Source organism: Quercus robur, chromosome 7 (assembly GCF_932294415.1).
Source record: "Quercus robur chromosome 7, dhQueRobu3.1, whole genome shotgun sequence".
In the NCBI taxonomy this organism is placed as follows: Eukaryota; Viridiplantae; Streptophyta; class Magnoliopsida; order Fagales; family Fagaceae; genus Quercus; species Quercus robur.
The window spans coordinates 10088997-10229257 of NC_065540.1; the positions used below are offsets into that span (position 1 = coordinate 10088997).

Consider the following 140261-nt stretch of genomic DNA (forward strand, 5'->3'; position numbering starts at 1 on the left):
AAAGGACTTTTGAGTAGCAACCATGTGAATTTAACCCACTAGCAAGCTCTACCCAATCCAACCAAACCTCTCGGATAGTTTTTTTTTTTTTTTTTGGGGGTTGAATATGATTTTAAATTGTTATTGAAATTTGGGTTGAGTTAGATTCGAGTTGGTAAAATATTCAAATCCAAAGTAACCTGATTCAATATATATGTATTTTAAATGTGATAGTTTAATTTATTTTGAATTTTGAAAGTTAGACTAATTTGTTAGTTAGATTTATTTAGTATTCAGAATTTTTTTTAGTAATGGTATTTTTTTTTTTTGAAATATTGAGTAATAGTATTTTGAAAATTTTAATTTTGATAAAATAGGACTCAATTGTATAATTATAATAATTTATTGAATAATGGATTTAAAAAGTTAAAAAATGCAAAAGCAATTTTTTTATAGGCTAGATAAAATAGCCCCAACCTGACTACCTAATCCAACCTAACTCACTCTCTACAAGTTTGGTTGGAGTGGAGTTAGATTTTAGAGTATCATGGGTTGTGTTTTGGGTTAGAGACTTTTCAACCATAGGGTCCGGTTTTGTTGAAATATCCCATGCGTTGGAAAAATACCCCCTAATGAAAACTGTGATTAAATTCAATATGCTAAGTGAATTTATAGTTGCAAATCCTTACCAAGGGAATAGTCGTTTCTAGCTTGTGCAAATTATCCACTGGGAGAAGTGCAGCCGTAACATGCTATATTATTGTCATAGTGAGTAATACTACACACATAAAAAATTTCATAACATTGTTCGTAATGGTTGAGGTAGCACGATTTTACTAGTTTTAATTTAGGTCTACAATTGACATCATTTTTTTTATTTATCATTAACGATTTACCACATCGACTGTTGTCAAATCTTTTTTTGTATTTATAGATTTTCTCATTATTCAAAACATTGCAAGCATAAGGTATAAGATATGTACTTTTTTCCCACCTTTCTAATCATACACAGTCTATTCAGTGATAATTGTGGAAGTAGTGAACAAGGTGGATGCACAAGATATTGGCAAAGGAGTAGATCTGCATAATTTTATCTGGATGATCTTTCTGATTTTGTGTGTGCACAGAGAGAGAGAGAGAGAGGTTGATGTGGTTTGCATAACACTAAAACATGTGACTTATTTCTATCCTTCTAGTCGGCAGTGTAAAAAGGGTCACAGAGCCACTCTATGTTTATAATACGTAAAAGGTATCTAGAAGCTCATGTTTTAGATGAGATTCATAGGCATTTCAGATAAAAACAAAGTCATTCTTGGGAAAAGAATCAAGCTGGGACCTGAGTGAGACCTATACTCCCGTGAAATGAGCTAGTAGAATGAGTAGGGGGACCTCACGATTTCTTTTCATTTATTTATTTCTTAATCATCATGATTGATCAATGATGATGGTGAAGATTTTGTGCATTGAGTGACTAAGGAGTGGCAATTAATCTAAGCAACCCTTCCAATTTAGCAACTTAATTACAAAAGAGTCTTCTCACATAAAAAGGACTCTTTGTTTGTTGTTTTTGTTTTGTGAGTGTTGTAAAGTTTATCCAATAGAAATAGAAATTACATCATGAGAAAGAGCATGTTTTAAGAAACACGGGTTCTTCTCGATCCATATAACAAAATTATTTATGTCTTGAACATGTTTAACAAATAAGTTGGTTTGTCGCCTTGATGAATCATGTGAGAATAAGACAGTTTTTCTAATGATTGCTTGAAATTTTAGATGAGTAAAGTGGAGCCGACCCATGAATCAGGGTAATTCATGAAGAAAAATTGGTTGCTGTAACTACAAGAAGGATAGGCAAGTAGGTAACTTTGGGGGTACCACTAGGATATATATAATTTTCTGGATAAGTGTCTCCATCTTTTGCTCAAGTTGCCTTAGATTTTAATGACATTGGGATTGGAGGCCTCGACAACTTCAAAGACAAGTAGTTGTTAGATAACTACTGGTGACTAGTCCCAGTGCCGTAAGTTTACAGTTCATATTTGATATTTCTCTTTCGGCAGCAGCAACACTAGTTGCCAAGGATTAGGACAACATAGGTGTACAATAATTATTGAGTTAGATTGTTTGGTATACATGCACTCGGAAAAAAAAGTCAACGTTAGTTTAGAAACATTTTATGAAAAAATACTAAAACAATTAAATTTTCTTTTTACGATTGTTTATATTTTCCATAAAAATTATGTCAAAATTTTTCTAAAATGGTTTATTAACAATTGTCCTAAAAATACCCGTTAATATAACTCAAAAACTAATGTTGCAACCATCGCAATTTAACACACTCATAAATTATGAATTTTTTTTATTATATATGAATAGCACTACTCGATCTGAAATCAATTGGGTCTCTTCTCATTTGTAACCTGGGCTAGCCCATCAGCTAGAAAGCCACAATTGCTAAAAATCTTATGCCTAATTTCATTAAGATTGATCCTAGAACCTTACCTTTACAGGCTAATATGTTCAAAGAATTCTTTGAGGTTTTGGCTTCAATACTGACATATTGGTCCACCCTGACCTTATCTTTTACTTCAGGTTCACCTGGACAGCTACCAAATTGGTTCGCCTTATCAATAGTAGCGAAAAAATCAATCAGATTCAGAGCACTGCTAGAAGCACAATAATCAAGATCCCCAAATTTCTGTTCAATGTCAGATCCACGCATTGATTTTTTGCTTTCTTTCTATTTTATATCCAGAAAAAGAGATTCAGCTGCTTCACAATCTTTTTTTTTTTTTTTGAGAGGAGCTGCTTCACAATCTGACATTGAATAAAAGGGGAAAGAAAAAGAATTTTAGAGCACATTAGTATTATAATAACCTACTTCCACCATGTTACCTTTTATATTGTTAAAATAATTTATTCTAGATCAAATTCTAAAACTAAAACTAAAGTTTAAAAAATATATGATTTAAAAAAAAGTTTTAAAAAATGACCATTTATTTTTAATAATCTGTTATGAGTTTTTATTGATAAGAACTTAGATATTACAATTTTTTTAAATATCAAAATATTTTTAAAAAAATATCAAAATATCAAATATATATATTACAATTTTAAAAACTTAATTGTGGACTTTTTTTTTTTTTTTTTTTTTGAGAACTACTTAAATGTGGACCTTCATTTGACAAAATCTTGACCACACATTCATACCACCTGAATTCGTTTCTGAAGTACCAAGTGGTTCGGCTGAATTTATGTCAAAAAGATATTTTAGTTTGCAAATCTCCACTTTTTTTTCCTTTTTGGGATGCACCCACTTGGGTTTTGTGTCCAACCAAAAAAAAAAAAAAAAACTTGTGTCCAATAAAAAAAAAAAAAAAAAACTTGTGTCATAGGTTTACTATCAGTTATATTACAAAGAAAATATCAAAATTTTGCATTTTAAAAATATCAATCTAAAAACTCAAAATTTTTTGCATCTTCATTTTATGCATTACAAATTCTCTTGGTCTTCGGCAGTTGGGGTGGATCAAAACAAGTGCATCCATAATTGGAGTGTACACCAAAAAGGTATCCAATTGTAAAAGGGATTTATTAAAGACATATGTTAATAAACTATTTTAGAAAAAAATTTATGAAAAAATTATTAATTTTTTTTTTACAGTTTTTTTAATTCCCCATAAAAAATTTTCAAAAATGATTGATAATGTGTACCCCTAAACCCCTGTAAAAAAAGAAGAAGTAAAGGACACAACTGCACAAAAAAAATGAAAAAAAGCAAATGAAAAAGGCTACAAGGGCTTAAATTACAAAAGATAAGTGGCTTAAATAATAAAAAATTGTAACTACAGGGGCTTCTGACAAAATAATATCTCTTGCGCATGATGTCCGTTCGAATTTTTTCGACCGTTGGGCCCAAGCACACAAGGTAACCGTTATATTCAAAAAAACCAAGAGAGAGAAACAAAAAAAAAAAAAAAAAAAAAAAAACTCCCATACCGTTGCATCGCTCTCACTTTACAGTTTTTTCTTCAAATCCAAAACCCCACAAACAAAAACTGCGGAAAAAACAGAGCAAAAGCAAACCCCACTGATCAATCAATGGGTTGTGCTTCTTCAAAACTGTTCAGAAAAGAACTCAAGCGAGAGTTATTTTTCAACAATGGCGGCGGAGAGTCTTTGAACCACGTTGTGTCTCTCACTTCGAGCACCTATGGGGTTCTCAACTTGGACAATGAGAAACCCATCAAAGAGTGTGTCTCAGAGACCAAGAAATTGCAGAGATCTCCTCCTCCTCATCCTCCTCGTTCTCGTCGTGAAGAGCCAGAGGTTATTAATGCTTGGGAACTCATGGAAGGTCTTGAAGAAGAAGGAATACCCATTCCAAAGAAGAGCCCGAAACCCCGGGTTTTTCTTCGTGGGTTTACTGATTTTGATTCCAGGCTAAGTCCAGCGAAGTTCTCTGGTTCTCCTAAGAAAGCGATGAGATTTTCTGGGAAAGAGAATAAAGGAAGGGTTAGTTTGTTTCGGTCTGATTGTAGCCCTAAAAGGATTCTGAAAAGTAAGAATTTTTCTGAGAATTCTTGTAAGGCGGTGTTGAATTTCAGTTATCCGGTGAAAGGGTCTCCGATTGGGGCTAAGAAAGTAGAGTCTCCCGGGAGTGACTTGGGGTATTTGTCGAGGAGGCAGAGTTATAGTCCTCTTTTTGATCCAGAACTCGTTGAAAATTATGAGAGAGAATTGTCTGAAGAGGAAGAACAAATCAAGAGGATGGTTTCTCCCAATGCAAAATTGCGTAGAGCAAGGAATACCCAAGTATTGGAGTCTAGTCTTCTTCATTCTTTTGTGATGAAGTGCCCTCCGGGTGGTGAAAACGCGGTTGTTATATACACAACAACATTGAGAGGGATCAGGAAGACTTTTGAAGACTGCAACAAAGTCCGGTCCATCATTGAATCATATTGTATTCAGGTGTTGGAGAGGGATATATCGATGGATTCGGGGCTGAAGGAGGAACTGAGGGGACTAATGGGGACAAAGGATGTGAGGGTTCCACTTGTGTTTGTGAAGGGAAGGTTGATTGGTGGAGTTGATGAGGTGGTGAAGTTGGAAGAGGAAGGGAAATTGAGTACATTATTTGATGGGATTCCAAGGGCTCTTGGTGGATGTGAAGGTTGTGCTGGTGTGAGATTTGTGATGTGCATGAATTGTAGTGGAAGTTGTAAGGTTTTGGATGTGGAGCAAAAGAAGATGGTGAGGTGTGGTGGGTGCAATGAGAATGGGTTGATTCAGTGCCCTATATGTTGTTAATATTTAATTCAACCATAATCTTGGGTTGATTTGGGTATTTGGGTTAGCCCTTGGTTCATTAACCACCCTTTGGATGTGAAGGATAGCTTGAAGATGGTCTTTTGGGTAACCCTTTGGATGTGAAGGATAGCTTGAAGATGGTCTTTTGGGTAATGGGGTTCTAAAGTGGGTTTTAGGCCTCTTCTTTATGCTGATGTTTTGATTTGGTAATGCTTGCTTGTATTACTGATATTTGCTTTTTTTTATTTGACTGATGTAGTTCAACATTCTTACACTCGTGATGAACTTTATGGAGACTTTTTTTTATAAGTTCTTGTAACTGATTTTTATATTGATATTGATTTTGGGGGTGTTTGAATTCTAGAAGTGAGTTGCTGTACTGATTTTAAGCATTTGATATGTGAATGTTTAATGTGATAAATATACCTTATCTCTATAGTATGAGAATGTGTTCCATTCTGATAATTTTGATAGGAGGCTTGTTAATTTTGATCTTGCTATATGTCAAAGTTGATTCACTGCCAAGTTTTGCTAAGTTATCATCATCAACGGTTTTCACCCTTCAAATGGTTAACTCAGTTGTATAGAAATAGCAGAAATCATCAAGTTTTATAGGAAAGGTTGGTTTAACTGCATTACTAATCTTGAGGTTTTAACTAGTCACTCTCACCATTTTTGCAAGCTAATACCAGACTCTTTTCTTTCTTTCTTTCTTTATTTTTTTATTATTTTCATTTTATATAAACCGGGCTATTTTAAGTTTTTAACTTCCTTTACGTATATCATATACCGTTCAATAGTTTTTTTTTTTTTTTTGATAATACCGTTCAATTAGTTGTTATATATAAAAAGAAAAAATAAACTGAAAAGTACTCAAATTTTTTGACCATTTGAAAAATCAAGCACATTAGGCACCACCGTAAATCTGTAATATCAACTCCAGAAGGATTTACATTGGAAATAAATTTTGGGATCATTGCAAGGAGTAATTGATGGATTTTTGCACAGTCATCATTTTTGGAAAAAAAAATGTGAATTTGTAGTATCTTTGCATTACTTTTTTTACAAGACAAAGATAATCAATTGACTCCAATTGGAGGGTAATTGAGATTGTAATAAGGAGCAACTGGTGGATATTTGCAAGTTACCCGTCTCTGAAGCAATTTTTCTAGTTGAAACAGATCCACATATTGGTAACAAAGAAAATCAACCGTGTCATCCTCACCAAAAATTATACACCAAGCCTGGATCAAGTGCTAAGTCAGGATTTAAATGTCCTGATCCAAAGTCAAATGGTGATGCATCATTTCCTTTCAATGATTGAATTATACCTCCTGTACTATCTCTAATTACAACGGTTTAAAAAAAAAAAAAAATGTAAAACCATGTAAGCTTTAAATGAAAAACCAATTAATCATGAATATTTAAAAAATGATAGAGCTAACACAACTAGCAGATCAGAAAAATAATTCATAAGTGTAACCAACATTATGAAAAGAAAAAGAACTTAAAAGCATGACAACCACAACTCTATAAAGAGCGTAAGTACTATACTCCAATGTATATGATTTTTTATATGTAGGTCACGACTCATGAAAAAGGGAGAAATAATATCAGTAACCTATTGTCATAATTGCTGATTTTATTGCAGCAGGACTCCAATCTCTATGAATGGATTTTATGGTTGCTGCAATACCAGCAGCATGAGGACAAACCATAGATGTACCCAAATCCATTTCAAAGAAAATCGCATCAGCATTTTCACCATTTTGAGGATGGTAAGCTGCCAAAATATTGACCCCTGGTGCAGTAATGTCAGGCTGCAAACACAATTTCAGAAATATAAACATCATATTATAAAAGCATTGATATGATGAAGTCTTGAGTAATACATATTTTGCATCATAAACATTAGAAAAATAATAATAATAATAATAATAAGATTCTTGTTAAATAATGGAGGAGGAAATGCCTGCTTTAATGATGTCAGGAGATAATGAACTAGATCCTTTTGAAGAGAAGATAACCATTCTCGGATTAGGTTTTAACCTTGTTCTTATTGAATAAAAAGCTTGCAACCGGACTACTGCAATTATCACAAATACTGTCAAATTACATATTTTTACACTATATAGTTCAACCCAAAAACCAAAGAAAGACCCATGAATTTAGGCATATAATACTCACTTTGTGCTACACATTTATCTGTCGGCTTCACCTTTCTTAATTATTATCATGGTAGGAACTGCAAAATTGTATATCATATCAGTTCCTATACCTGGAGATATGAGGACCATCCCAGCACCTCTTTGTTCTGTTACTACTTCTGATTTCTCACATACTTTTTCATCCCATGATTCCAAATTATGCACACCACAATCTTTTTACTGATCAGATGAGATCGAGTGTATCTTTACAATAGCTAAAATAGAAAGCAAATTAAGTTAATTAAGATATATGTAAGACTAATGAATTAATAAGTGTACCGGAACATACCTAGTGACATACTTTACTCACATTGCTACCTGATTAAAATCCCCAAAAGCTGCTACTACAATTTCATAATAACCTCTTAGTTCATAATATAAGTTACTTATATCCATAACCTTGAAAATTTTTTCCCCAGTTTAATCAAGACTATAATTTTTAAACTATTTGATAAGATATTGCCTACCCTCAATACTCAACATAGTAATAGAACATTAGCTAGTTCATACCTGCAGTTCTCTTCTATTTCCAAGACACAAATTAGCAAAAGCTTTCTCGATTAATTGTACTTGCTGCAACTATCAAAAACCAAGGAGCTGCATTCACAACACTTCCAGCAGCTCCAACATTGCCAGCAGAAGCAGAAACAAAAACTTCATTTATAAAAGCATTGAGAGCTCCAATTGAAAAAGCAATCTTCTAAATAGTTTTGTGGTGGACCACTGGGACCAAGAGACATAGTAATGATTTTAACACCATCATCAATTGCATCCCATAAGCTTTATGAATGTCAGAACATGTACACTAGTTAATTGTTATGCCAACAAACTTTGTACACACCTAATCGAGTAAGAGGTGCCCCACCTCTGCTGTGTGGCTCTTCCATCCTTGTACATTCACCAAATTCACTTCTGATCACACATCTTTGGATGCTGTATGAGTGTCATGGCCAAAATCATTGCAGGGGGATCGATAAACAGTTCCAAATGATTAAGGAGGGCCAATTTGGTCCAAAAATCCATCATGATAGAATTGAGACCCAGTTAATTTACTGCAAGCATTACACATACAAAATTGTGAAGTGTCAAAACATTATTGATAAAAGAACAAAAGGTGTAGATTGATATATTATAAGGAATGCTGATTTTTTAAATAAGTATCTAAAAGAAAAGTAAATAAGTCAAATGAATTATTGTCTAATTTCATTCCAAGGCATAACTTGTACCGTGACCAGAAGTAAAGCTTGAAATAAACCTTCTGAGCACAACAAATTTTATTACATAAACCAAACAAATTGATAAGTCAACTTTTAAATATAAAAACAAAAAAGTAATTCAAAAATGTACTTATTATGCTATTAATGTGATACCAATCATATTCATTATCACGTCAATCTGTAAGTATTTTATGGTCAAATTTATAGTAGATTTAGAGTTTATCAAACCTTTTACCCGTTACAATTGGATTCCTTGAATTCATAGCCTGTGACACAACATCCTCTAAAATTCTCTGGCACAAGCCCTAAGTGAATAGAAACTCAAGCCCCAGTTAAAATTCCAGACACCTGTAGATTAAAAACTAGTATCTAACATTTTACTAATTGATTAGTATACACTAAAAATGCATGAGAAAGGAGAGACTTACCACTATCTAAATGGCCAACCATGACACCGTGCCTGTTATCTTTGCTGAAGAATGAAACTACGATTTCTCATAAATTCCATGACCTTGTTGTGTGAAGATGATGAACAGTATCCTCAACAACAGATGCAATTGATTCATGTTCTGTACAATGAACGCAAAATTATAAATACCCAAAAAAAAAATGTATACTAAATGCAAAAAAATTACTATCAGAATCATATATCGCCAAATTTCACATACTTGATATCCTGTCAGCTTGTTCTGGTCCTCTGAAACTCTCAAGCATTGTTGTCCATAAGTACAATACGATACGTATCATATCTTGTGTAAAAAGTTTCATATTGTATTAGCGTATCGTAAGTGCTCATGAATCGTACGATACTGTGTGTGAATCGTATAAATTGTATCGTATCGTAAAATTGTACGTATCATATGATACATAGACAAATGCTTTAAAATGAGTTTTTTTGTTAAAATTTGTACTTTTATTTGAATCTAACAAGTTGTTAGACTTGTTTTAAATACAAAATTATTAGGTAATTTAATTAAACCTAATAAAATAACATATTCATAAGTTTTTTTTTTTTCTTTTTTCTTTCTTTCTTCTACAAAATTTGGACTGCACAATACACACTTACACTTTACTTTAATATTTAAATATTTATTTTCTATACTATGAATAAGATATTAATTGAAAATATAATTATTTTTATTTTTTTCATTATTATAAGTCCAAGAAACTAGAATGCCAAGAAGATTGTTTTTTTTTTTATTATTAAAATAAAAAGAACAAGAAGAGATAGTAAATATTAATGACGATGAAGAAAATTTTAATGAATAAATAAATTTGCAAAATGATAAACGTGATGATAGCATTGACTTAGATGGGGTTGATTAATTAGCCAATAGGATGAAAATAAATTAATTTTTGGGTCATTTGTAATATATTATCACTTTTGAATTTAAGCAATTTGAATGTGTATATTATAAACACGTTCTAGTTTGATTTTTTAGTTAGCTTGTTAAATATTATTACATAAGTGATGAATAAATTAGTCATTAGCTAAATATATTCAAAATTTATAATGAATATACCCTTTATATATGTATATCTATAATTTTTTTATAAATTTTATTAAGTATTTGTGTATCTTACGATACACGATACGATATGATACATAATACTAAAAAAAAAAAAAATCAACTCACGATACGATTCACGTTTACTAGCTCTCAAGCGTAATGATACACTTGCTCTTTGAGCTGCATCAACACTGAAAATAAAATATGAATACTATAAATATTAGGAACCAACATAAAATTTTTCCACACATAAATTTTTAGATTAAATTAGAGATTTCCTTCCAACAAATGAAGAAGGCATTTCATGGTTGGAATTGATCACCCTATCAGTGTCTGGATATGAATGTGCACAATGTAATGCTTGACTATATAAAAGCATATCCAAATAGTGACATAACTCATAATTGTTACTTTCATTTTTAAATAATATAAACAGCAAGCAAAAAAAAAAAACACTATAGTGTCATAAATCATAATACCTTGTGAGTAACATGTGGTCCTTGAACTGTACTTGAAGCAAGTGTGACAAATGAACAATAGATGAGAACACTAGAAATTTTCATCTTCATTTCTGAACTCATACACACACCACACTCTATCAAGTTATTGCAAAGTTTAAAAATATATAATTTCTTAAATAGGCCAGTTTTTGTTAAGTAAGGACTTTAGGTTTATCTGTCAGACACAAGTTTGTTTTGAAAATTGAAATTTAGCTCATAATCTTTATCAGGTAAGTATTTTACACTTTATCCTATTAAGCATATATAGTGTTAAAAACTTGAAACCACATGTAAATTTACATCCTTTTTATAAAAAAAAAAAAAAAAAAAAATAAAAAATTATGTCTTTCTTTGTTAATTATCTGATTTTAAAATTTGGTTAAAACCGCATGTTAAATCATCTGGTAATTTTAAATTATGTCTATCTATTTTAATTATCTTTTTTTTAAATTACCTATTTTTACAAATGAAGGTCTCTATTTATCAAATTCTCTTGTATACAATTAGAAGGCTTTAAGGAATATAGACCAATTGAGAGCCAAGGGCCAAAAAAAAAAGTACATTTGAATGCTTTAAGATCCCATTTTCAATGTCTGATTCTCTATATTCTGGAGTGAGAAGACAATAGACTCAAAAAGTTATTCCTAATTGATATTTTTGTTTAATTCACTTCTTCTACCTAGCATTTTATTGTGTCATAAAGTCTGAAAGATGCTCAAATCATTAAAATTAAATTATAAACCTAATAAACATAAATGGTTTTATTTTTATAAAGAAATTAAATGGTTAATATACAGCAATGCTATCCACGTATCAAATTTTATACCAAAGAAAAATACTAGACCTACGAACTATTTTACGGACCGTTAATATCGTGAGTGATTATTAATAAGTAAAAAACCATAAAGAACTTGAACCTTGGCTTATGACCCCCTCAATCTCTTAATAACTTATATTTGTAAAGCGACGCTAAGGGCGTCCGATAAAAACCTTCTAAAAAGTGAATAAAATGCTCACCATCAGGTGAGAGCCACGTTACATTTGTATGATATTGGAGCCAATCATTGGTGCACCTGTACTGAAAAACTGTGGAAACCGTTACACCTGATTCCTACCCTAACCGCACGTGTTGCGACCATGAGTTCCACATATAGCAGTGTTAACTGTGTAAGTCTAAGCCCAAGAACTTTCTCTCTCTATCTCTGTGTCCAAAGCTAAAAAGCCTCTAAGCACAGTATAGCTTCTCAGTACTATGGCTGGCAAAAGGAGAAGAAAGCTCAAATCGTAAGCTGTTATTTTTTGTTTTTTTTTTTTAATATTAAGTCAAATTGAATTGTAATTTATCTTTTTCCTTAGCACAATTTACTTGCTTAAATGAACTGGTTTTAGGGTTTTAGCTTTTAGGGGTTAATTCAGTTGGGGTTTATGATGGAATACCAATGTGTTTTTTACACAATTGAGAGCTTGAATTGTTGGTATTTGGAGTCAAGTTTGAAACTTTTGATGGTTTTGTGAAATGGGTTTTAGACTTTTAGTGTGTGGCTGTGAAATGGTTCAAGGGTTTTACGTCTTGAACCAATCAGAGTCATAAAAAGTGAAGGAAGCTGAAATCTGATGCAGGAAAGAAGCTTGAATGGGCTCTGATACCAATTAGAATTCTAGATGAGATCTTGAAGAATTATTGAAAAAGGTTCTATGTTTAAGGGTTTAGCCGTTTAGGGTAATGAAAATATGGGATTTTGAATATGTTTGATGGCTTTTTGGTATTAAAACAATGAATAGAATGTGTAATGAAGAAAGATAAAGCAATAGGCAATCACACCCTCAAAGCTTTAAATTAGTTGCTGGAATTTTATTGAAATCAATCTCAATAAACCAGCAACTTTCTAAACTAAAACTTAGTACTAAGACTTAATAATAATTAAGGTAACCTATTAAAGGTGCCAAGGAGCCCCACATCAAAATTAGACTACAAATCTTGAATCTTTTGGTATTTAATCTTGTTTTTCCTCAAACTGTTTACTGATCACATCAATATTTTAATTTTTTTTTTAATTTGCATTTAATGTTTTAGATTAAGTCAAATTGAATTGTAATTATATTCTTTTCTTATTATTGTTATTTTAAAGAGTTTACTTGCTTCTAGTTAGGGTTGCATGAAATGGTGTTAGGGTTGTAGGGGTTAATTCAGTTGGGATTTATATACTAATGTCTTATTACAACAATTATGAATTTGAATTGTTGATATTTGGAGTCAAGTTTAAAAATTTTGAAGGTTTTATCAAATGGTTAATGGGTTTTGATCTTTGGCAATGAAATGGTTCTGGGGTTTTACATCTTGGATCAATTAGAGTCAATTGAAAACTTTAATAGATTTTTCATTAGACTTTTAATCTGTGGCTATATTAAAGTGATTGATTTGTGCTTATGATCTAATATAGTAATCTGTGGCTATATTAAGTATCATAATTTTTTTTATTTTAATCTAATATAGAATGCTTTATTTTAGATGAGAGATGAAGGCATGTTATAGAATTAAAAAGAAAATAAAGTTAGGCAAGTTCAAATTATGTAGATAGCTTTGAATTGATGGTTTTGCTTCTTTTTACTGTATTTTAGGCTAAATCTGGATTATGTTTAGTGTATATATTGGTGTGGGGTAATCTGATAACATTATGGTTTCTTGTGGTTATTTTTCTCATATTGTAAGTGGTTTATGTGCATATCAAGTTCATTAGCTGTGCTAGAATGGTCAACATATATTAGTGTGGTGATTTTCTAGTCAGTATCTAGTAATACTGTTCTTACTGTTTTTATATGACATTATAGTTTTTTCCTCTCAATCTCAACCACTGATGGAGAGGCCACACTACATTCAATCCAACCTGGATCATTGCGAAGAAATGAGATTCAGATATGTATATAATGTGGATTCACTGGACTGTCTCCTCTGTTGTAACATTTTGGGGGGCTCTTTAGTCTCAGCATATAATTTTTTTTTTTTTTTGATAAGTAATAAGTTTTATTGCTATCAAAAAAGGGACACCCTAGTACACAGAGTTTCAGCATATAAATTTTAGCTGGAGTTCAAATCTCTGTCTCGCATTACATTTCTTTCAGCATTTTGTTGTTCATTATGGTGCATTTCGAGCGCATTAATTGGCTTTGTTCGACATTTTTGTACTAGTACTTATCAGGAGTTTAATATTTATGTATAGGTTAGCGGAAACAATCAGCGGGAATAAAAGAATTGCAACGAAGGAAAAGAGAGAAAAATTGGAGCTGCAGACTTGGTCTGACCTTCCTACAGAACTTCTGGAAGTGATTGTGTCCCGTCTAACCCTAGAGGACAATGTGCGTGCCTCTGTTGTTTGCAAAAGATGGCACTCAGTTGCAATTTCTGTCCGTGTAGTAAATCAATCACCATGGCTTATGTACTTCCCAAAATATGGTAACTTGTATGAATTCTATGACCCTTCACTACGCAAGACCCATTCTATTGAGTTACCTGAGTTGAATGGGACCAGGGTTTGTTACACTAAAGATGGTTGGTTATTGCTGTATAGACCTAGATCCCATCGAATGTTCTTCTTTAACCCCTTTAGTCATGAAGTGATTAAACTGCCAAGGTTTGAGTTGACTTATCAGATTGTTGCCTTCTCTTGTGCACCAACATCTAGCAACTGTATGCTTTTTACAGTTAAGCATGTCAGTCCCACAATCGTTGCTATTAGCACCTGTCATCCTGGGGCAACAGAGTGGGTTACTGTTAATTACCCAAATCGCTTGCCCTTTGTTAGTAGTATTTGGAATAAGCTTGTTTTCTGCAATGGACTGTTTTATTGTTTGAGTCTCACTGGTTGGCTAGGGGTGTTTGACCCACTGGAACATACTTGGAGTGTCCTTTCTGTGCCTCCACCCAAATGCCCCGATAATTTTTTCGCCAAAAATTGGTGGAAGGGCAAGTTTATGGCTGAGCATAAAGGAGAAATTTTAGTTATTTACACTTGTTCTAGTGAAAACCCCATTATTTTTAAGCTGGACCGGACAAAAATGATATGGGAAGAAATGAAAGCCCTTGATGGTGTCACACTTTTTGCGAGTTTCTTGTCCTCTCATTCCAGAACTGACCTTTCTGGACTAATGAGAAACAGTGTCTATTTCCCTAAAGTCCGTTTCTATGGAAAGCGTTGCATATCATACTCTCTTGACAATTGTAGATACTATCCACGGAAGCAGTGTCATGACTGGGGAGAACAAGATCCTTTTGAAAACATCTGGATTGAACCACCCCAAGGCTTCTTGAGCTTCACTGAAGAAATCTAGTTTCTCAAGTATGTTCTAGTTAAGCATTGATTATATGTTTAGTTATAACTCAATTTAATAGAATGCTAATTCGCTACGAATTTCTGTATAAGTAGTTGCCTAGAAAATATTTGTTATACTTTTTAGAAGAATTCATGCCGGATTCTGTTTTCTTTTCATCATAAGTGTATCAGATGTAAAATTGTGCCAAATAGTGTGTAATATTTATTTTTACTTTCAGTTCTTAAAATTTCTATATAGATAATTTCAGAATCTTTACTTACACATTGACTTTCAGTATTTGGTAGTTTCTCTGAAATCTTTGCCTCTTGAGACTTTTCATGATATCCAAAGTGGGTAATATAGTCAGTTTACTCCCATAATCTCCTTTTCATCACCAATAAGATTTTCTTTTCTTTTCTTTTCTTTTATTTATATAGTAAATAATTTTATTCCAAAAAAACTACCTCATGAACAGTACAAAGCACCACAAGATAGTCTAAAGAAAACTTACTCTGTGAAAGTAGGATGTTAATACTACTATATTTGTTTTTTTATTTTCACAAGGTATGTCCTGTATATGGCTCTGTTTTACGGTACCTGTCCTTATGGTCTCTTATAACAAGTAAATTTCATTTAGTTTATTTAAAATTGAAAAACCGTTTATTTTAAGCAGATAACCAAGAAAACAATATATCTTTCCTCATATTGGCTTGTTCAAAGTCTTCATTTTGTGCCCCTATTTTGGGCTTTTTGTATAAGTTCTGCTCAGGGAAAGAAAAGAGCCAAGCTCATGCTTTCTCATGGCGCCAGAAGCTACAGAATGCAAACCCCTGCATAATCAATTATCTTTTAGTTTACGTTGTTTAATCCAAAATGAATTTTATCCCTTGTTCAGGTTCAACTCATTCTTTGTCTTGTTATACAAGACATTCATATTCATCCAAGTGAAAGTCCTTTAACTTGAATCACCTTCTGACCTTGAACATGATTTACATCATTAAAGCTGCACTTGCTTATTCAATTTTTAACTTGACACCAATAAAATATTAAGAAATGTGTCTCAATGTTTGTCAAACTTCAGGCACTAAATAGTTTCACATACTTCTTGATATCCATTTTCTTCTCCTTTATTATGTTTCTAATCTTGTTGATGAGGATTAGCAATGATTTTTTTTTAGTTATTGTAATAAGTTTGTCCAAACATGGTGAGTGAATTTGCACTGTGTGGAATAAAAGTTCTAGTGATCCTTGAATGCAATCACCCTTAGGGTTCCTGATATTCAAGATTAATTGCAAATACAGGAACTTTAAGATATGTCACTGAATGAAGATCGGTTATGTTATTTCTCCATTTCTTTTTTGTTATTGCTTTCACTGTTGCTACCTTATGAAGTGGGAAGCATGCTATTTCGCTTGTTGAATACAATTAGATGCATTGGCAACTCCATATGAGATAGAATAACATTTTGCACGCTTATTTTTTTCAGACTTCTTGAGATAGCTTATGGTTCATGGTATAACTGCTGCTTTGTACAATTGCACGCACCAAAGTTCATGAAATTTCAAGATTTTGAAAAAATTATCAGTACCATGGTGCACCCGTAAGCTTTTAATAGGGATGGCCAAGTATGTTTTAGAGCGTATATGTTTTCTGTCAAATTGTGGTTATATTTCATCCATTTCTATGATTGGGACTGTTTTGTTGATGTATGAAGTTCGAGCTCTATTGTTTTTCACCAAGAGGATAGTTCAAAAGCTGCACGGAATGTGAAGACTAACCATTTCTTCAACTCATTTTGTTATTCAGAATTTTCAAGAAAAGGTATGATTTGAGGGTTGTCTCTGAGGTTGCAAGGAAGTTTGTTTGTTTACAAGCAAAATTTTTCCATCTTAAACCGCAGATTGGATTCAAGGAGCATGCCAAAAGGCTGCCTGGAAATTAGCATGATTAGAAGTACAAGTGCATCATTAATGACAGATCAGAAACAATTATTCATGTAAATGTTGCAAGCTCCGAGATTAGTCAGATTACCAATTGAAAATGACTTGTGTGTCGGGATGGCACCGGTTATAATCCAACATGATTCAATCTGTATATTGTTCTCGAGTCTTGGCCATGGAATTCTATTGAATTAGGTTTTCAACACGATATTGAACCATCTTTATTCCATTGAAACCTTCTTATTCTTTTTTTTTTGATAAACTATTCCATTGAAACCTGGTTTCTCATAACATTTGCGCAAATTTGTCCAAAAATCTGAGATGCCTATGCCAGAAGAGAGTTTATTTATTTGCCTTAAAATTTAGATCTTGATTTCTCCCATCTCAATCTGCATCTGGCCACTAGGTCAGAATAAATCACAAAACCCAGCCTGGGCCGAGCAGGCATAAGGCCTTTGTTATTTTCCTTTATACAATGCGTGAGATAAGATCAAATGGGAATTCAATTATAAAAACTTCAGCTTCAAGTCTTCACAATGCGTGACATAAATTTTTAAGTTTCATTCAATGTGAACTTGAGCCAAAATCAGAAAAAAAAAAAAAATTATATATAAATTATACATAAAACTACTTCTAACAATGTCTTTGACATGATATATTGCATGGGCCGTAAATTAAACGGCTCACCCCAAATACTCATGTTCTTATACAAGCATAAAAGTATTCAAAATTAATATGGTTGAAACCGGCGCCCGCGGCTGCTGTCATTGCCGCGCCTTCCACCACTTGAGCTACCACTCCCATTCCTGGACTGTGGGAGTGGGGTATGTGATTGCATACCAGGCTGTTGCCTACAGCAAAGAAAATAAACAAGTTTTAAGTGTACAAGTCAAGCACGCTCTGGAAGTACTAAAAATGTGACAATGTCTCAAACATAATTTTCTTTAATGGCAAGTTTACTGGGCATGCTCTTTGTCCCATGATACCAACAGCACCGATGCTGCCACTGTAACTGATCATTTTAGATGGTTGGATACACTCTATGGAGATGGAAGGTAGGAAGGGAGGGTCTTAATTTGGCAACTCCAAAAGTCAACCAGGAGTCTCAAGAAGTGCAAGAACAATTTTGGGCACTAGGGCTTTTGGTAATGACCAAAAAAAGGCTTTCCTCACATGCTTTGAGACCATACGAGGCTTTCTTCAAACGGCCAGAGGGGGCTTACAGGTTCATGTAACGTGTGAGAGGGAGAACTGTAGGTATAAACAATCCAATGTAATGAACTAATGATGGATCATTAATTGGATAGGAACTGAGACAAAGACTGACAGACAGTGCAGCCAAGTATTAGGACTGATGGAACAGACATTATCATTCAGTATAAGGCATACATTGTGTAATTAACTAGAAAAACCCAGATTATAACACTTACAGGACATATCCGATCCTTCCATCAGGCAAAAGCATTGGCATCATTGACATGCCAGCAGGAGTTGGTCCCCTACCATAGATGAGTGGCTGCAAGAATTTTGCAGCTATATCAGCATTTGCAAGCATAAAATTTGCTAGAATTCTCAGTATTTACAATATAAGCCTATCAGCATAGACAAACCCTGAATGCCTACAAATCTCACACTCATGGTGGTCAAACTGTAGACTTTTTCCTTGAAAAGCATGAGAATTCCATTAGATTTATACTACAACACCATTTGTATTAATATAGTGAAGTTAAAACCAAGTATGGATTATATATAATTATCAATGATAGTGTCCTTCATATTCTTCATGAGGTGATGTGACAGAATCATATAATAAGCTAATACCATGTATTATAAATATTACTTTGGCTTAAAGATATAAAATCGTTAAAGACAGAAAACATAGATTATGGACTACCAATGCCCTGTTTACAGTAATATTAACTCAAGATAAACAAAACTAGGTGAAGCCCCAGAATGTACCAAGTAGTTTATATTTTAAAATAACATGAAAAAATAATATAAATGAACAGCTATTATACCACTAACAATTTTTAATTAAGTACTATTAATGGGATGGAGGGTAAAATCCTGTGCAAGACCTATGGGGTGCATGTGTAACTTACCAATAAAAAAAAATTGGAACCTAACCTTATATGTGACCGGTGTTATGGTTATCAGAACCCACCCATTTCAACAAAATATATATATATATATATATATATATGGGAACCTGTTCAGACTAATGTAGTTAGAAGACCAGGTCCTGCAATTTCTAAGGTAACACATCTCCAACTGGATCCCAATTTGTCCATGTGTTGCAATGGACAGTAATACAATTAAAAACCCTCAGAACCAACAAAAAGAACATCATAAATCAAAAGAAAACATTCTTCCCATTAAAAATATTTCAAGAACTTTCTTTCCCCAACTTTTTTCGGAAAATAAAACAGGGCTCAGAAGTGTTTGGAGAGTGGACAAAAGCATCTTACTTGTGCAAAGCCTGCAGCACCATATCCAGGACCTGCAGCACCGTATCCAGGACCCACCGCACCATAGGGACTACCCATCATTCCATAACCAAGATGAGGTGGGTAGCTTGGGAGTAAGTTTGATTTCTGTGAATTTAGTGCTCCAGAAGGCTTCTGATCTGCTTGTGGCTTTGCAAGAGAACACTCCAAAACTTGACCTATCAATGAGAGCATTTGTCAACAATGCCAGTTCAAGCATGACAAGAGCATGCACAGGATGCAAGAAGCAGGAGAAAAAATACCATCAATTTCATATTTCTCAGTGTTTTGCAATGCCTTCATGGCACTTGACCTTTCTGCGAAGTGAACAAAACCAAATCTGCTTTTTTCCTGTCCTGATTTTGCAGGAGGAAGAGCCACTCTTGTGATCTTTCCATGATGCTCAAACAACTCCCTTAGACGTTCTTGAGTAATGTCTTTTGGTAAATTCTTGACATAGACTGCCTTAACCTATACCAAACAAATTCCTTAAACCATGACCCATAACCTTTAAAAGTACAAGTAAAAAATGCAAATACTTAAAAAGAAGATGTTGTGCATACTCTTTTCCATTGGCTATACATTTATTTGCTTGTGAACCCACAATATCACTCTCCCCTCATTCTTATTGGGGAATGAGATACCATTTGATCTAGAGCTCATTAGCAAGATGCTGTACGTACAAGTAAAATATTCACAAGGTGGTCCAAGGAGAGATTATTCATATGCAGCACAATTTTAGGAGCTACCAATGGGATTTTAAAACTATGAAAACGTTTTATAAGCAAGTATTCCCTTTCTTAATGACATGCAATGGACAGCCATTACCCCTCGTGTAAAGAGGATTCAAGCACCCATCATGGTTGCCTTATATGCAAAACCAAGGGAAACTTTGTGGAATTCTGATTGTAGCATTGTACAAGGTATCCAATGGAGCAAGAAATAGGAAGAAAGAAAAACCTCAAGTAGATACTTAATCAAATGAAACACCATCTTATGTATCATTTTATTGAGAAAATAGCCAAAGGAAGGTATAAAAATAGAAGACCTGAGAAGCAGCAGAGGATTCTGCATTTTTAGGGTCAGCCCAGCTCACAGTTGGGGCATTTTTGTCAAGCTTAAATTGTGGGTTCGACATCTTCTGCCTTGAGTATTCTGCACATGCATGATTATGATACTCAATGAAAGCAAATCCACGGTTTCTGCTGGAATTATGCGGGTCCTGTATAGGTCAAGAAGATGCAATGAATACCAATAATAGATTGAGGCAAAAATGAAGAATAGTGGTAATAGTTTTCAATTACAGATTTGACTATGAAAGTAAGTGTTAAATTTAGAATAAGGAATATAAACAATGATGAACCTAAAAAATAAAAAATAAAATAAGCGATAGAAAATCACAAACCTTCAACAGTTCCACAGAAATGACTCCAGGCCCAATCTCTGTTACAGCCTTCTTCATATCTGCCTCACCCCAATTTCTGGGAACATTACCAATGAATAACCGATGCTTTGCTTGAGATGCTGAACACTTTACCTTTTTTCCCTGGCAAAGAAAGAGGGTGTTAGCAGAAAAGTTGATCCTATGAGAAGTTGAAAGTAAGGCATGCCAACAGCTATTCAGAAATTCTCCAAAATCAACCTCAAACACACAAAAATAAAATATCATAAAAAAATTGAATGCTTGATGGTTGTTCAATTACAAATTAGTGGCACACATAGAGCAAAATTCTGAATTAATAAGCAATGGATGGGACTATTCAAAGGAGAAAATCATCAACAAGAAGTGCACTTAAATTACCTTTAATTCAGAATTATTCAACTCATCAATGGCCCTAGAAGCCAACTCCTTGGTTCTGAAGGTCACAAAAGCATAAGCCTTTGTCCCACCAGAATCTTTACCCTTCATTATTCTAACCTATTGTAAACAAAAAAATATTTAATTAGTTTAACTAAAAAAAGTGAAAACAAGGGCTATTATAATAAAATATATATATATATATATATATATATATTACCTCTGTGACTTCTCCTATGGATTCACAAAAGCTCCTAACATCCTCTTCAGAAGAATCATGAGGAATGTTACCAAGGTACACTTCAGAGCCATGAGGTGGAAGTGAAAGAAGCTCAGAATGCTTTTTTCTCTCATCTTCCTCTGCCTGATCAACTTTCATCTCCTCATCAGCTCCTTTAGCAGCCTCCTTGTCTTCTTCGTCTTCCTCCACCTCCTCTTCTAGCCCTTCCTCTATCTCTTCCTCTTCTTCCTCCACCTCTTCCACTTCCTCCTCTTCCTCTACTTCTTCGTACTCGACCTCTTCCTCCATTGTCTCCTCAGGATCATTGTCTCCATCAAGGTCCACCTGCTCTTCGGATTCCATAGGCTTTTCAGGCTCACTAGGCTTTTCAGCTACATCTGAATTATGAGAGGTTGCAGCACTTGCCCTTGTCCTTGGCATCTTATGTATCTAAAAAGAAAGCTTGCAAGGCAACTGTGAAGGAAGCACAGAAGCCAGAAGCATTGGCAGAAGAAAGAATGCAAATATGGAAAGGTGGAAACAATAAGAGGCCAAAAGGAGTTGCAGAGTAAGAATTTCGAAAGAATTTGTGCCATAAGGCATGGCTCCAAGGATTTGCAATTTGAATGATTCTCGATTAAGGGATCATACATAGTAACAAAGTACAGAGACAGGCAAGAGTGAATTTTGAATGATAATCAAGAGGATGGTGATGCTCAACAGGTGAAAAACAATGAAGCAGTGAATTTCTCAAAATTTAGATACTGACAGTTGCCCAAAAAAATGGCCACTTTATTTGTTTAACTATCTATCTGGAACAATGCATTCAGCAAACAAAGAAAACGGCAAAAATAAGGATGAGTAATTGAGCATTTGTTGGAAATTATAAAGGGATCATTTTTACACAGTAATACAATACAGGCAACAGTACTACAGAGATGAGGTAACATCTACACTTGAAAAGTTTAACCAAATAAATGTGGCAGAATAGAAAGATAGCAGCCAGGGATGGGTCATTAGGTTTGATTATGAACTATCAAAACACAGTCTTCTCCAATCCACCACAACAGTTCCAGTTCCAGACCACATCTTCCATATAAATGTGGGCAATCTGCAATTTGAATCTTGTATTACCACTCTAACCTATCAAGACCAATCTTCAATTTATACCTCAATTGCATTAATTTGAGTAAGCATCTCAAATCCAATACAGGAAAAAGCTGTGCAATTTTTCATTCAGCAATTCCAAAAGGATTCATGAAATAATGGCATTAACAACAATTTAAGAAGTTATTGGATTTGTCTGTGGGTACCAGATATTCTAAACTAAAACCAACTGTAAGACCAAAGGTCTCAAAATTTTTTTATAGGCCCCATTTTTAGGAAAAAAATATGAATGCAAACCAGTCAAAACAACAAAATAACTGGGGCACTAAAGTTAATAAAACCTAATGCTGCAAGAAATAGATAGGTCCTTTCTCATTTCTTGACTTCCAAGTGTCAATAGACCTGAAGTTTCTATACAATGTAGCATGTTCAATGCTTGATACTAAACTAAATCCAGGATGCTAAAAGCATCCCAAGGACGAACTAACAAACTATTTGCCTGACATGCCCATTGGGGTTATACTTTCATTAAACACATTAAACCCATAACCCCATCATTGGGCAATAGACTCGAAACACTAATTATAATCAAGTAACATACGATACATCCCATTAGAAGCAGAAACATATGAGAACATTTAGTTCACAACAACCATTATTTGAGAGCTCTTAAAGGAAAGATATGCACCCTCAGTGCCGGGGTCACATAGGGCCATGCCCTGACCCCCCTTCCCTCCATTTTTTTTTTTCTTAAAATCTTAAATAAATAAATAATGCTTTACATGGAGGGTCACAAAACTTATATGTCTCTAAATAAAATTATTTTTATAATAAAGTAGGAAATTCCTTATATTCATTTAAATAGAGTCACAATCCTATTAGTGATGAGTTTTATATAGCATTTTCTTACTTCATATATTTATAGGAGAAATGTTATGTCCATAATATTTTCACAACGAATCCTAAGTGGCAGGTTGTTATTGGCTGTTACTGGTGGACAGAAAAGTAATTTCATTGTTGGGTTCCAGTAACAACTTACCATGTAGCACTTCTCTATTTATAATAGAGACTTTTATCCTAACAATTATCTTTAAAAAATAAATAAATAAAGGGGTTTTTCTTATTTGCTCCCTCTTCACAAAAATGATAATTGATTAAAGATAAGCTAAACACAACTAACATTTCAGTCAATATTTTCTCAAGCTTGTTGAAGCTCAATAGGTATATATCTCTGAAATACACATTGTGTTTTTGTGCCTATACTACCATTTGTTCATACTAGTAGAAATACAGTATATTTACACAAAGAAAAAAAGAATTCAAAAGGAAAAGCAAACACGACCTAAAGATATTACATTGGCCATAGTAACCCAGAGCTGAGTTCACAAGCTACGAGCTTAAAAAAAAACCCAACAAGCATTAGAACCAAAACCATATCTCCATAATTGAAAACGCAAAGCACATGGATTTTAAAGAAGAAGAAGAAGCAAAAACAAATTGATAAATTGAGAGAGAGAAAAAATTACCAGTAAGAGTAACGAGAAGTGAACCAGTTTGGTTTTTGTTGCTGCTCAAAACCCTAACTGGAATTTTCCAATTGTCAAAGCGCAAAGCAGAAGAGTAGAACAGAACGGAAGAGCTCGACTTTGTTTGTTTGAGTTTGAGTGTTGTGTGCCCTAAATAACTAACAATATTAATTGCTAGCTCAAATCTAGACATTGGGCCTTGGGCCTTGGGATTTGAGTTTGTGGTGTTAGGTCTTATAGTTGTAGATCCCGTCTTGTGTAGCTTGGATTGATAGTTAAATCAATTTGTTCAGATTTTTTCACTTTATTAATTTTTTTTTTAATGAAAATTTAGATTTTTTTTTTTTTTTTTTTACAAAGAACCTTATAGTTCAATTAGCAAATAACACATTTTAGTGTTTTCAACAAAAACATATAAATAAATACTATTTTTTTTAAATATGAATGACTAAAATTTTTTGAATTTTTCAATGTAGTTATTTTATAATCTCTTAAGGATTCTAATACACAATACCCATAAAGGACCCAAAATGATGATCTTAGTCAAAATGTGATCCCGTCACTAAGTTATAAGTTGAAACAAAAATATATTAATTATTCTCTTTTTCTACGACCACAACTTTTACTATAATTTAATGAAGTGGTTGACTATGAATGATGGACAATCACTTTTATATAAATCCACTACTTTTTCTCCACCAATCACAATTAATCACTTAAAAATTGTGATACAAAAGTTGTTGTGTACACATAATTTCTCAAAACAATATCCCAAAAAAAAATAAACTTGGCTAGACTTATCTTGATTTCTTCCATGAACCCTTGAATAGACCAATGAACTTCCTGCGTATCTCCTCAAAAATAACACAGTTGAGCCAACTTTCTTGCTGTTTGAACTGCCATGAAAGCAGCCCTGCCTCACCAATCGGCCCTAGGCGGTTCAATTGGAGGATCAACCTTCGAAAAAGCATGACATGTGAAATTGTGAATGCATCTTATAAGTCTCGCACATTCAGGCATAGGTTCGAACCCCTTTATTAAATCGAAGAGGCAGCCCTCCTCCATCGTATCAAAAATGTCCATTTAGTTTCTCAAAAAAGATAAGTCCAGGTGTTTTGTATTTTCTTGTTTATTTTTTATTTTTTAAACCTGTGTTATAGTAAGATTATACCTCCAAAAAGTGAGATTTTAAAACATTATACTTGACAAAATAAGCTAATTAAGCCAAAATATAGGCTTAGCCAAACACGCTATTACCAAGAGCAATCTTTGGTCATTTCCAAATGGTCCCAGTTTTTTTGAAGCATAGCATAATGCATATACTAATTATGACTATTCATAAGAACCTGCATTTAATAAATTAATCTCATGGGAGTAATTTTTTTTCTTTTCTTTTTTCTCTCATAATGGTTGTAGATTTAATAGAATGAACAACTTAACTTGCCTACAATTATTTGTAAGGTAGTCTCCCAGCGTAGGAGCTAATCCCTAACCCCCTCTCCCATGTTTTACTTCCCTGGGGCAGAGTGAGATCCTCGAGGCGATAAGAACTCCTCCAGACTCCCAAAAATGCAGGAATTTAACAATAGTATATGGAGGAAAAATCCATCATACTACTTAAAATCAACATAGAAAATCGAGTTGACACATCAACTTACGGAAAATGTTGAATGTAAACATGAGTGACTTCTACAATTGTCAAACAGAAAATTCTAAATTCTAGCCATCACATTACTGATAGTTGACCTAAACTCTAGTTTGAGAAATTTCCAGGGGCTGTATTAAAGCTAAACAAGTGATTCAGTGCATCATCATCGCTTCTGCTCATGTTGCCATTAGGTAGGAAGCAGTTTCTAGCTGCATCACAGAGTAAGCTCCATCCATCTCAAAGGAACAAATGTTTAAATTCCCCATTTGCAAGTTGACAAAGCTGATTGTATGTATGTGTGTCTGCCAAAAAGCAAACGTTGTCTTCAGAATTCATAAAAAAAAAATCATAAAAACCAAAGATTATGCACATATAGTTAGAGGAATAAGCAACTATAAAATAAGATTTGTGCAAAAAACTTGAACTTCCATCACGGGAAATCATAAAGATAAAAGCCCCAACATCTAAGTCTATAAGATAACCCCACAATTTGTTCTCTTAACTGGCTTGAACATTGTGTAATTCCTATTGGCAAATTTATGTATCTACTTTTTTTAACGAATAATTTTTATCTGCTTTATGGAGAATGAAATAGTAATACATCTACCAGGGGGCACCAGATGGCCAATTTTATATAATTTCAAAAAAAAAAAAAAAAAAGTTAACCATGACTTTCAGAACTAAGCCATTTTTCTTTTCTCAACAAGAACCATAAGTTAGCCACAAATATATTGAACTAATATAAGCAAGCCAGTTGAATTTGGTGTTGCTCAATAAAACTGTTCTACTTCTTGAAAATGTACTTACCTGCTGGCATAGGTAGTAATTTAGAAATTGATCTGATAATTTGTTGTCCATTAACAACAAATACAGGATCAAGTTTAGACTTGGTTTTTTTTTTTCACAGACAATAAAGTTTAAGGGTTTTTGTCATCATTCAAGTTTAAACACACAAAAAAAAAAAGCCCTGCCCAAGTGCTTACAGATTATTATTATTATTATTATTATTTTTTTTTTATAAGAAAGTGCTTACAGATAAATAAACTAGCCTTTACTAACATGGATGGACGCTTAAGGGTCCAATTAACTTTCAGAGGGCAGCCTTTCAGATATAAGAAACAATGAAATTTCTAGTAATGTCAATGCCGCCAATAGCATTGGTATAGCTCACTGTTAGAAGAGTTTTTAAAATGACAAAGTTAAGCTCCAAACTTTGGAGCTATCTCTTCCAACCCACTAAATGATGAATTATAAGACCATCCACATGCATTATTAAAACAAGTCACATGATTCATTAAAAAAGACGTGATCAAATTACACATGGATAGTCTCTTCAATCACCACATAGTGGGTTGGAGGAAGATAACTCGAAACCAAATTGGAGCTAAGCTTTTTTCTTTTAAAAAAGAACAAAAAGACATACCAAATGTGTTGCCAAAGTTGCTCCATATTTCAGCACGGATGGATTTCTCAGTGTCAGCAATACCAATAACCTCAACAAAATTTGAGAGAGGAACCGGTGGAGAGCCTTTTACAATTATCTGGTTCTCATCAGTAGACTTTCCTGTAACTACTCCACCATCAGATCGCAAAACCTGAATCACTGCCCGGACCCTGCGACCAACGTACAAACGCAGCAGCTCTGCATTGACAAAAACTGAAGGGTTTGACGTATCCATCTCCTGCAAACCACACAGGGAAACACCTTAGTCCAAAGCCCCAATAAATAATTGGCCATTGATAAATGAATACAATCAGTATAAGTAATTTTACAGCAAATAACTGATCTCCATTTTCAAAAAACATACATTTTCATTAATGTCTCCACTATACTACAGGATAAAAACCATTGGAAAAGGCTCAAAACTGCTCCACTGTGAATAGCTATTTACCTAGGCTTTCTGAATGTCTTCTTTCCTAGCTAATCTTCATTTAAAGCTTTCGATTCCTCTAGATTTGATGAAAATTATCACAGTATAACCTTCTTTTATAGGTCTTCATGTCTAAAACCCCCCACTTTTGCCCTGAACTTTGACAGCTTAAAGCCTTATACATAATGCAGGTGTTCTCTCCTGAAGCCCCACTTGGACTAATGGTCATCCTTTTCTAGCTCATCTAAGTTCTAGTATGGGAAATACTTCTACTCCAAACTCAAATCCAATGGAAAGTTTTACAAATATCTTGAGCAAGAGCATTGGCGGCACGGTCAAGCATATTATAAACTAAAAGCCACTGCCTCTGGTGTGTGAGGGATTTACAGATCAGAATGATGTAAGAAAAGAAATAGAAACCAGCAAATAATATTGTCATTGTCATCTAGGCAGGATGATAATCCTAAAACAAGGACTACAAATTATTGCCCAAATTAGAAGGTACCTTCTAGAAGTGGTTTGTGTAGAAACAGCTGTACCATACCAAACCATATGGAATAGTTCAGTGAGAAAAAGGCTAACCACATACTTTTTTCCAAACGTTAACACCACAATTGAAAGCAAATTGCACTCATCAAATTATAATTCACATCAATACAGAAATTTTACGTTATTCTTCTAAAATAAAGTACTTTGATATTCACAATTATCTTATTATCAACTTCAAGGAAGCTAAAATTTTCCACTCTCTCTTCTTAATACAAGTAAATAAACTTCATTGATAGTAAAAAGAGGACAGAACAGAAACAACAAAACAAAACCAAAGCACACAGGATGTGTACTAAGGACAACGAAAGAACAAGCAGATCACATGCGCACTAGCACACACGCACACAAAAAGAGAGAGAGATTATCAGTAAATACCAGAGGACACAACTTGTCAGAAATTTTTCCCTCTCCATTAATGACCCTCCAAAATCATAATCATTTTCACAGATTCAGCTCATCAAAAAGTTAACTTAAGAGAACGCTATCTCATTTGAAAGTGAAGGTAATGTTAAGCAACTTTTTGCCATCCTAGATTATTCATAAGGAGAACCAATTCCTCAGATATCAAACTAAAAACACAGGGAAATGTTGAAAAATCCCCTTTTTTAAAGGATCCCTCCTCCTTCTCTCTCTCTCCTCTCAACTCGCACCTACCACCATCATTACTTTCAACTCATGCCAACTACTGCTCCCTTGTCCTATCACTTTTTCTTGCACAGAACAATTTACGCTTATGTTTCCTACTCTCTTTCCGCTCATACCATTACACAGTTTCACACATGTTTTTTTTTTTTTTTATTATTATTATATATGGGGAGAGAGGATTTGAACTCTGGATGTTTCTATCGGAAATACAAGGAGGTGCCAACCAGTTAAGCTTTGAGGCTCTTGGCCACAGTCTCGCGCATGCTTCAGTAGCCTCACAAGTTTACTCATATGATACTCGAAACTCCAAAAGCACAAACAAGTACTCACAGGCACTCTCACATTCATTCACTAGGACCAACCCTTTTTAACACAGCTATTTCACATTAACAAAAAAAAATATATACATTCCCTTTTGATAAACCATTCTCAGAAGCCAATTTTCACAAATTTTCATTTATAATTAACATTTGAAATCCATCATTACGTGAAAAATTTTTGAAATCGAGATCCAGAAATGATTAATTAACGAAAATGAAATAAGCGAAATTCAACCCAATTTTCAAATGCAAATAAAGTAGCATCTAAAAAAAATGTAATGCAATCAGATCTAAGAGAGCATGGGATATCGATCACGCTAGGGTTTAGGCTACTGTATTAAACAAAAAATTGACTACTAGTACGCTGCGTTTGGTTGCTGAGAAACTGAGTAGGTTTTTTTTTTTTTTTTTTAAATGTAGAAAAGAAACAGTAACGCTAATTTGTAATACTAACATTTTTGTTAGCAAATTGAAAAGTGTGTGATAGTTTACCTGATCCACCAAACAGAATCGCTGCCTGAAAGGAGCTTTAAAGGGCGCGAGTTTTTGAAGGCGGAAAAATGATAATGAGTTTCGAGCCTTTGAGGAGGGCTTTAATATAAATCAGCACATGCACAGCGCCCTTTTTTGCTAGTGGCACTCGACTTTTTTTCTTTTTATAATTTGAGATAGATGATTAAATTTAAATATCTGTTTGGCGTTAATTTAAGTGTGTAGAGTGTGAAACTCATTTTTAAAATTTTGAACTGCTCTTGTCCTTTATTCTCCAAGAACTTGTACATGTGAAGTGCAAGATGGTAATAGCATCCTTAATCTTTATACTTTGTGCCAATTTAGTTTTGTGTTAGAATATTACCTGTCGTTAACTTTTTAATACTTCGGATTTTTTTTTTTTAAAGTTCATGTTAAAATTGGGATTTCAAATCCAGTTGATGTTATGGATTTTGCAAAGTTTTGTTTTGGCTAAATTACAAGTGTCACAGACTTATATTAAAACTTGTCACCGGAATTCATTTTATCAAACAATTCAAATGACATTATATATCGGAATCACAATAGTGAAGTTTTTTTTTTTTTTTTTTTTTTTTTTTTTTTCACTCAGTACTGTATGACTCAATAACATTGTTTGCTCTCTTTTAAAATGATAACAGAGTCATGCTTGTTGTAACTTGTAACCGTAAAAAATTAAAAATAAATATTAAAAAAAAAAAAAAAAAAGAAGGTGGAATCATACTACAAGGGAACATAACACATAACTACAAGAAAAATATACAAGTGAACCGGAGATTTGCCGTTTTTTTTTTTTTTTTTTGATTGGAGAGATTGCCGATGTTAAAACTTAAAGGATTGGATTTGATTTGTTCATCTCAAACAGGCACCTGCTCTATTCTGCAACCATCTGTAGACATGCTTCTTTCTTAGGATGAATACATAGAGCATCACAGCCACCATGGAGCTCATCAGGGTTGTTACTTTCACTCTGCTTCCTATGACCCATTTATTAATTGTCAGTCCATAACCTTTTGCACTGTTCTCAGATCACAAGCCCAGTAGATAACACCTTGTCATGGTGACTACCACCCAAAAGCGTTGAGCGATTTAGCTCCTCTAGCTTCCCATCATCCAAAAGGAATACTCGCTTAGCCATCAAAACTGTTTCCATGCGGTGTGCAATGACCAGTACCTATAAACATACAAGCACAGTACTCGATCCATCATTAAAAAAAAAAGGTGTATTTTTGTGTCTCCGCATTACAACAAGGGAAAAAATTGCATAGATCATCACACAAGATGGCAGTGCACGTTAAAAAACAAACCAGTAAAGGAAATTCTTATAGGCAGGAGCTAGTCCACATTTGTGGATTAGCAGATAACAATACTTCATTAAATTATGGAATATTCTTTATCAATGCTCAAGCAAACGGATTCCAAGCCATAACGATACTTCATTACAGTATAAAAAACTCGACGCTTTACTAACTAAAATGCATACATACAGTTAGAGCTAATAGAATGAGTAATTGTCCTTACAGTATGATTTTCCATTATGCGCTCCATGGCTTGTCTCACCAATAACTCAGACCTACTATCCAAAGCAGAAGTTGCTTCATCCAGTATCAATATAGAGGAGTTCTGATAGAGTGCCCTTGCAAGTGCTAGTCTGCATTAATGAGGAAGCCTATAGTTAATAATCCACAAAGTTTTGCAAAGAACATTAGCTAGACACAGGAAATTAATAGTTACATTAATCAAATCAAAAATCAATTTCATTGGACAGAAACAGTAAAATTGGATTTTCATTTCAAGGTTGTGCCTAGTAATCATATTAACATTACCCAACAACAATTATATTTGATGTTATATCAGAATCAGAGTTCAGATTTAAAGCCTCACCTCTGCTTTTGGCCTCCACTCAAAATCGAGCCCCTTGGTCCAATATTAGTTTTGTACCCTTCTGGAAGTTTTCTGATAAATTCATCAGCATTTGCCGTTTGTGCTGCATGCTCCACACTATCCATGTCAATTTTTGACAACAGATCCTTATAGCCAATGTTTTCAGCAACCGTTCCTGAAAAAAGTGTCTAACACAAAACAAATATTATCATGATAAACCATTTGAACACAATTCCCAAAATTACCATGATTCCATATTTACAATTACAAGTCCCTGATGCATTTCTATAACATATTGATAAAACCCAGCCAAAAGATACCCTGAAAATGGAGCTTTGGACCATGCCTTTTAGGCAAAACATAACACACTAATTCCCTACAAAACAAACTATTTTTCAACTAAGGATCTGGCCAGGTGTATGCCAGTTGTACCTTAGTCCACAGCAATCGGCACATCAAAGTTATATGGATACATAAAAAAACAGCAAATCAAACAACTTCCAGAACTTACGAAAATAAAATAATAATAAAATCTTTTCAGGTACAAGCTTTAGTGTCCGTTTGGATTGAGGGGGAAGGGAGGGAGAGTGGAAGGGAGTAGAGTAAAGTTGGCTGAAAATAGAATAATTTTGGGCCAATTTTACTCTACTCTACTCCTCTCCTCTCCCCTCAATCCAAACGGACCATTAGGTCAACTTATGGGCATCATGAGGTTGAGTAAGACATCATACTTTTGAGGACATTCAGTGAAGCTCCTATAGGTCTTCTACCTTTTCCATCCAAAAAAAGAGGGTGATCTTTAGTAACTTACTATATCCTGAGGAACCAGGCTGACATGTCTCCTCAAACTATCCAACCGGATGTCTTGTATGTTATGGTTATCAATAAGTATGCAACCTGTGTGCAAAGAACAGGTACGAATTCTCAATTAGAAAGAAAAATTAACTTCTCTAAGTGCAAAAATGAATGGTATAAGTTGAGCAATTTGCTGTAGTTCAAAAGAAAGACTAACCAGATAAAGGATCATAAAGCCGGAGAAGCAATTTTACAAGGGTCGTCTTTCCTCCACCAGAGGGCCCAACAAGAGCTATGGTCTCTCCAGCTTGGACATGGAGATTCAATCCATTCAAAACAAAGGGCATATTGTCCCCATATCTAAATGAGATATTGCAAAATTTCACCTCTCCTATGATATTGTACAAGTCAATGGCATCTGATTTCTCAATGACCTGTATTCAAGAATATATTAATTTATGAACTCTCCAGTTTTTTTTTTTTTTTAATTTATTTATCAACATAACAAAAATCACAATATTATCTAAATAAGAGAACAGAGATATTGATCCAAATATTATAATATGAACAAAAGAATATGTTGCTGTCAGTCATTACAAATATTCAATAACATAATTCATTAATTGATATATAACTCCATAGTTCTTAGGCACTAAAATGAATAGCATGCTATACTAGTTTTCAAAGATAACAAATTATATAGCACCAAAAGGCATTACAACCCCATATTAATTATCACTTAAAACATTGCACTAGGAAGCTATCACGTGCAAAGATGCATAAATGACAGAGTTACATGTCCCAAAAAATTCCAGCAGGTGCACCAAAAGAAAAGGTGATTATTGGCATAGAAGAGATCACTACCAAAACTTATTATTCTGAGGAAAAGGCTATCGTTTTTATTCTGAGGAAAAGGCTATCATTTTTATTCTGAATGCTCAACTTCTAAATTTTCTCAATTCTGAAGCATGAAGATGTATTCTCTTTTCTTAAACGTTTCTAACTTTGTGTGTGTGTGTGTGTGTGTGTGTGTGTGTGTGAGAGAGAGAGAGAGAGAGAGAGTCTCAACCACAGATTGTCAATGACAATAATTCTCCAAGGCACCTTTGCCTAAATTAGTGCCAAGAACAAATAAGGGATCGGCTAGACATGACATGTAAATGCAGACTGCATAAATAAGGCATCTAATCAAGGTTTAACAGATAAAGTAATAAACACAAACAGTAAGCTGATATCAATCACAGGTAAACAAGAAGGTTGATGTTTCCCAACAAACTTCTAAGAATTATTATTTTACAATGATCTCATTCTCTCCTTTTTGGAAAATTTTTCTTAATAATTCATAAAGTGTGATCCTCAATATTAAAATAAAAATTAAAAAGAAAAAAAAAAGGCTAAAATTTCAGATAGATGTACCTTAGACTTGAACCTCATCAACTCAAACAGGCGTTCAATAGCTGGTTCTCCTTGCTTCAACTCATTGTATGCCTTTCCCACACCCTGCATGATGCTTTTATATTCAGAGTGATAACTTATGTCAGCTCCTCAACGGCTGAGGCATAATAATAAAAGAATGAACAGCAAAATGGCTCTGTACTATTTTTTTTCCTGAGAGAGAGAGAGAGAGAGAGGAAATAGAGAAGAAGCTAGCAAGAGACCTTTGAACTACCTTTTTTTTTTTTTTTTTTGGTATATGGAACAAGTTAAAGTTACCAGTAGAATGTAATGAAATTCGTGAAAGTTCATGACAGTTTTAAAAACATTAAAAAGGACTGACCCATGAAACAAACAAGCAAAAAAAGGAGAGGGAAAAAATATATTATCAGCATATAGTACTACCTGAATTGGCTCAATTAAAAAAACCAATGATGTTACGAATGAAACCATGCTACAGCCATCAAAAGAACCGCTTGAAACCACCAGTGAGCCAACACAAAATATAAATAATGCTCCAAAATATATAATCTGTGTCATCTGAGGTATGAATGCTTTCATTTTCTTCTTCTTCAAATGTTCACATAAATCAGTGTGAGCAAGCCTTTTAAACCGGGCACTCTCACACGGCTCTGAGTTGCTTGCTTTCACAAATAGAATTGCTGGAAGGGCCTAAAACATGTATAAGATATACAATATAATTAAATCCACGCATTCAAGCATGAAGAAAGCTTAACAGTAGATACACACAAAAGAGAGAGAAATGCCTTTTCAAGAATTTTGACAGGTTATCATGAGTCATCAAAAGACAAGAGTAATAAGAAACCCAACCAAAGTGACATCCAAAACACAAGTTTAAGCAGAGGAGATTTTAAGTAAAAGGAACAGAAGGTACCTCATTTAGATAGGCTGAGAGGGAAGCAATGCTCATACGTGCCCTCTTGGATATCTTTCTAAGTTTCTCACCAAGATAGGCAATGGAAAGAGCCATACACGGAATTACCTATAATTGTACCACACAAACCCTTAATCAAATACACAACCAGCAACCACCAAAATATTTTCAACGAAATACTCCTAATTTGTTCCTCACCATAGCTGAAATCAAAGAAAGCACAGGGCTGATCATTAACATCTGTGCTGCCATTGCGGACAATTGCAAAGTACTGGGTACAATGGTCTGCAAACAAAAGCAAGCACACACATAATGGTTACTAACTCCATACATGTGACTACCTCCTAAGACCTTGAAAATTCAATAACTACGTCGACAACATTTTAAAAATAGCAATACATACCGCCTTCTAAATCATAATAAAACATCATTAAGTCATTAACTACACAAATTAGCTATTTAAATTATTGATGATCTGATAAATTCCAATTCTCTCATTTCACAATAAATGGATAAGATTCTGAGAACTGGGTTCTTTTGTAGGAGTTTAAAAGAGCGTTTTTAAAATTCAAAACTCTGTTTTGCAACCAGAACTCCACGTAGCTCTTTTACATACACTCATTTTAAACTCAAAACACAGTTTGTCAAACAGCTTATACAAACACACCCATAAACACTGAGTGATCATATTCATTTCCCAATAAACTAATACAACAAACTCACATTGAGAATAGCGTAGATCGTATCGGCCACATCGGCGGCCTCAGCAGTGATCCGATACGCGATATCTCCAGACGAAACAGCACCTGAAGATTCAAAAAACGCAAGGTCCCTCTGCAGGACCCGGTCAAAAACATGGAACCTAATTCGAAACCCGGCGTTCAAAGCAGCGTCCCACAGGAACGCTTGCTGCCAGTAACTGGCGACGAATCGGACCAACAGCAAAGCCCCCAAGACCAAACCCTGGTCTCTCAACTTGAGGGCGGTGGTGGTGGTGGTGGTGGTGACGGTGGAGGAGAATTGGGAGAGCTTGGGGACGAGCTTGGAGAGGGAGAAGACAGAGATGAGGCTGCAGAGCCAGCCGAATAATATGGGTTTGTGCTGAGAGAGGAGGTAAGGTTTGAGGGAATTGAGGGTTTTGGAGAGAGAGGGATTGGGGTTTGAAGGGAGCTTTTGTGTGGAGTTGAGGGGTTTGAAGGTGGAGGAGTTTTTGGGAGGGAGGAGTGGTGGAATTGGGGGAGTGGAGAAGGGAGAGTGTTTGTGTTTGTGTCTGTGTTTGAGTTTGAGGAGTTTAGAGGGTGGTGGAGATGGAGGGTTCAGAAGAAAGAGAGACATTCTGTTATTTTTGGAGGGAGATGGAGAAGAGGAAGGCAAATTTTGCTTAATAGGAAAATTTTAGGAAAATAACACTAGCAAAGTTATTTAGTTACTTAGGCTCTTTTTAAAAATTGGGTTTAATAAATTCAAATTCCAATCTAAAATCAAGTATAGTAAACTTGAGTTTTAATTTGTTATACAACGTTAGAATATCACGCAACCTAAACTAATTGAAACTCAAGTTTGATAAACTCAATTTTGGGTTGAAACTCAAGTTTTAGAAATAGTCTACATAATTAAATAACTTCGCTCACGTACTATCCACCTAAAATTTTCTTTAAAAAAATACTATTTTGCAAATTTTGTCAGAAGAGAAATGACATTTTTAGAGGAAAAGATATAAGAGGTTTTTTTTTTTTTTCAAAGAAATAGTTTTAAAGCTATGATTACTCATTATCATAAGACACACCTATGATTTTTGGTATTGTTAGGGGATGAACCTAAGTTTTTTATTTGATGACAAAAAACTTTATTAGTTGAACTAATTAAAACTCACAGTTGTAATTGACAACACTAAAATTTGGGCCAATACCAAACATATACAAAATATTTCAAAAATAACCAAATTTGGTCCATAAATATACGCTCTGCTAACTATTTTACCCATTTTTTTTTAATGAATTAGAGGGAAAGCTGAGTTAAATAGCAGGTTCTTTTTATTTTGTAATTTGTTCAGGACTTTTTCAGGTAGATAAAAGAGTTCAAGGGTAAAAGGGTGTAAAATATGGTTGGATCTTTGAATTTAAAAAATGTCCCACATAGGGCTGTTCAGTTAGTTTTATTTCGAAGGCCATGCAGGTTTTACTTATAGGATATAAGATTATGTGTTCAAGTTTGATTCAGTTTGTTGGTCGATCAATCTACAGCTTATTTACGAGCTATTTAATTATTATTTTTTTCATTATGTGCAGGGGCGGCTTGATGCATTTGGGGGCTTAAGGCGAAAATTAATCATCTTACTTAGATGTAAAATTATTACTAATTAACATGAACTACATAGAATTTTTTTTTTTTTTGAATTTTTAAGAAAAAAAAATTTTGACAAAATTTTTCATACTTGTTGATGTGGTAGATTGATAGTGGTAAGTAAAACAGTGGTGTTAGTGGTAGATTTAGATGAAAACTAGTAAAAGTTTGCTAATTAAACTCTTATTATTATTCTTTTTTTTTTAGAAGTGCAACATTCACAATATTTTTTACAACAAATCCTAGATTTTAAACTGTTTTTTGTTTTTTATTTGAAAATATCACTATAATTATTTTTTTGCCATCAACAATAGGCTGTAATAACTTGCTACTTAGCATTAGTTGTACAAGTGTTGTGAAAAATATTGTGGACGACGTTGCATTTTTCTCTATTTTTTATTTTTTTTTCATCTAATAAAAAAAATTATTTTATTTATTGATTATAAATAATCCTATTGGTTAAAATTTAGGGGCCTTTTTTTTACTTGGGACCTTAGGTGGTTGCATTTTTTGCTCCACCATAGAGCCGGCCCTGATTATGTGATAAAACCATTATTCACAAATATATATATATATATATATATATATAAATGTTCACTACGAATAAATTGTTTACGTTATCAATAAATACATATAATAATTTGATATTATATGGACTTAGTTTACAAACTTATACAATTTAATTTTAAGTTTATATAAGTGTATTTTTAGAAAAATATACATATAAAGATGTAATATTATATATAGTTAGATCAAGCCTTATGTTAATGAGCTTATTTACGAACATATTATTATGTTTGATTTTGAATTATTTAATAGTCAAACCTAAATTTGGCTTATTTGATAAACAAACGAATTACATAAAACAAGTTTTTTTTCCCAAGCTGAGTTTGAGTTGTTCATAACTAACTTGGTTCATTTATAGCCCTAGACTCCTACAAATTTGATCTATTACAAAGACTACAAGTGGCACAATGGTTTATAGAGAATTTAAAAATGTTCGGAAACATGGGAATTCTTTTAAAGATATGATTAGCATTTGGATTTGTGGTGTCCTCTTTATAATAATTAATCTTTATATCCGATCAACATAATTGATTTTTAGTGTTAGCATAATTTGAACCCACGGCCCTTATTCAAGGACAAAAAAATTTACACCGTCTCCTTGAGTTAATTAGAACTTACAAAATAATGGGATTTGAATTTTTTTTCATTCTATTAGTTTAAATTTGTATTACTTAGATGAGTATTCAATAATATCTAAGAAACTTACATATTACAATATTTACCACCATAATAATAATGATAGTGGCAATGATTTTTTTTCAATAATAATTTAATAGTTGGAGGAGGAGAAATTTGATGGCAAATAGTTTCAATTGGTTGAATGGTATCATGCTAGTAATATGATGTTATTGTGCCAATGATGGTGACGACAAGAACGGTAGTAATAATAAGTGGCGGCAATGGCAGTGGACTAGAGACACCAACATGCAATGACGGTACTGATGATGGAGGTTCAGTAGTGGTAGTGAGGGCGGTTCTTGAGTTATCTACACTTTTACCACCATTAATAGCAAGTGCTGAGATGATGGTAGCAACAACCACGTTGGCAACAATGGTGGTAGTGATAATATATGAGAAGTAATATATAGTTGATTGTATGAGATGGTTGTAAGTAGAATTGTGAATTTACATTTCTTCCATAGAATTTGAAGTATAAATTTAGATACTTCAAAATCTCATTATCGAAATTATACTCTCTTCTTTTTCTTTTTCTTTTTCTTTTTCTTTTTTATTGAAATTATACTCTTGTTAACTAAAACAAGAAAAATCAATATTAGAAATTTCCTAACTGATAACTTTGTGTAAGATTTGTGCGCCTTGTTGTCAGTCCAGAGATCATCACTTCCTCTAAACAATAGGTCAGGCTGGAATCAGTCTCTTCCTAATTGGTAGTATTATTCTTTTTCTCTCTTAATTTTTGCTTGCTCTGGACATTTTTGAATAACTAGGTTTCACATTAGTTAGTTAGTAGTATTATTCTTTTGCTCTCTTAATTGAATAATTAAGCAGTTTGCTTCTTTTGTTTGTTTGTTTGTTCATTATGTTAAATGAACAATACAATACAAGGCTGGTGCATTTTAAGATAGTCCATTGTGAAATTTATTTGTTAATTATGTTAATTTAGTGTGTAACTCCGTGTATATGCACAGAGTCACAAATACAATTAACAATAATCACAATTATATGGTTAAATTTTTTTTTTATTATAAAATATTCAAATTATACATGGTATTAGTTTACACTTTTTAAAAACCATACATTTCTAAAATATGTAATTGTTTCTCATTATATATATATATATATGATTTAAAATTTAATTGATTTTAGACTTTTCGGTTTTTGCACCTAATAATTCACTTGTCACAAAAATAAAAAGCTTAGATGAACATGTGGTAGAAAATTGGACTCCAATTGAAATCCAATTTAAAATCTAATTGAATTTGGACCCTTCGATTTTTACACTCAATAATTTACTTAGCACAAAATTAAATGGTACACGTGGCGCAAAATATCAATCAATATGTTGAGATTCTCTTTGTTTAGCCTTTTACTAACCAATGAAATAAATGCATATATTAATTATATCTAGTTGTGCATTAATTATTTATATTAAATGAATTTAGATAATTATTTTATAAATTTTATAAAAGAAAATATTTTTTATTTGCCATAATAATAATAATTGATTTAAAATATATGGTATTCCTCCTTATGCTTATTAACTCCTTTTTGTGACATGTAATATATATATATATATATATATACACACTTTTGTTTTCTTATATTATTATTTTTAAATGGTGCATTAAATATTTAAGTATAATAAAATTTTTGATGCTATTTTTCTATGATTTTATATGAGAAATCATAGATTTGAAATATGGTATTCTTTCTCAAAATTAATTGATTTCAAACAAAAATTGAAACAAAGTCCAAAAAATCAAAAAATAATTTTAATAACATAGCATCAAAAATGTAAATAAATAATTGTGAGGACACTTCCCTAATTAATCGGTGTTTGTTCGCTTTGGGGAGCCAATCCCTCACGGTTTTGTCCTCGTCCCCGAGTGTGGGGGGGCAAGGGGGCAACCAAGGACTTTGTCCTCGCGTACCAACCACATGTACCCTTAGTCCCACATTGGTTAGAGAACCCTCCTACTCATGTGTAGTAGTGGTACACTCATGGTCGCTCCAGAAGCTTATAAACCATGAGTGGGAGGGTTCTCTAACCGATGTGGGACTAAGGATACATGCGGTTGGTACGCGAGGACAAAGTCCTTGGCTGAAAATTATTGAAATATTGGAGGAAACTAATAAAAAGTTTGTGATTTACCATAGTTCTAATGTTGCACACTTTGATCACTCATTAACGTGTTTGAATCTAACATAAATCTATATCCATTTATTTTAACTTGTGACTTTGACAACAAATGAGTTGATGGTACAAATGCATGATGCTACAAATATTTAATTAGAATTCTCTGTACTTATTTTTTAGCACATTAGTAAGAATTTTTTAAAATGGTAAAGATCATGTAAGAGTAGGTTTCAATTTGGCTATCTTCATTTGGCAATAAACTTGTTGCTGCTCAACTAAAATATAACAACATGGAGGCTAGTTGGTGTCTTTTGCTAAAAATGGTATAGGATATGATTCTGCTGAGTCTATCTATGTATCTCTGTAACTAAGAGATTGAAACAATGGAGTTGATTATAGAACTTATTATGTTATAGCAATAGAATTTAGGCAAATTAAAAAGGATATTTTTTTTTTTTAAATATTAAATTTTGTTGGTTTAGGAGTCTTTAATGAATTTGAGTCAGGCAGGTCCATGTGAGGTGGAGGCTTTGAAGCCACTGTGGAAAAAAATTTGGGGTCCCATGTCCCAAATAAAATCAAGCACCTTGCATGGACGGCATGCAAAAACTCTCTGCCCACTAAATTGAACTTGGTCCGCTGAAAGATCGTCACAGAAGGTTGCTGTGGTACCTGCAAAACACAACAGTAAGATGCAATCTATTCACTATTCCTATGCCCAACCCTGCGGCCCTTGTGGTGTACAATGGCGAAGTGGAATCATGGCACGCTCAAGGCATGCACCTCTTTTATTGACATATTTGATTTTATTTTTGCAGGTAATAAGGAACTGAATTTATTTGCTGCTGTGATCTGGTGACTATTGGAACCGGCGAAACAACTTATACTTGGGCAAGCCAACACTAACACTACCCCTCGATAAGGTGATTGAATTTGCCCATGAATGCTTGACTGAGTCCGTCACTAGTACCCGATGTCTTCACACTCTGCACAACGCCCAACAGCAACTTGGACTACACCAGAGACACACGGTTTCAAGATCAACTTTGATGGGCCACATCTGCCGAGGATGAACCTGCTGGAGTAGGGGCAGTGATCCGCAACAACGTAGGTCTGGTTATGGTCTCATTTACCCAACAAATCCCCATGCCAGCATCAGTTATTGAAGTCGAAGTCTTGGCAGCAATGAGAGCTTTGGAGCTTGCACTAGAACTTGGTACTCGAAGGAGACTCAGAAATCCTTTTGAAGTACTTGAAGAGCAGTGGAAGCAACAGATATTCTCTTCCTTACCTCCCATTTCTCCAAGATTAATTTTTCTTTTGTAAGGAGACACTGTAATAGGTTAGCGCACTCTTTGGCTAGACGAGCATCCACTACTCCACTAATGTACCTTATTATTGTATTTTTGGCTGACTTGAACAACCTCCCTTAATGAAAAGTCTCAGTTTGTTTTCTCCAAAAAAAAAATAAATAAATAGCAATAAAAAAATTTACACACCATCCTGTCTGAATGTGTGGCTTTTTTTTAAGATCATTTATGCAAGGTTTGTGAGTTTTTTCCATTTAAACTCACCGGTAAAACAAATTACATCAATGAGTTTCTTTATTGTATGAGTGGGATTCAATTTCCAGTCCCATATTCTTTCGTATTGAATACAATGTTTCCTTCCATTATTATTTAATGTAGGTCAAAAGGAAGGTAGCACACTGTTCATGTTTTACAACTTCCATAAAAAAAATAATAATAATAATCAAAATGGAAGAAGAAAAGACCTCATGGCCTGCACAAACGTAAAAGATTGAAAAAAGAAAAAAATAGCATTGTCATTTTTATCCAAAACCAGCCTAAAAAATTTTGGAACTAAATTTTGTTGTCGTTAAGAGGCTCATTTCTCTCTCAATTTCTTTGTCACGGCAAAGACCACCCCTGCAACAGCCACAATCACGGCCGAGACTAGGATGGTTGTTTTGAGTGTCTGTAATGCATCTTTCTTCTTCTTTTCCTTCCCCTTTTGCTCAACCTCAGCTTGTTGCTTTAACATGAACAATATGCCACTATTAGCAAGATAAGAGTGCCAAAATACATTGGCAAATATACTATTATCAAAAGGAATCCGAAATATAACCAAAATATTTTGGTTAGATGTGTTTAACTTTCTTTAATCATGGTGTTCAATGTTCATGCCAGGAAGAGATTCACATATCCATGAATAAAAGACCATATATAAACTGGAAAAACGCCAAAATGGGGTTTTATAAATTTATACTATATTTTTTTCTGAAAATTTATACTATATAATAAGGAAAGATATGCAAGAAATATTCTCGAACTCCTATGGGAATTGAAATATATGACATCCATTATCCATACCATTATGAGTTTTTTTTTTGGAAAAATAGTATTTTATTCATTTCTAACCATATCTTGATGCACAAAAGGCCAAAGAAATCTAGGACATTCTTGCACCCAAATCTAGAATACATAACAGCTAATGTTATATATGTACAAATATCATATTCTGATTGTGACTTCATTTGGCGGCGTTTGGACTCATTTGGAGCTCACTAAATGACAAACTAGGATACATGATATGTTATCATTTGTCTAAAAAATTCAAACCGCTTTGAAAATAATTTAATTACCACTAAATATTTTGAGATTAAGGATTATATTCCTTATAAAGTTAAGAATTTGTAGCTCAAGTAACACATTTTAAAGGCTTCTAATAAAGATAACGAAAGATATCTTATGTTTTAATAGAGATATTTAGGATTCAAATATTTCGTCTCATTATAAGTATTAAATTATTCATTTATAATGTTATAAATAAAAATATCATGTATTTCTACCATAAATATTTAGAATTCAAATCTCTGCCTCATTTGTAAGTATAGTATTAATAAATAAATTGAAAAAAAAAAAAAAAAAAAAGCTCATCTTCAATTTCAATTGAAAATCCCATGTGAAATAATCGAGGTGCAAAATCAGGGGTGACAAGATCTCACGACAGAAAAATTAAATGGTATGAAACTTGCAGACTAAGGACTATATGCATGTAATTAATCATAATCATCAAAATCAAAACAAAGCAGAAAACCAAATGTATGTACCTCGATCTCCAACGAGGTAGCCACTTCAGACGATTTGGGATCAACTTCAAGACTCTTGTTATTTTGAACACTCAAATCTTTGTCAACGTTGGCTGCTGGAAATGTCAAATCAGAGGCTTGAGTAGCTTCTTCTTGGCTTGCCATTTCTTCGATATGAAAGTTTCGGATTCAGTTTGGGATTTCTTTGTTTCTTTTTTCTATTGGAGAGGAGGTGAGTGAGAGGAAAAAGGAGAATTTAGGTTGTGAGGTTGGGTTTTTCATACCTGAAGAAAGCAATAGTACGGACACGTGTCAACAGCCCAGATGCTTCAAAGAGGTTATATGTGCATGTGTCACAACGACTGTCTCTACTTTGTTCTTAACTGCCCGGGAAAACTGTCGGAGTTAACTAATTCTGGATTTTACACTGACGAAATTACCCTTTTCAGCTATTTCCATAATTAAATAAATTTTTTTAAAAAAGAAAAAAGAATCGCCTAGAGGCTAAGGTTTGAGCCTTTAAGGTCATCTTTTTCAATAATTATTTCATGCATCCTGATATGTAGCATTCCTCTCATTATATTTAAATCTCACAGTTGAATGAAACTCATAATATTTAAATCTCACAATCGAATCTATTCAAAAAAAAAAAAAAAAAAATCTCACAATCGAATGAAACTTGCGCGTAGTAAGAGAGATACAGGTGCAGAAATTATCAGATGAAATTATCCCAATTGGCAATGGTTGATTACAGATTTTTTTCCCCTTAACAGAAACATTTTAAGAGCATAGAATAGGTTGACTACTGTGAAATGTGTAAACTAAAGTAGTATTATAGATAGTAGACTCCTTGGCTGTTCATCACATTGAGGACTACTGTTGGTGCAAAGTGCCCTCCCACTGAAATCATTATTAATTTTTGCTTACCACCAGATTTAAATGGTAATGCAAATTTTTTTCTAAACCTAATGACTATTTAGAGACAACTCTATAGGTGAAAACCAGAGATACAGTCACAAACTTTATTGCAGGTTTTCAAGTTGCCAGACCCATATAACACTTTCTAACAGTGATTGAGAAAGAATTTTAATATTTTGACATTTTTTTATCTCAAGCAATGATGCATTACAAATACACATAACACATCCAATTTGTAAACAAGACATGTTCATGTACATGGTGTTAAGTTACATATAAAGATGCAGGAACATTTGCACGAGTGCCACATTCTTGATGGAGAAGCAATGAATCCGCCCATCTCAGAGAACCTTGAATACTTCACCTTCAAAGAGGTTTAGTAGAGACATCTCACCAGAGTAACAAATTGAGAGCCTACAATCAATTGACCTGAAGTCTCTACCGCAGCACCGTCTTAGTAATTAGTTCCCTGCCCCAAAACCACGAGGACTTGACCTTGTTGAGGCAGCATCTACAAACTTCTTCCTTGAGTCCGATCTCCTCTTCCTCCTTGCAGTACCAGGAGGAGCCTAATACAGATGTAAAACCCAAATCATTAAGCTTGAAATTAAAAGTATACCCCTAACACTACCAAAGCTGCAAAACGTCTGTTAGCACCAAAGAATGGCAAGCAAATTTGTTATGTTCCTTGAAACTTCTTTGAGAAAAGAGAGAACTGGTGAAAAGGATCAAGCATTTTATATGATGCTATTGTATATAGAGTATTCTTTAAAATGTTCAAACTTTGTGTAGTTACTTCCAACAAGGGTATAACCTGCAGCATGCTTACTCTGTCCTAGTTAGTATAAGCAGCACATCTGGCAACACCACGGTGCCTCAATATTTTCATAACAAATGCATAAAGGATGTGGAATCGAATAGTTGACCACATATTGTAAAGTCAAGTCATATGAATACACTCAAAGAACACAAGCAAATAAGGCACCTTCTGTTCACTTTTTATCGCCTCCTCAAGATTGCTCAGTGCAGGAATGGATCCACCTTCCATTGCACCCATCAAATTCTTCATACGAACACGCATTTGGAAGAGTTGTGCAACAAGTTGGTTCACCTAATATTCATGTCATAAATAACATCCCTTAAGTATAGAGCCTTAGTATTAACAAGTAATACGGCCAAAATTTTATAAAACAACAGTAGAAAACCCTGCTTTTTGAGGCACTTAAAACGAAATCACTTTAGCAATCTTACATCAATTGCAACGAACATACCTGCTGCTCTGTTTTTCCAGACTCTTGAGCAACTCTTTTCCGCCTGACAGGAGATTCTGCCAACAATTCTGGCTTCTCTCTCTCCTCTGTAATTAAAATAGACAATTATAACCTCAGAAAAGAAAAACTAAACCGACTTCAGTAATTTATATAGGAAGAAAAGAAGGAATGTTGCTACAATCACTGGGGAGTGATACCAGGGGTTAACAAGAGATGCTAGATCAAGTATTATTTATAAAAATACTTTCAAAAAAGCAGAGAGATGAAGAGACCAGGGGTCATTGCTTCAATCATTCCTTCCATTATCTTTAAACTCTTCTCCGCTTCTCGAATTTGTGCAGGAGTAACCTGATTGCACATATATAGGGAAGAAAACTCCACAGTTAAAAACAAATAATAATACTAAAAAAATGACTTGAACTGCCTCAATCATTCCTTCCATTATATTGTCACACTTCTGCTTCATCATAAAACTAGAAATGGCCTCCTGAACTGCCTCAAAATGCTTTCTCAAGCTATTTGTGGAAGAATGCATAATTTGAAGCACCAAAAATGAAAAAAGCTACCCACCAAAAAGACTAAAGAAGAAAAATTGGAAACCAGTCTATCATACCTTCCCCATACCAGGGATCATTCCTAAAACACGAGTCATGGAACCCATACGTGCAACAGCTCGAGTTTGCTTTAGGAAATCATTGAAGTCAAACTTTGCACTCATTATCTTCTTTTGCAGCTCTTCAGCATCTTCTTGTTTCATCTAGATAGACAATTCAAATCAACAACTCCATCGCAATATTTTTCCATTCATATAATTAAGAAATGGAATTTCCTAAAACTTACAACTTCTTGTGCCTTCTCCACAAAGGAAAGGACATCCCCCATTCCTAGGATACGTCCTGCCATGCGATCTGGGTAGAAAGGTTCAAGGTCCTCCATACGTTCTCCCCGCCCTACAAGCTTGATTGGCTTTCCTGATACCTGCCACCACCCAACTATAGTAGTTACAAAGATAAACTACAATATTCTCTGAGCTTTTTTTTTTATAATTAGATAAATAACTTAAAAACTACAACAATGATTTGCAAAAAAATAAAAAATAAAAAGTCATTTAAGAAATGGTAATAATTTTGCAACAATCTTCAACTACTCAAATATTCAAAGAAGCACAAATGAGACACATAATCTAAAGATATTTTCAAATGGCATGTCAAAATGGTATATACATTCTCAATGAAGCAGTCGATAATGTGAAGTTGTGAAACACAATTTATTGAAAAAAAATCTTGCTACATTTTGGAAAAGGGCCGCAGAAACCTACCACATAACAGCTAAAACTTATGTGAAGCAAGCTTGCATGCACATGTGCATTCCAAGCATCACTTGATTATGAGTGCATGTGTCAGAGCGTGTGTGTGGAGTGGGGGGGAAGGGAACTGGGGAGGTTGTTGGAGTGCTTATAGGAATTTTCATGAAGTGGGTTGGACAGGTCCAATAATGTAGAGAAAACCAATTTTCAGTTGGATTCAAATTTGATGCATTAAGTTGTAACTTTAAACAAATTGAACAGTCTTATTCCATTCTCGACTCGCCAAACAAAAATTGTCTAAGTCAAATTGTTTTATAATAGCTGGCTAAGTTCCCTACGGTCATGCCTAAAGACTATAGTCTCATTAAAAAAAATTATATAATCTATAAATGGAACAATCTGCATGGTAAATTATCACAAATTTTTTAAAATAAATATTACATTTGAGAATTTCAAATTATAGAACTAGATTTAAAGGCACCCTAAAATTAACAGATTTATGATATTGCAAACATGACTGATAGATTACAAAGATCAAGGGAAAGAGGGATGGCAAATTCTATATTGAACAAGCAACTCATTTGGATAACATCAAGGATGGAAAACATAAGGATGATAAAGCAAACCTCTTTAACACTCAAAGCTGCTCCACCTCTAGAATCCCCGTCCAGCTTTGTCAAAATGGCTCCTGTAATTCCGATCTCTAGATTGAATGTTGTCACTAAGGCTGTAAACTCCCAAAGAAGAGGGGGAGAGTGACATTAAACTTTGGAAGTAATTAACTCATTACATCAGAAGCCAAGTTACACACAAAAATAATTACCTAAATTCATACATACCTCCCATATAGACCCTGAAATGATTTCATTTCCCAGTGAGTAAAAAGAAAGTATAAGTACCTGCAGCTTCTTGTCCAGTCATTGCATCAACAACAAGCAAAACTTCTGTGGGATTCAATGCCCGCTTCACTTCTTTCAGCTCATCCATCATTCCTTTGTCTATCTGTTCTTTTATAAATGGAACAGATGCCAGCAAAGATCATAAATGAGTAAACCAGCTGACATCATGAACTTTATCTTAGAATTATCTCCAAAATCATTACAAATGACATAGAAGAAGTACTACCTGAAGCCTTCCAGCAGTATCCATTATTACTACATCTATGTTTTTCTTTTTTGCCTCTTCTAAACCTTGCTTGGCTATTTCCGAAGGTTTAACCTCAGTCCCTGCTGCATAAACAGGCACATTCACCTGTCACAAGCTATAACATTATGTAAGAATGAATAAAATTATCTATCTAATCACAAAATTTTAAAAATAAAATAAAAGAAGAAGAATAAACTATATAACCCCACTCCAAAACTTCATTCACAAACAAAAAACAAAAAAGAGTACCTATACCTGTTCACCCAAAATAACAAGTTGGTCAATAGCAGCCGGTCTGTACACATCTCCAGCAACCAGCATGCAACTCTTGCCCTGTGGTCAATGTTATGTCACAAGTGTCAGCAAGGTTGAGTAACAAACTAGATTAGTCTACTCATAACCATTACATACGCAACAACTCCACACAGAAAAGGGGAACTTTCAAAAGTAAACCTGTTTCTTAAGATAATAAGCCAATTTTGCACAAACAGTTGTTTTCCCAACTCCTTGTAAACCAGCCAATAATATTACAGTGGGACCAGATTTTGCAAAAACTAGTTCAGATACTTCCCCACCCATCAATTTCACAAGCTCATCACGTACAACCTGCAAGAAACACGAAAGGAATGTTCATAATCAAGTCACCCTTAAATATTCAATAGAGATACTTAGTTTTTTCTTGCGTTCATTTTAAACATATTTCTTCATTATTCAAAATCCATAATAGATTGATTAAATTTACGTCTATTTAGAAAATACATGCAAAAATTGCTCTTGTTAATTTATATAGTGCTCCAAAAGAAGCTTTTAGCACTAGATAGGATTGCACCCATGGCAAAACAGGAAGAAATAAAATCGAATAACAACTAAAAAGAGAAAATATGAAATTGAATAACAAATTACTATGTCAACCAGTGATAATAGCCCCTAAGACCTACCACATATGTAAGAACTAAAAGTGCATATAAATCTATCACTTTCTTCATCAATATTATACAAGCAAACTTATCCATTTGAGTCTCAGATGAACAGTAATGCTTGTGCTGGTAAACTGAACTATGTAAAGCACATTGAACATTATTATGCTATTTATGTAACGTTTTCAGATTAATTGAACTCAACGACTTATATAAACTCAATCAATATAGTACATTCTTAGACCATTTAGCTAATAGATTATAGATATCCATACCTTAACCAGTTGCTGATCCGGTTTCACTCCTCGAATCAGTCCAACGCCAACAGCCTGCTCACTGACGGCTTGCACAAACCGTCGTACAACAGGAAGGCTTACCTGTCAACAGAACAGTTAATTAACTACCTTATTTATTATGTATACATCAAAACTCAAAAACAACACATACAAAAACTCACTCAGACACTCACATCTGCTTCCAAAAGAGCTCTCCTTATATCTCGCATTGGCTCCACTATATTTTCCTTGGTCAAAACCTCTGAAGCAAAGGGAATTCACCCATTACAACAACAAACAAATAATCATCACAACTAAAACAGCTAAACTGCAATCAATTTATACAAAGTTAAAGGCATGTGTAATCAGTAATGCTAGGAACACAACTTTATTCACAACTCGTTAAGATGGCAAATGTGTAACCAGAGTAACATCATTTTCACACAAACCCACCACTAACACCACTTTCATACGCGCAAATAACAACAACCCATATCAGCAGTTATGAAATTTTATGCATCACTAGACTTATTGACGTGCAATACACCTCTTTTATGTCAAAAAATTGCTCTCATTTTTTTTTAAACAAAAAATTAAAGAGTGAATGTTATGAATATTACAAATTTTAGTACATAATGCATACAAATTGATGTGTCAACATTTAAATGCAAAAACAAAATTGCTCTCATTTGGGTCCGTTTGGTCAGGCAGTTTGGGATCCCAAAACTCTATTTTGCAACTGCAACTCCTTATAGCTTTTTTACAGACGATTATTTTAAACCAACAGGTTATACAAACACACCCAGAAAACAAAAAAGTAATTCAAGGTTTTTTGAGGTAAAAATATTAGTAGTTTTAGTAATTTCCTTGATTAAAATGTGAATAAAAAAAAGAAAAGTGAAAGGGAGAGAACCTTCTCCTTTGAGCTTATTCCAGGCTGCCTCAAGACCGCTTGTGAGTTGGCCAAACATTTCAGCTCTTACAACCAGACCACGCCTATCTCCTCTTCTCACACTAGTTACACTCTTGGAGTTCACCCAACCCCATACCTCTCTCTGTCCAAAAAAAAAAAAAAAAAAAACAACAACAAAGATATGAAGCCATTTTTCTGGGAAAACAAGTTCCTGAAACTAACATAATGAGAATGGAATTGTGCTTTGTTTGTTTTTGACTTACGGAAAACAAGTTCCTGGAAGAGAGCGAGGTGGTGGAATTGGTAGTAGAACCGGTCCATAGCTTACTGCTCGGTGGTTTTCTGGCTTGGTTCTGGCCACGGGTCAGCGAGGAGAACGAGTGAGAATGAGAAGCTGCGGAGAATTGGCGGGAAGAAGCAACCGTCGAGAATTGTACCGCTTCCATTGCCAGAGTGTGGATTTCGAGCTTCCTCCACTGTCTTCGTGTGTGTGTGTTTGTGTTTTACTTTTATCCACCGAAGAGCACGGAGATTTCTCTCTGATAATTTTATCTAGTTTGGTAGCTGACTAGACTCACTAGAGTGTTACGCATACTAGTGTAATTCTTTTTGTTTTGCGGCATCAAGAGCCCTCAAAAATGGATCACAAGGATGCCATATCAAAACGCACAGGTTCCCAAATCCCATGTCCTGACTCCTCCTTTTATTTTCCTTTTTCTTTAAAACACCAGAGCGTTTCAATTCAACTATAAGACACCTGCTCATATCTTAGATTAGGTTAAAATATAAATTCTATCTGGTATAAAATAAAATAAAACACAATATGATTGTATTACCACCAAGGGTGCACTAGCAAAGACTTCCTCACTCTAATTTTGCTTATCACATGTGAGGCTAGAGACTTTAAAGTGAGTTATCTTTTGTGAGAGAATTGAACAATGTTATTATATTAAGAAATTCTTAACAATTTAGGGTTTGTTTGGTACATCTGTTTAAACACATATTTTTAGTTTTTAAATAATATTACACGTATTTTTACACATTTTTTCACCTACACGTATTTCAAAAAAATACAATCAACGTTACTAGAACAACGTTACCAAACAGCCCTTTACTCTTCTCACTTGATTTGATTGAGGTTTACATCTTGAATTTAAATACATTAGGTATATTTATAGTAATGGAGTTGAGATTAGGTTATGATTCAATTCTTATCATTTACTATAGTCGTTTCTAGATAGACTTTTCAAGTTTTGATCTAACCTATTTTGTTAGTATAAAAAAGATAAATTGACATTTATGGAAGTAATGTTCAACTCAAGCGTTACAACTATACCTAGGGTTGTCCAACTCAAACCCTAACCTAACAAAACCACCCTACCTTAAGGAATCTAAATTGAATGCCATATGATCTGATCATCGGGTCGATCAATAATGGATTTGTGCCAAGCAAACCCAATAGTCTCGAGTCAGTGATAGTGTTCTAGTCTAAAATCCAACTTAGATCGACCCATCCGAAAATGTCACATTCTCCTCCTTCATTGGGAGTCATCGTTCTTTGTCATGTGCCATCGTTCTCCGTATAGCAAGTCTCCGCTAGATATGATAGTTTTGTCGCAACGTGTCAAGGGTGAGGCTTCTCTCCCGTTTATCAGCCTCCTGTTTTCTCTCATTTTAAATAGGACAAGTGACACATGATATAAAGGCAATCCAATGGTTATTAAAAAAACAAATTAAAAAAAAAAAAAAAAAAACTATCAACACATATGTTTGTCACTTTCTCTATTTGTCTCATTTTCTCTCTCTCTCTCTCTCTCTCTCTCTCTCTCTCTCATCATTCTTCTCTTCAACAGTTCAACCCCTCCCAGTTTGGCTATTAAACTGGAGAGGAGCCTCACCCATGTGTCAATGCTACCAAGTCTAAGGTGGTTTTCAACTGATTTGATTACCCAAACTCCCAAGTCCTAAGTTGTGAGAGTAGGACTTATATACTTGTGCTCAACAATGGGTTGAATAATTACAAATTTGCCACGATTCAGTAGGTTGTCAGGTTGCCCCAAAACTAATTGTGACCAATTTATGGATAACCTAATTACTCCTATAAAACCTTTGTCTATTCCTCTCTTTCTCTTTAATTACTATAAAAACTCTAAAACTATATAATATGACACAACTTATGCTACAACTATATATGTAGCAAACTGTGAATGGTGGAAAAAAAATGATGGGTCAATGTGAAAGTGACAAGTAACCAATCACAATTTGACACATAAGATAGTTGTGAAAAAAGTTGTATTAGTTTATGTGATACTAAAACGACTCTAATTATTTTTTGGAACATCAAAAAATAAAAATAAAAACTCATGTGAAGTATGAACAGCTTAAATTTGGTCATGGCATACATAAACGTCCTGTCGTTTTCTTATATCTTATTAACGACCCAACATCCCAATCATTCAATATTTCCACCCTCTTCAATCTCCCTCCAACCTCTATGATCGTCCAACGGTCGGTAATCTCTGGCACAAACAAACTACTGCACCTCCAAACCACCAAAATCACAAGCACAAGCTTAACCAACCCATGGAACTTTCGTCTAAGAGAATTAGCAAAGCAATGCGAATATACCCAAGCTCTCACTCTCTACCTCCAAATGCTCCGCTCTGGCTTCTCTCCCAATGCCTTCACTTTCCCTTTCATTCTCAAGTCATGTGCCGCTCTCTCCCTTCCAATCTCTGGCTCACAGCTCCATTGTCATGTCATCAAAACTGGGTGCGACCCCGATCCCTTTGTACAAACTTCTTTAATTTCAATGTACTGTAGATGCTATTCTATTGAATATGCACGCAAGGTGTTTGATGAAAATAGTGAATCGAGAAAGCTAACTATTTGTTACAATGCTTTGATATCTGGGTACACCTCAAATTCGAGATTTTATGATGGGGTTTTGTTGTTTCGTAAAATGAGGGAGGCGGGAGTGTCGGTTGATTCAGTTACAATGTTGGGGTTAGTACCCGTGTGTACACTTCCAGCACATTTGAGTCTTGGGATGTGTCTCCATGGTTGTTGTGTTAAGGTTGGCCTAGACAGTAATGTGTCTGTTTCAAATTGTTTGCTTACAATGTATGTTAAGTGTGGGGCAGTTGCTTATGCTCGAGCATTGTTTAATGGGATGCCTGAAAAGGGTTTGATTACTTGGAATGCAATGATTTCTGGGTATGCTCAAAATGGGCTTGCTCGTCATGTTTTGGACCTCTATCATGAGATGGAGTTGACTGGGATTCATCCTGACCCCGTGACGTTTCTCGGGGTCCTCTCATCTTGTGCCTACATTGGTGCTCATAAGGTTGGTTGTGAGATAGAAAGGCAGATACACTGTAGAGGGTTTGGTTCAAACCCATTTTTGAGTAATGCCCTGATTAATATGTACGCTAGGTGTGGTAATTTGGGAAAGGCTCATGCTATATTTGACCACATGCCTGAGAAAAGTGTAATTTCGTGGACGGCAATTATAGGTGGTTATGGAATGCATGGACATGGAGAAATTGCAGTACAGCTCTTTGATGAAATGATTGGGACTGGAATTATACCTGATAAAGCTGTTTTTGTAAGTGTATTGTCTGCGTGTAGTCATGCAGGATTGACCGATAAAGGCTTGGATTATTTTGCCGCAATGGAGAGAACATATGGGTTGCAGCCGGGTCTGGATCATTACTCTTGTATGGTGGATCTTCTAGGCCGGGCTGGACGACTCAAGGAAGCTAAGGAGCTCATTGAGTCAATGAAGTTAAAACCTGATGCCCCAATTTGGGGGGCCCTTTTGGGTGCCTGTAAAATTCATAAAAATGTTGAGCTAGCAGAGTTGGCTTTTAATCAGGTAATCGAGCTTGATCCTACGAATATCGGTTATTATGTGTTGTTATCAAATATATATTGTGAGGCACAGAATATGGAGGGAGTATTAAAGGTTCGAGCAATGATGAGGGAGCGGAAGCTCAAAAAGGAGCCTGGGTATAGCTATGTAGAATATAAAGGGAGAGTTCACCTTTTCTTGGCCGGGGATAGAACTCATCCACAGGCAAAGGAGATATATGGAATGTTAGATGAGTTGGAAAATTTAGTGAAGGAGCTTGTTGGGTCTTATAAGAATGATCAAGAAAGAAGAAATGAAGAAATTTTAAGTGGTATGGGTGTGCACAGTGAAAAGCTGGCAATTGCATTTGGACTCTTAAACACTAGGCCAGGGACAGAGATTGTTGTGATAAAGAACCTGAGGATCTGTGAAAATTGTCACTTGTTTATAAAGTTGGTTAGCAAAATTGTGGATCGTCAGTTTGTCATTAGAGATGCAACCCGCTTCCATCATTTCAGGAATGGAACCTGTTCTTGCAAAGATTATTGGTAAAATCTTTCAAAATCAAAAGGCCCTGGTGAAGAGTAAAATACCAAAATGTGTCAAGGTAATGACATGACTACTGTTTTAAACACCAAAAGGCAAAAGCCCTGGTGATACATGGCTATGGTTCGAGCCGATTGAAGTTTTGAAATGTTTTAAATTGAAAATGAACATTGAAAAGTCTTGGGATGGCAGGGATTTGCTGAAGGCAGCTGCCACTAATATTTTCTTAAATGTCTTGCTGATCAACTGTGGGTTGTTAGGAACCAAGCCCACAGAGAAAGCTCTGTTGATCAGAAGATAGAGGACAAGGATCATAACCAGTCTTTGAAGTGGTTACAAGTTTCCAGCAAGTGATGACAAATATTAATCCACAATCCAGAATCTTCTATGTGACTAAGCTCTGATGGTCTATTATTAGAGCCAGTATCTTCTAGCCACTAACTGTTTTTGATTGACTAGAAGACCTTGTGTCTAACCATTTTTTTGTTCAGCATGGCTGAGCTAAACATGGGGCTGGAGTTGCCATGCCGACCTAATTCGTGTAAATTTCTTCTACTTTTTGGCCTTTATATGACAACCTACTATTGGTTTTATTGTCTTTCTTTTGGTGGAAAGAATTCCTCACTTGGTTTTCAATTCTACTTTTTTCTCTCCTTTTCAGTTTCTCTTTGTACCTTCTCTAGACTCTTCTCTCCTCTCTTGAGTCTCTGCTCTCACTCCATAACGGACCATGAGCCTCTTTTCTCTCTCTCATTTGTGCTCTTACATTGCACCTCTCTCACACTTGATGTCAACCATAATCATTGTGGTTATTGACAATGCTTATGTGTGTTTGACCTTTTGATGATGTTTTAGGGTTTAAGTAAAGACAATATAAGCAGGTGAGGGTTTTAGAATTTGGGCTTGGTTATTATATTTTATTTATAATTTTTGTTAATAATTTGATAGTTGGGGGTGGGAAGATTTGAACCCTAAATGTCTCCAATGGAAACACCAAGAGATGCCAAGTGGTTGTAATTAGTGCTTTGCTTATGACATAAACTACTTAATCCGTGAATTATAAATAATAAATATCAAACTGTAATCTTTCAATATTTTGAAGTTTTGAAAAATCATATGAAAATTGAGCAAAAAGTTAATTTGCCATATTGTTAGGATTTCCATCTAACTCAACATAAATTTCAAATTTAAATAATGTGGAAAAAAAAGTTCTATGTTGATTTTCTATGAAAGAAAAAAGAGCTATTCAAGATCACAAAAATTTAACCAAAATTTCAAATTTATATGAAAAAGAAATACTCTGTTGGTTTTTTAGATGACAATCCTTTCATAAATGATTTACCATTTGATTATATGAGTCAACCTTCCCCTTATTTAATAATCTCATCAAGACCCCACAACTTTAACACAACCCACGAAACATGCTTCACATAAAGGTCGTCATTGGATTGACATAAACATAACCTACTTCAACCTATTTAACAAACATATATAAGGTTAACATGAACATTAAACATTTCAACTCATTTAAAATGACCCAAAATGAAGAACTTATCAATATAATTATTAAAAATATTAATTACTTATTAAATTCGATATTTAATTTTTTTTAAATGATATTTATTTATATGAATTAGTTTTTTGAAAAAGCAATTATATGAACAAAACGATCTGTCGTTTTCAGGGACATCATATAATATGTGTAAACTTTATAAAAAGAATGTCAGAAGTGGGATTTGAACCCACGCCCTCTCTCGAAGACCAGAACTTGAGTCTGGCGCCTTAGACCACTCGGCCATCCTGACGATTGGTTACTTTTAGTCAAATAATATACATAACCTAAGTCTCAAGGGGAAGCCTCAACGCTCACATATAAAAATAAATAAATTTTGTATTTCATCGAGTTCGTACTTTCTTAAAGTTCCAAGCAAAACCGATTCTGCTATTTGATGAACAATCCATTCGTGCAGCAGGTATGTTTTTTTGTTTTACAGTTCTGTCTCATATTCTCAGTCACCTTGTTTGTTTCATAGTACTGTTTTCTTCTTTCGTTGTCTGATATTATATATTTTTTTCTCAGTTATAATTACTCAAATTTTTCTTTACAGCCAAACTGAGCATTAAGAGTATTGGGTTTTGATTCTTACAGTGTATAATTGCCAGTGGGTTGTGTTGTTCTGACTATTTATTTGGGTTATTTATTTTTTATTTTTTAACTTTTGCCATACTGGAAACTTGAATTGTTTGTTTTATAGTACTGCTTTGTTCTTTCGTTTACTCAAATCTTTCTCTGCAGCCAAACTGAGCATTAAGGGTATTTGGTTGTGCATATGGGTTTTGATTCTTATAGTGTATAATTGCTAATGGGTATGTTCTTCTGCCTATTTATTTGGTTTTTTTTTTTTTAATAACTTTTTGTCATACTGGAAACTTGAATTGTTGATTCTGTAAAAAGCTGGTTTCTGGGGTATAATTTTTGTTTTTGTATTTTTTTGGTTCATTAGGTTTTCTCTTATCGGCCGTGGGTTTGAGTCTAGAAATTAGCCTGTCCAAAAATATTGAAGGTAAGACTGCCAACCAATAACCTCTCCCCAGACGCTGCAAAAGTTGGAGTTTTGTGCATTAGGTACTACCTTTTTTATTTATTTATATGCTTTATTTTTTTTTCACTAATTAGCAACGTCAATCACTATTTATAGTTGAGTTGATAGAGTTATTTATTTTACCTTAATTTCAATTTTTTTTTTAAAATAATTCTTTTATATGTTTCTCTAGTTATGAATCCGGTACCATTTCAGACTGTGCCACCACAGTGGTTTCCGATGTTACCACCTAACCCGCCAACGTCAAGTGCTTTTTGGGAGTCTAAGAATGTACATGAACGGCTAAGAGAGCTACAAGATACTCTTGATCTTGCAAAAGCAATGTATGTCCCAAATTGAATGCAAATTCTTCGTTTAATTGTGAAAGTGTTAGTGTCCCATTTGTTAGCAATTTGTGTTCATTTTGTTTGTTATTATGATATCCTACATTGCACCAAGCTGATACTATTTAAGATGATTGAATTACTATTCTTAATAGGAAAAAAGAGCTAGAGATCTTGATGATGATTAAAGATGGTAAAGAATGTGTGCAAGATGAGGATTCTGGAACCAATGCCATTTTTATTGATAGGTTCAAAAAAATTTTGAAAGATAAGAGGATTAGTTTGGAATCCCAAGAGTCTCTCTCAGTGGAAGCTGTGAATGCTTTGATGTCAAAATTAAGAGCCCAGCTTGAACCATTCAGAGTGATCGTGGATGAAGCAACTCCTTGGGAGGAAAAGTCTGCAGTAGTTAGATTGTCTAATAAAATACAGAAGAATAAAAGAAATAAACTTTGGAGAAAAAGAAAGAGGAAAAGAATTGCAGAAATGCTCACAAAGGTAGTTTCTTGTGCTTTGTTTTAGGTGTCATTCCTACCTATGTTGGACAAATGCATATTTTATTTGGTTCGTTTGACTTTTATGACATTTAGGAGCGTGAACAATTTGAACAAGCTGATAAAGAAGCTGATGAATGGAGGGCAAGGGAGATTGCCAAGGATATTGCAAAGCGGAAGGTACAGGAATTTTTACATGTTAGGCCACACTTTTTGAGCAGCATGTGCTTATGTTAGTCATCCACTGGTTGCTGAGAAGTTAAAATTCACTTTTTTGATCTTGTATGATATGACATTAATTATTGATATAGGTTAGCAGCCAATGTAATATCTGTTTTAAAGAGTCTCTAGTTCAAATATTGCAGTGTTATTTTATCCTGCCAGTTCTGTGGAGTTGAAAAAAATTCATCCATTTTGATGGAAGCAAATTAAGATTTTACCCCATACATGGAACCATTAAGGAGCTGATGATAGGATTAAACTAAATCAAGTTGATTGTTATGAAATGTGGGCTGGGTGGCTTAAGGGACACCAATAAACCATGTTAAATGAGATTTATTTTCATGCTTTGACTAAAGACGTTGTCTCAAAAATTTTAGCAAACTAGAATAGTATGGCACTTTTTATGTAGCATAATCAAAATGCTGACATTAGCCACCACAAATAATGGTTCTGTCTACAAGAATAGCTGCACTATTAAACTCCCCCTTTTCTAATTTAAACTCTGTAAATTCTGTACTTCCTTTCTGGAACAGATTCATTCTATTTACATTTAGAAGTTCAAACTATGCCCATTTTATAGCATGTCTAGCATTTTCAGGTACATTTAGTACGTGTATGGAAACATTTCTGTTTCCTTTACAGTATTTTATAAATAAATGGAGGAGCAGAGAAATGGTTAAAACATAAGATCTTCAATGGTGCATATCAATAAACAATAATAATCTTTATTTCTTTACATTCTGTCCTGCTTTTGTACTTACTGTATTTTCCTTTTCTTGACAGCAACATGTAAAATGTTTGCTATTCTGGAACACTGAAGTGATCATAAGTGCATTATATCTTGGCATTTATTTATTGTGTTGATTACTAGTTGGGTTTGCAATTTGCCTGAAGTGCAGGCTTAATAATTTTTTACTCAGCAACTGAGGCATGTGGGTTTGCAGGTAGAGAAGATGAAGGAAGTTGCGAAGCTTAAAGCAAAAGAGGAGAGAAAGAAGCTAGAATCTGAGGTGATCATTGGTAGAACATGCTACATAAATATGTTCTCAATAAGCGGAGACTGTTAAGATTCTTTTACTCATTCAATACTGAGTATGTCATTTGTTTGAATTATGGTAAAAGTTCCCATATGATGTTTCTGAAATGGTTTATGTACTACTATTCTTGTCTTTCCTTTTTCTCAGTTCAAGAAAACCTCATCCTGACTTTGAATTGGCTTGTGCAAATCCTTTTCTCACATTCTGTCTTTTCTCGGTCCAAGCCTGTGAACATTTTCCTGTCATGACTGGCATTGTCATCGACTTTCCTCTTACAGCTTTCTTACATATTCATGCAGAGATTAGTCTTTCCTGCAAATAACTGTACACTTTCTTATCCAGTGTTCAGATACTTTATGTTGGCCATTCTTGCTTTACTTTTTATCTGGGATCTGATTTACTAATACCAAGTTTACATTAATTTTGATAGTCGGTCTCTTGCGTTGCCTGCTTAATTTGCAGTATATGATTTATATTAAGGTAGTGCTACTTGTGGCTTAAAATAACACTTACCATCAACAACAAATCTACTAAACTTTTGATGAGAGTCATTGGATCAAGTAATAGACTCATTTATCTGAATTGCTTCAACATCTTGTCCTCAATCTGTCTTTTCACATTCCTTCCAACTGGTTCAATCTACCTTTTTCCCCTAACATATACTGATATGAGTTCATTCGAAAATGAGATGCTGTTTATGTGTTTTTCACTAATGCCACTATAGAATCTCTAAAGAAAGAAAGAAAATACAAATGATATAAAACACATTTTTATGTGAAATTCCTTGCTTGGATAGCAATGATCTGATGTACCTCAAAGGGGACTACGATTTATGGACTGCTAGAGGGCTTCCACCCTTGCTGTCATCCAGACTCTGAGTCAGGGACCAAGCTAAAATTTCCATTCTGTAATATTGTTGATCATTTGTGCTGATCTCTCTCTGACACTAGGTTCATATTTCAGCTTGAGCAGGTATTAATTGTGGAGAAGTTGCAAGAGTTACGTTCCATCAGGATCCAAAAATTGAAGAAACAAGGTTTGCTCTTTTATGCTTTTTATTCACCTTTGTACTTGTCTCTGTTGTGGCAACTGTTCTATTGCTTAAAATGTAAATCTTGTTAGTAGTAAATCAGGTTACCTGAACTGCAAAGGAATTGATTTTACATAATAAATAATAGAATGTGAATACGAATTTATCATTACAAATCATGCCATGATAATTTTCTCAACATCGAAGTTAAATTTCATTGCAATTTTAAGTTGTTATTCTTCAACATCTATATTTGCAAATCTTACATTTTTTTGGGTGTTCCTATATATACTGCTCATGTACTTGGAAGCAGCATCAAAGATTTTTAATGAAATATTTTATTTGTTACTAAAAAAAAAACAAATATATACTATCCTATATTGTACAGGAACTTATTGTTGATTGCATATATATATATATATATATATATATGCAGGTCATTTTCTCCCTGAAGAGGATGACAAGTTTATGGACAGAGTTCGGGCTGCCGTTGAAGAAGAAGAGCGCCAAGCAATTGCTGCAGCTGACACAGATGCTGCTAGGGATGCCATTGCAAGTGCGGAGGAGTCTAGGAAAACCCTCCTGAGTCAGGGACTTGACTCAAGAGATCTAAGCAGCGATAAAGACAGTAATATGGAAAGTGAAGACCAAATAATTGAGACTGAAAATAATAAAGGCTCTACTTCAGTCACTATGAAGGAATCTGAACCACAAGCATTAGAGGGACAAGGAATCAGTGGAGCTTATGACTCTGTGGCAAATCTACCGTTAGAGTTCTATCATTATTATCATGGCAGTAACACTGATATGGGCACACTTATTGAGGTGATTTTCTACATAGTGCAATGTAATTGATGGCCTGATATTTCAGGAAGCATTTTTGTTCATTTTATGTGCACAAGGGTGCTAGTTTAATTAATTGCTTCCCAGATGGCCTGTAATATATAGCCCCATGCTGGAACTGTTTTGTTCAGATTTGAATCATAACAAGGACCATTTCATGCAGGTGAGAAGAACATGGGATGCATATATAAGACCAGGAGGAAGGTAAGGATACTAACACTCCTCTTTGCTACATGCAGCTTGCTTGATATAATTATGATTATATTTTCCTTAAAAGGCACCGGTGTATGCATTTGAACTATTTCTTTTGCGTTTGGAATTAACAAGGGAGAGAGAGAGATGCTGGGTGAGGGGACTAGTTTGGTAATACATTTGGAATTTGAAAATTTGCTTACTAGTGGAATCCAATCATTTTCTTTATTTTGTTATAAAACTTGTGACCGTTGGCACCAATGTCAATTCTGCCAACCGACACCTCCACCACCTTTGACACCACAAACTCCAGCATTGCCACACATGACCACCATACCTCCACCGGTTTTGTTATTGCTTCAAATTTCAATCACCACTAGTGCCTCTCCCATTCATTCCACGTTATGATTTTACTGCCAGCATCACCATTTCTAAATGTTGTCAAATTTGGTGCAGCCGCATACCAGGGCATTGGGTTCAGCCACCACCTCCAGCAGATGAGACATGGGCATCCTACCTGGTGAGGTCTAAATGACAACTTGACAGCAGAGTATGTGGCAGTTTTTGCTGAAAAGATGGTGGTATGCTGCCAGTTTTAATAACACTAGTCATAAATCCACCTACGTGGGAAAATGTAATATAATTATTTTATAAGAATATAAAGTAAAATTTGTAGGTTAAATGATGCATGTGTTATTTAAATGTATTTTCTATTTTTATAGAAAGGTAATCTACAAAAAGAATCAATTTAAATTAGTCCAAAATGGACTGAATTAGACTAAATGGATCAAGTTAGACCGAAGTAGACCAAAATGTTACTAACTACATTATCGCTAAAAAATAATTAGGAATTTGTTTAGGGTAAATTTCACAAACCTACCCTGAGGTTTGTGATAATCCCAACTAGGTCCAAAATATTCTAAATCCTACCAATTTAGTCCTCAAAAGACAACTTTATTCCTTACTCTCTTTTTTTCTCTTTTTCTCTCTCTCTCTTTTGTCTCCGAGTCCAAGACTTCTGTAGAGCAGTCTGTGGCTTTCACTACTTCACCTTCCCAACTTTTTTGGTGTCATTGTACCTTATGCTTGGGTTGGTAATAGTGGAACTTAGTGTCTAGGCATTTGTGCCTATCCATTTGCATGGCCAAAGAATTCAGGTAAGCCACCACCAAGCACAAATGGAGGCAACAATATAATGTATGCACCTAACGGGGATGTGGGTGCTAATGGAATGATCAGTGTGATTGCTCATGAGCTAGCTGGAGTGTCAAGTAACCTACTTGTGAATGCATGGTATGCTAGAGATGATCCAACTGCACCAACTGAGATAGCAGATCTGTGTGTTGGTGTCTATGAGAGGTGGTGGGGGTGGTGGATATGTGGGAAAGTGTTTATAGACTCATGGGGAAATGAGTATACTGTGAATGGAGTGAAAGGAAGAAGGTTTCTTATGCAATGGGTATGGAACCCTTTGCAAAGGAGATGCTTTGGGCCTAATGCTGTGGATTAAAGAGTGTTCATTGTAAATACTTTGCTATCATTTCTTCTACTACTTTACGTCTTGCTCTTATTAGAGCGAGATCTGAGAGAGAACTCAGAGAAGAGAGTTTAAGAGAGGGGATAGGAACAAGACAGAAGAGAGAAAGGTAAAGAAGAGGGAAAAAAAAAGGGTTAGGGACAAAGTTGTCTTTTGAAGACTAAATTGGTGGGTTTTAGAATGTTTTGAACCTAATTGGTATTATCACAAACCTCAATGTAGGTTTGAGAAATTTACCCATTTGTTTATGGGAAATGCTAACGAGTGCCCTTAGGGTACTGGTTAAGAATCAAATTAAAGAAAGTTTTTATGGGAAAAGAAAAAATAATAATTAATGTTTTAACAGCTTTTTCATTTCCTATAAAAATTGTAGGGACACGATTTTCGTTAACCCGGTCCTGGACGATCAAGCCCTAGCCCAAGAAGTTCCACACGATGAAGTTTGTAGAGTATGGGCTGAAGAACTCGGTTCCAGTTGACTCAGACGGTTCGTTGCATGTCTTTAGTGGATGTAGAGACGTAAATCAAGAAAATGGATGTGAAAGTGGAAGTTTTATTCATGGACATGCTTTCATACAATGACTTCTTGCCTTTCTCTCTCCTCTCCTCCCTTTTTTCTCCGTCCCCCTTTCTGGGGGACTCTTACATATGATATAGGCCCTCTTTTATCATCTGGGCCCTACACTTGTTGATCATCCAAACCCCCACTTGAGCATCTGTCCCATCAGACGCCCTTACCAGTTCTTTGTGAGTTGCAATGACCAAGGTAATACTGTTCAGGGGTCTTCTCTTCATTAATGCGGCCAGGAGAGTAGTTGTGGTGCATTTAATGTGATGGTGACAGTCTTTGCTGGGATATTTTGAGTCTTCTTTCTTTTTACGTGTTTGGAGTAAGGGCTACAGTAACTGAGATGCATCATTGATCTGGACTTTGGAATGTCCGAGGAGGAGTTACTCCTCGGACGTGTTTTCTTCGCCCCAATTGGCTTGGGCAGGGGTTATGGGCCGTGACGTCTCCTTGGACAGAATCGTCCTCGGACGGGCCCAAGGCCCAACCAACTTTTTATTCTGGGCCAGTCCCCACTATAGCCCCTCAAAACTCCGGTTTTGATCTCCCTACGAGGAGAAAAGCGGGGTTTTGACATTTATGAAGGATGGAACGGATGAACTCTTGGTCTGCGCACATGGGCAGTTACTTTTGACGCGTCACAATTTACGAGGCGCGGCCATTTACTCCAGATAGCTTTATGTCTCCTTCATCCAACGGCGAGATGTGGATCTGACGGCCAGCATTGCTCCTTGAATTCGTAAGCGGGAGGGATTTTTTCTCTTTCCCTCCTGCTATATAAAGCGCCTGAGAGGCTCCTTTTTTCTTTTTTATCCGCACATCAGAACACAGAGCTCCAGAGAACTCCAGCGCCCAAAAATCCTTGAGCACCTCCTTCCTTCAAATCTCCATAATCGTTTCTGCGAAGCGCCCTCCCTAGAAGATATTTCCGATCACCTCACCGGTCATTTGTGAAGATATCCGTAAGTTTCGTTCGCTTCGTCGCTTCGATTTTCGTCACTTCGTCGCATGGCGCTCCCCATGCGTAGGATTACCTGGGACTACTTGTTCCACCATAGGTTGACGCCACACCAGTGCGCTCCAAACATGTTCAGGGTATTAGGCTGCATAGATGTCTTGAACGAGCGAATGGGTCTGGGTCTGACCTGGCATGACGTGGTACGCATGTACGAGTGCCACTACGTCGAGAATGGAGGGTATTACCTTAAATCTCGATTCAAGGTGGTTAGGCTAATCTCCTGTCTCCCCATATCCAATAAGACTATGAAGGACGACTTCCTCATTGCCTCAGGAGAATGGAGCGATGGTCTTCATTGTCCAACTCAGGCAGGAACCCCAGGTGCGGCGCCTTTAGGCCCAATCCTTTAGGGAAGGGGCTTAGCTCCTCGGACTTACTCTTTTTTCCGCTTGTCATAAATCTTTTAGTTTAATTCTAATTTCCTTCTCGGCTGTATTGCAGATAAAACTTTGGTTGCTCCTAGGCTGAGCCACGTGAACGTTCCGGCCCTAAATTATCTTTTAAGGTCAGAAATCTACATCCACGAGGACGGGCAGCTGCGGGCGTGTCATTTGGTTTTGGGCTATCGACCACTAACCCGTGCTTTCCAAGCCATTGGCCACGCCATTAGAGCTGGTAGCCCCCGGTTAGCTAGGATTGACGTGTCCAAGCCTGGGTGTTTGGCCTGAGTAGATCTTAAGCCAGTCATGCTACCTGGAGTTCGGGATCCTCCACCGATCGCGCAACTGCCTCCAGAAGACCTTGAAGCCGCCGTGCCAGTTGAGGAAGAGGCCGAATCATCTTATCTTTCCCTTGAGGAGGAAATAAACGAGTTTTATTTTGAGGAGGAGGTTGACAAAGCCCCCGTAGTTGAGCTCTCGGACCCTGAAGGGGAGCAGGATCGCCACTTCGTGGCCAGCGGTCCAATCATTATAACTTGCTTGGACGATTCTTTAGACGAGGAAGTAGGTGATATGGCTGGTAAGGGAAAATCTTTGCGAGAACTAATGTCCAGCCGAGGAAGGGTCAGTCCTCAAAGGCGCCTGCTAGGGCACAAACCCAGGACCCTCCTCCAATCGCCTCTCAGGTTCCTTCCGACCATGGCCTCAAGGTTAACCCTGACCTAAAAAAGAAGAGGCCGATTGACGTTCCTGAGGAAGGTGAAGTAGCCCCACGCCCAGCCAAGCAGCAGAAAGCCACTCGGGGACAGAGGAGTAAGAGGGCTAACTCCACGGAGAGCTGGGATGAGGAGAATCGGGCTGAGGTGCGCGTTAATCCCCGCGCATGGAGTTCGAAGATGGAACTGGATGGGGTCGTTATCCCCTATACTGCCTTGGTTCGAGAGTGCAACAGGGGCAGAGCGGGTTATATAGCTGAGGCCCTGGAGCAGCCAGTGCTCCTTCCTCGGGATATGGAGGCTTACAGGCGGTTGTCCCAGCCCGAGCTTTTTCTGTCCCTTAAGAGGGACCTTGCGATGGTGAGCCCTTCTTGCATCCTTTTATTAAGTCATCAACATTGTTGCATTCTATCCTAATTCTGGTTTTGTTTTGTTGGCAGATCACCCAGCAGGTGTTTGTGGCTGAGGAGTTTTGCCGCAGCAACCGCAGCTTGGCTGAAGCTGAGGTTCAATCTCGGCCTAAGGTGGAGAAGACCGTGGGGTCCCTCAAGCAAGAAATCTTTGAACTGACGGAGAAGTTTAAAGAGTCGGAGAAACAGCGCAAGAGCGCGGAGGCTGGCCTGAAGAATGCTGAAACCCAAGCAGAGGATCAGCGCCAAAAATTGTACGTAACTGAAACCAGCCTTGCTACTGCGAAGCAGAATGTACTGGAACTCAAGGCCGCTCTGCAGAAAGCTGGGATGAGATGAGGTGGGTTAAAGAAGAGGCCCAGCTAATCCGAGAGGCCGCAGAGGCTGAAAAGAAAGCTTCTCATCAGCTCGGGATCCAAGAAATAGAGGCCAGGCTATCCGAGGAGATCCCCGAGGTGTGCAGGGACTACTGCAGTATCTCATGGGCTCACGCCCTTGATGCTGCAGGAATTCCTGCAGATTCGGCACTGAGACTGCCTGAGAACGTCTTCTATCCTTAGGAGATCCGAGAGAATCCTGATGGCGCCCAAGCAGCTTCCGAGCAGGACTTGGCGGTGCCTGATGCCGTCCCTGCGCTTGATAAAGCGAAGGATCCTGCCACGGACTCTATCTCCGAGGCTCCTCCTCCTCAGCTAGAGCAGAAGAAGGATCCTCCTGCTAAGGCTTAGCTTTTAGGCTTTTAATTTTTTGTACTTCTCCTTTTTTTTTTTTTTTTTTTGAATGAAAGTCGTCATGTTTTGGTGTTCTTTTGTAAGGACCTCTCTTTGTATTGAACTCGGAATATTAATATAGAATGTTCTCTCTGTTTTCTATGGATGTATGCTGGTACCATCTCTTTATTTAACGTTTGCAACGATATAAATAAATATAAACGGTTGAAATAGAAAGGTGGTCGTGCAGTGAATTTGAATAAGGGTTGCAATGATGCTAGACTGCGCGCACACCCTGAAATGATTTCCCTTAAGTAATAATTTCCCCTAAGTCTGTTTAAAACTTTGAATAGTTGCCCTAAGTAATAATTTCCCCTAAGTCTGTGGTCCGAGTAGCCATTCAGGACTTAAGTTCTGTTTAAAACTATGAATAGTTGCCATAAGTAATAATTTCCCCTAAGTCTGTGGTCCGAGGAGCCATGCAGGACTTAGGTTCTGTTTAAAACTATGAATAGTTGCCATAAGTAATAATTTCCCCTAAGTCTGTGGTCTGAGGAGCCATGCAGGACTTAAGTTCTGTTTAAAACTTTGAATAGTTGCCAAAAACTATGAATAGTTGTCATAAGTAATAATTTCCCCTAAGTTTGTGGTTCGAAGAGCCATGCGGGACTTAGGTTCTGTTTAAAACTTTGAATAGTTGCCATAAGTAATAATTTCCCCTAAGTCTGTGGTCCGAGGAGCCATGCAGGACTTAGGTTCTGTTTAAAACTTTGAATAGTTACCATAAGTAATAATTTCCCCTAAGTCTGTGGTCCGAGGAGCCATGCAAGACTTAGGTTCTATTTAAAACTATGAATAGTTGTAAATAGACTAGTGGGCACAGGATAATCACAAAACAAAACATGGGCAAAGCCATTTTCATTAATAATAGTATCTTCTTAGGTTATTTACATTCCATGGTCGAGGTACAGTTTTTTCATCCAAATTTTCTAGATAATAAGCACCTACCCCGGCCACGGATATGATGCGATACGATCATTCCCAATTGGGCCCCAGCTTGCCCCAAGAGGGGTTCTTTGTGCTGCCGAGAATCTTTCTCATTACGAGATCACCCGGACCTAAAGGTCGCAGTTTAACATTGGCATCATATCCTTGTCTTAGCTTCTGATGATAATAGGCCATATGGATCGCTGTTTTTTCCCTTCTTTCCTTGGCTAGGTCTAGACTTCTTCCCAATAACTCGTCCTTACTGTTTTGGGTAAATGAGTTAGACCTTAGTGTGGGAAAGTTGTTCTCGATTAGGAGCACGGCCTCAGCCCCATAAGTCATCGAAAAGGGGGTTTCACCGGTTGACCGTCGCAACGTTGTCCGATAGGTCCATAAGACGTGTGGGAGCTCTTCTACCCATCTCCCCTTTGCCTCATCCAGTCTTTTCTTCAGTCTGTTCACTATGACCTTGTTCACGGCCTCGACCTGCCCATTTCCTTGGGGTAGGCGGGAGTGGAGTATCGGTTAATGATCCCAAACTCGCGGCAATACTCCCTAAAGCTCTTGCTGTCGAATTGGAGACCGTTGTCCGAAATGAGTGTGTGTGGAGTTCCGAAGCAGGTAATAATGTTCTTCCAGATGAATTTCTGGGCATCCACGTCCCTAATATTGGCCAAAGGTTCAGCCTCCACCCATTTGGTGAAGTAATCGGTTCCGACTATTATGTATCGCTTGTTCCCCGCAGCTTTGGGGAAAGGATCGACAATATCAAGACCCCATTATGCGAACGGCCAGAGGCTAGAGAGGGGGTTGAGGACCCCTCCGAGTTGGTGGATATTTGGGGCGAATCTCTGGCACTGATCACACTTCTTAGCATATTCTTGGGCCTCTTTTTGAATGTTCGACCACCAATATCCTTGGGTGAGTGCCCTGTGTGCCAGCGACCTCCTTCCGGTGTGACTTCCACAAATCCCCTCGTGTAACTCCTCAAGTAAAGACTCGGATTCTTCTGGATGTATGCATAGTAGGTATGGCCCAGAGTAGGAGCGCCGATATAGTTTGCGGTCCTTCGATAGCCAGAACTGAGGAGCATTCCTCTGTATCTTCTCGGCCTCCAATTTTCCCTCTGGTAGGATATCGTTTTGGAGGAAGTTTTTCATGGGATCCATCCAGCTGGGACTCTTTCTAATCTGATGGACCTGGGCCGGGTTTCTTCTAATGGGACTCGCTTGGACTAGATCTTTGACAAGGATCATTCGCGGCAGATTATGCGCCGAGGACGTGGCGAGAGTGGCCAACGAGTCTGCATGGGTGTTTACATTTCTGGAAATGTGCGTCAGATTGAAGGACTCAAAACTCGACTGTAGGCGTTTGACTTGTCCTAGATACTCTTGCATCCTAGCATCTCTAGCTTCCAGCTCACCCATCACTTGGCCGACAACCAATTTAGAGTCCGAGAATGCCTCTATTACTCTTCTGCCCAATCTTTGAACCATCGTCATTCCTTGAAGAAAGGCTTCGTACTCGGCCTCGTTGTTCGTAGCCGAGAACCCGAGTCTCAGTGATTTTTCAATGGCAGCACCGTCCGGCGATATTAAAACTATCACAACTCCAGATCCTCTCTGGTTGGCCGCGCCGTCCACGTAGACCTTCCAATGCAATGTCCCCCCTGCTGAAATTGTACCAACCGATTTTCCATCCATGTCTTTCTTCTCGGTTATTGTTTCTATAGAGGGTTCAGCAAACTCCACGACCAAGTCTGCGAGGACCTGACCTTTGATGGAAGATCTGGGCATATATTTAATATCAAAGGCCCCCAAAAGCGCACTCCACATAGCGATCCTTCTTATGTAGTCGGCGCTTCGAAGCACCGCTCGAAGGGGAAGCTGAGTTAGAACGATGACCGTATGCGCCTGAAAGTAGTGAGGGAGCTTTCGTGTGGCGTATACTATCGCTAGAATTGCTTTTTCCAAAGGTAGGTATCGCACCTCAGCCTCATGTAATGATTTGCTCACATAGTAAACCGGTCGCTGCACCCCATTATCATCCTGTATCAGTACTAGGCTTACAGCATGGGGAGCTACAGAGACGTATGCAAACAGTACCTCGTCTGCCTCAGGGCTGGACATGATGGGTGGTTGTGATAGCTATTCCTTAAGTTGCTAGAAGGCCCGAACACAATCCTCCGACCATGCAAACCCTTTCCACTTATTTATCAAGAGGTAAAAAGGTTGACATCGATCCACTGATCGTGATATGAACCGGTTTAATGCCTCGATCATGCCAGTGAGCTTCTGCACTTCTTTCGGATTCCGAGGAGCCTGTAGGCTGTTAATTGCTTTGATTTGATCGGGACTTACTTCTATTCCCCTGTGGGTTACCATATACCCTAAGAATTTCCCAGACCCGACCCCGAATGAACATTTGGAAGCATTGAGCCGCAACTTGTGCTCCCTTAAGATAGCAAAGATTATTTCAAGGTCTTTCACGTGCTTGGACACCCTTTTACTCTTTACAACCATATCGTCTATGTAAACCTCAATGATTTTGCCCAGCTGTGGCTTGAACATCCTGGTCATCATCCTTTGGTAGGTTGACCCTACGTTCTTTAGTCCAAACGGCATCACCTTATAGTGATAATTTCCGATGGGCGTCATGAAAGCCGTCTTCTCCTGGTCTTCTAACGCAAAGGGTATCTAATGATTGCCCTGGAAGGCGTTTAGGAAACTCATTCGAGGGTGACCCACGGTTGCATCCACCAATTGGTCGATTCGTGGTAAGGGAAATGGGTCCTTTGGGCACGCCTTGTTTAGGTCCGTAAAGTCCACGCAGACTCTTTACTTCCCTTTTTTCTTCCTTACCACCACCGTGTTTGCCAACCATTCAGGATAAAAGACCTCTTTAATAGCCCCTGCTTTTTTCAGTTTTGCCACTTCGTCTCTTATGGCACTAACATGTTCCTTTGAGGGGCGTCGGGGTGGTTGCTTCTTCGGAGTGGAAGATGGGTTAACGTTCAGGTGGTGACAAATAAGGCTAAGATCAACTCTCGGGGCGTCGTAGGCGTCCCATGCAAACACATCGACATTTCTTCTAAGAAATCTGACCAGTTCCTCTTTTTCTTGAGAAGGCAACTCGGAGCCGACCTGGAAAAATTTCTCCGGATCGTTGTTGACAGCGAATTTATCTAAACTTTCACACCTTATCTCCTCGGCTAGCCCATCGTTTTGCCCTGCCAAGGCGGCTGGTTGCTATAAGCTCTCAGGGGCCGAGGACTCAGCATGGGACCGATGTAAGATGGCGGCCACCATACACTGCCTGGCCATGGCCTGATCTCCACGAATCTCTTCCAATTGTCCTCTGGATGGGTATTTTACTTTTTGGTGAAGTGTGGAGGATACGGCTTCCAGGGCGTGGATCCATGGCCTGGTAACTATCGCGGTGTAGGGTGAGTAAGCGTTGACCACGATAAAATTTACCTCCACCACCTCCAATCCAGTCTGTATGGGTAATCTGATCTGCCCCTTTGGCGTAACAGTCTTCCCTTCGAAGCTGATAAGAGGGGAGTCATAAACTGTCAAATCCTCCGGCTTCAGGTTCAGCCCCTTGTATAGATCATGGTACATTATCTCTACCGCACTCCCTAGGTCTACTAACACCCTTTTCACATCGAAGCCTCCAATTCTTAACGTAACCACTAAGGCATCGTCGTGAGGTTGGATAGTTCCTCTCTTATCCTCGTCCGAGAATCCTAGTATCAAAGAGCTTCCCTTTTTTGACCTTTTGGGTTCCCTTTGCCTGTCCTAGGAGGGGAGCCGATCAACAGCCAGTACCCTGGAGAGGGGTGGCCCAGTTCTTCCTGGTGCGGCGAGGATGACATGTATCGTTCCGGTGAGGGGTCTTAATGACACATCCTTTCGAGGCTCTTGCATTGCTTGACCGGGATGGCCGCTCGAGGGGTGCAGGAGATGACGTAACTTCCCTTCTCGGACCAACTGATCTAGGTGATTCCATAGATTCCTGCAATCCTCAGTGGTATGCCCATGGTCCTGATGATAGTGGCAGTACAGGTTCTGGTTACGTTTGGAAGGGTCTCCAGCCATCTTTCTTGGCCATCTGAAATAGGGCTCGTTCCTTACTTTCTCCAGCACCTGTTGTACTGGCTCCCTGAACACTGAACACAGCATTCACCGTTTGCGTGTTACTCTGTCTAACCTGTCGCGAAAAATCTCTCCTCGGCTGGTTATGGTTATATCGTTCCGACCTAAAATCATTTGCTTTGGGGGGAATGACCTTCTCCTTTCCCCCTCCTTGCAGCTGATCTTCCTCCACCCTTTTGTACTTATTGATCCTATCCCTTAACTGATGAACGTTGGCAACTGGTTTACCAGTGAGAGATTTCCTTAAGCCATGCTCGGTGGGGAGACCGCTTTTGAATGTGCTGATAGCAACATTATCATAGTTGTCATCTAATTCGTTATATACCTCCCAATATCTATCCGAATATGCTTTCAAGGTCTCTCCCTCGTGCATGGATAAGGACAATAGCGAACTGAGGGGTTGATGGACTGGTATTTGTAATAAAGCGGGAGCAGAAAGCCTGAGTGAGCTGCTTGTACGAGCCTATGGAATTTGTCTTCAGGCTATTAAACCACCTCATCGCCATTGGTCCCAAGCTGGATGGGAAGACTTTGCACATCAGGGCTTCATTTTGCGAGTAGATAGCCATTTTTTGGTTGAACTGACTAACGTGCTCTACCGGGTCTACTCGGCCATTATAGACGGCGAACGCTGGTTGGTTGAAGCGTCGAGGCAGCTTAGCCCCTTCGATTCTATACATGAAGGGTGACCTTGAAATCTGGTCTAGCGCCCTCTTCATAGCATCATTTCCAGAACCCTTGCTGGATGGGCTCTCATACTACCGTACAGGGCGTGGTTCTCTTTCGTAAGAAAAGGTTTCACTTGGGGGGCTTCTTGACCTCCGTCGGTAACTCGTATCCTCCCCATTAGAGGACTCACCTGAGCTAGAGGGAGATCGTTTTCGCTGCACACGTCGTAACTTCCTCTTCAGGTCATCTATCTCTTGCTGCATGGCTTGATGACTATTTCACCTCTGGGATACGTGACTACCTATCTGGGTGTGACTCTGGCTCGTCTGGATAGTATGCACACTTCCCTCACGATTCCCTCTGCCGCCTGAGTTGGCAGGGTTATTTTGCCTCTAGGACTCAATGGGTTGTGTCTGTTGGGAGTTAGCCTGGTGAGGATTCTCCTGGTGTGGACCTAGTTTTGCCATGCTCGACCGTTGTGTTAGCTGATACCCTAGTTCTTCCCACAGACGGCGCCAATTGTAGGGACACGATTTTCGTTAACTCGGTCCTGGACGATCAGGCCCTAGCCCAAGAAGTCCCACACAATGAAGTTTGTAGAGTATGGGCTGAAGAACTCGGTTCCAGTTGGCTCAAACGGTTCGTTGCATGTCCTTAGTGGATGTAGAGACGTAAATCAAGAAAATGGATGTGAAAGTGGAAGTTTTATTCATGGACATGCTTTCATACAATGACTTCTTGCCTTTCTCTCTCCTCTCCTCCCCTTTTTCTCCGTCCCCCTTTCTGGGGGACTCTTACATATGATATAGGCCCTCTTTTATCATCTGGGCCCTACACTTGTTGATCATCCAAACCCCCACTTGAGCATCTGTCCCATCAGACGCCTTTACCAGTTCTTTGTAAGTTGCAATGACCAAGGTAACACTGTTCAGGGGTCTTCTCTTCATTAACGCGACCAGGAGAGTAGTTGTGGTGCATTTAATGTGGTGGTGACATCCTTTGCTGGGATATTTTGAGTCTTCTTTCTTTATACGTGTTTGGAGTGAGGGCTACAGTAACTAGGATGCATCATTGATCTGGACTTTGGAATGTCCGAGGAGGAGTTACTCCTCGGACGTGTTTTCTTTGCCCCAGTTGGATTGGGCAGGGATTATGGGCCACGACGTCTCCTCGGACAAAATCGTCCTCGGACAGGCCCAAGGCCCAGCCAACTTGTTATTCTGGGCCGGTCCCCACAAAAATGATGTCAAAATTTTCCTAAAATTGATTGTTAACAAGTGCCCTAAGGGCACTCGTTAGCATGATCCTTTATTTATTATATTGTTGATATGAAACTAACCAATCATGTCACTTTGTAAATTTTTTAGTTAGTAAATGATATTGTTTAAATGTTCTTTTTACTATTAAGAATTTAAATGAAAACATTCATAAGATGCATTATTTAAAACATTTTATTTTTGGTTAATGTTAATTTTTTTTAAAAGCTTAAATGACTTTGTGTACTAATAGATTTGGACAAAATAATTAATTTAACTCATTTAACTATTTTCTTCTAAAAAAAAAAAAGAACTTATTTAATTATTTTCTAGTAGATTTTACAATTAAAATAGATTGAAGTAGTCTAATAAGAGCATAGTAATAATAAATGCTACACTTAGCTTTTAGATATCATATAGACTAGATTCAGACCCGCACGATGTGCGAGAAAATTTGATATGATTATTTTTTATTAGATAATAAATATATTATATTGTATATTTTTAAAAGTTCAATATGTGTTATTTGAAATTATGTTTTAAATTAGAAGTTTTTTGTAGTAAGGTATTATATATAGTGAGATATGTATGAAAACACAATGCAATAATTTTTTTTTTTTTTTTTTTAAAATTGATAGTGTGAGAACTATTAGACCAAGTTGTAACTAAGTATACTTTATTTATGACTATACATGTATGCAATTCAACTCTTATAGGTATATTTTTCTCTAAAACATAGATCCACATCTCTTTCTTCCTCACAATTGAAACTAAGTGAAAAAGTAAATAAAGATAACTATACAATAGATCATTATCAATAAATCATATATCATAAAGTGGAAATATAGAATAAAATAAAATGCAAAAAGAAAAAATTCCTTAAGTATCTATACATAAAAACATTAATAGCTTAATGATGCTCTAGAGTAAATTATATTTTATCTTATTTTCTTTTTGGCATTTTTAGTAGAGATGATCAACTAAGCAAAATAAAAGCTTATTAAGAAAGTTCAAATTAACTAATTTTGATGGTGGAGATACTAATTATTTATAATAAAATGACCAAAATAAAAATAAAAAAGTCAAGGAACTTATAGCAAAATGTTTTCTATACAAAATTCCAGTAGAAGGGAGACTAATAGGCCCTCCACTTTCTTCAAGACATAGGGGATTATAAAAGACCATACATCCTTTGCCTACTATTTTCTCTTTCTCAAATTCACATTACCAAAGAAGTATATGAAGCTAAAAATATTGTGAATACATCTTTGTTCAGTGAAAGTCCATTGGTAGGCACATTCAAATTCGTAGCCATGTATAAACTCAAATTTCTATTTTTTTAAAAAAAAAACTACATATTAACCTAAACCAAAATTCAACCAAATCTATAAGAGTGATTTGTGATAGGAAATTTGAAAAACACAACACGAAAAATTAAATAAAAAAACCATTAACCTAAATTAGAGTTATAAGAAAGAACAAAAATCGAGAGAGAGAGTACTCACAATTTTTGTGTAGAAAAAATATGGATTGAATGGAATAAGCGATATCAAATTTATACAAAATAAGATGGAGAGAAGAAGAGTCAAAAGATAAGAAAGAGGAAATGATAAAGGAAGTTTAACAGTAAAGTGTAGTAGGGAGATAAAGAGGCAAAGGAGGGGAAAGGTTGGAGGAAAAGAAGAAGAGTTTTTTTTTTTTTTTTTAGAATAGGAAGATGAAAAGTTTAAATATTCAATTTTAACAATTACTTAAAATTAGAAAGAAGAAAACGAACATTTGAAATCAATTTGGGTAGTTGAATATAATCAAACATTTGCATCTAATAAATAGTAACGTTTGTAATGAATAATCAAACATGTGTATATATCCACTAAAAAGATAATAAATTATTCAATTTTAACAATTACTTGAAATTAGAAAGAAGAAAATGAAAAATTGAAATCAATTTGGGTAGCTAAATAGTCAAATATTTGCATTTAAAACAAATGAATAGTAACATGTTGAATAGTAATATAGTGTATTAATAGGTTTGTCCATGAACTATATTTGATTATTTTATATAAAATAAAATAGAAAAATCATAAATGAAAATTTTTTTTTTAAGTATGACGTGGTTGATGAGGTGACTCAACAGGAGTATAGCAACATTAAATTCTACGTCTCAGCTTTTAAATATAGAAGCTGACTTTACTACATGTCTGCAACTAGTATCAATAATATCCCAGCATCCACCTAAACAATCTCATAGCCAGCTAAGCAGACTACTACATGTCTATGCAACAAAAGTTGACTTTACTCTGAGTAGCATGCTATCTTGAAAGCATTGGAATTTTACAATTAACTTTGTCTTAAAGTTCAAACCAGATACCTCAGAATCTCTAGGCTCAGAAAGATGCCCTTCTATAGCGGTCCTAAATCGAATCGTAAAGGTCTTAAATGGTGCAGCAGAGAAGCCTCTCCCCAATGCTTTCACATATGCCTCCTGAAAGTTTGATCCATATCTTTAATAAATAGCATTAGGAAAACAAATATTACATTAACCACTCAAAGCGCAATCAAATTTTTTTCCCCTTTTGTTGATGGTAATTTACACGCATCCAATGAGTCTTGAACTTGCCATCTCAACTTCTATTCAAAAGGAGTTGCCCTTTGAGTCAGTGCTCATTGGCCTTAAAACTCAAATCATTTTGTAATTGTATTTTCTTGAGTTCATGTTAGATTATATTTGTACTCCACTATATCCAGCTGCTCAAATGCATACTGCCTTGCATTATTTACATGTGGAACCTAAAAAGTGTGTAAATTCTAGGACAATATTTTAGACGCTTCTTTCTTTTCTCTGATAGGGATTAATGAACTACATACATAGAAAGAACAAATCTTATATTTTGATCACATACAAAGAAAATAAAATAAAATTTGGTAAACAAGCTGGACTTGTCAACATATACGAACCCAGCAGACTGACTTGCAGGCATATGCTTGCCACATAAGAAGGAATCCCCAAATAATAAAAACACATATAGACTGTGGTGTGGATACAAGGTACAAGCCTCCAATTATACACATACGCATGTATAAAAGGAAGAGCAAAAAGAAGATGGCCCAACCTGTGGCTTTATGGATGGAGTCTGTTAGTAATTGGGCTTGAGATTAAGCAAGCCTGAGCATTTAATAATTAGGGTTTTTTTATGCATCTTATTGTTAGCTATATAAGCACTTTTTATGATTATTATAAGACAGTTTTTGAGAATTATAAAAATATTGTGTTTCTTTTACACCGATGCCGATTCCAGTTTGCTTGGTGCTGACTCCTAGGATTTAATCTTGATTCTATTGTTGTTTAATTGTTCCATTGAAATAGTGTGGTTGTCCTACATCAGTTTTGGTATCATAGCAGACTTCTGGTCCATACAACATAACCATAGACAATCACTTGAAAGCAAAAACCATCAAAGAGCAAGCCAACCAAATATGACATTACCTTTCAAGATTTTACCCCATGAGATCTTAAACAAGCCCAAACCAGCCCCTGCAATCCGTATATACCCCCTTTGGCCACATGAGTTCTTCATCCCCAAACCAGCAGAGAAACCAGTGACCCTTCCTAAGCCCGTGACCATCATCCATGCCCACCTTTGATCACAAGACCCACAAACCAAAAAAAAAAAAAAAAAAGGTAACCCACGCAAGACCCATCAGCCACCAGCCGCCAAAACCCATTATCACCTTCAACCGCCACGGTTGAGGACGTCGAACCATTGCCGATGCCAAGACCCGAGACAAGCAGCCACCACTTTTCCATGTTTCTTGCCGCCACTATCTTCCCCATCTTCGCGCCACCACCAGTCGTCGACCCCTAGCATCAGTCAAGTCCATTGCAGAGAATTTTTTTTTTCAATTTTGAGTCCGTTGTTTCTTTAGTTTCTGTAGTTTCTTTTCAATCTGTAGTTTAAAGTTTCTTTTAAGTCCTTCGCAATGTACTGTATTTTATTATTTTGCATTAAAAAAAAATCAAAAGCAAGGAAAAGAAGGAAAGTCTTTTTGCTGTGACAGCCCATTGCACATATTGGGCCCTTAAATTGTTTATCCACAGGTCCACTTTGTCCAAATAGATCCACTCACTTGAGAAGCCAAGCCCGTGACTATCTAGTGCAGTAAGTTGGCCACTGACCAAAGTACAATTCTTACTCTCTTTTTTGGTGGATTCAATTTTATCTCATTAAAAAAATATTATATTTATATTTTTTATGTGCATATCCCACCATACTCCATTGGCCTACCCATTTTGCGCTCAAGTTAGCTGTTTTATTATTTGTGCTTTCTTTAAATACCCATTCTAAAATTCCAAAAAAAAAAAAAAAAAAAAAAAAAAAAAACCAATTTCTTTTAAGTACTGATTTCTCATTATTAATTGTGGAGCTTATTGGAATTTGAATTTTATTTGGGCTATCTCTCAATATTGTGAACACTGTCACTACTAGATTGCAATTTGTTCCTTTGATTCATTGATCTAATCTCTACATGCACTCTTGCTTGACCTTGATTTTACATTGAGAATTGGTTACTCGAATTTTTGAGAATCTCAATTACATTTCATAAATATAGTGGTGCATGCATCTACGTAGTGGTCACATCATGTCAAACCCTGAACATCAATCCACTTCTGAGCCTAAGTCCTCCTTAGAGCAAACCATGGAAAGCCTAGCAAAAACTGTCCATGCTTTACTGGAAAGGGTAGAATGAGTTGAAGCATCTCAAAGAAAGACTATTTACCATGAAGGAGATAACAATGCTTAGGCAAAGTAACCATGGTTACTTTAATAGGGCTCCAAACTTTGAACATGATCACTATGATCACATTGGCCCCAGGGATTATGAAGATAGGATGTCCAAGAAAAGATAGAAGCACCCACCTTTGATAGTTGCCTAGACCCATGGGTTTTCACTGATTGGTTACGTCAGATGGAGAAATTCTTTGACTATTACCATTGGGTTGAGAATAAGAAGGTAAGGTATGCCAGGATGAAGTTAATTAGGAGAGCCGACCTTTTCTGGGAGGACCTTGAGGATACCCTTAGGCGACAACGTGAGCCCCCCATTACTAATTGGCTTGAAATGAAAGATGCACTCTCGAGGAATTATCTTCCTCCAACTTATAGGAGCTCCCTCCTTGAGGAATGAGATCGCCTAAAGCAAGGCACTACTCCTATGGCTGAGTATATAGAGAAATTCAAGGAATTCAAGAGGTGAATTCGAATAGTCGAGAAAGAAGTTGTTACACTCAATAAGTTCAAGAAAGGTTTAAATGCTAACCTACTATGACCTTGCTAAGAATTGTGAATTAGCATCCAAATCTATCTTTTGGTGACGTTCAGAGCTTCGGAGTGTCCCTACCAACCCTCAACTTTTTGGTAGCAAATCTAAACTTGCCTTACCCCCTCCTAAGGTCAACCCCAATAGCATCCCAATAGAAAAAGAGGACAAGGGAATATGTGTGGTCAATGAGCCTTCAAGATTAGGCTCTCACCTCCAATGTTTCAAATGCAATAGGGTTGGACATATTGCAGCTAGATGTCCCTTTAGAACCCTTCTCATTCAAGAGGATGATGAAAAGGTAGAAGTTGTTGAGGAGCTTGTGTATGACCCAAATGTTGAAGAAATCCAAGATGTTGAGGTAGAATGGAAGATGATCCTAGCTACCTCGTGTGCATTAGAGCCATCTCTCCCCAAGTTGATGATTTCAAGGACATCTTTGGTGTCCCTAGAGTGAATGTGGTAAGATGTGCTTTGGCAGAATAGAGAGACATTGATGATTGGTGTAGGAGTGCCATCTTCCAAACTTACACTAAGTGTGAGGACAAAACTTGCAAGGTTATTATAGATAGTGGGAGTTGCATTAATATGGTGTCCTCTACATTGTTTCCTGCCTAGACTTGAAATTGATCCCACACCCTAACCCATATAAAGTTTCTTGGGTAGATACTTCCTCCATATCCATAAAAGAAAGATGTGTTGTCCCACTTCAATTCCTCACCTATAAGGCTGAAATATGGTGTGACGCAATTCCTATGGATGTAGGGCATATTATCTTCGGTAGACCTTGGCTTTATGATTTGGATGTCACCCTTTATGAGCGATCAAATTCTTGCTCATTTGTGTTTAAAGGTAAGAAAATTGTGCTCAATCCTTTGAAACCCAAGCTAATCGACATGAGCAAGAAGAAAGAAGCACCAAAGGCGAAAGGCCTGAACATCATAAGCTCAAAAGCATTTGAAAGGGTAGCAGTTCAAGAATCCGCTGTGTTTACCTTAGTTGCCAGGGAACTTAATGGAGAGGCACGTGAGGAGCAACCTGAAGAAGTGAAGTCAGTGCTCTGAGAATTTAAGGATGTTTTCCCTGAGGAACTCCCTGATCATTTATCGCCCATGCGTGACATACAACACACCATAGATTTTGTGCCCGGAGTGACCCTACCAAACTTGCCTCACTATAGGATGAACCCTACAGAGCATGCCAATTTGCAAAGGCAAGTAGAAGAACATACTTAGAAAGGGTTTTGTTCATGAAAGTATGAGTCCTTGTGTAGTCCCTACACTCTTGACTCCAAAGAAAGATGGAACTTGGAGGATGTGTGTTGATAGTCGTGCCATCAACAAGATCATTGTGAAATATCGTTTCCCTATCCCTCGGTTGGATGACATGTTGGATATGATGGCTGGAGCAACGATTCTCTCAAAGATAGACTTGAAAAGCGGATATCATTAAATTAGGGTTCGTCATGGTGATTAGTGGAAAATTGCCTTCAAAACGAAAGATGGTTTATACACCTAGGAAGAAGGGACGAAAATCCCATCCTTCGGCCCCGCCCTGCCCCATTGCCATCCCTACATGGGTATACACCTAGGAAGCCCTTAGATCTTTTGCCCATGTCCCCACATGTTAGAATTTTTGAATTTGCTGAGGCATTTGCACGACATATTCATGATTTGAATTAAAAGAGATTCGCAAAAAAATTCAGGTAAGTAATTCTCAATATAAAATTCATGTTGACACTTATCGATGTCATGCAGAGTTTCAGGTAGGGGATTATGTCATGATTCAGATTCGACCTAAATGGTTTCCCTCTGAGACCGTTAAGAAATTACAGGCTCGTAGTGCTGGACCATTCAAGGTATTGAAACGAATGGGCCCAAATGCATATGTCATTGACCTTCCTTATGATTATGGTATTAGCTCCTCCTTTAATATAGATGATCTAGTTACTTATAAAAGCCCCACAGTTATTCTTAATACCCCTTTTGATGAGCCTCTACTTGATCCAATTGATGCCCCTATCTCTACCCCTTTACCCTTAAACCTGCCCTATGCACATAAAGAATTTGTTGATGCTATTTTAGATGAACAGATTGTTTCTACCAGGGGTGGAGGAGTTCATTGTTTCCTAGTTCGTTGGCGACAGATTCTGATTGCATGTGGATTACTCAAGATGAGCTACATCGACTCGATCCTAACTTGCTTGAGTACTATCAGAGCTCTTCAGATTTCCACTCGACGGGGTTGAGTTCTTCTCACCCGCAGGGAGTTGGAGCGGACACAAGGTACAAGTCTCCAATTATTCGCATGTATGGGAGGAAGAGCAAAAAGAAGACGGCCCAACCTGTGGCCTTATGGATGGAGCCTGTTAGTAATTGGGTTTGAGATTAAGTAAGTCTGAGCATTTAATAATTAGGGTTTTTTATGCATCTTATTGTTAGTTATTTAAGCACTTTTTCTTATTATTGTAAGACAGTTTTTGAGAATTATAAAAATATTGTGTTTCTTTTACACTGGTGCCGATTCTAGTTTGCTTGGTGCTGACTCCAAACAACCCTTAGGTGCTGACTCCTACAGTTTATTTTTGATTCTATTGTTGTTTAATTGTTCCATTGAAATAGTGTGGTTGTCCTACATTAGATTTCTTTGCTGAGCAGCACAATGCTTGTATTGCTCTCCCGCAACCTCATTTTCATGGTTTAGGCTGCTCCCAATTTTCTCACAAAATTTCCAGAAGGAATTGTCCATGCACGTATTTATGAAATCCAAAGAAATTTGAAACATCTATTTTTCCAGTGCATCATGCATTCAAAGAGTGTTTTTTCTATTTTTGCTTTTATAAACAATATGGGTAGTCCATCCTAGTTTCTTTAAAGTTGAAACTTCTGCTGAGTGTCCAACATTGAACTGTCTATGGTAAAACTTTCTAACAAGTTAAGAATTTTCTACTAGAATTACTGCTTGAAGATGGAATAAGTATATTGTTTTATAACTTCCGTTGCTTCTCTTCCACATCAATACCAATCTACAATAAGAAAAGTGAATCATATTAGCCTAACGTCAGTGTTTCTTCAACGCAACAGACAGATCAATAAATAGATAAAACAAAATCAAAAGAGAACATAATGATCACACATGCAGAGGGTACATGTGGTCCATGAATATACAGATTACTTACTGGTGAACTCAGAGTCACTCCACAGGCTATTAAAGAAGAGTTATGTGATATATTGAAATGCAATGGAGGTAGGTGTGAGTCATCAACATCTTGCCACTCTACCAATTCACATATGCTATCAGAAATATTTCACAAATTTGAAAAACAAAATGAACTTAATGAGATACAATGATAAGGAACAGCAAGCAAGGTCCAAGAGAAAGAAGGAAACAAGTTTTATTACACATCAACGGCCAGAAAACAAACTCACCTCTGGTTTACCATAGATATTCTTCTTGAACTTCAAGGATCTTGGATCGACTTGAAAATTTGTCTGATCTAGTAATAAACAAAATTGTTTAGATATACACCAACCTCTCTGTACAACATTTCTAAAAATTGGAAATCAGAACACTTCCTATGTCAAAAATAAATATTCAAGTATTCAAATAAAAGGATGTTGATAGCATTTAATAACCAAAAATACTTTCGAACATACATGTATACATACCTTAATACAGCAACTTGACACTAAAATTTTTTATTAAACAAAACCTTTGTTACTATCCACTTTGTACTTCATTAGACTAACAAAAATGCCCCTCAATACTACTAATCTACACCATGAGTGAAATAAAAAAATTTAGATTGCCACAACAAAAATACATCAAAACCACAGACTACACAATCTACATATAACTAAGAAGAACCACTTCACTATGTCATTTTCAACTCCCAAAAAGAAGACTAAGAAGAACCTCTTCGCTAACTCGCCATATTTCACCTCATTAGTGCAACCTAAAAGAAAGAATTTGTAGGCCCATGCCCGTTATTGGTACAGCACTCCTGTTACTTGTACTGCATGCATAGTGAGCCTATAAATAAGCCTACCTTGTAAAGTTTTACGTACAGTTGAATTATTCTAACAAAGCAAGTGAAAAATAATAACAAGAATGAATGAGAGAAAGCATTAAGCTAAAAAAAGGACCTACATCTTGCAATGGTAGTCCGAACCAATTCACTGGCTACAGGGCCGGCCCAACAAAATTTGGGGGCTAAGGCAAAAATTTTATATGGGGCTGTGGGGGAGGATTTGTTCCACGCCCTGCAAGCTTATCGTCCTCTCTGGGGAGCCAAGTCCGCAAGGTTTTGTTCTCAGTACCAACTGTGGGGCTTGGGATTTTTGGGATGCTTTGACCCGTGACACCCTAGTCCCACATCGGCAAGAGATGCGCCCCACTCATGGTTTATAAGCCCTTGGAGCGACCATAGGGCTTTTTTATATGTAAACATTAATTAAATAAAATATATAATACTAATTAAATTAAGACTAATTTGATGTAAATACAAAAATTGATGAATAATACTAGCTAAACTAAGGTTAATTTCAAATAGAAGATTGAATATTATAGTTGAAACAAAAGGAACTTACTTTAACTTGGATATATGACTATGCATAGTTAAGTAAAGTTATAATCTAAATTTTAATTTCATATATTCTTTTTAAGAGAAAGAGATAGATAGATATTATTTGGTGTGTGGCTTAGTAGGAGATTAGTCATCATTGGTGATTTATCACATTTGCAGCATTTTATTTGAAACATCTTACGGTCTCAATTAGGTTAAATTTTTATTGGTCTCCTATTTTAAAAGTCTTGTTAGAAAACTAAAAATACTACAAAATGTTCACAATAAATGTGATTATGACTGTAATTGATGAATTTCAATAACTTAATTTATTTGTGTTTGAATTACTTTTTTATGTGATTGGTGATATGTCAGTTAAATCTATAATAAAATTTGTGGTATTTTTAGCATCACTCTTAAAAAAAAGTACCAATTATTTAAAAAATGTTATTGTAGTTGCACGATTTTCCTGGTCCAAATCCTATTAATCAGGCCTTGGCCCAAGGCGCAACACACAATAAATATTTGTAGAGGATGGGTCAAAGAACTTAGCCTCAGTGAGCTTAGTCGGTCTGATGCATGGACAATATTATTGCAGGAACAAAAACACAAGAATGGATATCTAACAGAAGATTCTATTTCCTGAGTACCGAATACCTTTCTTCGTCCCCCTCTTTGAGGGACTCCACTATATTATATAGCCCTCTCATTCTTATCTGAACCTTACACTTGTTGATCATCTAAGCCCCCACTTGAGCACCTGTCCTATCAGACACCCTTATCACTCCCTTGTGAGTTGCAGTGGCCAAGGTAGTATTGTTCAGGGGTCTTTTCCTCATTAATGCGGCCAAGAGGGTGGTTCTGACACATTTAATGTGGTGGTGGTAGCTTTCCATGAGATATTTTGGGTTTTATTCTTTTTTATATGCTTGGAGGATGAATTGCAATGGTTGGGGCAAGCTCTTCGTCCGGACTTCGTAATGTCCGAGGAGGAGTTACTCCTCGGACAGGTTTCTTTTACCGCAATTGAGTTTGAATAAGGTTTTAGCTGTGACTTCTCCTCAGACAGGATGCTTCCTCGGACGGGCCCGTAGTTTGACTAGCCCATTATTTTGGGCTGGGCCCCACAATAGCCCCTCAAAACTCCGGTTTTTATCTCCTTCCGAGGAGAAAAGCGGGGTTTTGATGTTAGTGAGAGGATGGAAGTAAGGAGGGCTTGGGGCGTGCGTGCGGGCAGTTACTTTGGACGCGCTACAATTTACGAGGCGTGGCCATTTACTTCCGGAGGCTTTCTGTCCCCTTCATCCAACGGTAAGGCGTGGATCGAACGGCCATCATTTTTTCTCGAATTTTTAGGCAGGAGCGATCTTTTCTCTCTCCTCCCAACTATATAAGATGTCAGAGGGGTTCAGTTTTCTTTTTATCTGCATCTCATAAATCCCAGAGGATTCCAAAGAACTCCATCGAACTCCAGAGATCTACAAATACTTGCGTCCGCTAAGCCTCCATAGCCGTTTTTCGTGAAGCGTCTCCTCCAAGAGAGATTTCCAAGCATCCCATTGAGCGCTTTGTGAAGGTATCAGTAAATTTCGTTCATTTCGCTGTTTCGATTCCCTCCTCGGACTTTACTTTTCTCCTCGGTCTTTATTTTCATTCCTCCAGTTCAGCTCAGATGGGTAGATTCGAAAAACTAGTAAAAACTCCGGCCGCTATGGAGGCCTTTAGGGCAAAATACCACATTCCCCCGGGGGTGGGGCTGCAGTACTGTCCTCTTGAAGGAGTATTGACAGATAGAGGTGAGGGAGAAGTTGTTATCCCCATGATTGCTTTCATAGAGGGAGGAATGACACTTCCCATGCGTAGGATTACAAGGGAATACCTGTTCAACCATAGGTTGACGCCGCATCAGTGTGCCCCAAACATGTTCAAGATACTAGGCTGTGTAGATGTCCTAGACGAGCGGATGAATCTAGGCCTTACCTGGCACGATGTGGTTTATCTATACGAGTGTCACCACATCGAGAACGGAGGGTATTATCTTAAATCCCGATCCGAGGTCGTTAGGTTGATCTCTTGTCTCCCAATATCCAATAAAACCGTGAAGAACGATTTCCTTATTGCTTCGGGGGAGTGGTTCGATGGTATTCATTGCCCAACTCGGGCAGGAATCTCAGGTGCGGCGTCTTTAGGGCCAATCCTTTTCGGGAAAGGGTTTAGTATTGGGGGGTTATTTTTCTCGCTTTCTTTACAATTGGAAAATTTCATGAACTAGTCCCACTTTTCTTGGACGTTTGCAGATAAAGTTCATGTCGCTCCTCGGCTAAACCTCGTGAATGTGCCAGCGTTGAACTACCTTCTAAGGTCGGAAATTTACATTACTGAGGACGGACAGTTACGTGCGGCTCATCTGGTTCTGGGCTATCAACCTCTAAGCCACTCTTTCCAAGCTATCGATCACGTCATAAGGGCTAGCAGTCCGAGGTTGGCTAGGATTGACGTGTCTAAGACCGGGTTCCTAGCTCAACGTGATTTTCCACCAGTCGTACTACCCGGCGTTCGAGATCCCTATCTAGCAGAGCAACTACCTCCGCCAGACGAGCCTGGCGTTGCTGTTCCGGTTGAAGGGGAAGCTGAATCATCTCATCTTTCCCTTGAGGAAGAGATAGACGAGTTTTATTTCGAGGAGGAGGTTCAGCAAGCCCCCTTGGTTGAGCTTTTTGATCCTGAAGGAGAGCAGGACCAACACTCCGCAGTTGGTGCTCCCATAATCATAACCTGCTCAGACGACCCCTCGGACGAAGAGATAGAACCCATGGCCGGGAAGGGAAAAACTTTACAAGAGTTGATGGCCTCCCGAGGGAAAGGTCAATCATCAAAAGGTCAGTCATCAAAAGGACCAACTCAGTCACAGGCCCAGACCCTTCCCCCTGTGGTCTCTCAGATTCCCTCGGACCTAGGCCTTAAGGTTAATCCGGACCTGAAGAAGAAAAGGCCGGTTGACACTCTTGAGGAGGGTGAGGTGGTTGCCCAGCCGACCAAGCAGCAAAAGACCACCCGGGCGCCAAGGAGCAGAAGGGGTGACTCCGCGGAAAGCCGGGATGAGAAGAACCGTGCTGAGGTGCGCGCCACCCCGCGCACATGGAGCCTCAAGTTGGAGCTAGATGGGGTTGCCATTCCCTACAATGCGTCAATCCGAGAGTATAACCGGGGCCGAGCAGGGTACGTAGTTGATGCCTTGGAGCAACCCCTACTCCTTCCTCGGGATATGGAGGCCTACAGGCGGTTCTCTCAGCCCGAGATTTTCCTATCCCTCAAAAGGGATCTCGCGATGGTAAGTGACCCTTTTACTGTTTTATTAATTTATTTAACCCCGTCAAATTTTAAACCAATCTTGTTTCGTTCGCAGATTACTCAGCAGGTATTTGTGGCGGAGGAGTTTTGTCGTGATAATCGCAGTCGGGCTGAGGCTGAGACCCAGTCTCGGACGGAGATGGAGAAAGCCTTGGGGTCCCTTAAGCACGATCACCTTGAACTCACGGAGAAGTTCAAGGAGTCGGAGAAACGGCGCAAGAGTGCAGAGGCCGGTTTGAAAAGTGCTGAGACCCAGGCGGAGGATCAGCGCAAAGAGCTGTACTCGACCCAGATCAACCTTGCCACCGAGAAGCAGGCAGTGCTGGATCTCAAGGTTACCCTGCAAAAAGTCGAGGATGAGCTGCGGCGGGTTAAAGAGGAGGCTCAGCTGATCCGAGAGGCTGCAGAGGCTGAAAAGAGTGCTTCTCGCCAGCTCGGGGTCCAAGAAACGGAGGCCAGGCTATCCGAGGAGATCCCCGAGGTGTGCAGGGACTACTGCAGCATCTCATGGGCTCATGCCCTTGATGCTGTAGGAATTCCTGCGGATTTGGCGCTAAGACTGCCCGAGAACATCTTCTATCCTCAGGAGATCCGAGAGAATCCTGATGGCGCCCAAGCGGCTTCGGAGCAGGATCTGGCGGTGCCTAATGTCGTCCCTGTGCCTGATAAAGCGAAGGATCCTGCCACGGACCCTACCATCGAGGCTCCTCCTCCTCAGCCAAAGCAGAAAGAAGATCCTCCTGCTAAGGCTTAGCCTTTAGGCTTTTAATTTATGTATTCCCTTCCTTTTTTTTTTTTTTTTTTGAATGAGAGTCGTCCTGTTTTTGCGCTCTTTTGTAAGGACCACTCTTTGTATTGACCTCGGAATATTAATATAGAATGTTTGCCTTGCTTTCTATGGATGTATGCTAGTACCGCTCCCTCTTTTTTTTTTTTTAACGTTTGCAACGACATAAATAAATGTAAACGGTCGAGATAAAAAGGATGCTGGGCAGCAAATTTGAATGAGGGTTGCGATGGTGCTAGACTGCGCGCACGCCTTAAAATGATTTCCCCTAAGTAATAATTTCTCAATCTGTCATAAGTAATAATTTCTCCTAAGTCTGTGGTCCGAGGAGCCATGCAGGATTTAAGTTCTGTTTAAAACTTGTAGAAATTGTCATAAGTAATAATTTCCCATAAGTAATAATTTCCCCTAAGTCTGTGGTCCAAGGAGCCATGCAGGACTTAGGTTCTGTTTAAAATTTGTATAAATTGCCATAAGTAATAATTTCCCCTAAGTCTGTGGTCCGAGGAGCCATGCAGGACTTAGGTTCTGTTTAAAACTTGTATAAATTGCCATAAGTAATAATTTCCCCCAAGTCTGTGGTCCGAGGAGTCATGTAGGACTTAGGTTCTGTTTAAAACTTGTATAAATTGCCATAAGTAATAATTTCCCCTAAGTCTGTGGTCCGAGGAGCCATGCAGAACTTAGGTTCTATTTAAAACTTGTATAAATTGTCATAAGTAATAATTTCCCCTAAGTCTGTGGTCCGAGGAGCCATGCAGAACTTAGGTTCTGTTTAAAACTTGTATAAATTGTCATAAGTAATAATTTCCCCCAAGTCTGTGGTCCGAGGAGCCATGCAGGACTTAGGTTTTGTTTAAAACTTGTAGAAATTGCCATGAGTAATAATTTCCCCTAAGTCTGTGGTCCGAGGAGCCATGCAGGACTTAGGTTCTGTTTAAAACTATGAATAGTTGTCATAAGTAATAATTTCCCCTAAGTCTGTGGTCCGAGGAGCCATGCAGGACTTAGGTTCTGTTTAAAATTTGCAGAAATTGTCATAAGTAATAATTTCTCCTAAGTCTGTGGTCCGAGGAGCCATGCAGGACTTAGGTTCTGTTTAAAACTATGAATAGTTGTAAATAGACTAGTAGGGAGAGGATAATCACGAAACAAAACATGGGCTAAGCCATTTTCATTAATAATAATATCTTCTGAGGTTATTTACATTCCATGGTCGAGGTACAATTTTTTCATCCAAATCTTCTAGATAGTAGGCGCCTATCCCGGCCACGGATGTGACACGGTATGGTCCTTCCCAAATGGGCCCCAGCTTGCCCCAAGAGGGGTTTTTTGCACTGCCGAGAATCTTCCTCATCACGAGATCACCCGGACCTAGAGGTCGCAGTTTAACATTGGCATCATACCCTTGTCTCAGCTTCTGGTGATAATAGGCCATATGGATCGTTGCTTTTTCCCTTCTTTCCTCGGCTAGGTCTAGACTTCTTCTCAACAACTCGTCGCTACCGTTTGGGATAAACGAGTTAGACCTCAGTGTGGGAAAGTTTTTCTCGATTGGGAGCACGGCCTCAGCCCCATAAGTCAACGAAAAGGGGGTCTCACCGGTTGACCGTCGCGGCGTTGTCCGATAGGTCCATAAGACGTGCGGGAGCTCTTCTACCCATCTCCCCTTTGCCTCATCCAGTCTTTTCTTCAGACTGTTCACTATGACCTTGTTCACGGCCTCGACTTGCCCATTTCCTTGGGGGTAGGCGGGGGTGGAATATCGGTTAATGATCCCAAACTCGCGGCAATACTCCCTAAAGCTCTTACTGTCGAATTGAAGACCATTGTCGGAAATGAGTGTACGTGGAGTTCCGAAGCGGGTGATAATGTTCTTCCAGATGAATTTCTGGGCATCCACGTCCCTAATGTTGGCCAAAGGTTCAGCCTCCACCCATTTAGTGAAGTAATCGGTTCCGACTATTATGTATCGCTTGTTCCCCGCAGCTTTGGGGAAAGGTCCGACAATATCAAGACCCCATTGTGCGAACGGCCATGGGCTAGAATGGGGGTTGAGAACCCCTCCGGATTGATGGATATTTGGGGCAAATCTTTGGCACTGATCACACTCCTTAGCGTATTCTTGGACCTCTCTTTGCATGTTCAGCCACCAGTATCCTTGGGTGAGTGCCCTGTGCGCCAGCGACCTTCCTCCGATGTGACTTCCACAAATTCCCTCGTGTAACTCTTCAAGTAGAGACTCGGATTCTTCTGGATGTACACAGAGTAGGTACGGTCCAGAGTAGGAGCGCCGATATAGTTTGTGGTCCTCTGATAGCCAGAACCGAAGAGCATTTCTACGTATCTTCCCGGCCTCTAATTTTTCCTCCGGTAAGATGTCGTTTTGGAGGAAGTTCTTTATGGGGTCCATCCAGCTGGGACTCTTTCTGATCTGATGGACTTGGGCCAGGTTTCTTCTAATGGGACTTGCCTGGACTAGATCTTTAACAAGGATCATTCGCGGCAGATTATGCGCCAAGGACGTGGCGAGAGTGGCCAGTGAGTTTGCACGGGTGTTTACACTCCTAGAAATGTGCGTCAGATTGAAGGACTCAAAACTCGTCTGTAGGCGTTTGACTTGTCCTAGATACTCTTGCATCCTAGCATCTCTGGCTTCCAGCTCACCCATCACTTGTTCGACAACCAACCTGGAGTCCGAGAATGCTTCTATTACTCTTCTGCCCAATCTTTGAACCATCGTCATCCCTTGAAGTAAGGCTTCGTATTCGGCTTCATTGTTCGTAGCCGAGAACCCGAGCCTCAGTGATTTTTCAATGGCAGCACTGTCTGGCGATACTAAAACTATTCCGACTCCAGATCCTTTCTGGTTGGCTGCACCATCCACATAGACCTTCCAATGCAAGGTTCCTCCTGCTGAAATTGTGCCAACCGACTTTCCATCCATGTCTTTTTGCTCGGTTATTGTTTCTACAGAGGGTTCAGCAAACTCCGCTACCAAGTCTGCGAGGACCTGACCTTTGATGGAGGATCTGGGCATATATTTAATATCGAAGGCCCCCAAAAGCGCACTCCACATGGCGATCCTTCCTGTGTAGTCAGCGCTTCGAAGCACTGCTCGAAGGGGGAGCTGAGTTAGAACGATGACCGTATGCGCCTGAAAGTAATGAGGGAGCTTCCGGGTGGCATGTACTATCACCAGAATTGTCTTTTCCAAAGGTAGGTATCGCACCTCGGCCTCATGTAATGATTTGCTCACATAGTAAACCGGTCGCTGCACCCCATTATCATCCCGTATTAATACAAGGCTTACAACATGGGGAGCTACAGCGACGTACGCAAATAGCACCTCGTCTGCCTCAGGGCTGGACATGATGGGTGGTCGAGACAGGTATTCCTTAAGCTGCTGGAAAGCCCTAACACAATCCTCCGACCATTCAAACCCTTTCCACTTGTTTATCAGGAGGTAAAAAGGTCGACATCGATCCGCTGATCGCGATATGAACCGGTTTAATGATGCAATCATGCCAGTGAGCTTCTGCACTTCCTTCGGATTCCGAGGAGCCTGTAGGCTGTTAATTGCTTTGATTTGATTGGGGCTTACTTCTATTCCCCTGTGGGTTACCATGTACCCTAAAAATTTCCCAGACCCAACCCCGAATGAACATTTGGAAGCATTCAACCGCAACCGGTGTTCCCTTAAGATAGCGAAGATTTTTTCAAGGTCTTTCACGTGCTCGGACACCCTTTTACTCTTCACAACCATATCGTCTATGTAAACCTTAATGATCTTGCCCAGCTGTGGCTCGAACATCCAGGTCATCATCCTTTGGTAGGTTGAGCCTGCGTTCTTCAGCCCAAACGGCATCACCTTATAGTGATAATTTCTAATGGGCGTCATGAAAGCCGTCTTCTCTTGGTCTTCTAGCGCAAGGGGGATCTGATGATAGCCCAGGAAGGCGTCCAGGAAGGTCATTCGAGGGTGACCCACGGTTGCATCCACCAATCTGTCGATTCGGGGAAGGGGGAATGGGTCCTTTGGGCACTCCTTGTTCAGGTCCGTGAAGTCCACGCAGACTCTCCACTTCCCTGTCTTCTTCCTTACCACCACCGTGTTTGCCAACCATTCGGGGTAAAAGACCTCTTTAATAGCCCCTGCTTTTTTCAGTTTTGCCACTTCGTCTCTTACGGCACTAGCATGTTCCTTTGAAGGGCGTCGGGGTGGCTGCTTCTTCGGAGTGGAAGAGGGGTTGACGTTCAGGTGATGACAAATAAGGCTAGGATCAACTCCCGGGGCGTTGTAGGCGTCCCATGCAAACACATCGACATTCCCTCTGAGAAATCTGACCAGTTCCTCTTTTTCTTGAGAAGGTAACTCAGAGCCGACCTGAAAAAACTTCTCCAAGTCGTTGACAGCGATCTTATCTAAACTTTCGCACCTTATCTCCTCGGTTAGCCCATCGCCTTGCTTTACCGAGGTGGCTGGTTGCTATAAGCTCTCAGGGGCCGAGGACTCGGCACGGGGCCGAGGACTCGGCACGGGGCCGATGTAAGATGGCGGCCACCATACACTGCCTGGCCACGGCCTAATCTCCTCGGATCTCTTCTACTTGTCCTCTGGATGGGTATTTCACTTTTTGGTGAAATGTGGAGGATACGGCTTCTAGGGCGTGGATCCATGGCCTGGCAACTATTGCGGTGTAGGGTGAGTAAGCGTCGACCACGATAAAATTTACTTCCACCACCTCCGACCCAGTCTGTATAGGTAGTCGGATCTGCCCCTTTGGCGTAACAATCCTCCCTTCGAAGCTGAGAAGGGGGGAGTCATAGGCTGTCAAACCTTCCGATTTCAGGTTCAACCCCTTGTATAGATCGGGGTACATTATCTCTACCGCATTTCCCGAGTCTACTAACACCCTTTTCACATCAAAGCCTCCAATTCTTAATGTAACCACCAAGGCATCGTCGTGAGGTTGAATAGTTCCTCTCTTATCCTCATCCGAGAATCCCAGTATCAAAGAACTTCGCTTTTTTAACCTTTTTGGTTCCCTTTGCCTGTCCTCGAAAGGGAGCCGATCAACAGCCAGTACCCTGGGGATGGGTGGCCCAGTTCTTCCTGGTGCGGCGAGGATGACATGTATCGTTTTGGCAGGGGGTCTTAAGGACACATCCTTTTGAGACTCTTGTATTGCTTGACTGGGATGGCCGCTCGAGGGGTGCAGAAGGTGACGTAACTTCCCTTCTCGGACCAACTGATCTAAGTGATTCCATAGATTCCTACAATCCTCAGTGGTATGCCCATGGTCCTGATGATAGTGGCAGTACAGGTTCTGGTTACACTTGGAAGTGTCTCCAGCCATCTTTCCTGGCCATCTAAAATAGGGCTCGTTCCTTACTTTCTCTAGCACCTGTTGTACTGGCTCCCTGAATACGGCGTTCACTGTCTGCGGGTTGCTCTGTCCAGCCTGTCGCGAAAAATCTCTCCTCACCTGGCTAGGGTTATACCGTTCCGACCTAAAATCATTTGCTTTGGGGGGGATGACCTTCTCCTTTCCCCTTCCTTGCAGCTGATCTTCCTCCACCCTTTTGTACTTGTCGATCCTATCCATCAACTGATGAACGTCGGTAACTGGTTTACCAGTGAGGGATTTCCTTAAGCCATGCTCGGTGGGGAGACCGCTTTTGAATGTGCTGATAGCAACATCATCATGGTTGTCATCTAAGTCGTTATACACCTCCCAATATCTATCCGAGTATGCTTTCAGGGTTTCTCCTTAGTGCATGGATAAGGACAATAGCGAACTGAGGGGTCGAGGGACTCTGGTGTTTGTGATAAAACGGGAGCAGAAAGCCTGAGTGAGCTGCTTGTAGGAGCCTATGGAGTTTGTCTTCAGGCTGTTGAACCACCTTATCGCCATTGATCCCAAGCTGGATGGGAAGATTTTTCACATTAGGGCTTCATTTTGTGAGTAGATTGCCATTTTCTGGTTAAACTGACTCACATGCTCTATTGGGTCTGCTCAGCCGTTATAAATGGCGAACGCCGGTTGGTTGAAGTGTCGAGGCAACTTAGCCCCTTCAATTCTATACGTGAAGGGTGACCTTGAAACCTGGTCCAGCGCCTTCTTCATAGCATCGTTCCCCGAACCCTTGCTGGATGGGCTCTCATACTTCCGTACAGGGCGTGGTTCCCTTTCGTAGGAAAAGGTTTCATTTGGGGGGGTCCTTGACCTCCGTCGGTAACTCGCATCCTCCGCATTAGAAGACTCGTCTGAGTCAGAGGGAGATCGTTTTCACTGCACACGTCGTAACTTCCTTTTCAGGTCATCTATCTCTCGCTGCATGGCCTGATGACTATTTCGCCTCTGGGACACGTGACTACCTATCTGAGTGTGACTCTAGCTCGTCCAGATAGTATGCACACTCCCCTCACGATTCCCCCTGCCGCCTGGGTTGGTGGGGTTATTTTGCCTCTGGGACTCGGTGGGTTGTGTCTGCTGGGAGTTAGCCTGGTGAGGATTCTCCTAGTGTGGACCTAGTTCTGCCATGCTCGACCGTTGTGCTAGCTGATGCCCTAATTCTTCCCACAGACGGCGCCAATTGTAGTTGCACGATTTTCCTGGTCCAAACCCTATTAATCAGGCCTTGGCCCAAGGCGCAACACACAATAAATATTTGTAGAGGATGGGTCAAAGAACTTAGCCTCAGTGAGCTTAGTCGGTCTGATGCATGGACAATATTATTGCAGGAACAAAAACACAAGAATGGATATCTAACAGAAGATTCTATTTCCTGAGTGCCGAATACCTTTCTTCGTCCCCCTCTTTGAGGGACTCCACTACATTATATAGCTCTCTCATTCTTATCTGAACCTTACACTTGTTGATCATCTAAGCCCCCACTTGAGCACCTGTCTTATCAGACACCCTTATTACTCCCTTGTGAGTTGCAGTGGCCAAGGTAGTACTGTTCAGGGGTCTTTTCCTCATTAATGCGGCCAAAAGGGTGGTTGTGACACATTTAATGTGGTGGTGGCAGCTTTCCATGAGATATTTTGGGTTTTATTCTTTTTTATATGCTTAGAGGATGAACTGCAATGGTTGGGGCGAGCTCTTCGTCCGGACTTCGTAATGTCCGAGGAGGAGTTACTCCTCGGAAAGGTTTCTTTTACCGCAATTGGGCTTGAATAAGGTTTTGGTTGTGACTTCTCCTCGGACAGGATGCTTCTCGGACGGGCCCGTAGTTTAACTAGCCCATTATTTTGGGCCGGGCCCCACAGTTATATTTTTATAAAATTTTGGGTCTTCTACTAAGGAATATGAGGCCTTTTTTTAATAGGGAAATTTTTTATTTATTGTGAGGCCTTAGGCCTAGGCCTTGAGCCGGCACTGACTGGCTAGCAGGGCTCTTTTCTGGGGCTGATTTCCCCACATGCGAAACACATTTTCTTTCTCACATGGTGACAGAAGTTCCAAATATTGATTAAGAAGGCGTGTACTCTTCACCTCATTAGGTAATATATACCATAAATGAGTTTCCCTAAAACCCAAAATAGAAAAACTCGATCTTTTCATTACTAATGTAGATAATAAAGTTTAGAAAAAATAATAACTAAACAATAAAACATTAATATATGCATAAATAATCAATCAAACTCCTAATACACTTAAAACAAAAAACAAAAACAAAGCAAAACAAAACAAGGTTCCATTGCATGTCCTAAAATATAAGGAAAATGCTGTCTTGCACAAGGGCGGTATCAGTACTGAAGAGCAGATAATTGCTACCATTAGGAAGCAAGTGAAAGTTAGAGCTGATTTAAAAAAAAAAAAAAAAAAAAAAAAAAAAAAAAAAATCCTTTCCCTACTCTATGAGCATATATAGATAGGGTTTATTTGTAAATGTGCTTAAACCATGTAATTCTGTTGTTTAGCTTGTAGGTGTGGTTTCTGTTGGTTGTTTCCTGTTTCAGGTTATGATGCAAGTGTTGCTTGCTTTCTAGCTTGTTTGTACTATATTGATGGTTTTCCCAGCTGGGTTTTCAATAAAATTCTCTTGTTTCTCAATATTTTTTGAAAACATAGGAATTCTTTCTAAAAAAAGAATCATTTGGACTCGCATCTAACCATTAAAACCTACAAGCAACTAATCCACCTACTAGAACCAATTGTCGGATAATCCAGGGCATTTCACCCTGACGGGCTAACCTGTTTATGCTCATGTCTACCAGCATTTTTTTTAATCAATATATATATATATATATATATATATATATATAAGGAAAATGCTAATTCTACTAACAATTTTACCACTAAAAACTTACAAAAGTTTGAATAAAAAAAAAACTTACAAAGTTTGTAACTATGAAAGGTACATGTGGTAAAAATTGTATATAAAAAGTAGGGCCAAAATGGCCCATTAGCATGTTTTTTTGAACTATTTAGCAACAGAACACTGTTTCGGAACTATATAGCACTATACCACTTTTTCTGGTACTCGAGCTTGGTGAGCTCGAGTACCATGTTTTTTTAATCCACTGTCGCCCCATATTCAAGGAGCCCTATAGTGGCGTTTTTAAGCCCTATAGTAACGTTTTCGGGCCCTATAGCGGCGTTTTTAAGCCCCCATACCAGGTTAAGGGGCCCTATAGTGACGTTTTCGGGCCCTATAGCAGCTTTTTCCTGCAAAAAATTTTTATAAGTCCCCTTAACAGGTTCAAGGGGCCCTATAGTGGCGTTTTTAAGCCCTATAGTGATGTTTTTGGGCCCTATAGCGGCGTTTTCCTACAAAATTTTTTTTATAAGTCCCCATAACAGGTTCAAGGGGCCCTATAGTGGCGTTTTTAAGCCCTATAGTGACGTTTTCGGGCCCTATAGCGGCGTTTTTTTTTTTTTGAGAAGATGTTTGACCAGTAAAAAACATGGTACTCGAGCTCACCAAGCTCGAGTACCAGAAAAAGTGGTATATTGCTATATAGTTCCGAAACAGTGCTCTGCTGCTAAATAGTTCAAAAAAACATGCTAATGGGCCATTTTGGCCTAAAAAGTAGTGTCATACATTGGAGATGGAAGTTGTAGCGGGAACAGAGAGGAAGCAGAGAAGTTCCTTTGAAAGAAAACAGCAACGTACATTCATCATCAAATTCAACCTACGCTTCAACAACAACGTGAAAAAAACACGCATTACGTAAACTAAAGCAAGCAACCTATGAAATATAATAAGATAATTTTACATCAAGAACGTTCCCAAGAAACGACATCGAGAATTTGAGACAGTGAAAGTGAAAAGAAAAACAAAATTCATAATTGAAAAGATTAAAGCTAAGGCTTAATTTGAAGCATTTGTTGTTTCCCTGAACTTATATTCCCTCAATCATTGATTCTTACATGCGAAATCGCTAGAGACAGAAAGCAGGAAGCAGGTTACTTCCGAACGGTTAAAAAGTTAAAACTACTAAAAGGACATGAATCCAAACGACTCCGGTTTTTTATTACCCTTTTTGGGCTAATATTACATTTTCACCCTAAAAGGATTTTTCTTTTTTAATTTATTTTAAATGAGGGCAAGTAGACTTTCAAAACAAAAAAATGAGGGCAAGTAGAACCAACGACACAGAACTGGGGACAAGAAAATGTGACAGTCAAGCTACAAGTCTTTTGACTATAAGCCTTAAATATGCTCTTGTTATGATTACGAAGTACTTCATAAGTAAGTACAACAACCAATAGGGATGTCTTATTCCTATTCCTTAGGACCCTTACTCTCTTCAAGGGAAATTCACGTGGACAAGAACTGAGCAAGTTGAGACGAGACAAGACAAAAACATTTATTAAATTATTGGAAATAAATACATTGTTGTATTATTATTTTCAAAATTTTAAATTTACGTCAAATACAATAATAAATTAGACAATTACTCAATTTGTCATTATGTTTTAGGAACTACTAGACCACCGCTTAGGATTCCTACGAATCTACTCCAATGTCAAAAATTTTAAAAAAAAATTCTTGCTTAATAACGGATGAAAGAAAGAGTGTTACTATTTATGTAGTCCCACATAAGACAGTCTTAATCCCAAAAATATGAAGTTGGTTATGAATTCTCAACATGTTGATTAGGGTCGCAGGAAGGGTCTCAACTTGTTTATGTATACAATCTATTCATGAAAAGTGACTAAATTTTACTTTAGCTATCAATCTATTACAACATGTGAACATAATGTAAGACGATTTGATTATCCTCTTCATAAGAAAATTTCATTATATGTCAACAAGTTGAAATTCTAATCAAATACCACATGAACAAATTCTTGACACTAGATAGGCTTTAAACCATAGAGAGGAGAAGAGAATTGGAGAATTTCAAGAGTTCAGTGGTGTCTACATTAGCGGAGTAAGGAACTTCAAATCGATTAAAGGCTGCACTACGAAATTACAGAGAAGTGTTAGAACTGGTTAAGGACAAGTTGAACATGAAGCAAGAAAACTTCCAAGAAACCCACTCGAAATAACATTGTAAAAGTGCACACATGAAATCATACACAAATATTTCCAGAGATGAAAACACAACATGCCAACAGGTTTCACCAGCTGACAACACTACTAGAAACAGCATCTGAACATCCTTCACCGCCAAGCTTCAACCAGCTCGGTCCTTGAGTTTATACGCCCAACAATTCCAGGTCCCTTGATTTTCTCTGCAGGTCCTGCTGCCCGAGAGATCAGGCCTTCATTGATGTTTTTCGATCCCTTCTTGAAATTAGAAACACTTGATTGACCTGTTCTCTTGGAAACACAAGTTCTCCTCTTGGAAATATTTGTTTGAACCACTCCACTTGCACCTGTTAGAGCATCAACACCCTCTTGGACTCTAGTTGCCAAGGAATTAACTTGAGATACAACCTCACAAGGACAATTATCAACCAGAGACTGATTACCCCCAGGAGTGACATTTTCAATTGAAGTTAAGAAGTTTTGTGTTGTGCATTCAGTTTTAGAGTCATCTCGAATCAGGTGGCTAGGACTCTCTAAATCAGGTTCTCCAGCAATAAAGAATTTCTCTTCGTCACTCTTGTCCTCCTCTTTGGCCTCCTCAAGAAATGGCTGTGAAGAGCTTTGATGACCATCCTCATCAGAAGGCTCTGGGCGAGAAACAGGACCTGACTCTACCATAGACTCTTCTCTCTCTTTTAATGTCTTGACAATAAGAGTTTTGAGAAAATTCATGACTTGGACTGCATACATCAATGCAGTCAAAGGATCTGCCATCTGCATCACATGGAAATTAAAAAGGATATTATTGCACATTAATTTAACCAGCTTGCATGCTCTAAACCACATTTTATTGAATATCCCAATTACTAGATTCAATGAGCCTTAGTAAAGACAAATGGCAGAAGAATAATATTACACTAAACCCAAATGGTAACTAAATCTGAAAAATGTTTACTGAAGAAAGTAAATATAAATAAGTTTCTATACAATTCTCAAACAATGTTAATGCCAATATTAGAACATGCATTAGAATACTTAACAGGTACGTTGAAATTTCCATAGTATTCACACATCCCTTCCTAACAAATTTCATATTTTTTAAGCATAAATCTATCGGGCAGAACCATGACCACTGCTGAGGAAGATGCGGGCATAACCACGATCAAATCTCAGATCCATTCAACTCAGATATAGAGTTGGCTCAAATATTTGTATTAGAAATTTTATGAGAAGCAAATAATTTTCACTCACCTGAGTCATGTTAGGGGCAAATACCATAGCTACATTGCGTGCATTCATCTTGTTCAGGTGTTCCATTTGTGCAACGTCTGCCATTAGGTTTATAGCCCAGTCCAGCAGAGCAGCCTCTGTTGGGGGAAGGAACCGCACAAGCTGAGCACACTCCTCTTCTGACTGGGATTGCATCACTTGCTCTGGAGAGAGGGAGTCCAAAACACCAGATGGAAGCTCCCTAAACCAAGCCTATTGAAGTACCACAAAATCAGATTAATTTAAATAGTGCAAGTTGACAACAGGAATTGCTCAACATTGAATCCACCAGCATTAGTTCATTTTTAGTTTACATATACTTATATTGGATAGGGGTGTGTTTCACAGCCCAGCAACCAGCACCTTTGATAAACAGTACCACACCAAAAAAAACAAGTGAAGCACTTCTTAATTCCAAAATAAGTCATTTGGTGAAGTAATGGATAATGCTGATCATGAACAGACTAGGAGAATATCACTCAGCAAAACCATACCTTTATAAGACCAGCCAAGCAGTGCACATCAACGCCATCCGGTACTATACCCCTATTTAATTGGTCCCTAACATGCTCCTCTTGACTGTTCTCAGCATTAATTCTGAATATTCCTTCTGCCTGCATTTGAATTCAAAATTATTTGATGTTTGTTAAAGTTGAACAGTTTGAAGAATTCTAAAAGGTCTACTGCTACATTATTTAAATCACATTCAAAAAGCAATCATGGTAGAAGTAAGCTCGAATGAACTCTGTATGATTTTAAACATAGGAACTCCAATGTGATAAACTTTATCACTTCAATTTTACATTCAAGAACAAAATGGAATAATAATCAAGTACCTGCAACCCCCCTTGTGCATACAAGTGTCTTTGCATCATCAGCAGTATTGTTGGCACACTATTTCCTCTGGCATCAAAAGAAAGCTGCATAGATTCCGTTGAAACTCCAAAAACATGGGCACTACACATAAAATTTATATATGTCAATAGTGAACCATGAGCTTAAACACTCATGACATTAGACAGGACTGACAAGTCTGAAACATATTACAGATAAAATTTATCTATGTCAATAGTGTAACATACACTTGGGACACTGTAATCATGACATTAGGGTACTGACAAGTCCGAAACATATTACAGATGTATACCAGGAATGAACACAGGGTATTAAGTGATATTGAGTTTGTTCTTATCTAGTTGGCACAACATGCTATTCAAGACGCCCCTGTAAGCAGGCGCAGAAAAAGTCATATGAACTAGGAAGAAGCACTGATCATTTTGAATGACCATAAACAGGTATATAAACATCAAAGGTAGCAACTAGATAGAAAGGTTTTATTTTTGTTGCACACATTACATATTTAAAGTTATCATTTTTTATATGTCTGATCTCAGTTGCACCAAAAGGCCAAGTCAATGAAGATGACAACCCTAAAAAAATTCCTCTCTCTCTCTCTCTCTCTCTCTCTCTCTCTCTCTCTCTCTCTATATATATATATATATATATATAAAAGAGAGACTCTGCACATTGATTGACCTGTATATCTAGCATGAGAGTTAAGGAAAGTTACTGATGTGGATTAATGGTGATATCAAAGTAAACTCTTGTATATATGTGCTGAATCTCTTCCCCTATCCAGATGGAGCTCTAATAGGCAGCCATTCAATCAAGCTTCAAAAAGGCAAAAAGTGGGGCAAGAGAAATAAACTAAGAAAGAACACCTAAGTATCACAATCAAAGATGATACAGTTAGATAAAAATATGATTTTTTCCACCTCATGTAGAACCACATAATTTCCTTCTTTAATCGAACTGTCAAAATATAGATTAAACAGCAGAAATTAGTGGTTAATCTGTACTTTGGATCACTGAGAATACCAGCAATATATTCCCTAGAGGCCCCTATTGGTTGCTTGAAAATGCTACCCTTCAAAAGTACATCACATTCAAAAAAGCATAACATGGAAATGGACACAACAAGAATAAAAAGTACTAATAAGAGATCAAAGATTATGAGAAACCAAGACAAAATGCTGAATGGATTTAAACTGGAGAAAAAATTCCAACACGTTACAGTATTAAACCTAAAAAGCCAATCAAAGATTCTTCTTTTTTTTTAGCAGCTTTGAAGTACTTCCCTGATTCTAGTGATAAAGTGAACAAATTTTTGCGTGAAAACAGCAAGACAAGCATCTACAAGACCCTACCAAAAAAGTATACCAAAAACTTTGTACTGTGAAAATTTCTAAGGAAGGCTCCTTTATTATAACTTATAAGGTAAGCAGAAAATGACATCCACTTCACACATTTTTGAAAAAATAATAATAATAATAAACATAAATTTCTAATATATTTGCATAGCAAGATTATTGGTGGAATTGAATCTAATATCTAGTAGACTTCTTATGAAGGTGAATCAGTTTCCAAGCCCAAAATGAGGTACACCAGAAGGTCTAATACCAAACCAAAGCAAAGGACATTGCCATATATGAATATCAACACGAAATTAAAGCAGAAAAAGAGGAAACTCCAATTCATGAATACAAGAAAAAATGTCTTAAGAGCATGAACAATATCAGTAATTGAAACCTTAGAGGATGGCATCAGCCCATATAGTCCAATAACAAAAAAAAATACCCAAAACAGGATTCCCAACACAAATCCAAACCAATCCATTTGTATGAAGCAAAAAACACAACTTTCCACACAAAAAACTAACAGAAAAACAAAAAAATTTCCAGAAAAAATAAATAAATAAAATTACTTACTAACAAATCTGAAACCCAGGATAGAACTTCGAGATAATATAAACTAAAAATCCAAAAATCATGAGCAACCCAGATTACAATTTCTCAAAAGAAACAAAAACACAGTGACCCATTAACCCGAAAATAATTCTGAAGTGAAGAATCACAAAAAGAAAAGCAAGAAATGAAAGTTAAGCAACCAACCTGGCACTAGGAGCCCTTCTGGGAACTTCAGGTTCAAACTCAACAGGCAAGCCAAGAAAGCCATGAAACCTATCAAAGGTGACATGGGCAACATGTCTAACATTAGAAGGCCAACCAATCTCCATGGAAGAAAGCTTTGCAGAAGCAGCCGCAGTTGCAGGACTAGTACTACACCCAATTAAAGATTTTCTAAAAGCAGCCACTAAAAGTGTCAAAAGAGACAGCTGGTCACCTTCTCTGTCTCTTTCTTTCCTTTTCCTATCACCAACTCCAACTCCAACTTCAACTTCAACTTCTTCCTCTTCCAAATGGTCTTCTATAAGGGCATGTGGATGTGAGCTATCATTAGGTGTGGAAGAGCTTGAAGGTGAAGGTTGGAAGTGAGATGGGGATTGGAGTACCTCAGTCATGTTTTGTTAACCAAGAAAGAGTCTTTTTCGCTTTTTTTAGCTAAATATGATAATGGGACTTTTCTTTTTTATTAGATCTTTATGTGGGGGTTTGTGTATAGACTAATAGACTATGGATTGGAAGACCAAGTTATGGGAAATGAATGTGGAGTAGAGTTGGATTCAAGGAAGGTTTTTGGAAGGTAAGACGTGACTGTCATCACTTTCACACCCTATATATTTTTCTTTCTTTAGCTTCCTGTATCTCCTTGCTAGCTTTTCATGTATTGAGGCTTGAAGAAGCAAAGACAGAGAGAGAGAGAGAGAAAGAGTATAGATTTTGTGTATAGAGAGAGAAAGTAGGGTAGGGATGAAGATGAAGACGGAGATGGAAATGGAAGGGATATGAGTAGAGAGAGAGAGAGAGAGAGATTGGTTTTTTTGTATTGTTGTTTTGTTTTTTGAGAGAAGAAAAGGGAAAGAGAGGGAGGTGGCCAGGTGGGGGTGGGTAGTGTCTCCGCTTCAGAGCCAAGCTTCCATCTTTTCTTTCTAAAATTTCTTATCATCTTTCATTCTATTCTAGTGTAGGACCCTTCGGCATTTCCCACTTTTTTTTTTATCCCGACACTAGTGTTCAATTATCTCAATAGTATTTTTCTTTTAAAAAACCTTTAAATAGTAAAAAAATTTATCACCAAAAAAAATAATAATGAGATCCAATCCAATCTATGTGAAAATGAAACCTATTAAATGTATAAGTAAACCTGTTTTTTTCTTTCAGAAATCTATTAATGTGTATATATATATATAACTTACTAATATATTAGTATGATGATAAGAGCAGCCATAGTCTAGAGGATATAAGTTGCATATCTTATTTTATATGTAGCGTGGGGTAGGGAATTTTAATAGACATTTCCAACAAATACACCAACAAGTGCCACTTAATCCTAAGGCCTAAGGCCATGGGCTAAATTATTCCATTAATTAAAGAGTAATGTTAGAATCATCTTCACAGTAATCAAAAGTCTTTTAACTTGGTAGCATGACCAAGTCTCATTTACAAGGAAAACCATAATTCAAATCTCCCTCTCCCATGTGTAACAATTAAAAAAAAAATACAGTAATTATATTGAGAGTAATATTACTTTCAATGGGTCCATCACATTCACTATTTTTATTATGCACAAATTACTTCTTTTTTTTTATGAATATGCACAAATTACAATGAATCATACTAATAATTGTGATTTAAATTTAAAACATGTTGTGTCCACATTCCACAAACTAATTGAATAGTTAATCCTAAGATTGATCTATGAGGTTACATGGAGGAATTAGTTAAATACTTTAAACCCTAAACATTAACCAAAAACAAAAAAAACCAATGGTAGTAACAGAAAAAGGTCAATAATTGATGCTGAGTCTGTAACACTCATTGAGGTTTTACCATTTTTATAATGAAAGTAATTCAAACTATCTATTATACAATGTTCATGTATATATTTTATTTGATACAGTAAAATTCATACATGATTTTTTTTTTCTTTCTTTTTTGCAGTAACAGAAAAAGGTCAATAATTGATGCTATGAGTTTGTAACACTTATTTTTATAATGAAAGTAATTCAAACCATCTATTATACCATGTTCATGTATACATTTTATTTTATAAAATTCATACCTGATTTTTTGTGCATTATTAGAAATAAAAATCAAGTACATAGGTCATACAATTATGGTATTCTTGATTTTTCAACATCAAACACAAATACATAATTTTCTAAAGATTCTTTTAACAAAATATTTGCATGAGCAACATTACTCGTCTAACATATATTGCTAATCATTTTTGCCTTATCATTGAATTTTTTTTTTTTTTTTTTTTGTAAAAAGATTGAAGACTTCATTTATTCGGAATCATGCTGTAAAATAAGACCCCCTCAAAAAAAAAAAAATGCTGTAAAATAAGAAAGAGAAAAGAGAGATATTTTATAGGTTTTAAGATAACTTTGAAGATAAGTTTTTAAATCAGTTCATTTATTTATTTTAAAATGAGTGAATTAAATCTTATCTCATTATCTATATTTAAATAAATGCAAATTATAATCATTTTGGTATCAATTTAAATTATCAAAGATGTAGCTAAATCCAATCCACCCAATTCATATGGATGATTAAGATTTTAGAAAAATGTTGAAACTATTGTTAAAACTTAAAACTCTAAAACTTCCCACTCTCATGAAAAAAAAATTAAAATCATAAGGAAATTAATTGATTTATTCAAAACCTATTTTTTCCTAAATAAATGTAACAAGTTTTCTGAAGTTATGAAAACCCATCAGGTACTGTGATTGGATTTTTTTTTTTTTTTTTTGTGTATATTTTTGGTGCGATTTGATGGGAAGAATTTTATCCACTGGCTGCATTTCGTAGGAAGAATTTATTAATAAGAGACCAAATAAGAGACTTTTGAGTTTTCTATATAAATCAAAGACTCTGATAGATAACTAATAAGAGACCAAATAGTTTATAGAAGACCAAATACAATTCAAAGACTCTTTTTTTTTTTTCCAAAGACTTTATGTTTTTAAGAAGACCAGCTAGACCATTAATTAAGACTACTTTTTTTTACTCCAATTATATAAAATAAAATGGTGATAAAGAGTAAATGCCATCTAGTCCTAGGCCTTGTTAGTTTGTTTAAATAATGCTCTTAATAATGCAGCTCTAGGTTCAGCTGCAACCTATAAATGTAGCATACCTATGCTTCTTCTAGCTCGAAACTCAAAAAATTTGTCTCTTGGTTCCCAATCGAAATTAATGAGTGCTAAAAAGAAGTTTAAACCAGTCCTTAAATTGTCAGTTCTTTTTAAATATCTATTTGAAGAGATAATATTCATTTTTAAAGGATAAAAAATTTAGATTTTATAGCCTAGACCTAGAGTATTTAATTAATTCAAATCATGTAATTTTTTAAACTGTAAGTTTGTAACAATATATACGAAAGTGTACTTGCTAATTTTTTATGCCACATGATTAAATTTAATTAGAGAATTTATAATTAAAAAAAATTTAAGGAACCATATTTAAGTTTATCCAAAATTTTAAAACTATATAAAACTTGGGATAACCTTATCCTTGAAGATGTGACACTATTCCAATATTCATTTTAGCATCCACCTCTTTTATAAGAGAAATCACCCACAACTGAAAATTTTGGTTCGAAATATAATGTTCATTTATAAATTTTTAAAAAAAAATTGACTTTTAAGACAAAGCTAATAAGATAGTATAGTACTATAATAAAAGAAGGTATAAGTACTTAAAAGGTAGTAACGTTCTAAAATTTTCTTCTTAATCTGAGAGATTTGATTTATAATTATGACTAAGAAAAAAGTATGTAGTTGTCTACCTGGGGAAGTACTACCTGGGGAAGTATGGTGTTAAAGTTGAGTTTTGGATGATTATAACATACTATAAGTACTTATCTATACTAAACATACTGTAAGTATAAAGTTGACTCAATTGTAGTCTTTACTAAGTACTAAAACTAGTATGTATTTATCAATTAAATATTAACCGACAAGTCACTTCAGTCATTCTTTTTTCACACCCAACATATCACACACATTTATTAACTTTCTGTGATAAGCATGCAAATCTCATCTTGATGTTGGCACATAATTAAACAAACACTATTTGCACGTGGTTATTGTAGTCTTGCACACTTGGGTTGGAGCGATTATTCAGTAAAAAAACATCATGGAGTAACATTTATCAATATATAAAGCTAACTTTTTTATACTCTGAAAACTGTTTAATCTTGTAGTAGTTGCAACTTGCAAGCCTACAACACCATTAACGATTCACACTTAATATATTCATTCAAAAAACCCCATTATTACTAACTAATTCATGACACCTAACAAGGACAATGACAAGTAAATGTATTCCCATTTTTTTTCTCTCTCAAATGTTCAACTACACACGTTAATCTCAGAGTCCTCAGGACCACATTCTATACTATGTACCAACCAACCCCATTATCTCCTTCGATCCAAAACTTGAAGAAAACGTCTGAAACAAGAATGAGAAGAACTAGCTGTGGGGCTATATATGAAAGATTATTGTATAAAATAAAATAGTAAATAAACCAATAGACTCGCGGCTGTGAAAATAAGCTTCCATGATGACCTTAATCTAAGTATTATTGCCAGCAAATAAATGTGCCAACCTTTTAATACACAGATTTGTTTTTAGCAAGTGGTAAAGTTATGAGTATGACACACAGATTCTCTAATGAGGGTATTTTTGAGTTGTCTAGTTTTACTAATATGAATCTTGGTGGTCACTTTCTCTTTTTTATCAGATCATGTTATATCACTATCAGAGATTCAGAATATTATGCTAGCTGAAGATAGCCGTTAACATACATAATATTCTGCCAGTTTCAATTTAAGCTTTGCTTACCAACCGGGTCTTGAAGCCTTTGGAGAAAGTTTCAAGTTATCACAGCATACAAAGAAAAAGGCAAAGCAAAGCAAAGTCCAGCTATTGTAAAGTACAAAACTGCAAAGTAACTTTAAAACTTCAAGAGAAGACACACCCGTTGTGTTATTCTTATTCCATGGATGCTTAAAACTATTTGAAATTCAAACTCGAAATGGCGGGCAGCTATTCACCTTTTCGTGTAAAATGTTTTTAGACCTTGTACTCGTGGACCTTCCCCTTCCCTTTGTCCTAGGAAATTTAACCTCGATCAGACAGAAAAGGAAAAGAGAATCATAGCAAAAGGTTAAAGGTGTTCTTGTTCTTGTTTCGGTATTCAATACATCGTAATTACAATAGGAGTTTTTCAAGTTTCAAGCAAAGAGATGTGTCCAACGCCATTATTCGATGTGGCTCTATTATAAAGCACGTCCAACCATTAATAATTGCCTAAAGTTGTGATTTGCAAGACAAAGTTGTTGCAACTTGCAATGTTGAGCATCATAGCTGCACACGTTATTAAATAAAAATGTACAAATTCTGAACGCCCAATAGATTTGGGGGTGGGAGGTTAGAGGACCCTCTCAGTCGGACAAAGAAAATCTGCATACATGCTAAGAGGCTAATGATGTCGTTTTGAAGAGGCTAATTTCCAAACTCGATCCAATGACATTTTGTTTTGTTTTGGATGGAAGAGGGAGACGCTTATCATTACACGACTAGTGATAATAATCACATTTTGTTTATAAAAGCATTAAGCAATAAAATTCATTGAAAAAGAACAATAAGGAATGCAATCAAGGTAACACGGGAACTATAAAAGAAAGCGACAAAAAGGGCCTCCAAAAAAAGGTAATAATTTACGCCCCGACCATATATTCGGGCTGATTTGACATGATTTGTGAGTAATAACCCGCTCAACACTATGCTAAGTTGCAATTATGACCCATGAAGAAAAGCGAAGCATATTAACCCAGCTGGTAAGACCATATAAGCATTATATTAACCAAAGGTCACTGTCATCCATCATAACCCATACAGAATACACAATATTATCATTAAGTCTGCTTGAAAAGAAAAGGGGGGGAATAAAGCACTACAATGGGCCACCTAATCCAGATTACAGAAGATCTCCTTCCCAATGTCATATTGATACCATCCAAAATAACACAAAAGCATAAGTAGAACCCACACTATGATCTGTTTACTGGTTCAAGAGCCTCAACAGTGACCACACTATTTCCTCTGATCACCTGCAGCAATAAAAGTAATATCAGGTAAATGGGAATAATATGGTAACTAGATTATCAAAAACTCCAATGGCAATTTAACAGTTTAATTATAAAGCTAACTACAAAAAAAAAAAAAAAAAAAAAAAAAAAAAAAAAAAAAAGACAAAGCTAAAGGACCCACCACCATGCCGATATCAGTTTTCTCATTGCCATTCACTTCTACAGTGTTGTCAACCACTAGATTCATAAACTGGTCAAACCCACGAAGCGTCCCAACGACCATCCGATTTGCATTCATCTTGACTGCAATATAAAACACCAATTGTTAAACAATTTAAACTATTTGGTTCCTTTAAGAATATATTAAACTAAATATGTCAATATTTTTTCTTTTGACGAGTGAGCTTCATCTCCAAGGGGAGGCATAGGGAGGGATTTGAACTAGATATTGGTTTTATGATGCGTACCCCGCCCCCCCGGCTAATTGTGCTACCACATGGGGTTTATATCAATTTTTCCTCATTTGACATGTGTTTGTCACATGAAGGTTTCTTATGCACATGCTGTAAATAGATATTGTTAAGCCTAACAACACAGAGTGCCCGCATAGTCCAAGATGGTAACATAAGCCATTAGATGGCAGTCAAAGCTCACAAAACACATATGCACATGCACAGAATGCAACTGATCCTATCAGTAAGGTGACAGAAGCCATCCAGTGGCAACTACAAGCCCACAACAGACACATATTAATAGGTCTCATTTTTATCTGTATTAGATCAGAGAAATATTAATTATAAGGCACCATAAACAGAATTCAGAGGATTATAAACGCCCTAGGCTGAAAATTTGAAATGGGATGATATGGAGTTAGGTAAGACTTGAAATGTCAAAAATGTTGTTGGTTGGGTCATTCAAAACAAACCAAAAGATGATGAGATGGAAAAGCACTGTCTCAAGGAATCGAGTACGATGAAAGCAAGCCTTTGAAGAGAACTCAAGCAAAAGCTCAATTGGCTTACAAATGAGCCAAAAGCCCATGAATAAAAATCCACACTGCACAAGCTAGCCTTAAGATGATGGGAAACCACACATTCAGCCAAGTAAAGACAGTTTCAAATGAAAGACAGATTCTGATCAAAAGATGATGGCAAAAGAACCTCTATATATTGTCAGTATCACTTTTAAACTTCAAAATTGCTCTCCGAAGGACTTGCTTAATGTGCATCTATAGGCAATTATAGGATATCTCTACAACTTTGTACTTAATATTATAATTTATAGTGTAAAAGAGATTCCATAATGGAAGTTGCAAAACTTGCAACAGAGATTTGAATCAAAAGTACAACAAATGACAACAAAAAGAACTTCAAAAGACAGTCCCTTGAAAAGCCAACCATGAACCACCTTATAACTTCATGACTAGTGATAAATAATATTAAGACAAAGGGAAATAATGCGTGAAGATGAGCTGGTCAAAATTATGATTACTTTCATACAGACACCAAAGAGTCAGCCACACAAAAATAAAAAAAATGGATACAAATATCATGAAGAGACAGCATTAGCAATATTGATGACAGTCAACACTCGGCTGGATCTATGAATACAAATTTATAAAAAAGTTTATTTACTCAGGATCAAAAACAAGTACACTAATATCTGAAGCAGAAATTTTTCTTGGAAGAAGCCAAGTTAAATATCTAAAAATTACTATTACATGTGAAGTACATTTTTTTTATTGGCAAGTTACACAAACACCCAGTGGTTTTAGCCACGACCTCATCATCCACCCATTCTGAAGTGCCATTAATATATATATATATAAAGTATTTCTTAACATGGTTCAACATGTATTATCTTCTAATATATAGCAAGAAGGGGAAGTGACATTTGAGCAAAAGCTCATTGGTGGTTAAATAAGAACAAATATTATCTTCCATATATTAGTCCTAACTTAATGAAATTGTGCTCTTCCTTCTTCCAAAGTACTAAAATCATCTATAATTGGAAGTTAAAACCCATGGCAATCTCACTTTCTATTATACACAACCGAGCAAGAAAACACCAACAATGAAAAAGTACCCAAGAGAAATAATTGTGCCCAAACATATACAACAATACAAAAGAGAAAAACAGAAACAAAGAAAATAAAGATATAAGAACCAACCATTCCAATATAAAGGCATCCATCTTATCCAACTGACACAAAAATTTACATAGAATACAAGCGAAAGCAGAAATTATTGGCCAGAAATATATTTTGGGGGGGAAAAATGATAGGTGGAAAAGAGTAAAAGTGGTATGAACTGACATCTTAAGCCATTTAAATGAGGGGTAATTGAGATTTTAAGAAAATCAAGGGGGACACATATTCGTTCATCATATTAGGAAAAATCTATTTTCATCACAGAAAATTAAAAATGTTCTACATTCCGTTCTTCTGTCCACTCTCACTAAGTTTTTTGCCAATATGTCAGACAGAGCAGACCAGAAAAGAACCTTGCTAAACAAAAATAAATTCTAAACTATATTCTTTCCATCCCTGAAATAAATTTCAAGGACAAAAATATAAAATTTGAAAATTATTGGGATGAAAAAAGCACATTAACTATATTTTAGGGATGCAAAAGAATACTATTACATTGGCAAATTATTTATAAAAGATAATAAAGTTTTAGTTTTCTGGTTTCAGTACAATATTTCACAAAACAACTATAAAATCAGAGAAACTTTTTATGAATGCAGTGGCTACAGTTAAAAACAACAAAATTTAAAATAGTGAGGAATAAAATAGGAACCTATATAATAAAATAGGTTTAGCTGCGATTTTTTTTATTTATTTATTTTCGATATTCAATTCCTATATAATGAAGAAGATATACATTTATCTTTTCCTTGCCTAAATTTTGCAACAAAATCAATGAGAACAAACCCGCGAGATTGAAAAAAATAAAAAATAAAAAGAAATACAAGGCAGAGAATTCATGGAGAGCAAAAAGAAACGTACTCTGGAGCTTCTTGTCCATGTATCTGAAAAAAACAACGAAAAAAAAAATTAGAATCTAGATTGTGAAAACAATGAAATTGAAACAGAAACCCTAGAACAAATTGGAGATGAGAGAGAGAGTGAGATAGAGAGGTTTACTTCTTGAGATCCGGAGGCTGGCCCGATCTGCTCATGTTGAAGACTTTGAGAGAGTGAGTTACAGAGAGAGAGAGAGAGGTTCTGCAAAACCCTAAAAATTTGAGAGGTAAAAAGGTCGGGGATGATTGGATATTTGTTTGTATTTTGATAAGAGCTCGTGGGCCAGTTCGTTGGGCCGAATATATTATATATTTTATGGGCCTCGATGAGCCCACGTGATTATAAAAAAGCGGCCCAGGTATCAGGAAACAGAAAAAATCCAAGGGGGTGTTGCGAGAATCGAACTCGCGACCTCTCGCACCCGAAGCGAGAATCATACCACTAGACCAAACACCCGTTCTTTGAGGGAGATGTTTTAAAGTAAAAATTTATACCTTTGTTTTAAATTATGATCAGTTTTTTTTTTTTAAATAATTATAGTATCTTTTAAAATATGGTTAATGGTTGACGAAGTCAAAAATTGAAATATGAGTGGATTTTATCTCTTGATTGAGACAAAAACCAAACTAATTGAAAGTTTGATTTATTTATTTTGAGTACTACTTGAAAGTTTGATTGACATAACCTTGACACTTTATGCCGACCTCAAAAATAAAGTTTGACTGAAACAAGTGCTGAGGACGTGAATTAAGGTTCACTAGTTCAAGCAAAAATAAACATCCAAGGTTAAAGGGTGTTTGGTACATACACTTAAAAACTAAAAATTGTTATTTGAAAACATGTGTGGAAATACGTGTGGGTAAAAAAGTGTGGAAATACGAATAATATTGTTTAAAAACTAAAAATTGTTGTTTGAAAACATGTATCAAACACCCCCAGTTTTAGTTGATTCATTTTTTTTTTCTTTCTTTTTCCTTTTTTAATGAAGCTCTCACAAGATATGAATTATCCACTATCTTGTAACTCTAGGTGGTAGACTCAACAAAATCAAGATACAAATTTTGATAAATTAATAACAATATAAAAGCGATAGAATTTTTGGTAAATTTGGGTTGGTGAGTTTGGTAAGTTTTAATTTGCTTTTCTTTGAAGAAATATGGTTTGGACATGATGAAGGTGTATTTTGTATAGTGTTGGATGTGTGATGAGCATCTTATTGAATTGTATTCATTTTTGAATTCTAATTCAATTATTAAGATTGAAGGAAAATTAAATAAATTTTTAAAGTTATATAATGTAATTATCTTTTAAGTCTAAGGAAAGTAAATTGAGGTCATTGACCTAGGTTTAGTACTTTGATCCCTATTTTGGGTTGGTTAAGATTTCATCAACCTACAAGGTTGAGTCAATGATATATCAGTAGAAGATCATGATATAATCGAATAGAACAAACAGTGATTTAAGACAAAGACTTTAAATTAAAGTTGTTTGAAAAAATAATCTTCACCAAAGACTTTAAATTCAAGTCGTTGGAAAAAATAACCTCACCTTTTGAGAATATTATTTTTTGAAAAATAAAAAATTGACACATTTTTAGTTTTTTCTTTTCTTTTCTTTTTTTGAGTTTCAACCTATAATATCCGCTTTTAATTATTACTCCTAATCATTAAACCAAAACAAAAACTAGTTTTTGATATAAGCAGAATTGAACCTCGGATCTATAATTCAACAACAACAAAAAACCTTATCAATTAAGTTTACTAAAACATACACACATTTTTAGTTTTATAGTGAAAAACAGTTAACACCCATGGAGTTTTGGCTAGCATATTCAAGATTTTTCAAAACTAACCAATTTGATCCCTATTCATCTGAGCCCTAAGCCATTACTTTTTTTTTCCTTTCTTACAGTGATTAGAGACCAAATTCATCAATTTTAAAAAGCTTTATATATAACTAGCATTAGTTCAAAACTCAAGAATGTTAACTGAATTTTAGTTTTATTTTTATTTTTACATACTAGGTCAAACATAAATAGGAATATACTTTTTAGATTATTTTGCAAGAAAAGTCTAGGTAAAAGGAAACCAAATGGCACGTAAAGAAAATGTCCACTCAATTAGGAAAGTAAATGAAAATTACACATTAGTTGAAAACTTGGAAGTAGATTTTTTGTCTCTATTTTTTTGGTTTCATTGCAAGTGGAAGTACTTAATACATATAAAACTTTCCAATGTGGGTACACTTTCAAGTACAAGGGGATGATGATTGATAGGCCGTGTGGAAGTTTTTGTCGCCGGCGATGACTCTGCAAGTCAAATAATGTGTCTCGTTGTTTAGTGCTTATTCCATTGGGCCGGCCCACCTTATCACTCACTGGTTTCTAAGGACTTTACCCCTTGCACGTTTGAGTGTTTTGCATTTTTTTTTTTTTTTATTAATAACTAATATTCTTATGGAATATACCTTAATAAATTAATGACAATAATCTTAGCTTCAGTTTAACATGCATGCATTCATGCCACCCACAATTCTCTTTCTTCATATGGCTCCTAAAATAAAATAATTTCCCATCCCCACCTTTTTGTGTTCCATGTTTGGTTAACTTTGGTCAAGCATGTTTTTCACCTAAGTCTAATAATGATATTTTGATTAAAATACATTTTTGGTTAATAGTCATGGCTTATCGGTTCTTCTGCTTGCTGACTCGAATCCAACAAGTATGATGCTACTATGATAACGTTTAGATAGGGAAGTTACTCTAATCGCCCCCTTTTACCTTTTTGATTTTGCAAAAAATTACAACCTTTTAAAATTATATTTTTACACAATTTAGTTCTAAACAAAATAAGACTGAAGGAGGCATTGGTTCTTTCTTTTCTTTAGTGAGTGAGAGTGATTTTTAGGATTCCAATTCTCTTAACTCAATGAGACAAAGGAGGTTCTAGCTAGGTAGGCATAAGGTAGAAATGGTTGGTTTTGATTAACATTCAATTAAAGCACCAGAGTAACAATCAGTGGTTGGCATTTGAGTCAAACAGAATAGATTCTTCAGCAAATTAATCATTAGTTCCTTCATTTTTATTAATGGATCTTGCCAATTTTACATGCCATGTAAGAACAGCCACCACTTTATCAACTTCAATTAGAAGCAGAACTTATACGACCTTGATTGATTCTCAGGCCACCCAACAACGTATCACCAACAAATGTGGAATATAAAGCCTTATTATATGCAATGTAGTGCCGTCCCATCAATGATTTTTCATTGTTTAAAGTCTAAACTGAGATTCTTAATTGCTCTTAAACTGTTATGAAAACGGTTTTGATAACATAAAGAAAAAAGAAAAACCATAATAATAGATTCCAAAATTTTTCAGGGTCAAAATATGACTTTTTCAAATGACATTCCTGCCGTGCACACATTACAAATAAAAAGCCTCCCTCACCCACCATTTCTCACCGAGCCCAAGTCATGAAACTACCAGTACTTCCTCATTAGCTCTCTCTTTGACCTCAATTTTCTCCACCCTCTTGCTCTCTCTCTCTCTCTCTCTCTCTCTCATTGAAGTGTACAATAAATAGAGAAAAATGCTGGGCAAGAAAATAGTGTCCTTCAGGAAGCTAGCTAAGAAGGTAAAGGTTATAGGTGGAGTTGATCATCAAGTTCAAGAGGCATCACATGAAGAATATTTGCTCAAGGAATGTTGGGAAGGTTCTCCAGATTCTTCCACAACCCCAACTGGGTTCTTTGCAGTATATGTAGGAGAGGAGCGCCAGAGGTTTGTGGTGCAAACCAGCTTTCTTAATCACCCACTTTTCAAGATGCTATTGGAGAAGTCATGCAATGAGTTTGGGTTTGAGCAAAGCACTGGACTAGTGGTTCCATGCACTGTCTCGACTTTCCAAGAAGTTTTAAATGCTGTAGAATGCAGCAATGGGAAGTTTGACTTTGGGAAACTTGTTGAGGAGTTTGTTTGATTAGATTGTAGAAGATAGATCATATAGAGAGAGAGGCTGTTTCAACCAATGTATAAGTGCTCAATTGGGCACTGCAAGTATCTCTAATAGGTGCTTGTGATTCAATGGATGTAATACTATAACATGTATCATACAATATACACCTCAGTTAGCTCTTCCAAAATTTCTCAGACCCCTAGTGATGAATCATAGGAATTACAGCTTTCAATCATGATTGAAAGCAGTTATACGCATCTAATTTGACTGTAAAATCTCTTATTGTTGAATAAGAGATCTGAGGTTCAATTTTCGCCTACAACAACGACCAATTAGTGTCCTGATATAATGATAAAGTATAATCATTAGGAATGGACACCAATTGATATGCTGTGCTCTCACCCGCTCAACCATGCAGTTATATGCATCTTTTTGTCACGGTGCTTGCACTCCCGGTCAGGTTCTCTAGCCGATTGTCACCAATGTCCTCCATTTTCAACTGCATGATCGGCTAACTGTTAAACACAGCTCATATAATCGGCTGGTCACAATAGTCTTATGATAAGGCAGGTTCCTTGTTAGTCTCACACAGGACTGTGGTTGGGCTTGCGCTGGCCCTGCCCAATTGCCTCTGCCTGTCTGACATGTGACATGACCGCTCTTTTCACAACGTTTTGTGTTCATGCAAGACTATACTTTCACAAAAAACAAATACTGATTGGATGACTTGAGGGGAAAAATTTTCAACAAATCCGCCATGATCGGGTTGGAAAAATTCCAAACCCCCCAACCTTCAAAAACAGAGGGTTGGTTGAAAATTGGTGGTTGAAAATTAGTACTGTACTGATACAAAACTTAAATATTATTTTACCTTTTACTGATTATTTTAAGAAATTGTATTTCTTCGTAAACCAACGAAGGAAATCATAAGAAGCGACCAATTTTCCCATATAAATCAAAGTACACATGTTTTAAGTCAGGAGTGTTTTCGATTTTTTTTTCCCCAAAAAAAAATTGTTTTTTTTTTTAGAGAAATGTAAGTACTTTTATTGATGAATTAAATCAAATTAGAATACATCATCCAAATCAATAAGTAGCTCTTCTACCCAAACATTAGTTTCAATAGATAAAACTGCTAAAAATCAAAAAAAAATAAAAAATAAAAAAAACAGATAAAACTGCTCATATTGTGAGGGCATATCCATGCCACTATGCATGCTTATGAATATATCAGGAAAGTATCACTTATTTTCATATTAATATGTTTAAATCATAGAGTTAACCACAAAAACAAATTTAAAATTGATATTAGATAAAGACTAAAGAGACATTTGTGTATGTGTATATACGGTTGGGTTAGGTCTGAGCAATTCATTAAAAATAAAAATCAACCTGCCACCTGATCTGCCCTTTTGTTTTAAGAGCAAGACTTAAATACAGTACTTAGGTATTGTTTCTTAAGTTTCCCTTTTAAGATTTTGTCATGTGAATTTTTTCTCATAGGATGGAAATGTATTTTCTAGTTAAATAGCCACATAGTTGGATCTTAAGAGGTGAACTCAAGGAACAACACTTAAGATACTGTACCTAAATTTTGTCCTTGTTTTAATAGTTGTATCTCACCCAAACCACTTGGAGATCAATATCATATTTGTGTAGGTTAGTGCAGGACGGAGTGGGTTAGATGATTAGGGCAGGTTGATACACAAACATTATTGATTATTATTAGAGTAAATTACAAATTACACCCTTAAAGTTTGGGGTTGATTAGATTTTACACCCCAAAATTTCAGAAACTTGATTTACATCCTGAAGTTTGGTTCTGTTAGCAATTCACCCTCCACGATTAGTTTTTGCTATTAAGTGACACATTATCATACTGATGTATTATATTTTTGCCAAATCAGTCCCAAAACTACATCGTTTTAGTGATGACCAAGTGAAGAGTTGGTACAATCAAAACTACGAAGTTTCAGGCCTAAACTTTTTTTTTTTTTTTTTTTGTGAGAAAGTTTCAAGCCAAAACTCTTTTTTTTTTTTTTTTTTGAGAGAAAATTTCAAGCCTAAACCTAAAACACATTACTCTGGCTTAAACAACAACGTTTAATAAAAAAAAACAAAAACCATAACCCCACAATCTGTTTGCAGACTGTCGGTTGTGTGAACCCAGGCAAATCCCGTGGTGTATAATGCAGCAATGGTTACTCTAATATTAATATGAATTGACAACCCACCAACTTCTCTGACATTCTAATTGACTCCTTTCAGAAGTCCCTTGCTGTCTCTTTCGTTGGCGCCTTCCACTGCGCCCAACAGGTATCATCATATATTAGCCATAAACTAGTACTATAATCATCTTCAATTCCCATGGTATCCCTTTTTGAATAAAATGTCATTCTGCAGGAAATACCTGCACGCTAGCTTTTTGAGCTTGTGGGCCAGTTTCCTGTCGGTTGGCAGGATCCCCTAAGCCAGGTATCCTATGAAAGGAACCCGCCAATCTTCTGCAATAAACACCGCGTAGCTTTCTTCTTTATCAATTGCCAAACGACATTCCTGGCATTTCCCCTGTATGATTGCTGCTTCCTTGTCCATATCTGGCCAGTAATACCCCATGCGTTGCATCCTTCTGTATAGGCTGACCTTTTCTGCAACTCCACATACTTGGGCGTGTAATTCTTCTAGTTTCGACTTTCCTTCCTTCTCGGTGATACATCTGGACAGTATTCCTCCTGGCAGCCTTCTATACAATTCTCCTTCTATTTGAGTGTAATCCATTAGTTCTTTGATGTTCCCTCTAGGACCTACCTCTTTCATCTTTTCTTTGACTTCGTCCTTCCAGTCCCTCTGTTTGGACTCTCCGGGGCACGTCCCTTGGAGGATCCTTACAATAGAATGTTCCTGCCTTCCTATTTTTATTAGCGTATCCCTCCCATTAAATGGTATTTGGGATCCCAGGGTGGCGAGCTCATCAGCAAACCTGTTTTCACTTCTTTGAGTGTACTCTATGCTGAAGTTCTGAAATTCCATCTCCAGCCTTTGTGCCCAAGTCCTGTAGGCTACTAAGCTTTGTTCCCGTAATGCAAAGTCACCTTTCACTTGGGAGACTACAAGATTGGAATCTCCCAACACTCTCATATGTTTCACTCCTATGCTGAGTGCTATAGTCAACCCAGTTAAGTATGTCTCATATTCAGCTGCATTATTAGAGCATGAGAAACCAAGCTTGAAAGACAGGGGCATGATATCCCCATTTTCACAGCTTAGTACAATTCATACCCCATTTGAAGTTGCTGTAGCCGACCCATCAAACCTCATGGTCCATTTCTTCCCCGGGATCTCCATCACTGCTACCTCACCAGGGATTTCTTCGCTCAGCGGGCCTTCCTCCTTTCCTGGGAATTGAGCTAGCAAATCTGCTATGGCCTGGCTCTTGACAGCCTTGGGAGTTCTTATACCTATATCATATTGTGAGAGCAACACTAGCCATTGTGCTATCCTTCCCGTGAGAAGGGGCTGGTGCAGAAGTGCTTTTATGGGGTGAGACTTGGTTACCAAGAGGATTTGGTGAGCTGAGAAGTACCTCTTCAATCTTTGGGATGCATAAATGATCACTAGGCAGGCTTTCTCTATTCTGGGGTACCTGGTCTCGGTATCCTTGAGTGTTCTGCTTACATAATATACAGGCTGCTCATTTTCTTGGTCATCTTCTTGTGCCAGCAAAGCTCCTATTGCCTGAGAGTTTGATGCTAAGTATAGCAACAGAGGTCGCCCACGTACTGGTGCCTTGAGGGTGGGCAGATGATTCATGATGCCCTGAATTCTTTAAAAAGCTTCCTGCTACTCTGTCCCCCAGGTAAATTCATTCCCCTTTTTCAACAATTTGGATAGGCCTGCCGTGGCTGAGGCTAAACCAAGCACAAATCTCCTAATATAGGAGACCCTTCCCAGGAAGTTTTTGAGTTCCCTAACAGTAGTTGATCTTCTCATTGTGGCGATAGCTGTGGCCTTGGCTGGATCCACGCTTATGCCTTTGTGATGTACCAGGAATCCAAGGAACTTTCCAACAGACACTCTAAAGGCGCACTTTATGGGGTTCATTCGTAACTTGTACTTCCTGCATCTTTCAAAGACTTGCTCAAGTACTTGGAAATGTCCTGTTCTGATTTTTGACTTAACCACAATATCATCTACATAATCTTCCATCTCCTCATGCATCATGTCATGGAAAATGGCTGTCATGGTCCACTAATACGTAGCCCCCGCATTTTTTAGGCCAAAGGGCGTTACAGTGTAGTAAAAGTTCCTAATCGGAGTTCTAAATGCCGTCTTCTCTGCATCTTTGGCTGCCATGCAGATTTGGTTGTACCCACTGTACCCATCCATAAATGAGAACATTGAGTTTCCTGCAGCTGAATCTACAAGGAGGTCGATATTGGGCAAGGGGAATTCATCTTTAGGACATGCCTTGTTCAAGTTGCGAAAGTCTACACAGCAACGGATTTGACCATTTTTCTTCTTCACAGGTACAATGTTGGAAAGCCATTTTGGGTGTTGGATGGGTTTGATAAAACCAGCTGTTAGCAATTTTTTGACCTCTTGAACTATTTAAGCTTCTACCTCAGTGTGGAAGACCCTAGCTGGTTGGACTACTGGCCTCATCCCTGGGTCCACATTAAGAGAATGGACTACCAACCCTGGGTCTAGACCAAGCATCTCATCATAGGTCCATGCAAACACATCTCTGTATTTTTGAAGCAAGGTTACCAGTTGTTCTCTTTCTTGCGCCACCAATTGACTGCTAATGAAGACAGGCTTTCGGGATCTTGGTTCTGTCCCCAAATCTATTTCCTTTAATTCTTCCTCAGGCTGAATCTGGGCCTCCTTAACTGGTTCTTCTGAGATTTCTTCTTGGGCCATCATGCAGCTTGGTGGTCCGGGACCTTCCTGCACAATGCATTCGGGTCCCGCGCACCTTCACAAACGATAGATTAGCCTTCCCCCAGGTTCCCGCACCACCACACATTCTCGGGATCCTGAAGAGCTGGGCTCCCTCTTTTGTCTTTTTCTTTCTAGAAGGTTCCTCAGGTCACGGGTGCCCCTCCCTCCTTCTTCTTCTTCTAGGATAGGTGCCCCTGGGGTCCCCGAGGCGGGGTTCTCATCATCTGACTCCAACTCATCATAAAACATCGTTTCTGCAAAGTTCACTTCTCCCTGGCTAAAAGGATTATGGTTGGCAGGGATCCTTATGGGCCTCCCATTCAGTCTCCCTTTAATGCATTGATGGAACGTGGATGGAATAAGGCGATGTTTATGAAGCCACGGGTGTCCCAGCAACACATGATAAGAAACTTCTGCATTAATCACATGAAACATTGTCAGAGCTACTATTGGCCCTACCCTTAAGGCTAGCTGCACTTATCCTTCTGTTGATTCCACCGATCCTCCAAATCCTGTTATTTCCATGAGAGCCCCCAGGATCCTTCTGTCAACTAAGCCAACAGCTTCCAGGGTACTCAAGGCTATGAGATTGAGTGATGCCCCCGTATCCACCAGTGCTCTTTTGACTTGAACGTCGTTTATGGTGACCATTAGATAAAGGGGTCTACGGTGGTCTGGGTGCTCAATCTCTATGTCTTCATCAGTGAAGGTTATTGCATTGGTTGTCTCTAGGAAAGCTCGACTAGCATGTGACTCAGCTGTAAAGCATTCCATCCCTGAATCTGCTGCTATGCTCATGAGAGACTTTGTGGCCACTCTTCTTGCTTCTGGTCCGAATCCTAATTGATTGAATAGTGACCTAAACTTAGGATTCTTCTGGAGGGTCCTGACTGTGCTCGGGTGGAAGGATCCTTTAGATTCTCCTGCTTTTGCCGGGTTCCCATGTATTACTACTGCTACCACCCCTTTTCCTTTGTGGTTAGGCAAGGGGTTCCTCTGCACCTCTGGCTCCTTCTGAGTGAGCTCCAAGGTTCCTTCTCTCAACTTTTTGTGGAAGAGTCTGTGAAGGGTCCAGCAATCCTTGGTGAAGTGCTTGACATAATTATGGATTCTGCAAAATAAAGGGTTCTTCCTTTCTTCTTCAGTTAGTGGCCTGGACACAGTGAATGGCCTAACAACCCCATCTCCAATCCATTTGTCTAGGACATGGCTTAACTCCTCAGCTGTACATGGGATCACTGGTGGTTCCTCGAACACCTTCCCATTTGGTCTCTTCCTTTTCTCTCCTACTGATGCTGTCATAGCTTGGGATGCGGGCAGCCTTTTTGTCCTCATGGTTTGTGCCGTCCTTCTGGTTCTCTGTAGCAGGTCAGCAAACTGCGTGATACATAGATTTTCAAGGTTGAGCCTATAATCAAAAAGCATGTTGGCTATACAGGTTTCCACGAGCTCCTTTTCTTCATGGTCCCCATAGCAGTCTAGGGACACATCTTCAAATCTTTTAATGAATTGAATAGGAACTTCTCCAGGTCTCTGCCTCACCATTTGCAGATTCTGGAAAGTGATTTTGTCTTCACCAGGGTAATATTTGGCGCAGAATTTTTCCATCATCTCATCCCAGGTTTTGATGGACCCGGGTCTCAGCGTGGTGTACCAAGTGTATGCCCTATCCACTAAGGATTTGGCGAATTCCCTCAGACATAATTCTCTGTCTCCTGCATAGGGGCCCATAGTGTGGACAAACCTACTCACATATTCCACGGCACTTCCGTTCCTCCCATTGAAAGGATGGAACTTTGGGGGTTCGTACCCCTTAGGGTATGGTTTGCCAAGAAGTTCTGGAGGGAACGGGGGATCCCGAGAGAATTGCTTGGAGATCCTTGAGAGTTTTTCCCTTTCTTGCTCCAGGAGGGCATTGACATCTGCCAGTGTCAAGTACTGAGGGTTGGCTCTTCCTCCCACTGCTGATCCTCCTTCTGGCTGCGTCCCATCTTGGTGGCCAGTAGGGGGAACATTGTCTCTGATTTCCTGTGTCCTGCCCTCTTTGAGAAGACGAACTTCTTGCTCCAGATTCTTTAACATTGCTGTCATCCTGGCCATGAGGTCTGGTTCCTGCCTTACGTGTCTTTGTTCTGACACAACCTCCTGTTCTACCAAGGGTATCCCACCTCCTTGCTTGGAAGCTACCTCATTTTCTCCTACGGGCTCAGAGGCCGTAGGTGGCACATTAGTTCCTTTGCTGTTTCTTTGTTTTGGAGGCATTCTCTGTGAAGGGGTTGCTTCTTCCTTCTTCTTTGCCCAGTCCCCAGCGGAGTCGCCAAAATGTGAGAGTGCCTTTTTCGTGACACTCAGGCCCAAGGATCCCGGGCCTAAATGAAAAGGAGGATTTGGTGAATCGGGCCTTGACTCACCGCAGCTAACGAGCTGTTTAAGAATCAAGTGGGATGCAGAGAATACTCCTGACAATATAAAGAAAAATGACAAGCAAGGATACCGAAGAGTGCCAAAGATTAACAAGATAAATTCGAAAGGAAAGAAAACAGGATTAGCAAAGCAATAAGAAATTAATGCTGAGGGGATCCTGGGAAATATGAAACATGTTTCATTAATATATATATTATCTGTTGGATTACAGAAAACTCACTAGGACGTGATACAAGGTTCAATCAAGCTCAAAAATTATAGCCTTGAATGGCTATTTCAGCCTTCAAAACTTGCAAAGTTTGATTCTCGTTGAATCCGAGTATGTGCAATAGTGGCTTTTACAGGATACCGGGAAGCAATATTTGTTTTTCCCTTAATATTTTCCTTTCTGCACAGATTTTCTGATAGTTTTTTCCTAGAGAATTTCTTCTTTCTTGTGTTTCTTTCTTCTTTCGCTGCCCTTTCTTCACAACCCATCCCCTCCTTTTATAATGGAGTTTTTTGGTCTTCCTGGGGAACCGTTGGTTCCCCTGTTTTGCTCTTTTGCAAACAGAGCATGTCCTGTTCCCATCATCTCGGTAAGTCCTTTTTCCGTTTTTTCTCATTCTTTCCTTCTTTCAGCTCTGATTCTTTTGAAAGTTCCTGGTTGGCCATCTTCTTTGGGACGTGCTGAGGTATGCCCTTCTTGCCATCCCCATTTCTGGCGTCTTCCACTTTTTCCCTTTTTTTCCTATTTGGACGGAATCCTGTTCTGTCATTTTGAAAGTTGTTTGTTATCATTCTTCTTTCCTGTCCTGGTTCCCCGAGGCTTTTTCTGTCTGTGCCATGAGAGGTCGCTCGCGCTTTTTTGTTTTTGTTTCTTGTTTTCTTCTTCTGTCTTTTTCTATCAAGCTGTCCTAGTCTTCCTTTTTTTTCTTTGTGCCTGAAGGGATCCGCGCCTATTGATGGTTCCTGAGGATCCTTGCTTCTCATCCTTTGTCGTGGTTTTCTTTTTCTTTTGGATGCTTCTTTTTTCTGGGCTTCAGGATCCTCTGGGCTTTTCTTTTATTCCTTCATGGGTCTCCTGTATCTACTACTTTGGGCTTAGCTTGAATTTTTCTTTTGGGCTTGACTTATTTTTTTTATTTTTATTTTTTGGCTTATTTCACTATGACCCTTTTTCAGACCTCAACACACTTTTTAACTGATTCTTTCCTTACTCTTGCTGTGTTCACAATAATTTCTTGGGTTTAAAATTGATTTGATTAATTTGTAAAAATTTGAGTTTTTTTTTTTTTTGGGTAACCATAAATTTGGAATTAGGTTCTTTTGGGCATGGTTGAAAGAGGAAGGGGGACAATTCTCTTCACGGGCTTTTAAGCTTTTCTCAATGGCATTCTCAATTTCTCTGTCCAGGACTAAGCTGGTTAGACAGATTGTGGGGTTATGGTTTCTTTTTTTTTTTTTTTCTTTTTTTTTTTTTATTGTTTGTCTTGAACGTTGTTGTTTAAGCTATAGTATTATGTTTTACATTTAGGCCTAAAACTACGTAATTTTGATTGTGCCAGCTTGGTCATCACTAAAACGATGTAGTTTTGAGGTTGATTTGGCAAAAATAAAACACACCAACATGATGATGTGTCACTTAACAGCAAAAACTAACCATGGAGGTGAATTGCTAACGAAACCAAATTTCGGGGTATAAAATCAAGTTTTTGAAACTTTGAAGTGTAAAATCTAGTCAACCCTAAACTTCAGGGGTGTAATTTGCAATTTATTTATTTATTTATTTATTATTATTATTATTATTATTGTTATTATTATTATTATTATTATTCAATTACAACATGCCGCAACAATAGTTATAAGAAAATCCTTGTGAAATTTTTTGATGTCCCCAGAACCTTTTGTAAATCTGTGAATCCTTGGGAACATAATAACAAGATTGAGAAAGAAAGAGACAAAAGCTTAATCAGGGCCTATTTTAGTGCTACTAATCATGATTGTATGAGACAGCAGATTTTGATTGGACTTCGAGGTATACCGTATACGTATAAAAATATGCCACAACAATAGTTATAAGAAAATCCTTGTGAAATTTTTTGATGTCCCTAGAACTTTTTGTAAATTTGTGAATCCTTGGGAACATAATAACAAGATTGAGAAAGAAAGAGACAAAAGCTTAATTAGGGCCTATTTTAGTGCTACTAATCATGATTGTATGAGACAGCAGATTTTGATTGGACTTCGAGGTATACAAATTAGAGCCTATTAGGCAATGATTGTTGGTTTGATGGGAAAAAAATGATTGTAAAATCTTAAGCTTTTACAGTTTTTTTTTTTTTTTTTTTGACATATTACGCTTTTACAGTTGAAATCGCTTAAACAACTCAGATCATATTAACAATTATAAGTTTATAGGACTGGATTAAGATCGAGATCTAGTTATTACCAGTTTTATGGATTAAAAAATGAGGACCCAAAAAAAAAAAAAGCCCACATGCCACATCAATGTTCAAAAGGCCCAAATGCCAAATGAACTGTAATAGGCTATAAAGGCCCAAAAATAAAATATTGCTTTCTCTAATAACTAATTGACAAAAATAATTGGGTTAGAGGTTTAGGAAAATGACATTGTGGATTACAAAGCTTTGGGATTTAATCTTGAGAACCTGTTTGAGAACCATTTATTTAGCTGAAATTAAAAAATTTTTACTTAAAGTACTGTAGATAAAACTGAAAGATTACTGAAATAATACAATGAAATCCATAAATAGTACTAAAAAATACAGTGAGACCTATGAATAATAGTAAAAATAAGCTAAATAATAGCAAAAATAAACTACATAGTAAAAAATGCTGACTTTTTAAACCAATGCCAAACACAATCTTAGTATAAACCTTTCATTTTTAAAAGGGTAGAACATTTTTATTTGTTTATTTATTTTGATAATTTGATAGTTACAATAGGAGACAGTGAATTTGAACATTAGATCTCTCTATTGAAACTAATAAGAAATGTCAATTGAAGAACAGGACTTTTGGGAACTGGTAAAACATAGTTAAGCATGTTTTTAACTTGTCTTTTGTTAACCATAGCTTCTATTGAACGGTAGAAAATTATTTTTTTAAGGCTCAAACTAATTGTAGAGATCGCATACTGGAAAACCTACATTACACAGATTTGAATAACAATAATGGGCTAGCCAGTGGCAACAAGCTCATAAGAGAAGATCAAGCTCAAAACAGAAAGAATTAAGGCTTCTAGCTCTCACTCCCCAACTGGTTACAAGCATCCACAAGAATTCTCCTCATATCATCAATTAGCCCTTGCATCTGCTCCCTTGAATGCAGGGGAGATGGATACACACATGTACAATCCAAACCACCATTTCGGATTGTGTCGAATATGGCGATGGATGGACCTACACCATGGGCTGAAGCACATCCCACATAATCCTCAATACCGAGCTGCTGATGGATTTTACTAAAATCTTCAATGGGGTCCTCAAACACCGAGACGAGGGCAGTTCTCATGGATGATGATGGGGTCAAAGTGGGATTCTCAATGGCCTTACACATGAGGAAGTTAAGGTCAGACATGTCAGAAAAATGCTTGTTGGATTTCTTAGCATTTGCAAAGGACGTGTAGCATCTATTTGCCAGCTCCCATAACTGTTCTTCTGCAGATATGTCATGTGTATTCATGATGGCAGAGTGGTAGAATCCTGTATGTTACAAATAAGATTGTCATCATTGTACACATGTTGAGTAAGAGAGCAACACCAAAAGTTTTTTAGTAAAGATATAATTTCTCAGAGCTTTCAACTGTGGACATCTAAGACTGAACTTGAATTGTCTCTTCCCTTTTTCTGCTTCAATAGATACATATTCAGGTTGAGCCAAGTCTTGAAAAGCACAAAAACCAGATAATAACTCCTCATACATATGTAAAGCGCATGGGATTTAGATGCTTAGGAAACAAGATTTACCTATATGGTGACTGGAAAGCACTGGATCAAGAATTGAACGGCAGTCTATAAGAGTTACGACAGCATACTTCTCTCTCTGATGATCAGGAAGTTTTTTAGAGGAATAAGCTGCAATCAATCCAGCTGCTGCCAAGGCTGCACATAGTTTAATTCCTCTGGACTTGCAGCCCTTCAAAATTAGAGTAAAAATGGCAAGGTCCTCAATCAACAATGGATAACTTGGACCTCAAAGATATAGCCTAATTAACTGAACACTAACACTGTTGGCCTGAGTAGTAAAAAGTAGTAATTTCAAATTGTCTTTTGCCGTTGCATTTTAACAAATTCACATAGATAATGTAAGATATCATATCACAAATGTTTTCCAGAACTAAAGAGCATATATCAAGCATCTGGGTGTGTGAAAATTCAAATAGCATATGAAGGACCAGTGTCATCTATGACTATCCCATTCAACCAATTAGGCTTAATACTTCCTGAACTACATTATTACCAGAACAGTGATAAGGTTATGATTCATAATCTCGATATCTCAACATCAAAAAAAAAGTTTCATATCTAGCTTTAGAGCAGCACTATACAAAACACAAAATTCAAATCTTATTAACATTGTAACTTGTAAGGAAAGTTTGTGATTTTTTTTTTATGCCCTAAAAACAAAAAGGTTAAGTTGCATATTTGATACCCAACTTTTAACTTTTGTTTCAAAATGGTATTTATACTTAAAATATTTCACTTTAGTCCCTACGTTTTTAATTGTTTCAAACAAGGTAGTGCAAAATATTGACCTGACGAAAAGAATGAAGAATGAGGTTGATTTAACAAAAGTGTAAGGTTGAGGATCATATATAAAATTTAATCCAAATACTCTCGCATACTCCAAAAATGAGTTTAGTTCCTAATTGGGTTAGAGTTATCTTCCTCCAACTTATTATATGACGATTAAAGAGACCATTCATATATAATTTTAGTGTAAATAATTCACAAAAATAGTTTTATAAATCACCATGCAATGAGTTGAATGAAATCCATCACTAATTTTTGTCCTTCACACCGACATTACATATCAAGGAGTAGGTTGAGTCATATGTCGATATCAAGCCAGATTGAAAATTGAACGTGGACCACGTTTCTAAAAGATTATTTCGGAGCTTTTGAGTTCAATAATTGACAAAAGGCAGAGCTATAGCCCTTACTTTTAGGCCCACACCTAACCTTGCTTCGAATGGGAAGTTTCACAGAATTGAACCAAGACAAAAGAGTCAGGTGTCTCTTGCTCAAGGATAAGGACATCTTTCCGGCCTAGCTAATAGCTATTCTTTTATAATACGCAATTTGGGCCTAGTTGATAATAATGTTATAAACACAAAGCATGCCTTTTTTTTCTTTAGAGAAAATGACAAAGCATGACTAACTGGGAAAAGAAATTTTTTATACTTTACACGTTTGTTAAATCCTCAACTTTAAGCCACATGATTTAAATAATCATTTCCTGATGTAATTATCAAACAACTTTAAGTCATTCAAATACAGGATTCAAATCTTCATTTCCCGTTGTAATTATCAAAAATAAAAGTACATGGTAAAGATTGGGTTTAGTGCTGCACTAATAGTGACATATGACAGTTAGGAAAAAAAATTTTAAAATAATAAATAAGTTTCTTCCTTTTTTTTCTTTTTTTTGAGAATCAAATAGTACATAAGTTAAATAAATTGGAAACAAGTTATACATCAATAAATTTAACCCCTATTTAGGTTCAAGTCGGGTTATGTCATGAACATATATTTGTTTAGGTAGCTAATGGTCTAATATTTTTTCAAAAACATCTTATAATCTATTAAAAGCAAATGGGCAACTAACAGGTTCAATCAAATCAATCCCACTAGTGCAATAACATGGGTGTGTGAGTTTTTACATGGCCAAAAATCTACTATACCATATTAAGTGAAACTTGGACTTTTGGGTGCATAAAATCAAGTTGTGTCGGATTGGAATTGGAGTAGCGACAACTAGCACAAGTTTAGTTGGGTCAACTGGTCAAGGCCTATTGTCGTAGTGAAAATTAAAATTACTTCCGTCATCATGTTCTAAGACAAATCATTTTTTATAGGATTCTCTTTCTTTATCCCGACATGGCCACAGAGTATCTCAGCAATTAAGTGGTGAATATACTATTATTAAACAAAAACTCGTTGATAACAACCCTCTTGAGTTGAGGAGGTGAAGTGAAAGGTAGTTGAGGTCATTGAGGAGAAGGTGAATTGAAATTTAAATTAAAGGTATGCTTGGGTACAATTTATTTTTACTGAAAATTACAAACACTATAATAAAATGATTTTTAAATGTGTGGACAGTGCCGTGAAATCTATTTTTAATAAAAAAGTAAATGAAAAGTGAAGTTTGTGGGATCCGTAAACAGTGCATGAGTGCATTGTTCACGGAAAAATAGTCAAAAGTTGCGGTTTGAAAAAAAAAAAAAAAAGGAACGAAACGTGATGTAAAATGCAGACGCGCAAATAAGTCAGATCCAAACACTCACTAATGCGATAAAACCTATATTAATATTTTTAAAAAATGAAATAAAATATTGTATTTAACTTTTCCATATGGTGATATAGATAAATAATTACACGATTTGGAAGATATTGTCACGGAGTTAAAAAGACAGGTTGAGATACAGTAGACTATATATTTTTTTTTCATAACATCTAATAAGATACTACATTAGGATTAGTACAATATTTAACTTACATCATCTTTATCGTACACTAATCAGGACTTACCACTTCAATAATTTAGACTTAGTGTGCATTTGGCTCGAAATTAAAAAACCAATTTATTTATGCTACTATTTATAGATCTCATTGCATTTTTTAATATTATTTATAGATCTTACAGTACATTTAGTAAAAAAATTTTAATTTCAACAAAATAAATAGATTTTAATGATACACGATATAAAATGGTAACCATGTGAAATGGAATCAACAAGGTTGATTCAACCACCAAAAATCATATAGTACACTACCAATCATAACATTACTACCAAGGGTTGTTTGCCTAGTGGTAAGGCACTTGGGCTAACTAGACTTAGGTCGTCGGTCCAAGTTTTCCTTAGGCACGAAGTAACTCGTTGTTACTTTTGGTACTTGTATTGCATACAGGACGGGATTTGACTTGAAAGCGATTAGGCTATTATTATGGTTACGCCTTATAACGTGAAAAATTGTGATATGTTTGAAGCACTTGGCCACGGTAAAAAGCAAAGAAATTAAAGTAAGAAGGCGTGGTGAAAAATTACTTACTGCAAGAAGCTTCTGAGTATCGAGTGGAGTCATCTGAAGCCTCACAAGCTGAGAACGCTTAGGCGAATCGACGTCAATGAAATCCAGATTAGAGAGCCGAAGCGAATTCAAGGAGTAACCAAGCATGTCAACCCCACGCGCCCAAAACGGCTTGTTAGCTTTCCCAGCAGGAATCATTTGCTCAATCCCCAAATTAACCTCCACATTATCCCCAATTTCCCTTTCTGCCCCTTCCCCATATCCGCTCATCGCAGTCACAAACTCCAACAACTCCCTCAACAGCGACGCCGCCGCCGTGCGGTCGCATGCTGACGTGTGCAGTCTCAGAGTGAAGGCCCACTGGGCTTCGCTCAGAGTGTACACGCTGGCGTACATGATGTCCTTGTCGGCATACAACGGATGCTCAGGATTGCGCCACGTGGTGTTGTTGTTGATCTCGTGCTCGACGATGAGGCGGAAGGGGGTGACGGAGCTCGATTGGTTCGGGTGGGTTTGGAGGATCCGGGACGTTGATTGGAGATCGAACGGCTGGATTTGGAGGAGGGGTTGGGGATTTTGGGGAGTGAGGAATGAGAAGGTGGTGGCGGTGGGGTCGTAGCGGAGCTTGGAGCGGAGGATAGGGTGGGAATTTTGGAGATTGTGGAGGGCATTTTGGAAAAGTGGGAGGTCCGGCGGTTTTGAGAGGAGGAGGCCTAGGACTGTGACGCCGGTGCCAAGTGGTACTGCTTTGCACCAGCTGTACTCGGTGCCGCCCACGGCTCGACACTTTGGCTCCGTTGGTTGAGCTGCTGGTGGTTCTGAGTTTGGGATGTCATGATCAGACATATTGGTTGGCGACACACTTGGACAATTATATCAGATCTTTATTTATATATTTAGAGAGACAGAGAAATGGTAATAGGGTTTTTACTATAGTGGAATATTCCATAAGTTTACAAGGATTTTATTTTATATATATATATATATATATATTTCCTCCAATTTCCGGGAAATTATAAGGTTAGATAAGTGATGTGGTTTAAGATTTTCACTTGTTTAAAATTATGGAATTTTAAATAAATAGTTTGGAGTTTTTTGTAAGTTTCAGTTAACTCAACTGGTAAAGTACTAAAGTCTTTAATGGTTGTATAGAGGGTTCAATCTCCACCTACGTCAAAAACTATTTGGTGTCTTGGTCTGATGATAAAGTAATGAAATAGTGAACAAATGACGTAGTCCACTATGAAAACTATATAATTTCTCCAAATCTCCTTTGTGAATTTATAAACCCCACATTATGTGATGATAATAGATAAATGTGAGCACAATACATTTATTGAAGTTTCTTGAGTGAACTCATAGGCCCCACGCCATAGGATGATAATAAATAATCGTGAGCTACAACACATTTGTTGTAGCATCACCGTCCACATCCTAAGTTTAGTTCGGCACTTGTGATAATTGACTGTGTCATCATTCCATTATAGTTGTCTGTGTTTTTCACAATTAAACCAAAAACGCTATAATTGCAATCTGCAATATAATTGTTTGGCAATCATAAGAAAGATTACTCTTTACACGGCTATTATGTTTTACTTGGATTCAGATCATAAAAAAGTTTGCTTTTTACCTCCTAAGATTTAAGGTGAAATGGAACATTAAACTTTTTATATGTTTTACCCTTTAAATTTTTTTTTTCTTTCCAGATTGGACTCCCACCTCAGATGTTCATAATTAGATCTTTTTTTTTCTTACCATATTAAGTTGTACTATTACCTTATGGGAGTGTACGTGCATCTATTGCATGAAACTTTACCAAGAAAGTCAAAGACTCAAAGGCCAATCTCATGGGAATTGGGCCCGGATATGTACCAATATGCTTGTAAACAGTAAAAATTAATAAATATTTAATTATGAAATATAATGCAACTTTTTTTAAAATAAAATACACTTGTTAATAATTTATTAGTTTACACACAAATTTATTGTGATTATGTGTATTATTTAAATATATATTTACCATTTTGACTTTATTTAAATAAAAAATACATTAAAAATATGTTAACCGCTGCCACTGTCATGCCCTTAATGCATTTGTAGGAATTTAATGGCTTTAGTTAATGGTTGCTGTACAGCACCCGCTAAGTTTACATTAATACTTGTTTAGTCTGCATGCTTTTACTGAAATAACCCTACTTTAATGGGGAAATGGAGAAAAACGTCAACACGTGTCAGACAGCATATGAAACATCAAATGTTGCATTATTTTACTTAAATACCCTCTCTACAATTTTTACCATCTCCGTACTTTTTAGCATTTTCTCCTTGTGATTTCTTTCCAATCGTATGACTTCATTGTTTATCCTTATCTTTTGAATTTTTTTTTTTTTTCCTTCCCCTTCACGGCTACAGTTCTGGGTGGCACCAAATTTATTTATTTCTATATATATATATATATATATATATTTCTTCCGTTTCTTTCCTTATGGTGGGATCCAGGGACCTTTTGAACTTTGAACCCACCCAAATTTTCCCCAACAAATCTTCAGTTTATTTTTCCTCTAATATATGTTCCCCTTTCCCTCGTGTTTATAGAGAACCAGATCAACTTCCCACTCACATTTGCCATCGTGGCACTGCCATGGAACTCAAATTACGGTGGAGTTTTTGTTGGGGAAAAATCTTAATTCCCTCTCTGTCTACGTGTAAATTAAGATATATAACTAACTAATAATAGCAATATTATGAAAACAAAAAAAATTCCAAGCACTACATAAACACAATCACACAAAAACACCAAATTTTATGTGAAAAATCCTTTAGTGTAGAGGGAAAAACCACAGGATAACTCCGAAAAATATCCACTATGAAAAAGAGATTATAACTATCAAGTTTATACTAAACTTGACTCACAATAAATTGGATATACAATAAATAAATCTCAAAAAGTAAATATAATCTCACCACAAAACCAATAGCAAAATCTTCCTTTGAATACTTCAATTCTCCATGACTGTAGCACTCAAAAATTTTATGAAAACTCTACCAATTTATCTTCTTTGTGTGTAACTTAAACAAACAAAAAAAAAAAAAGTGTCTTTTTCTTTTTCTCACAATGGCGGAATGGCTCTCTTGCTTCAGCTCTTCACTCCAGCCCGAATGACCCTTTGCTTCTTTCTTTTCTTTTTCTTCAGCGTGTCCAACACGCTTTGGATCACTTCTCATTAAGAGAAATCAGACCTCCCAAGCTTCGGTCATTTCTCAATAAATGGAAAAGATAGCTATGAAGACTTTTTGGAACAAGCTCATAAATGAGATTTGATAAGTATGTGTGATGGAATCTGAGGGTGTTACGTGCACCCAACAATTTTGGTAGTCAAGATCTGGACGAGATTGATTTGCTTGCAAAGAGCATCGTTTCAGCCTAGTCGGACTCGCCATAACTGATGGCCGCTTAGCAAGCATTTCGTCGGGTCCAATTTTATACAGACCATCTCCTCCCTCATTCACACCCAAAACCCATATGAAGTTTTTAATTTCAGATCAAATTGTTCTTATTTTTGTAAAAGAGTGTGATTTTGTAGTTTTTTGAGAGCTTTGAAACTGTTGTTTGTTCTGGTTTGGAATTTTTAACGAGGCTAAACTGGGTTTGAGCGTAAAGGTGAGGAAAGTTAAAAGATGAAGGGCATTTTTGTCTTATAAATAACAAATTTAATGGTTTCTCTTTCCTCAATAAAAGTTGATCCATGTGTCTTTTCAAAAAAAAAAAAAAAAAGTTGCTCCACATGTAAAAAATTATTATTAAATTCCTACTTAACGTTAACAGGACCCTTGCTTTATTACCAAAAAGAATGAGGTTACTTTATTACTAAAAAGAATAGAGCATTACAGTCACATTTATAAACGAACTACTCTCCTCTTTTTCCTCCAAACACACACACACACACACACACACACACACATATATATATATATATATGGCAAAAAAAAAAAAAAAAATTCATGAAAGTCCTAAACCAGTTGCACGTTGACTCAATATTAATTGGGATCCATTTTGCCAAGAGCTTGTAACTTAACTAATTGACATGTCTTGATATATTGATTATTTACAAATGAAACATTTAGGATTTAAATCCTTACTTCCCTCCCCAAAGCATCAAAATAAAAATAAAATTTGGGATCTATTCCAAGGGAAATGAGGTAAGAACGCAGCCAAAGATTCGTTTGAAGCACCTAACCTTTACAAACTATAATGTGGAAAAAAAGGGAATGGCAGTTGGGTTGGAGTACAATATTCCTTTCAATACCTCCAAAGGACTTCAAGCAAAAGAATCAAATGAGATAAGTGACAAAGACTATACGATATGAAAAGAGCCGAAGAACTCATTGCCACATTCAAACTCCCATGCAAAAAGATATAATTATTGACTTATACTATTTATAAAAAATTTATTGACTTATACTCAAAACAAAGTATAGATTAGTAAACACTAAACAGTAACAAAGCTCTCTAAGGTTCATGACCCGCTGAACTATGAGTCTCCAACTAGGATAAGGGCAACAGGCCAGATCATGTCCCTGCATTCCTACGGCCAACACGAGCAACAAAACCAGCTTTGATTGGAGCAACTGATCTATTAGAACCGCACTGCAAAAATAAAATATCAAAAGAATAAGCTAAAAAGGAGAATAATAAAATAGTATTCAAAAAGTAATACCCAGAATAAAAAACATCAGATCAAATGATTATGGTGATCCGGTTAAAGATTTTCCCAACAGCCATTAAGACAGGATATTTAAGAAATGTTGCACATTTGCAATTAAAAAAAAAAAATTCTGAAAGTTGAACCCAAACTTAATAACACCAGATCATAAGAATAATCCAGTGTTCCATAGTCAATCATGTATAAGACAATCTGACAATGTAGGCAATTCTTCAGAAAGGCCTCATCACAAAGAGCACTTGCCAAGGGGGGAAAAATCTTCTTGACTTCTATGAAAATAACCTTAAAGCTAAAAAACAGTGACAACAATGGTTGATGAAATAATTAAATTAATGACATTAGTGAAACCCAAGCCTGGTCTATCACCTACTATGCAGAGGCGGAGGGGAAAGAACGAACATATTAGACAGTTACCTTCTCACATCGAACAAAGAAGAGACGATTCTCCTTTGAAAGTATAGTATCTGGACTTTTGCACCCAAGGCAAATGACATACTCGTCTGAAAACAAAGTAGCAATCAACAAGAGTTCAAGAAGCTATAATATACAACAATTGGTAATGGAAGCAGAACAAGAGACACTCAGCCACAAAATGTTTGACAACTAGACCAATCAGATTATCATTAAACAAAAGATATGGGTTGTGTTAGGCTCCTAGTTAACATTTCAAGCACTTCCATATAGAACCAGAGTATGGCAGTTCAAAGAAAAGGATAGTATTGCCCGACACATACAGTGCCTTCGCTTTAGTCAATGCAAGATGGGTGGAAGGAGTGTTTCTTGGTCTTTTTTTTATTTTTATTTTTTGAGAAAGGAAAGGGGTGGCAGGAGTGCAGCTACATTTGAGCACCAAGACTAATATGAAACACAAGAAGCAGATGCATAGAGGACAGATTATTTCAAATAAATTTTTTGGACTCACAGTCACTGCAATCCATATACGTACCAACTTAGAAAGCAATACTATCTAGGTTCAACCAACTGTGGTATTAATGGTTCATCACAGAAAAAGTGAATGAGATGAGATACTCACTGACATATCGTCGCAGGATTCCTTCAAAATTCTTAGGTGCAAATCTTCCCTTCACAACTAATCTGTTCTGCCCATCAGTTGATCCACTTGTCCCCAGTTCAGCCAGCAAGAAAGCCATGACATGCTCGTGTGGTCGATGCATCCTTATTTTTTTAAGGGAGAGAAAAAAGGCAAAGAGTTAGTATTTTTTTTTTTTTTTTTTTTTGAAAGCATTATAAAACACCACCACCAGTAAAGAACATGTCATTTGATAAACTCAAGCCACAATCTCAGTTGAACAATTACCAGCACCAGAAAAATGTTCCAAATATAACCTATGAGCAAAGAATACTTGAGCAATATCTGTACTTGGAAGACAGCATATTGTGCATGTGGGCACAGTGAAATGGATATATAATTACAATAAGATCTTTTCCAGAACATGACCTTCACATACACCAGGCAGGAAAACATGAACATCAATGAAAACAGAATGAATGAAACAGATTGTTAAGAGGATGTATAAGGAAAAGGTTCAAATGCAATCAACAAGAAGCATGCCTGTAATACAACAAAATGCAAGAAAATAGTAACTACAAATAATTAAGAGCTCACAATAGAGGGAGTGTAGAAAGCAAAAGAAATCAAACATACGTCCTGCAGAGATCCATGAAATTCACAAAAACAGTTTTCTTCGTGCCTTCACGAAGAACTTGTGGAGGCCTCATAACTGTCCTACGCCTATCTCCGGCCAGCTCTGGATTGTTCTCCCGAAGAATGTTAAACACCCTACCAAGAAGCTGTACACAATATCAGAGAAAAACCCCATTACTAACAGCGCATGATAATACAAACCGTAGGCCCAAGATCATCTGCAAACCTCATTATCCTTTTCCAATTCACCAATGATACAGGGGAGAAAAGATACGACACGTCTACACATGATGTTAAAACCACATTCCTAGTAATAAGCTGAGATCAATTATTGATTCACACACACCTGCTAAACTGACCCTCTCATCATCAGATAACCTAATATGATAAATGTTATTAGGTTGGACACATGATCTAGGTCAATTATGTAGGGGGTCACGACAGCCATAGTTGTGATAAGTTCTAAGCACATGTTTTATTGGAGCAAATAGATAGAAGACCCAAGAGCTCGTGATGCCTCGCCCTGTTAGCAACCCATGGGAGAATGAAAAAATATAGCAAAAGACTTTTAGCCTCAAGAAGATGAGTCCTAAGCACCAACAGTGAAGTAAATCGAAGGGCATTAACCAAAAGGCATGCATGAAACTAGCCATATTGATAAAATTCAAGAACAAGCCACAACAAAACTTAGGCACTATACTAACAACACAACCCCCAACCCCCCAAAAAAAGGGAACCATTGAGATACAGCTATCCCAACACCATCAGTGACACCTCAAAGGATCCATAAACCAGTGGCCCTGCTGTGCAGGTCAACAAAAGCTAAGAGGATAGAGAGCTCCTTACACCCCGCTCTCTACCAAACAATAGGCAATCACGTTAAAGTCAATAGCCTAAAAGACACACAACTCCTTGAGTTTCAATCATGTGCATGCTACCATATTCTCAAAGGCACTAGGAAAAAAATTACTCATATTCTGAAGTAAGCTTTCTAAGGTATATATTCTAAGGAGAGGTCTCTCTAAACCACAAGTACAAACCTCAAAAACTAACAATGATTAACACAATGCGATTCGGTACAAATGGTCCTATATCAGGCATCCATAGAGTTAATGAATAAAAATGAAGAAGTAACAAGTAAAATAAATTAATCATCCACTGAATATAAAACTCAGAAAACATAACTATGATAATATTAACTTCAAAAGAGAACTCAAGCAACATAAAAATAAATAGTACACCTCCTCGTATTCATAATCACGGTCAGTTCCTTCCCAAGGATAACGTGCATGTAGTTCAATTCCTTCTCGTTCTTCATCCTCACCGACATGATCTAAATGGGGAAAACATAAAATCTCAATGGTTCTAACAGATAAATCATATTAAAAAATTACATTTAAAAAAAACCAACAACAGCATATTACCATCCAAATCTTCCCCTGCATCCCCACTCTCATCATTCAAGGAACTGGTTTCCACCTACAAAGATACCAAGCATCTGAAGTTATTGCTGCTGGCAATGTACAAATAAACACAGAAAGACATATTTGTTCACTATAGATATCAAGACTGCTTACTGGCTTCTTCTTCTTCTTTTTCAAACCAGAGAAAGTACTTTCAAGTCCATCAGAAACTGCAAGGAAAGGATTAAGCCTCTAGCTACGTAACGCATGTAATAGCGAACTCACATAAAATTAAATAGACAACATTTAAAAATTAACAGTTAATGAATTTAAATACCTTCCAAGTTTTCAGTCTTCACAGCCAAATTGTCAACAGGATCATCAGCAGGATCCTGAATCACAACCTTCTTCTTCTTCTTCTTTTTAGTAGGATCAAATGGGGCAATCTGCTATCAATGAATTCATTAAGAAATATAATGTGACGCTGTAGTCAAGAAAACATCTCAGGTAGTCCTAAATGTCAATAAATGCATCAAGATGTTGCCTATACAAGGTTTATCCATATATGTATATCTTTTTTAACATCTGAATATAAGAAAAATGACTATTTACTAAACTTGACCTCAGCTAAATGCTGCATTGACATCAGATGAAGATTCTATAAGTCTCAGTAAACAAACACCACCTTTAACTTTTTTGGTTAGTAATTAATTTCTCTTTAAAAAAAGTCGCAAAAATTAACAAGGGAAGAATACAAGAGAAGACAGTTTAACACTAAAATCTAACCAGACAACAATTTAATCACCTCAAACAATTTGTTTTAACTTTTAACTAATAGTCTAATTCCTACACCACAGAAATTAAGGGGGAGAAGGTATGGGCATGTAAAAGTAAAGAATAAACTTACATCTGCCACTTTGTCCTTTACATCATTGGGAACAACATTGGGAACATCATCTGCCATGATTTCTATAGAGCAAGAAAAACTAAATTAGTATATAATGCACCAAAAAAAAAAAAGGGAAACAAAAACAACGGCACAAAGCCCATTCAAGATGCTACAAAGAGATGGACTCAATCCCTGTTATAAAGTTGTATCATCAAAATCCAGTTTCAGTATAACATTGCATACATAATTTCTTTTTCTTTTTTTTTTTTGCTCGGTATGATATGCATACCTAATCCCCATACGACCTCAAAGAGCAAAAAAAGAAAAAAAGAAAAAAGAAAAAAAGAAAACCATGATAAAATCAAATCATGAAACTTGTTTATCAAAAACTTACACCATGTTTGGGAGTTTGGAGGGAAAAGGAGAGAAGAGCATAAGTGACTTGCTTTAAGTAATGTCATGTGTATTGATTTGCTTTAGAGCAATTTTCATGAGTTATAGCAATTCAGATAACAATCTACTATTTTAATTATAGTATTTTCACTTGGGACCTGAGCAATGTCAAGTGTTCAGTGAATTTTATATTACATGAAGTATATTAACCAGAATGAAAAAGTTCTTGATATGACATTTCCATCATATTCTCTCAATTCTCAACAATCAGATTTTTATTCAAAAATAATTAATGTAATTTTACTTAACAAAAATTTCTCAGAATATACCCAAAAAAAAATGGAAAACCTCTTTATATTCTTAAATTTTTACACAATCTTCCATTCAAAAAGAAAGCAGATAAGATAATAATGCTATAAATAAAACAACACAACCATGAACTATCCAGCCTAAACTCCAATTTATGCTCAAATTCCAATTCCTACAATGCTCCAATGTGCACCCTACAAAATCTCATATTTCTCAGCATGCCATTAGTGCACAGAGTTCCTAAGCCCACAACCAGGGAATAATCACCCAAACTTATGGGCTTATGGCCTGATTAGAGCAGTCTCAAACTTAAAGGTCTCCACAAAACCATCTCACAATACTAAAATCCTTGGCCTAAATCATATACAACCAGCCCCAAGTTGAATTTCTAAATTACAAAGCTAAACAAGCAAGTACGGTCTCGATTTCCAAGTTTCAACCAAGCCTTTGGCCTTGACCAATTTTATGTCCAGCTTATAGTAAAATCCGTCCTAATTACTATAAATCTCATTTTAGGAGTTCTATGGAAGTTTCCAAAACCTCAAGATCCAAATTCCAATACCATTTTCCAATGTTACCGAATACTAATGATTGTAAGGTATAAACCCCACTTCAATAAACCCATGAAACTTAAACACAAAACTATCAA

General features: G+C 36.8%; 16 protein-coding genes, 1 long non-coding RNA gene, 2 other non-coding genes and 1 pseudogene across 27 annotated transcripts in view; 7 read left to right on the top strand and 13 right to left on the bottom strand.

Annotated features, from left to right (window-relative positions):
- Positions 1-3963: 3963 nt before the first annotated feature.
- LOC126692146 (uncharacterized) lies at positions 3964-5655 on the top strand. Its single transcript, XM_050387642.1, has one exon. The coding sequence runs from the start codon at positions 4081-4083 to the stop codon at positions 5287-5289; it is 1209 nt and encodes a 402-aa protein (XP_050243599.1). The 5' UTR covers positions 3964-4080; the 3' UTR covers positions 5290-5655.
- Positions 5656-7258: 1603 nt separating this feature from the next.
- Positions 7259-8190, bottom strand: LOC126690828 (uncharacterized). Its single transcript, XR_007644745.1, has 4 exons — positions 8007-8190; positions 7786-7840; positions 7477-7711; positions 7259-7375 (listed from the first exon to the last, which is right to left on the bottom strand). It is a non-coding gene; the product is annotated as an uncharacterized LOC126690828 (long non-coding RNA).
- A 3651-nt stretch (positions 8191-11841) lies between these two features.
- On the top strand, positions 11842-17346 carry LOC126692148 (F-box/kelch-repeat protein At1g57790-like). Of its 3 annotated transcripts, none has more exons than XM_050387648.1 (3): positions 11842-12008; positions 13943-15058; positions 16840-17346. In XM_050387648.1, exons 1-2 carry the CDS (start codon positions 11977-11979, stop codon positions 15048-15050), a joined length of 1140 nt encoding a protein of 379 aa, XP_050243605.1. In that variant the 5' UTR covers positions 11842-11976; the 3' UTR covers positions 15051-15058; positions 16840-17346. The 3 variants fall into 3 exon arrangements, with proteins under 3 accessions (XP_050243605.1, XP_050243606.1, XP_050243604.1); XM_050387649.1 differs by lacking the exon at positions 16840-17346 and adding an exon at positions 16520-16811; XM_050387647.1 differs by lacking the exon at positions 16840-17346 and having other exon boundaries at positions 13943-15269.
- A 112-nt stretch (positions 17347-17458) lies between these two features.
- Positions 17459-24277, bottom strand: LOC126692147 (heterogeneous nuclear ribonucleoprotein Q). Of its 4 annotated transcripts, none has more exons than XM_050387643.1 (9): positions 24111-24277; positions 21478-21951; positions 21261-21377; positions 20865-21005; positions 20508-20681; positions 19723-19930; positions 19442-19638; positions 18404-18489; positions 17459-17824 (listed from the first exon to the last, which is right to left on the bottom strand). In XM_050387643.1, exons 2-9 carry the CDS (start codon positions 21916-21918, stop codon positions 17704-17706), a joined length of 1485 nt encoding a protein of 494 aa, XP_050243600.1. In that variant the 5' UTR covers positions 21919-21951; positions 24111-24277; the 3' UTR covers positions 17459-17703. The 4 variants fall into 4 exon arrangements, with proteins under 4 accessions (XP_050243600.1, XP_050243602.1, XP_050243601.1 ...); XM_050387645.1 differs by having other exon boundaries at positions 21478-21927; positions 24111-24271; XM_050387644.1 differs by having other exon boundaries at positions 21478-22289; positions 24111-24269.
- A 1426-nt stretch (positions 24278-25703) lies between these two features.
- LOC126692150 (replication protein A 14 kDa subunit B) lies at positions 25704-29802 on the bottom strand. The gene is made up of 3 exons (XM_050387651.1): positions 29636-29802; positions 27182-27440; positions 25704-26060 (listed from the first exon to the last, which is right to left on the bottom strand). The coding sequence occupies exons 2-3, from the start codon at positions 27435-27437 to the stop codon at positions 25996-25998; spliced, it is 321 nt and encodes a 106-aa protein (XP_050243608.1). The 5' UTR covers positions 27438-27440; positions 29636-29802; the 3' UTR covers positions 25704-25995.
- A 628-nt stretch (positions 29803-30430) lies between these two features.
- LOC126692149 (ABC transporter B family member 29, chloroplastic) lies at positions 30431-36041 on the bottom strand. The gene is made up of 10 exons (XM_050387650.1): positions 35385-36041; positions 34860-34946; positions 34662-34769; positions 34172-34438; positions 33749-33832; positions 32550-32766; positions 32349-32434; positions 31538-31725; positions 31175-31304; positions 30431-30827 (listed from the first exon to the last, which is right to left on the bottom strand). The coding sequence occupies exons 1-10, from the start codon at positions 35994-35996 to the stop codon at positions 30678-30680; spliced, it is 1929 nt and encodes a 642-aa protein (XP_050243607.1). The 5' UTR covers positions 35997-36041; the 3' UTR covers positions 30431-30677.
- A 5998-nt stretch (positions 36042-42039) lies between these two features.
- On the bottom strand, positions 42040-43817 carry LOC126692151 (uncharacterized). The gene is made up of 2 exons (XM_050387652.1): positions 43502-43817; positions 42040-42423 (listed from the first exon to the last, which is right to left on the bottom strand). The coding sequence occupies exons 1-2, from the start codon at positions 43643-43645 to the stop codon at positions 42277-42279; spliced, it is 291 nt and encodes a 96-aa protein (XP_050243609.1). The 5' UTR covers positions 43646-43817; the 3' UTR covers positions 42040-42276.
- Positions 43818-44553: 736 nt separating this feature from the next.
- On the bottom strand, positions 44554-50770 carry LOC126692152 (signal recognition particle 54 kDa protein, chloroplastic). Its single transcript, XM_050387653.1, has 15 exons — positions 50490-50770; positions 50227-50368; positions 49508-49575; positions 49314-49415; positions 48575-48727; positions 48377-48454; positions 48101-48226; positions 47875-47977; positions 47602-47702; positions 46510-46647; positions 46283-46426; positions 45942-46017; positions 45670-45755; positions 45384-45509; positions 44554-44967 (listed from the first exon to the last, which is right to left on the bottom strand). Exons 1-15 carry the CDS (start codon positions 50670-50672, stop codon positions 44860-44862), a joined length of 1734 nt encoding a protein of 577 aa, XP_050243610.1. The 5' UTR covers positions 50673-50770; the 3' UTR covers positions 44554-44859.
- Positions 50771-52649: 1879 nt separating this feature from the next.
- Positions 52650-55223, top strand: LOC126692153 (putative pentatricopeptide repeat-containing protein At3g11460, mitochondrial). Its single transcript, XM_050387654.1, has one exon. It carries the CDS (start codon positions 52721-52723, stop codon positions 54629-54631), a length of 1911 nt encoding a protein of 636 aa, XP_050243611.1. The 5' UTR covers positions 52650-52720; the 3' UTR covers positions 54632-55223.
- A 1123-nt stretch (positions 55224-56346) lies between these two features.
- TRNAL-CAA (transfer RNA leucine (anticodon CAA)) lies at positions 56347-56430 on the bottom strand. Its single transcript has one exon. It is a non-coding gene; the product is annotated as a tRNA-Leu (tRNA).
- Positions 56431-56483: 53 nt separating this feature from the next.
- On the top strand, positions 56484-62054 carry LOC126692154 (U11/U12 small nuclear ribonucleoprotein 59 kDa protein). 4 transcript variants are annotated; one of them, XM_050387656.1, is made up of 11 exons: positions 56484-56598; positions 56922-56992; positions 57130-57251; positions 57401-57551; positions 57707-58049; positions 58142-58225; positions 59212-59277; positions 60268-60340; positions 60771-61159; positions 61341-61381; positions 61826-62054. In XM_050387656.1, the coding sequence occupies exons 4-11, from the start codon at positions 57403-57405 to the stop codon at positions 61902-61904; spliced, it is 1224 nt and encodes a 407-aa protein (XP_050243613.1). In that variant the 5' UTR covers positions 56484-56598; positions 56922-56992; positions 57130-57251; positions 57401-57402; the 3' UTR covers positions 61905-62054. The 4 variants fall into 4 exon arrangements, with proteins under 4 accessions (XP_050243613.1, XP_050243615.1, XP_050243612.1 ...); XM_050387655.1 differs by having other exon boundaries at positions 56567-56598; positions 56734-56992; XM_050387657.1 differs by lacking the exon at positions 56484-56598 and adding an exon at positions 56757-56775.
- Positions 62055-62151: 97 nt separating this feature from the next.
- On the top strand, positions 62152-63071 carry LOC126690993 (protein EXORDIUM-like 7; annotated as a pseudogene).
- An 18942-nt stretch (positions 63072-82013) lies between these two features.
- Positions 82014-96929, bottom strand: LOC126690994 (uncharacterized). The gene is made up of 6 exons (XM_050386082.1): positions 96856-96929; positions 95192-95337; positions 83246-83278; positions 82521-82592; positions 82275-82372; positions 82014-82121 (listed from the first exon to the last, which is right to left on the bottom strand). The coding sequence occupies exons 1-6, from the start codon at positions 96927-96929 to the stop codon at positions 82083-82085; spliced, it is 462 nt and encodes a 153-aa protein (XP_050242039.1). The 3' UTR covers positions 82014-82082.
- On the top strand, positions 86433-87783 carry LOC126692156 (uncharacterized). Its single transcript, XM_050387659.1, has 2 exons — positions 86433-86991; positions 87067-87783. The coding sequence occupies exons 1-2, from the start codon at positions 86473-86475 to the stop codon at positions 87763-87765; spliced, it is 1218 nt and encodes a 405-aa protein (XP_050243616.1). The 5' UTR covers positions 86433-86472; the 3' UTR covers positions 87766-87783.
- Positions 96930-98192: 1263 nt separating the features above from the next.
- On the bottom strand, positions 98193-103446 carry LOC126692157 (rho GTPase-activating protein 5-like). The gene is made up of 5 exons (XM_050387660.1): positions 102513-103446; positions 100398-100518; positions 100056-100175; positions 99544-99774; positions 98193-99066 (listed from the first exon to the last, which is right to left on the bottom strand). The coding sequence occupies exons 1-5, from the start codon at positions 102920-102922 to the stop codon at positions 98425-98427; spliced, it is 1524 nt and encodes a 507-aa protein (XP_050243617.1). The 5' UTR covers positions 102923-103446; the 3' UTR covers positions 98193-98424.
- Positions 103447-108358: 4912 nt separating this feature from the next.
- LOC126692158 (probable small nuclear ribonucleoprotein G) lies at positions 108359-111923 on the bottom strand. The gene is made up of 4 exons (XM_050387661.1): positions 111771-111923; positions 111633-111655; positions 108804-108925; positions 108359-108643 (listed from the first exon to the last, which is right to left on the bottom strand). Exons 1-4 carry the CDS (start codon positions 111803-111805, stop codon positions 108584-108586), a joined length of 240 nt encoding a protein of 79 aa, XP_050243618.1. The 5' UTR covers positions 111806-111923; the 3' UTR covers positions 108359-108583.
- Positions 111924-112034: 111 nt separating this feature from the next.
- Positions 112035-112106, bottom strand: TRNAP-CGG (transfer RNA proline (anticodon CGG)). The gene has a single exon. It is a non-coding gene; the product is annotated as a tRNA-Pro (tRNA).
- A 2989-nt stretch (positions 112107-115095) lies between these two features.
- Positions 115096-115921, top strand: LOC126692159 (auxin-responsive protein SAUR15). Its single transcript, XM_050387662.1, has one exon. The coding sequence runs from the start codon at positions 115242-115244 to the stop codon at positions 115629-115631; it is 390 nt and encodes a 129-aa protein (XP_050243619.1). The 5' UTR covers positions 115096-115241; the 3' UTR covers positions 115632-115921.
- Positions 115922-126109: 10188 nt separating this feature from the next.
- Positions 126110-131108, bottom strand: LOC126692160 (uncharacterized). Its single transcript, XM_050387663.1, has 3 exons — positions 130250-131108; positions 126944-127112; positions 126110-126679 (listed from the first exon to the last, which is right to left on the bottom strand). The coding sequence occupies exons 1-3, from the start codon at positions 131072-131074 to the stop codon at positions 126216-126218; spliced, it is 1458 nt and encodes a 485-aa protein (XP_050243620.1). The 5' UTR covers positions 131075-131108; the 3' UTR covers positions 126110-126215.
- Positions 131109-134593: 3485 nt separating this feature from the next.
- The window catches only part of LOC126692161 (eukaryotic translation initiation factor 2 subunit beta-like), an 8001-nt gene continuing 2333 nt past the window's right edge, over positions 134594-140261 (bottom strand). Inside the window, exons 2-10 of the mRNA XM_050387664.1 lie at positions 138929-138990; positions 138359-138467; positions 138196-138251; positions 138043-138097; positions 137860-137951; positions 136619-136764; positions 135986-136128; positions 135367-135452; positions 134594-134876 (exon numbers count right to left, since the gene is read on the bottom strand). Of these exons, the coding sequence (XP_050243621.1) occupies positions 134799-134876; positions 135367-135452; positions 135986-136128; positions 136619-136764; positions 137860-137951; positions 138043-138097; positions 138196-138251; positions 138359-138467; positions 138929-138985 (822 nt within the window). The 5' untranslated portion in view covers positions 138986-138990 and the 3' untranslated portion in view covers positions 134594-134798. The remainder of the gene's footprint in view (positions 134877-135366; positions 135453-135985; positions 136129-136618; positions 136765-137859; positions 137952-138042; positions 138098-138195; positions 138252-138358; positions 138468-138928; positions 138991-140261) is intronic.

What these genes read in the sequence shown, in the direction of transcription:
- LOC126692146 (XM_050387642.1), top strand. Translation starts at nt 4,081, where the DNA reads ATGGGTTGTGCTTCTTCAAAACTGTTCAGAAAAGAACTCAAGCGAGAG.
- LOC126692148 (XM_050387648.1), top strand. Translation starts at nt 11,977, where the DNA reads ATGGCTGGCAAAAGGAGAAGAAAGCTCAAATC. An exon ending in AGGAGAAGAAAGCTCAAATC is followed by an intron (nt 12,009 to 13,942) that starts GTAAGCTGTTAT and finishes ATTTATGTATAG; the next exon opens with GTTAGCGGAAACAATCAGCG.
- LOC126692147 (XM_050387643.1), bottom strand. Translation starts at nt 21,918, where the DNA reads ATGCCAAGGACAAGGGCAAGTGCTGCAACCTCTCATAATTCAGATGTA. An exon ending in AATCCTCTGCTGCTTCTCAG is followed by an intron (nt 19,931 to 20,507) that starts GTCTTCTATTTT and finishes TGTTTGGTATAG; the next exon opens with GTTAAGGCAGTCTATGTCAA. An exon ending in GTGCTGCAGGCTTTGCACAA is followed by an intron (nt 18,490 to 19,441) that starts GTAAGATGCTTT and finishes AAATTCTTGCAG; the next exon opens with CCACTCATCTATGGTAGGGG.
- LOC126692150 (XM_050387651.1), bottom strand. Translation starts at nt 27,437, where the DNA reads ATGGATACGTCAAACCCTTCAGTTTTTGTCAATGCAGAGCTGCTGCGT. An exon ending in CAACTTTGGCAACACATTTG is followed by an intron (nt 26,061 to 27,181) that starts GTATGTCTTTTT and finishes GCTTTTTGGCAG; the next exon opens with ACACACATACATACAATCAG.
- LOC126692149 (XM_050387650.1), bottom strand. Translation starts at nt 35,996, where the DNA reads ATGTCTCTCTTTCTTCTGAACCCTCCATCTCCACCACCCTCTAAACTC. An exon ending in TGATGAGGTTCAAGTCTAAG is followed by an intron (nt 32,767 to 33,748) that starts GTACATCTATCT and finishes TCTTGAATACAG; the next exon opens with GTCATTGAGAAATCAGATGC. An exon ending in GCATAATGGAAAATCATACT is followed by an intron (nt 30,828 to 31,174) that starts GTAAGGACAATT and finishes GTATGTTTATAG; the next exon opens with GTACTGGTCATTGCACACCG.
- LOC126692151 (XM_050387652.1), bottom strand. Translation starts at nt 43,645, where the DNA reads ATGGCAAGCCAAGAAGAAGCTACTCAAGCCTCTGATTTGACATTTCCA. An exon ending in CTACCTCGTTGGAGATCGAG is followed by an intron (nt 42,424 to 43,501) that starts GTACATACATTT and finishes TTCATGTTAAAG; the next exon opens with CAACAAGCTGAGGTTGAGCA.
- LOC126692152 (XM_050387653.1), bottom strand. Translation starts at nt 50,672, where the DNA reads ATGGAAGCGGTACAATTCTCGACGGTTGCTTCTTCCCGCCAATTCTCC. An exon ending in CTTCCAGGAACTTGTTTTCC is followed by an intron (nt 50,369 to 50,489) that starts GTAAGTCAAAAA and finishes TTTTTTGGACAG; the next exon opens with AGAGAGGTATGGGGTTGGGT. An exon ending in CGATAAAAAGTGAACAGAAG is followed by an intron (nt 44,968 to 45,383) that starts GTGCCTTATTTG and finishes CATCTGTATTAG; the next exon opens with GCTCCTCCTGGTACTGCAAG.
- LOC126692153 (XM_050387654.1), top strand. Translation starts at nt 52,721, where the DNA reads ATGATCGTCCAACGGTCGGTAATCTCTGGCACAAACAAACTACTGCAC.
- LOC126692154 (XM_050387656.1), top strand. Translation starts at nt 57,403, where the DNA reads ATGAATCCGGTACCATTTCAGACTGTGCCACCACAGTGGTTTCCGATG. An exon ending in CCAAAAATTGAAGAAACAAG is followed by an intron (nt 60,341 to 60,770) that starts GTTTGCTCTTTT and finishes ATATATATGCAG; the next exon opens with GTCATTTTCTCCCTGAAGAG. An exon ending in ATATGGGCACACTTATTGAG is followed by an intron (nt 61,160 to 61,340) that starts GTGATTTTCTAC and finishes CATTTCATGCAG; the next exon opens with GTGAGAAGAACATGGGATGC.
- LOC126692156 (XM_050387659.1), top strand. Translation starts at nt 86,473, where the DNA reads ATGGCCGGGAAGGGAAAAACTTTACAAGAGTTGATGGCCTCCCGAGGG. An exon ending in TCAAAAGGGATCTCGCGATG is followed by an intron (nt 86,992 to 87,066) that starts GTAAGTGACCCT and finishes TTTCGTTCGCAG; the next exon opens with ATTACTCAGCAGGTATTTGT.
- LOC126690994 (XM_050386082.1), bottom strand. Translation starts at nt 96,929, where the DNA reads ATGTACGTTGCTGTTTTCTTTCAAAGGAACTTCTCTGCTTCCTCTCTG. An exon ending in CTACAACTTCCATCTCCAAT is followed by an intron (nt 95,338 to 96,855) that starts GTATGACACTAC and finishes TTTGGGTTTTAG; the next exon opens with GGAAACTCATTTATGGTATA. An exon ending in GAAAAGAGCCCTGCTAGCCA is followed by an intron (nt 83,279 to 95,191) that starts GTCAGTGCCGGC and finishes CCGGCCCTGTAG; the next exon opens with CCAGTGAATTGGTTCGGACT.
- LOC126692157 (XM_050387660.1), bottom strand. Translation starts at nt 102,922, where the DNA reads ATGACTGAGGTACTCCAATCCCCATCTCACTTCCAACCTTCACCTTCA. An exon ending in ATGCACAAGGGGGGTTGCAG is followed by an intron (nt 100,176 to 100,397) that starts GTACTTGATTAT and finishes ATTCAAATGCAG; the next exon opens with GCAGAAGGAATATTCAGAAT. An exon ending in GCTTGGCTGGTCTTATAAAG is followed by an intron (nt 99,775 to 100,055) that starts GTATGGTTTTGC and finishes GTACTTCAATAG; the next exon opens with GCTTGGTTTAGGGAGCTTCC.
- LOC126692158 (XM_050387661.1), bottom strand. Translation starts at nt 111,805, where the DNA reads ATGAGCAGATCGGGCCAGCCTCCGGATCTCAAGAA. An exon ending in CAGCCTCCGGATCTCAAGAA is followed by an intron (nt 111,656 to 111,770) that starts GTAAACCTCTCT and finishes TGTTTTTTTCAG; the next exon opens with ATACATGGACAAGAAGCTCC. An exon ending in CATGGACAAGAAGCTCCAGA is followed by an intron (nt 108,926 to 111,632) that starts GTACGTTTCTTT and finishes TTTATATTGCAG; the next exon opens with TCAAGATGAATGCAAATCGG.
- LOC126692159 (XM_050387662.1), top strand. Translation starts at nt 115,242, where the DNA reads ATGCTGGGCAAGAAAATAGTGTCCTTCAGGAAGCTAGCTAAGAAGGTA.
- LOC126692160 (XM_050387663.1), bottom strand. Translation starts at nt 131,074, where the DNA reads ATGTCTGATCATGACATCCCAAACTCAGAACCACCAGCAGCTCAACCA. An exon ending in ATACTCAGAAGCTTCTTGCA is followed by an intron (nt 127,113 to 130,249) that starts GTAAGTAATTTT and finishes CTAATTTTGAAG; the next exon opens with GGCTGCAAGTCCAGAGGAAT. An exon ending in GCTTTCCAGTCACCATATAG is followed by an intron (nt 126,680 to 126,943) that starts GTAAATCTTGTT and finishes TGTAACATACAG; the next exon opens with GATTCTACCACTCTGCCATC.